The 144,179-nt window shown below is 38.2% G+C and overlaps 1 protein-coding gene across 6 annotated transcripts; it reads right to left on the bottom strand.

The window, feature by feature from the left end:
* Window positions 1-3,229: 3,229 nt before the first annotated feature.
* MAPK8 (mitogen-activated protein kinase 8) lies at window positions 3,230-107,256 on the bottom strand. Of its 6 annotated transcripts, none has more exons than XM_019925712.3 (12): window positions 107,101-107,256; window positions 40,786-40,956; window positions 37,006-37,135; window positions 26,255-26,313; window positions 26,029-26,167; window positions 18,331-18,496; window positions 14,530-14,601; window positions 13,003-13,185; window positions 12,560-12,684; window positions 11,955-12,018; window positions 9,007-9,084; window positions 3,230-4,639 (listed from the first exon to the last, which is right to left on the bottom strand). In XM_019925712.3, exons 2-12 carry the CDS (start codon window positions 40,905-40,907, stop codon window positions 4,494-4,496), a joined length of 1,284 nt encoding a protein of 427 aa, XP_019781271.1. In that variant the 5' UTR covers window positions 40,908-40,956; window positions 107,101-107,256; the 3' UTR covers window positions 3,230-4,493. The 6 variants fall into 6 exon arrangements, with proteins under 6 accessions (XP_019781271.1, XP_033698431.1, XP_073649461.1 ...); XM_033842540.2 differs by lacking the exon at window positions 14,530-14,601 and adding an exon at window positions 14,966-15,037; XM_019925713.3 differs by having other exon boundaries at window positions 4,492-4,644.
* Between the last annotated feature and the right edge of the window lie 36,923 nt (window positions 107,257-144,179).

Here is a 144,179-nt window from a genome sequence, read left to right on the forward strand (position 1 = left end):
AATCTAAGAGACCTGCCCTAGCACCCCTTTGATCTCAATCCATAGGAAATCTTAAAATTGCCCAGAAAAACTTTTTATCAAAAATTTATATTTTGTTTTCAATGAAAAACTCTTAATTTCATAATTTTCATATCACTTTTTTCTTTTTTATTTAAAATATTATAACCAATTAACATACTAGATAACATTGTTTACATTCCAGTGGTGCATGTTTAATGACTAGGGCATGAATGATTAAAAACCACAATAATTATCTCAGCATTCCCTACAAAGTGCCCCATTTGTTTTGTCTAGAGGAGGGGAGAGGAGAGGGAATGGAACACAGGGAAGAGAGAGGAAATGAAGAAGGAATGGCATCATATAGGGAGAAAAGCAAATGTCAATTATGATACTTGGGTTTCAGGTTTCAAAACCTGTTGAACAGGATAAACTATAGTGAGAAAATAGATGTCACAGTCCAGGTAGACAGCTAATTCAGTTTAACTTCATCATTCAGCTAAAAGATTAAGAGCTTCTCAAAAATATACCAAATATCGGGCCTACAAAAGTAATTTATTTCTTCGTAAAATTTACTAAGATTTATTCCTTTTGTAAAATGTAAAGAATGGACTGATATCACGAGCAGGTTTCTACTTACAAAAACAGACAGTAATTACGTCCAATGAGCACATCTAACACCATACTCCAAGATACACAGTGAAAGATTTTACAGGTGAGTCTCTCTTACCGATGCAAGGTATATATTTTACATACTTACTGGTGTTGTGTCGACACTGGCTATGAAGTATTTAACACACATTTATAATTCACTCAGCGAAGATCTAACAGTAAGGGCAACCGCTTACTTGGGAAAGCATAGAAAATTAGTGTGAGGTAGTTCAATAAAAACCTAGTTTAATTTGTAAGTTATTGTGAGAAAAAAACATTGTGCAAAACTAATCCACAGGTAGTATTTCTCAGAAGTTTCAGTAACAAAGAGAATCTAAATTAGAAATGGCCAGAATGTTACTCTTACTAGACTCTCCTTAAGAGCACTTAACTAAGAGCAGTTAGTTTGAAATTAATTAGGACTTTTGTTTTCCTTACCAGTTTTCTAATCGTACCCCAAACTACACATTTCTGCTTCAATGCCCTTATACATCTTCATCTTGCTTGCTATTAAGGAAAAATTAGTTTCCTCTGATTCGGGAAAAACCTAAGAGAGATCAGTAGAAACACAATGTACACTAAAATGTAAAGGATCCGGAGGCAACATTTAAGAGGTCTGCTAATGACAGAACAGTAGTGTTTGGTTTTTCTACTGGTAAGAGTTTACTGGGGTCATGGGGCATCATGCATTCACTCTACAGCTAATGTGCGACTAATGAACAACACTCACAAACAAACTACAACAGTATTTTTGAAAATAGACTATGTTTTTACCTCAAAATGTTGTACAGGCTTGTGCCTAGGCAACAATGAGTAGTTACATCTTCATAGTGTAGCACATACTGGCCGATACTGTATACCAAGTCTTATCTGTAACCCCAAACGGCTTCACTTGCCTGCTGCTGATTTCACTATCAGATCATCCATGTCCTCTTCACCTTTACCTTTTTAGACAACACAGCAGGATTAGCATGGAACAAAATAATGAAAGGGCTTATGAGAAAGTCTGCTGCTTCACATATAATCAAGCTTCTTGATATCGTTAAGGGGTTTGTATGGTAGCCTTTTCACTTAAGAGGCTGGCATTTCTCTTAGGAAGTCTGGTGTGAATGCACTGTACCTTTACCAACTTGGAAGAGTGCATACCAGGAACAATCAGCAGCCGAGGGTGTGTTAACAAAATGAGAACTGTTCAGCAAACAGTATGAAGAGTTGAGATGCTTTGTCTATGTCTATTATAATTAAGCAATCCCAACAACACAATCATTTAACAAATAGTTTATATTAGAGGGTAACAGAACAGTAACCAGGAAGAAATATGTAGAAAGAATTATTGTCTCTTTCCTAACTTATGAAGTTAAACAATATATCTTGGTCAAAGTAATTTTCTGACAGTAAGACCATGGGTATATTAAGTATATAAAGTTGAAAAAACAAAGTTATAAGATAAGCAAAGTGGCTTTATGTAAGTACTGCTTGACAGAAAACTTATTTGTAATTTCTTTAAAAAAATGTTTAAGATGTTTTTAAAGGTTCAAGAGTAAAATACAAAGAACTAGCACATTTTTAATTTAATACAGTTAAGAGAAGAGGGAAGGTTGTATTTAGCTATTGCATTTTTAAAAACCCAGGACAAGCAACACTTAGACTTTGTTTTCAGGATATAACAAGTATTTTAGTCTACATGACTAATAAGAGTTGATTTTCTCTGATCAACTGAAACATGCTGGTTGGCAAGTGGGAGCTGGCATTTACAACAAACAATACTGTAACAACTCTTGGTTTTCCTTGCTTAACCAAAATCTGTATCAAGAGATGGTTTATCAGCGAGGAAACAGAAAATAAGGGAATCTTCTGAGAGCATGTCAGTTGTTAAAGTGCAATAGTGAAATAATCTATCCTATAGAAATAAAGCTAGTTAACTGTCGAACTAATAAAAACTAGGAACACACTCATGCTCAAATTTCTTCTGAAATTGTAAATCCAATCCTGTTTCTACAATTCAAAAGGTGTTATAGTCTTAAAACTTTAATTTGCCTAATTAATGCACCCTGTCATATCAGTAGAAAAGGGATTAATAAAAAGGCTGCCAACTTCAAAAGAGGCTAGAAATCATCACTTTAAACCATCAAAGACAAACTTACTATTTCAAAGCATATAAAATGGCTATTAATGTATTTTAATCCTAAATATTGCACATTAACAATGACCTAAAATACCTTACTCAAAACGAATTTTGCACTGAATATATGAATAACATGCCAAGTGGACTTTCAGACGCTGCACGTTGAGCCGCACCAGTTCTTGCTCCTGCTGGTCATTAATTCCATTGGGCTTTCTGCCTAGAACCTTTAGCTTACTTAAGTATGCATTTCCCAGTTCATTACATGAAATGCCTCTTGTTCCAAAAATAACAAAAAGTGCCTGGGGCATTACAGACAACGTATTTCAGATATAATGAGACTTCAATGACATTTTACTTAAGAAAAATTCAGTTATAGAGAAATAATTCTGCAGATATAAAATGTAAACAGTTAACATACAACTGTCAGGAGCAGCACCATTCTTACACTGTTCAACATCCACATTGTGTGTTTTATTGAAAATCAGGTATAAAAAAATTAAAGACTCAGACTAAATAACCACCAATTATGCCTGCTCTACTCAATGTGAAGAAACAGTCCTTAGAAAATGATATCCTATATATGGCTGTGTGCTACTATTTTCAGATGAACGGTATATTGCTCATTTTATACATCACCTACAGAAATCTAAGTAGGCTTTGGAACCTCCCAACAGCTAGTATAAATATGATTATGCCACAGGTAGAATCAAATGGCCAGAAACACCCTGAGAACTGGTGCTCAACTGACTGACACTCTAGAAACCAAATAGGTCCAAGGGCCCGAGGCTGCAGGAAAGAGAAAGACCAGACTCTAAATCATTGCTGGGACCTACAGCCTGAGTAGATTAACTCAGTGTATATAAAAACAGGCTCATAGCTAGTAAAGGTGAACCATCTGTTTATTTCCATTGAAATGTATTATTCATGAAGCATCCTCTTGACTTTACGTGATTATAAGCTTTGAGCATGCCACAAATTTGCAGAAAACACCATATTCTCTTACTTTTGGTGGGTAGGATGGGGGATAGGAGGGTGGTGGTAGATGCCCAACATCTTCAAAGACATGCTCTGAGTTATTCTACCATTTAGATGATGGGGCTTTTGCCAAAATTCATGTAGGATTACCTACCAATTGTTGTAACTAAATTAGAATTGGCAAGTAGCAAATATTGGAGGTTTTTTTTTAACACGTTCATCATTTACAGTAGTTATTCCTGAATATAACTGGCTACAGGTTATTCTCCCTCACTCCTCTGGGGTTATTTCATTGATAAGCACATAACCCTAAAGGATAGCATCATGAACAAAACATCTGAATAAATTCTAATAAAAAAACTATAAAAATCTTAAATAATTCATGATATAGGCAAGTCACCACATAATAGTTGCTTTGATAAACAAAATCTTACAAATTCAGTAAAAAAAAAAATCAGCAGCATAAGATAAAGCAAATATGCAAAAATTTTAAACCATGATAAAATAATTAGGTTTACATTATACAGTTAATTACAGCAAAAATACAGTTTTGTTGCTGTTTTAAAACACAACTTAAGTTTTAAATTACATCACTTGAAATTAAGAAAAAAACTACTTTACTACAAAATGAATTCTATGTTTTTGAAAAATCACTCAAAAATAAGACCACTGAATTGTTTTCAAAGTAGTTCTATCAATGACTAAACAACTCCCCATCCCTCCCACCCCCACAAGGCCCAAGTAGTCATCTGCAGCAGCCCAGAGGTCCAGCTGATGCTTCTAGACTGCTGTCTGTATCCGAGGCCAAAGTCGGATCTGTTGACATTGAAGACACATCATTGACAGACGATGATGACGATGGATGCTGAGAGCCATTGATCACTGCTGCACCTGTGCTATGAGAAACAAAACAGCAAATCAGTTGCAGACAGAGTTGCAGACCGAGCTACTTGTACTGTACTGACCACCTCTAGTGGTCAATAATTTTTCTTTTGGTTTTAAAAGGCTCACTAAAAATAATCACAAGTGATATTCAACACAACACTAACAAACACTTTTCACTGCTAGCTACGAGGTAAGAATTCTGAAAACGTCTGGTAACCTGTCCTTTCTACTAATTTGTTTTTCATTTTCAGTTCAGGACAAGAATTATTAAGTCCAAGCTATAGTTAGAAATGGTCCTACGGCAAGACTCATGAATTGGCTTCAGACTGTGTGTGAATAACACTTAATAATACATGCAAAACTGTCCGCATTGCATTTTGTTGGAGAGAGGATCTCAAAGGAATGTATGACTCAAAGAGTTAAAAACACTGCCCTAATAAATGTAAATTGGTGCAGCCACTGTGGAAAACAGTATGGAGGTTCCTCAAAAAACTAAAAAGAGAATTGCCATATGATCCAGCAATCCCACTCCTGGGCATATATCCAGACAAAAACTATACTTTGAAAAGATACATATACCCCAATGTTCACTGAAGCGCTATTTAAACAGCCAAAACATGGAAGCAACCTATATGTCCAATGACAGATGAATGGATAATGAAGATGTGGTACATATATACAATGGAATACTACTCAGCCATAAAAAAATAACAAAATAATGCCATTTGCAGCAACACGGATGGACCTAGAGATTACCATACTAAGTGAAGTAAGTCAGAAAGAGAAAGACAAATAACATATGATATCACTTATATGTGGAATCTAAAATATGACACAAATGAACTTATCTATGAAACAGAAACAGACTTACATAGAGAACAGACTTATGGTTGCCAAGCAGGAGGGGGTGGTGGGGGAGGGATGGATTGGGAGTTTGGGATTAGCAGATGCGAACTATTGTATATATGTATAACTGAATCACTTTGCTGTACACCAGAAACTAATGTAATGTTGTAAATCAACTATACTTCAATAAAATAAATTTTAAAAAAAACTACTGCCCTAAAAAAAAATGCTCTATGATATCTTCTCACTGTAAAGTCCAAACAATCCTTCTGGTACATCTTGTTTTAAAGCAAAAGCCAAGACGAAGATTAAAATCATTTTAATTCAAAGGATCCTCAGTTCAACCGCCCCATTTGGTTACGTGACTTGCCGAGCCACACAAGTGCCCCAGTTAGGTAAACTCAAGTCTTGTTATTTCAGTTCTAATAAGTACTTGGTAAATGCAAATACAGACTTATTAAACACGAAAGTAGGGGGAGACTGTTTCCTTTACCAACAGTATAGCCTAATAAGCATTTCCTGGATTTTAAAAAGCAACAGGAATACTTAACCTATAGAAAAATCCTCTCAAGGGGGTTGGGTCAGGAAGGGAAGGGAATGACACCGTGGGGTTGGGAAAAGTTAAAGGTGATTCATGCACTAGGTAAGTGCTTTTGAACTACATGAGCACTAAATAAGAGTCTTTTCAAATTTGAGTATATTAAATAACGCAAGTTATACAAAAATTCCTAAGAACACATTCATGGAATAAAAACCAATGGTTTTCAAACTGAGCAATAAGAATAGGCGTGAGTTTCAGGGACCCAATGATGTTAAAACTAAGCAGGTTGAAAACCACTGTTCCAGAACGCAGCACCTCATTGTTTGAAATTATCCCTCCTTTGTGTCCAATGGCATGCAATAAAAACACTTAAATATGAAAGGTCCTCTGAGAGCTTGTCTTCAAATCTAACAATGAAATAGCTAGGGAATAGTAATAAGCAAATCTTTAGGGCAGTGGGGCAGGGACTGGGAAACAGAAAGGAATGGAACCACAAGGGATAGAGCAGGTGATGGGAGGTACACTGGGAAAGAAAAGCAGACTGGGTACTTCAGGCCTAATAGAGAGGAAAAGGAGAAATGTGATAACCTTCTAGACCCAAGAACCCATTAGGCTCCCAGCCAGAGTGAAATGAAGATACTAAACTTTTAAAAGTTCAATTGGTACACTACAGAATGCACCTTTTCTGACTAAAGAGTATACAACATTATGGCTAGCTTCAAAGACCTGTACTGAAACATTCAAATCATAAAAGGGTTCTATATACTTTTTCATGCCTCTACTTCTTTAGCCAAATTTTATTTCATCCAAATTTTTTAATCTAATAAAAATCATTTTTTTTCTCTTGAATTTTTATTTAAACATCTTTATTGGAGTATAATTGCTTTACAATGTTGTGTTTTAAATGCATCATAATTAAACAGTTAACTTTTTAATCTGAAAATCAAATACCTAAGAAAAAAAACTTGTTTACTTCTGACCTTTAAAGTAATATGTTGGGTTGGCCAAAAAGTTCATTCGGGTTTTCCCGTAAGTTACAGAAAAACCCAAACGAACTTTTGGGCCAAGCCAATAGTAAATTCTCAATATCCGGACAGCAATAATATGGAAAAATCTTTAATTTCAGATATCTGGGTCATTTCCCTCTCAGTGACTCTACACACTCAAAGGTATGCAAACTCATTTTAGTATTAGCCAACCCAAAATAAAGATAAGAGGCAATCCAGAGGGAAAAATATTTACTTTTTAAAATCAAGTCGAAATGGTATTGTGATTATCTGATATTCTGAGTCATCAAATACTTATCTTCTGTTTTTGCATATAATCAAGAACTGAATATTTTTATAACAGATTAATTTACTAACACTCTTCTTTGCCAGCTATAACTGAGAATCCAGAAAATGTCTAGAAACTTGCAGTCCTGTCCTTTCCACTGACTTATTTTGTAACCATAGTTAAGTGTTGTCTAGGATTCAAATTTTTCACTTATAAATTAAGAACAAACACAACTGCTCTATCTATCTCATGAGATTATTAAGTTTACTCAAACATTTGACACTTAGGATGTGCCATCACTAGGACAGTATGCTAAAGTATAAAACTCCCTAAAAATGGACTTTTCAAATTCCATTCAAGCCTCCATCATGAACAATTCACTTATATGACTACTGTATATCAATACAAAGCTAATTAACTGAGTTATTAAAGCATTTATAAGATAGCTTTTGTTACAGCTAATTGTAGGTAAAAAGCTGTTGAAACCAATTTATGTTTTCAAGAGGATCTATATTAAAATTTGGAAGACTGCATTCTTGATCAAGGTTTAAAAAACAAAGAATTAAAAGAACTCAAAATATAACCAAAAATGTCATAGGAAGCTACAAAAATTATTTAAACAAATATATGTTTATAGTACAACAAAATGGGCACCTGAAACTATACCTATATATCTTACTTCATTGATGCTAAATATGATATCCGTTTTTTTCTTAGAATGTATAAGAATTTTAGAAGGATTAAAATGGCATAGTTTCATGCAAATTCAAGACCTACCTGTTGAAACCTTACTCAGCCTTCAAGGCTCAGCTCAAATTTAATCTCTTCCCTAAAACTGCCCTATTCTCTGTTGCCAGCCATATGGGATGCTGGAAAAACCATGCCCTCTGAAGTTACTGATAAACATGGCTTCAAGTATTGCTTTTCTACACAAAAGATTTGTAGTCTTATATCATTTAATTTTTCTAAACTTGTTTCCTCATCTGTAAAATGTGCACAACAACCCCTTCCTCAGGGTTCTGGGGGGCTGAATGAAACAAAGTACAAAAACTATCAGTGTCTGTCATGTAGTATGTACTTAATATGTACATGTTACCTGTCATTTAACTTTTCCTTTAAATTCTTTATGCTTTAACAAGTACTAAAATTTAATATAAGATGAGCTTATGATAAAAGAAAATGTTTAACTCCTGCAAACCAATGTTCTTAAGAGCTAGAATACCTTCTGACAGCAGTTTTAATGCTACTGCCTTAAACAAATCAAAAATACCAAAATGAGAAAGAGGTATCATGTACAAAATTGGCATCCCGTACAGAATTTTGCCATGAAGTTTTAGTTTATTTATCCAAAGTAAGGACTGTTGAATCACAGAAAGGTAAATATATTGAATTGTGATAAATTTCTTCTTTAAAGACAACAATGCCAACAACCACCAAAAAACGTTTTAAATTTCTGTTCTTCAATGGGATGTCAGTATCAAAGAAAAAGATATGCATTTTATGAAGTCAGTTACTGATATACTAGTACAATGTACTGATAGAACAGTGTACCAATGCTTTCAAATTTACCACAGAAATTGTATTCCTTATAGTTAATAAACTTTGAATACTAATGGTACTAAATATGGAAAGAACTGAAGGTTTCAGGCCACTGAAGACTACAACACAAGAAGTAAACTGTAATCTTAACTAAGCTTATATTGTAACCAACCTAAAGGAGAGGGTTGCCCCCGTATAACTCCATTCTTGGTTCTCTCCTCCAAGTCCATAACTTCTTTGTATATCAATTCTGAAAAAGAGGTGAACAAAAACTTTTCAAAGTCTGAGAGGCAATCTCCCAAGATATGTATGTTTTAAGTAAAAAATTTTTGCACACACTAAGTACTTCGAATGGTGTTCTTGCAATGGCAGAGGGTCCAGAAGTGTCAGCCTAAGATTCAAAGGTGTTAATAACAATTTCTTGATCCTCAACCATGAATTATATTGAAAGAAGCAAAGTCTCTGCTGTAATATTCCAGAAGTTGGATTAAGATAGAGCTGGGGTTAGAAGCTTTACCTTTTTTACTCCACCAACACTTTGTACTATACCATATCATTCTGTACAGCAAATGCTAATTTAATTCTCTCAGTAAGGGCTTGAATCAAATTTGTCTTTAACTTCTATTTCCTGAGCCCTGGCATTGTACCTGGTACACTGTAGGTACTTACCCAGATATCTGTTAAAAGATTTAAATGCAAGAGTATGTGGAACCTTCTTTAATCAGAATAGAATATAAATATATTTTTATTACAGGAAAAGAATCAGGTAACTATACTTTAACTCCTTCTGAGTTGAAGCATGGCATGCTATGACTGTCAAGAATTTCTTCATGAGAATCTTGGTCTTTAACTAGGCTTCTGGATAGTGGGTGGACTGCTGGGAGGACTACTCCAACTGAAGAGTAACACCAGATCCTGCCCTGCAGTGTACGTGCCTCCTGCCCTGTATTCTTCTACATGATCCTGATGTCAAGTGTGATGTGCCTTATGAGTCTGAATGCTGACTTAAGAAGAACCTTCTGGTGGATGCTAACATTGCCGTTATTCATCATCATCTCTGGGTCATAAAATCCTTTGAGAATTGTATAAAAGCAATGAACCCTCTTCTGAGAAAAATGTATAAACAAAAATTGTTGCACAGAATTTCAAGGAGTCTGTAATTCTTTACATTAAACTTTCAATAAATGATTTCTGATCACAGGGTATGGCAACATTTATGTTGATAATAAGGTAAAACAAGTGGATATGTTGGGATGAACAAGAGCTGGAGACGCCTAAGTTTGCTTGCGATGGTAACCTACTTGGGCTGGGAAGAAGAAAAATAGCAAGTCTTGATAGAGGAAAGAATGGGAGATGCTTTTCTTTAAAGAAACAAAAAGGAATGATAAGCATTCCGGATAGGAGGATTAAAAAGAGAGAGAAAATACTCCTTTGTAAAATGGGACTGAGGCAGAAGAACCAAAGCTAATCAGGAGTACTAACTAGACAAAGCAATCTGTAGTTAATGGCTTTGGCAATGAATTTTTCTGTTATGATGCTAAAATTCTTAAGCAGATCTTGAAAAAGGGAGTTTGTAGGTAATTACTAAACGGCATTTGAGGCTAGGAGAAAAAGATACAGAATAAAGATAAACATGCTTACAGTAATCAAAAATCCCAGATATAACCATATACAAATGAAAATACAATGTTTCACTGATTTTAAGATGTACTTTTTTCACAGTTTAATATCTTTGAAACTGGGTTGCATCTATAATCAGTCGTGCAGTACAACTGGCATTGTTTCTTCTTTCTTAGTGGTACATACTTAGTGTTTTACAATTGGTGGCCTATTAAGAGTCCATGAAATACCATAAATGTTTACTGTAAATGTAATGATATATAAAAATATCAGGTTAGATACTTTAATACATACTCTGATCTATAGTTTCTATACTCCTGTATATTACATATATAGATGCACCAGGTTCTACCCAATTCTATCATTCTGGTGGGCTCTACAGAGTCTAACTAGATGTCTCCCAAAGTCAACTTAGCGAAAACTAATCTCTGGTTACTCCTAAGAAGAAAGAATCAAATTCATTCCTCCCAAATAAATCTGTAGATGGATTACATGCTCCGGTTTATATTGTGCCTTCCAAGTATTTAGGTTCTTAGCTCTTAATAACATGTCTTCTGTCTACCTGATTTTAAGTGACTTGTCCAAAGTCATGTAGTTACAAAAGTGGTCAAAATATAAAATGACAACAATATAAATGGAGGCAAGCAGGATCTAAAAATTACCTGGCTGAACTGTCCAAGGGAATCTTTTAAAGAAAGAAATATTTTAACATTGTCATGACTTTCAAAGCATTATTAATGTTCAACCAAAGTAAAAAAATAAAATAAAACTATTAGATATGCAAAGATTAAAAATTAACTAACTCTGTTGGTGAGGGTGGGGGTAAAAGAGACATTCCCATAAAATGCTGATGGAAGTGTAAACTGCTACAATTTCTCTGGAGAGTAATCGGAAATAACTGAAAAATGTCCTTTGGCCCAGTGAATCTCCTTGTAGGATTTTTCTTACAGGCATGTTCTCAGATGTGCACAAGAACACTGCAGAGTTGTTTGTAACAACAGACCAGACACAAGTTAAATGCTCTTCAAATGGTTGTTAGATACAGAACCCTGTGACACAGGCGAACAGCAGATCACTAACCGGCTATTAAACCAAATGAGCCAGGTATATGGAGCAAGAGAGAATAATCTCTAAAATATACGATTATATCAACAAAGCAAGTGTGCACTGTATACAACCATATGTGATTAAAACAGGGTGGGAGAGGAGAAGGGGGAGACATCAAACACACAAGTTCGTATTTTTGTAGACTATGGAAGAACATAAAAGTTCCAGAAAGCACAAATGTGTCTTTGTCTGGGGTGGGGAACAAAGACACTGGGATTAAGTCAGTGAGGGAAGGAGACATACTCTCTACTTTTGTAAAAATATTAAATCATATTATTAAATATCAGTTACGAATAATAGAAAATATCTTTCATTTCCCTAAAACGATGAATAAATCAACATAGAAAGCCAGAGCTCTTTCAGCTTCATCTTAAAGAATCTGGTGAATGTTACCTTTCCACTCTTCTATTGTGTGTTCCCTTTCATCTAACTGCTTGTCAGGTATCTTTGGTGGTGGCTGAAAAACAAGGCAACAATATTGAGTCAGTTTATTGGGAGTATATAAATTGTTTACAATTATTTGAAATGTTAGCCAGACTTGGAAAAATACATCATTAGGCCAAGATTGATCAATGATCAACACTGATCTTGCGTAGAGAGAACAGTGACAGGAAAAAAGATGTTTAACCGTCTTTTTCTTTTCTTCCTGTTTTTGAAATGGTCACATTTTTATTTATATCATAGAATTGTGCTATGATTTGGATATAATAAGTTGTTTACAACTAAGTTAAGATGTTTTCCCAAAGTGCTCAACATTCTAGCTCAGCATACAAGTATCACGGCAAAAAGGCAAGAAACAGTGGGGGGGAACTTTATTTTGTGTAGGAGGTACTTGGATATGTTCATTCTCTTAAGAAACTTTTCATGCAAAAACAGAAAAACGCCATCATCATTTATTTATATTTTTATTTAAAATTTTAAAATATCCTCCAAACCTAACTTTAATTCTAACTCTAAGGGTACAATATAGTCTTCAAACATTAAAGAAAAGAACTTACAGCTTCTGCTTCAGAAGGATCATACCAGACGTTGATATACGGGTGCTGGAGAGCTTCATCTACAGAAATCCTTTTAGATGCATCAATTACCAGCATTTTAGATAACAAATCCCTTGCCTGACTGGCTGCAAAAATAATGAGACGTTAATGTACACGTATCTCATAAAAGTTTTAAAATTATCAATAAACTTCAGAAACTTGAAATTATCATTTATTAAAAAATGTTTTAAACAGAATAGATTTACTATAAAATTAGGTCATACATATGATTAAAAAATATAAAATCACAAAAAAAGAACTAAAAAGAACTAAAACCTCACACTGTTCCATTACCCAGAGACAATGTTATGTCCCATGAGAATATGAATATACCCTCATAAACCCCCTCCACAACCACCCACCTACCCACAATGGAATTAAAGATATATGTTTATAAAAAGTACCTTTAAGTTTATTGTGTTCCGAGTCAGCTGGGAAAAGTACATCAGGGAAGAGTTTCTCAAAGCTATATCCAGCATATTTAGGTCTGTTTTCAACATAAGTCCTTACTGTTGGTTGTAGTTTCTTCATGAATTCAGGACATGGTGTTCCAAGCTGTTCAATAACTTTATTCCACTGATCAATATCTAATATCAAGTAGCTAAGAAAAAATACTGTGTATCTAATGTTCAACATATTAGTCATATCCATATTAAAATAAGAAAATGGCAATTAAAAAATCCTAAGAAAGAATGTGGCAGTTATAAATCTTACAGCCACCTTGCAAAAGGCAATGATTGTAGGTGGACAAAAAGGATCAGTAAACAAGCTTTGTTAACCTTATTTATTATGTGCATGTGTGTGTCTACTAATACTAATTTTATCATAAAAATGGAAGCTTAAATTCTTATATTCTAAATACACAAATTCTAAATACAAATGATAAGTGGCTCAAAGAAAAATGACAATTACTACCCATAAGGACTCTAAATGTAAACTGTACATAATTTTAGAATACAAAATTTGCCTTTCCTTCCAGCTTATCAGAAAATGTGAATGCATTTCCGAGAAGATAGGAAATATTTATTACATGTCCTGCATTTTTTGAGTTTTCTACACTAACAGAAAACCAGTAGCAATGAAAATGATGGCATTTCCTTTTGCCATTCTTTGTTCAGCTTATGTTAGTAAAATTTTTTTAAAGCTCTGAAATTTAAGAAAATGACTCAGTATTTTGGTTAAGGTGTAAGGTTAGAATTCTCTGGTCTCTTTCCTTCCAATCTTTAGCGTTTACACCTCCAACTCCTCCCCGTGGACTAAGACCTAAAACTTTCTTATTGTAACCCAGTGAATATGGTTTTTCCCATTCCTCTTCCTAAAACAATTCTAAGTTTCACTAGCTGATAGACACATAACAGGTCACTGTTATTATAAAGATTAGTAGTCATTCAGATGAACAAAAATCATGACCCAAATCTACTCATCACCATGTAAAATTATTACTGCTGAAATTCTCAGATGAAAAGATCAGTATGTTATGTTGAGTAATGAGACAATAACCAAAAGACATAGAACACACAGCACATTAACAAAAAAGGAAGTGGGGAGGACAAAACAAAAGGATGACCAGAAGCAACAGACAATTCCAAAATTCATATTATATCCTAAGTACTTCTAGACTTACTCAAGTGTATAATTATTAGAAAATTTAATACAAGCCATGACTTTTGATTTAGGTTAAATAAATCAACTCAAAGCCAGCAAATAATTGTGGATAATTAACCTGAGCAGTTTTCAGAATTAACATATGAAACAACAAATAAATTAGGGAAAGGAAAGTCTAAGTCAAATAGCAGGTGGTATTTTGAAAGAGTAATTTAACAATACTTTCTTATTAGGGAGAGACAAAATACATTATACCTGACCAAGCTGAAGTGCTGTCATACATTTTGACCTTTAGAAACTACATTTTAGGCCAAAGATAAGGATACGATCAGTACCTGGGAACAAAACACCACCTTTGATCATTTCTCCCATGATGCACCCAACTGACCAAATGTCAACTGAAAACAAAATGCAATGACATTAACATAAAGATTTTGGTTAAAATAAAAAAATATATATAAACATTAAAAAAAATCACACACACCATGTATACTTCAAAATTATAGAAAGCAGTATAAAATAAAAATGAATGACAGTGAATGTGCTCTAACTACCAGCAGAGACTGTATTTCCTACTGCCAGATGCAGCCTACAAACATTTCAGCTTCGTATCTCAACAATTTTTGAACTATAACAGCCACAAACTTTACGTCTGTTTAAAAAAACCCACATGTATGAATGTACACTATATTCATTTTCATTAGAGAACATAAGGAAGTTCATCACCTAACTAATTAAACTGCTGCAGCAGCACAAGGATACAGTCCCTTCCTGGAAAGAGGATTTTGTGGCAAACCATTTCTCCCATAATGCACCCCACAGACCATAAATCCACTATATGTTTGCAGCACAAAAGAAGGAAAAGCAAAGCAAAAGGTCGTTAAAATCAAAGAAGCATAATATGACTGCATTATATAAAAACTGCAAAACATCACCAAAAGAAAAAAGTGATTTTAATTTTAGCTAATGGAATAATTTAAAACACAAAATATTTGTCAAAAGGCTTTGATTCACAAAAGCAAATGTGACGTGTGGCGTTTTAACTACGTATCTAATTTAAAGTGAGAGCTATGCACAGAAATCACATAATTTAAAAAACCTACACATTTTGCCCCTGAAAATTTATTTATAAAATATGAAAAAGAACCAAACACAAATCTTACAAGTAAGGCTGAAAATGTACATGAGGTAGCAAAATTTAAAAAATAAAATCTTTGTACTATTTTGAGGTTCAACTGTGCATTATACTCTCTCTTTAAGTCAAATAAAAGAAAAAAGCATGAGCAGAAATAATCTAGTATATTAAAATACTTAACAGAAACAATGTTTCTATGAATAATTACAGTTAAAAAGTTAATCTAAAGCTCTTCAGAAATTTTCAAGTTGGAGTTAATAAATTCGTTTTGAGAGGTGCTATGTTTACTCTGAATTGAAGGTCATTTTTCTCCTTGGCAACACCATGCTGCATTTACTCTACTATTCCAAAAGGAGCAAGTGCATAGAGAACTAACAAATAATCAATTAAAAAAACCTAGTAAAAGAAGTATATTTCATGTTTTCCACCTAAAGTGTTTTAAACCCATAGAACCAGAACGCTTTTGGTTTAAGAAGTTGGTTTTGGCTGAATACAGTATGAAATTTCCCACAGATTTATTATCTACAGAGTCTCCTAGTAGACTTACTGACCCTTGCCAACTTTAATTTTTTTCTTTTTTTTTGTTGGCCACGCAGCATGCAGGATCTTAGTCCCCCGACCAGGATCAAACCCGTGCCCCCTGTGGTGGAAATGCGGAGTCTTAACCACTGGACCACCAGGGAAGTCCCATGACCCTTGTCAACGTTAAATGAGAGCTCTAGTCAATACTGAAAAGAATCTGCTAGACATAGAAATGGGCAATTTGAGGACCTCCACCTGTTTCATTAAAACTAACCACATACCCTGACATTTTATATCTTTGGGTTTGAAAATCAGACAAAAAGAGTAGGTGCTTGCAGTTTAATACAAGAGGAGAATGAGCAATTTGAAAGGAAAGCTTTAGAAACTTGCATTTGTTTTTGAAGTTTGAAGGCCCCAATTCTCCAATAGCAAAAGAAGAAAAGGGCAGGAATAGATGTTAGAAATATATCCTTTACCAATACAGGAGGACTTGGGAACTTAAAGTCAGTACTTTCTAATACACTCATAAGGAGACTGCCAGTTCATTACAGAATTTTAGGAGCTAGATTAGGAACAAATTTTAGAAATCCTGTGGAACTAAAGTTTCTCTAAAATTTCACATTAAAATACATACAAATCTTTTTATATTTATGGCATAGTTCAACTTTCAAGAATAAAATTTTAGAGGAAAAGTTAACATTCATAAATCAGTTCAGAGAAAAATTTTTTCCAGGGTTTTCATTTTGGCAAAAATCTATGAAAATAATTTTTCCCTGTGGACTTTATAGAGAATAGCAAGCTTTAGTTAAATATTCAGGACACAACTTATGTACATAATCTTAAGAAAAACATCTTAAAACAGATTTCAAAAGCTGCAAGCATGAGAGAAGATATTGTCTGGGTTAATGAAGACTTTCCTCAGAATATGATAAGCCTGATTCATACATAAAGCAAATTTTACAGTGTCTAACTGCTCAGTCTATTTGGCAGTTTAAATATATTCCATTATCTCACACTTTACAAAAAGTTTTGAGCCGGCTTTCAATAAAAGACATATAAAATAAAGTTGTTAAAACAGGTGGGGGTGGGTGAAAGGTGTTAATAAAAGGCAGAAGTTCTTATGTTTAACCTTGCTGGCTAATGTAGTTATCATAATTAAGCATTACATTTGACTCAGTTTCCTGGGGCCCAAAAAAAAAAAAAAAAAAAGGCAATAAGGTAGATCTATATAATTCTTACCTAAGAAAGGAAAGCATGTCAATTCTTTACATGACAGTTATTCTTGGTGCTAATTTCTGGTAGGGAGCTCCCAAGATCACAATTATAAGAGAGAGTGCCACATTATACATTATCTGTGACAATCAATGGTTTTACAGCAAATACAAAAACAATCTTCATGCCGGTCACTTAAAGCAGCAATTCTCAAAAAAAAAAAAAGTCTAATACTAAATCTAACTCACTGGGTTTTACAGGGTATAAGGCAATTTTAGATAAAGAGTAAGACAACAGCATGTTTATTTAAGAACAAAAGAATAGTAGTAAATATTTAAAGTGTTTTTAATGAGCTCAGAAAAGAAAATTAAGCTAAAATCCTCAGTTCAATGTTATCTTTTATAAAAAAGAATCCCAAAAATTGACTTGATACAGTTTCCTGATTCAAAGTGAACTGTTGTTTTAGATTCTTTGCTAGAAAAAATGTCTAGGTCCTATTCTAGTAAGTATTTTGGATTAAGTTACCACATTTAAAAAGTTATAGTTTAAGTCAATAAAATCCTGTGTAGACTTATTCATCTCTTAAATGACTGAGATTCAACAAAATTTCTTAAGTATAAATATATGTATATTTATGCATAATTTTTTTTAAATTCACGAACTACATGCCTGATAATGTTCTTCAACCTTGATTCTAATGCTGATACATATAACTGACTATACTCGCACATAATAATGCCATTTCTTTAAGGCTGGACACAAGGTCGTTGATGAAACATTGTTTTCTCTGAAAGGCAACCTTAAATTAATTATCCATCAGCTATGCAGAATGGCTTTATTGCAGCCCTTAAAGTTTGCACTAAGTGCTACTGCTATTAACTTTAATGTCATGGGATTGGAAATGTGTGCAAATATCATTAAGGCAAACTTAAGATTTCTTGAGCCCATGTTAGAATGCTCATTTTCAAGTTACAGGCAAGAAAATGGTATATATTCTGTTACAGGGGCCATGGCAACAAATTCTTTATCTAATGGTAGTGTTGATGATTATGTATTTGTATTTAAATAAACAGAGGCCCCAAGTTTTTCCAAACATTTATGACAGAATTTGTAGTTACTTTCAAACTCTTGATAAACATCATTTCATACAGCGATACATTTAACTCTATGCACTTCAATTTAAGTATTTACATAAGAAATCTGATAAACAAAAGCAAATAAATCAGAACAGTATTTCAAGTAAATAGTGTTTGCTGACCGTTTTCTTTGTAGCCCATCCCTAGGATGACCTCAGGTGCTCTGTAGTAGCGAGTCACTACGTAAGGTGTCATCATAAAACTAGTTCCTGCAGTCCTGGCCAGTCCAAAGTCAAGAATCTTCAAAGTGCAGTCTGATTTTACTACTATATTACTGGGCTTTAAGTCCTTCAAAAATAAAAATTTAAAAAATGGCTGCTATAATATAAACAAATATTTTGCAGTCCACAAGTTATGAGATCACTTATAAAACAATTCATGGTTACTGTTCATTTTTCTCACTGTTATCACTGCACAGATTCATCATAATAGGCAAATCTGAGAAATTAGCTTGATGGCATTTTTAATTTATGAATATATACAGTTATTAGAAGTTAGTAATGCTTTATTTGCTAGAAATTATGATTAGCTAGAAACTTTCAATCAAGTGGTGTGAAAGCAATTTGGAAAGGCATCTCAAAGCTCATGTAAGAACTATTACAGTAAAAGTAAGAGAGAATCATAAAGTTAGCATTTATATGCACTTGTATACTAAATTACCAGCTTTTAAAAGATCCCATTTTAAGGTCAAAACAAGCTTTATATAGATACTATATACCAACAATGGGCCATTCTATGTCAACCCAAGCACATGTCACTTGACCTTTCAAACTGGCAGACGTTCAACTCTAAAGGATCGAAGTCAGTCCTTCCATCACTGATTTCCAACCCGAAATCGTACAAATTTGTTCATAAAAATTTTGACTGCCAGTTGAGGTAGGACACCATTGTCTTGGTGCCACTAATCCATAAAATTACTTGTTGTTGATGCTACCAAATAATGTCTTTGTGAAGAATTTCCCACCTGAACCCAACCTCAAGGAATTCTGTGCTATGATCATTAAAAGGCAGCAGCATAAACACTCATGGCTTCAAGTTCAACCCATGAACTTGTTAGCTCCCATGAATTCTATTATGAACCTAGACCAAAGAAAGCAGGAGTATGATTCACATACACTGAATACCAGTGACTGATGTAACACAAAATAAAGCTGGCCTGAAATAATTACTTTTGTAATGTCTATATCCAGAGAAGCATGTATGCTGTCTTTAGCATATTTTGATATGCAATCATGGATGGGTTAGGCGATATGTAATCTATAGGTTTTATCAAATTAAAAATAGATATCAACAGGTTTATTGAAACAGAAAATGAAAATTTTCATTATTGCTATCCTGTAAATACGTTGTCACTATTTCCAAAATATAATATCTCTGCAAAGTAACACTGCGTGTTCAAAAATAAATATTATGAGCCCTGATACTATTTCAATGTCTATAGTGTTGGTTAATGATTAATGGCTCTTCATACTACTGCATTCTAGTCTAGAAATAAGATTTCAACCTTAAACACTTTATTTTGGAAAGATTAAGAACAAAATGCAACTTTTAAAAAATAGACATCTTGTTAAGGAAAAGAAACTGTCAAAAAAGAATATCATCTGAAATTCATCCTTGCATATCAAGATGTACCTTTCTACAGATGTTTAAGTTGCATTGCTATCTATACCTGTGAAGAATAACTGAACTTGTATGAATGTGTGACAGAAGTAGTGGACTAACAATATTCCACCTTCTCTCCCACATTTTTCCAGCCTGTGATTAATTCTAGTCAATGGGATGTGAGTGGGAATCAAGAATAGAAGGGCCAGTGCATAACATCCTTTTGTCTCTTGCCCTGCTTTGGTGACTAGTAACATTCTAGATATTGAGCTGCTTGAGCATCTATGTATGGCAGAGTCCTCACCCCACTAGGACCTGTACTGGACACATACTGTGGGAGATAAACCTTGGTTGTGTTAAGCCACTGAAAACTCAAGTGTTTATTTGTTAATAACCTAGTTGTGATATTGTGATTTATAATAAGAAAACCATATTTGGTCATTGTCCCAATTACTGGCACAGAGCTCCTAGAACCCTTGGAATTTCCTAAGTGATAAGAGCAATAAAGGTGAAAGGAGTGCTTTTTGTTATTCGTAAGAAGTACCTTTCAACTACACCAGAGTTGACTTAATGAGGTTACTTTTGGAAAGTTCCAAAGGATGAGGCTGGTTGCCAGGGAACCAACAAAATAATTAGAGTGTTGAAACTTTCAGTCCCACAGGCCCCCAGACCACCTGGGAGGGGAGAGGGGCTAGAGACTGAGTTCAATCTCCAATGGTCAAAGATTTAATCAATCACGCCTATGTAATGAAGCCTCCATTAAAAACCCAAAAGGACTGGTACAGAGAGCTTCCGGTAAACACATGGAGGTGCTGGGAGAGTGGTGCACCCAGAGAGGGCTCGGAAGCTCCGTGCGCCTTCCCACATACTTTGCCTTATGCATCTCTCCATTTGGCTGTTCCTGAGTTACATCCTTTGTAATTAACCAGTAATCCAGAAAGTAAAATGTTTTCCTGAGTTCTATTAGGCACTCTAGCAAATTAACAGAATCTGAAGAGGGGGTTGTGGGAACCTCCAAATTATAGCCTGGGATTATGATTGGCATTTGAAGTTGGGGCAGTCTTGTGGGACTAAGCCCTTAACCTGGAGGATCTGAGGCTATTTCCAGGTAGATAGTGTCTACCTGGAATTGAGTAAAATTGTAGGATACCCAGGCTGGTGTCCAGAGAATCTGAGGACTGTTTGGTGTGGGAAAAACTACCTCACATCTGGTGTGAGAAGCATTATGGTAGTAGTGTGAGAGTAAAAGAGACACCTAAGAATGTTTTCCGTTATACTAGTCTATTCTGACTAACACTGAAATTGATGACAGGAGTACAGTGTTACTATTATAAACACAGGATCATAGCTTAGTAGTTGAGCAGCAGGCAGCAGGGAAACTAATATCAAAGGTTGGAAAGGTGATCCAGGTTATAGAGTAGCAAGACATTTCATGACACTGTCACCTACAATAACTTGGAAGGCACAGCACTTGCATAATGAACTTGAGCTCTAGAACAGAGGTTGGCAAATTAATGCCTGCCTGTTTTTGTGAAGAAAGTTTTATCAGAACACAGTCACACTCTCATTACCTACTGTCTATGGCTGCTTTTGCGTTACTATGATAAAGTTGAGAAGCTGTAACAGAGACTGTATAAACTGATAAAGTTTATACTTTATCAACTGATAAAGTTGAGAAGCTGTAACAGAGACTTGCCTCTAGAAAAAAAGTCTGCTGACCCCTGCTCTAGAAGGAGATTGAAAAGCAAAACTTTAGTAGTGGGTATAGGTGGCTATTGGCTACAAATCAAAGAATTGGCCACTTCACAAGAAGAAATAAAAGGGAACAGAGAATCTAGAATTTCAAGGCCTTGCCATTCTGGGAAAGCTAAATGCTACTAGACCTTTCAAAAAGAAAAAAAAAGAAAAAATAGCGGGTTGCTCAGCAAATATCTCCACCTCCTAACCCAATATACTTCTTCACCTTATCGATGGGCCTACAGTAATTCTGGCCAATGGAATGTGAGGAAATGTGATGTTCATCAAATCTGAAGAGAAGTTTTAGATGTGCTTGACTGATTTAGCTTGGCTCTTGCCCTTCTTTCACCATGAGAAAAGGATGTGCCCCAGGGAGGCACTCCTTCAGCCTGGATGCTAAAAGCTGGACATGAAACAAACCCTGAACCTGATCCCATGATCTGGAGCAGTGCCACACAGCCAAGCTGCAGACCCCTGAGCAAGCAATAAATGTTGTTGTAAGCCACTGATATCTTGAATTTGTTTCTAATGCACCATTTTCACATAACAATTCTGAAAGCCTTTGATGGAAGAAGACCTGAAAAATCTTTCAATTGATGAAAATACCCCAGACTTGCCAACAGAGGCCTAAAAACATAAAGGCAGACATTAAGTCCAAGAATATAGAGCCAGTGAGCTACCAGATGTGCTTTGAAAAGAACTGTAATTAAAAACATAAGAAGTCTCCTGAGTTTCTAAGAGAGATGTACCATTTTAAAAAAAAGAACTCCTTAAGGCTGTGACTGTTCTAGCCTTAAAACAATGGTTCTCAAATCAGGGCAATTTTGTTCCCAGGGGATATTTGGCAATGTCTAAAGACATTTTTGGTTGTCACAATTGGGGAGTACTACTGGCATCTCATGGGTAAAGGCCAGGAATGCTGCTAAACTTTCTACAATGTACAGGACAGCCCCTCAAAAGAAAGAATTATTCATCCAAAATGTCAATAGTGTCCAGGTTAAGGACTGTCTTAAAGTGACACTTGGGCCTCCAATCTTTAACAGATAGGAGTGAAACAGGGGCAGCCCCCAATGAGAACACACTTTCCAATACCCACTTCAGATATACTCAAGAAGGCTAGCAGAAAAGACTCTCCACAGGGTGGAGCCAGGTACCACAGAGAAGAGTGGACAGAGTACTCCTTGCAGAGATCAGATTCAGGGCCTAATCAAGGAGTAGTCTTCCCCACCACAAGGGCAAAAGAACGCTAACAATGTCTACACAACAGAATTACAAATAAATAACGACTGCATTTTTCAATTTCCCAAATGGGATTGTTTATTGTAGTTACCCTGACCCTGTTTGACCACCATATCTAGGGAATGGGGGGAGGGGGAGGAGATGCAAGTGACCAGATAATTTGGTCATTTTAGTTCTAATATTTCTAGACCAAAAGAAGAAATATCTGGATTAATGTAGAGATTACTATGTATCACTTAGCACTAAATGCCTTGATAGGCTAGGACTCTGGGTTATCTTCCCTAAGGAGGGGGTGACTAGGTACTAGGTGTGGAATAAAGGAAGCAAAGGAATGCTTGATAAGCAGAGCAGAATGGCACAGACCATTCTGAAGACTGCCTCCCCCCATTTCCCAGTTCCCTTACAATTAGGCAGGTCCTTATGACTAGTTCTGCCCATGGTCTTAGACCCAGTACATTCCACCTGGCTTTTTCTTCCCCTGACACCGGGACCAGCAACTATCTAGATGCTGGAGCCTTATACAGCTTAGCTTGGATCTCTGAGCAAATATGTGGAACTCCATCCGCCATCCTGACTTGTACTGAACCCCTAAAGGATGAAAGCTCAGGTTATTTTATCAAGCAAGTAATCTCCGGCAAGCAGAGAGGGTAGGTAAGGAGAATTTAAGAGTAGAGCACAGAGGTGAGTATCAATTATGGCCTCAAGACCAGCTATAGAAATGGGTGCTATGGTTTATCCCATTAAACTTCTTGGAACTTGCTCAAGGAACAGACATCAAATAAAATCCTGGAAAAACAGTTTCCAGAGCTTACCGTATGAAAGAAGTAGGAACAAATGGCACCAGGGGTGGCCTATGGTGGGTGCTGTGATACCTGCTCTGAGCCTGGGTTTAGGACTGAGGCACTCATTCTTCCAGGGGCTGGCAGTGTTGACTACTGACAGTTTTCAGCAAATCTCTCTCCAGGAAATGCCCTCAGCCACAGAGAGCCACTTTTTCCAAAGTCTGCTCTCCAAGACCAAGGTCTGCTTGAGTCACCAGTTGAGGCCTCTAGAGTGATTGCATCTAATTTCTCCCCTATGTCTATTTTTTACTTCCTTTACTCCCCACAGATGTTGATCCTGAGAGGACTCCCCATTAAACTGCTTACATGTCAATATATCTCCATCCTTGAGTTTGTTTCCCAAACAGCCTGATCTAAGATAAAGGCATATTTTTCATCATAGGTAAAAGACCCCTAATGTGACTGTATTTGGAGATCAGGCCCTTATGGAGGTAATTAAGGTTAAATGAAGTCATGAGGGTGGGACCCCAATACAAAAGAACTGATGTCCTTACAGAAAAGAAAAAGACACCAGAGCTTGCTCTCTCTTCCTGCATGCACAGAGGAAAGGGCATGTGAGGACACAGCAAGAAGGCAGCTATCTCCAAGCCAGGAAGAGAGATCTCACCAGAAACTGAATTTATTTGCACCTTGGTCCTGGACTTCTAACCTCCCAAACTGTGAGAAAATAGATTTCTGTTTTTTAAGCCACCCAGTCTGTGGTATTTTGTTATGGTACCCCAAACAGACTAATACAACCTAAGTAAATGGAAAGACATCCTGTGTTCATGAATCTGAATACTAAATATAGTTAAGATGGCAAAACCAGCCAAGCAATGTACAGTCAATGAAACCCTTATTAAAATTCCAATGGACTTTTCTGCAGAAATGGAAAAGCTGATGCTCAAATTCATGTGGAATCACAACAGGCCCTGAATAGTCAAAATGATACTGAGAAAGAATAAAGTTGGTAGACTCACACTTTCCCATTTCAAAATTTACTACAAAGCTACAGTGATCAAAATAATGTGGTTCTGATATAAGCACAGACACAAAGACCAATGGAATAGAGAACTAGGAGTCCAAAAATAAATCCATATGTCTACGGCCAACTGAATTTCAATAAGGGTGCCAAGACCATTCAATTAGAAAACAATAGTCTCTTTAATAAATGATGCTGGGATAACTGGATTTCCACAAGTGAAAGAATGAAGTTGGCACCTTATCTCACACCATATACAAAAATTAACTCAAAATGGGTCAAAGACCTAAATGTAAGAGCCAGAACTATAAGACTCTTGATGGAAAACTAGGGGTGAATCTTAATGACCTCAGATTTCACAATAGAGTCTTACATATGACACTAAAAGGACAAGCAACCAAAAAAAAAATAAACTGATTTTCATGAAAAGTAAAAACATCTCCATATCAAAAGAGATCAAGGAAGTGAAAAAAACAACATACAAATTCAGAGAAAATATTTACAAATTACTTATCTGATAAGGGTCTAGTATTCAGAATATATAAAGAACTCTAATAACTCAACAACAAAGACAAACAACTCAATTAAAAAATGGGCAGAGCTTGAATAGACATTTCTCCCAAGAAGATATATAAACGTCCAACAAACATGAAAAGATGTTCAATGTCATTACAGAAATGCAAGTCAAAACCACAATGAGATGCCACTTCATACTCACTAGTAATGGCTAGAATGAAAAAGTCATTAAGTATTAGCAAAGATCTGGGGAAGATGGAACTTTCGTGCACTGTTGCTGGGAATGTAAAATGGTGTACCCACTGTGGAAAAGTTTGTTCATTCCTCAGAAAGTTAAATATGACCCAGCAATTCAACTCCAAGGTAGATACCCAAAAGAACTGAAAACAGGAACTCAAACAAATACCTGTACCTTAATGTTCACAACAGCACTATCCACAAAAGCTAAAAGGTGGAAATAACCCAAATGTCCATGAATGGATGAATGGATAAACAAAATGTGGTAAATACATACAAAAGAATATTAATCAGTCATAAAAAGGAATGAACTACTGATATATGCTTCAATATGGGTGAACTTGAAAACACTACGCTAAGTTAAAGAAACCAGACACAAAAGGTCATATATTGTATGATTCCACCTATATGAAACATCCAGAAGAGGTATATCCATGGACACAGAAAGCAGACTGGTATATGCCAGGGGTTGGGGTGAGAGGGGAATGGGGAGCTACTGCCTAATGGGTAGGCAGTTTTCTTTTGGGGCAATGGATATATTTTGAAATTTGGTATCGGTAGTGGTTGCACAATGTTGTGAATGCACTAAATATCATTGAATTGTACACTTTAAGATGGTTAATTTTATGTTACATGAATTATACCTCTATGATTAGAAAAAGAATATGACAGTTTTTTCTACTAACCCGATGAATAATTCCAGCAGAGTGAAGGTGTTTGATTCCACACAGCATCTGATAGAGAAGGTAGGACATTCTTTCATGATCTAGTTCCATCTGAATCACTTGACAAAGATTTGCATCCATGAGCTCCATGACTATGTAACTTCACGGGTGAAAAAATATGACAGCTGAAGTATACAGTAACAATCGAAGAACAATGTATTAACAAAATTTTAATTATCACACTTACACATCTTGAAATTCTTCTAGGGATTTCTGTGGTGTAAAAACATTCAAAAGGCCAATTATCTGTGGCAAAAGCAGAGAAATAGGAAAATTAGAAATTCCTTAATAATATTTTCATTTGGGAACTGCAAATACATGGATTAAAAAAAAGCCACCTTCAGTGTAAAATTTTTCAAGTCTTATGTTCTAAGCTTAAGTAATCCCTTTTATTTTATATAATGAAACTTTATGGCCAGGGGTTGGGGGCAGGGAGGGAAGCAGAGTACAGAGAATCTTAAGGGCAGTGACAATACCCTGAATGATACTATAACGGTAGATATATGTCATTGTACATTTATCCAATCCCATAGAATGTACAACACCAAAAGTGAACCCTAATGTAAACTATGGACTTTGGGTGATAAGGAGGTGTCAATGCAGGTTCACTGATTATAACAAATGCACCACTCTGGTGGGGGATGTTAATAATGCAGAAAGCTGTGCGTGTGCGTGGGCAGGGGGTATATGGGAAATCTCTGTACCTTTCTCTCAATCTTGCTGTGCACCGAAAACTGCTCTAAAAAAACAGCCTTCACACACACACAATATCAACAGAAGAGCTCCACAAAATCCATTCCATTTATGAACATTCAATTATCAAGAACCTACATTATACAACCCTCTACATAATTTGTAAGCAAATCTTAAATACCTTCTGCCAGCTCTTATCCAACTCAATATTTCTATATAATCTCAGCCCTTTCGCCCCCTGGTTTTTCATAATACTGCACTTCCCCAGTTTTCCTCATTTCCAGTCTATTCCACTAGTTTATCCATAGACATGCTCTCTTTCCCACTATTTTGTTTTAATCCTCCTCCTTTATCTGTACCCTTTTCTTGGGTGATACTATGTATGTCTTTTTCTCCAAACATCTCTATGGTGTTTTTCTAAATACTCATTAAAAGTCCTTGCTTAGTTTATGAGTCTCAGATTTTCACAGCTACCTCACATGAGGTCTCACAAAATAATATAAAACTGAACTCATTATCCTTCCAACCCAAACCCCTTACTTTTCCAGAGTGTCTTTTCTTTTACAATAGAAAGCTGAGAGTGATTTTTGACTTTTTTCAATATTTGTACCATAATAAATATTTAAAAGGATGCCATCCATTCTCTGTTAGTCTGAATTTCAACCTCTTCTTTTCATTTCCTGTGCCACTATTTATGCTGAGGATTCTAGCATCTCATCTAGACTGTTCATGCTATAATAACTTCTAACACTTGGTTCCCTAACAACGGTTTTCTGCAAATCCAGCTACCATTTTACTGCTTATAATATATGGTAATGAAAAGACCTGATCATATTATTCAGCTTCTCAAAAACCTAATGCCACCAAAAAAAAGGCCAAAACTCCCTTGCAGTACACTCAAAGCCCTCCATAACAGAATATCAACCCACTTCTTCTCTTGCTAAGCCCTCTATTAAACTTGACACTTGAGCAAGAATATTGTTTTCAAAAAACTGTCAAGGCCTTTAAACATACTATTCCCTATGCTGGTCATTTACCTAAAAAACTACTAAACAAACCTGCAAGATAGGCCTCTTTTGTAGGGTCTGACAACCCCTAGTCCTTGACAGACCTGAATATTCTACTTTGTCCCCACGATATCTTATATGTTATTATGGCATTTAACACACCGTAGTATAGTCTCCCTTTCACAACAGCCTCTTATTCCCCTTTACAATTCCAGCATTCAGGAAAACACCTCACACATATTTTTGAAATGTCTGTTGACAATTATACTTAGGAATGGGAATGTTTTTCTAGACATAAACTTCATGAGAGCAGAATCCATGTTACTCATTTAAGCATAAAGCTTTGCTTATAGAAGGCATTCAAATATATGTTCAGTGAATAAATTCAGAAAAGTACTTTTCAGATCAGAGAGGGTAAAACAAATGTGTTTAAGACAGAGGAATAAGTATCTAGTTGTTCTAAATGAATTCATGTCTCCTAACCAGATGAACTGTACACTTGGAGACTTGGAGAATTAGTAAAACTATTCTCATTAACATCTGGGAAATCCCACAGTAGGAGACAGGTGTTAAAGATGAAGGCATACAGAGACAGAAAGGAGATTAGCTGTTGCTTAGAACTAAGGAATATGGGAGATGGGGGAATGAGAGCTAAAGGAATGGCGTCTCTTTTTGAGGTAAGGAAGATGTTCTAGAACTGACTGTGGTGACAGTCACATATATCAGTGAATATACTAAAAACCACTGAATTAAATGGATTAGTTGTATGGTATGTGAATTGTATCATAAGAAAGCTGTTATATAAAAAAAGATTAAAAGGGACAGTTGTCTTGCTTCTCAAAAAGAGAAATAAAGAAAATTACATCAGTCATATACTGGACAAACAAAAGTCAAGGACTGATTAAGTGGATGGTATATGACTACTTTAAAAGAAGTAAAAATTACTAGGAACACGTAAAAATTCACTGGGAAACTTTATACTTCTGTGAATAAAAACAACAACAGCAATAGTAACAACAAAGAACAGCAGCAGATCAGAGAAATGCAACCAGATAGATGAAGATTTCAAAAAGGCATTTTTGAAAATGTCACTAATAACAATATCCTTGTGAATAGGTTGAAGAATTGGGAGATATGGGCAATTTTTATAGTTAGAGATGTAATTTTTGCAGGTTGCTAATGAACTAATCCAACTATTATGAAGGCATCCTGAGCAAAACTGGTAAGTGAAGCCAACAAGTGAAAAATCCGAACAAAGAAGAAAGCAATCCCCAACAGTCTAGTAAGAGGAGCCAGATTTCACATATGAAACTGAATAGGAAGATACAGAAAGCACTACACTAAAGAATGGGAAAGACCTGTTAGCTGGTCTATGACAAAGAATAACTTGCTTATTAGGTAATATGAGTCAAATGGTGACCAGATTTCCAAACAGGATTATAATGTCCACAGTTAAGAGATGACATGCCTCAGCTCCTCTCAGAGGATTCAATCAGACATGCACTACTGTGTACCAGGTGACATATCCAAGTGCATTCAGAGATAAGTGACCAAGTTGAAAAGGAAACTCAAAACCATCTATGAAGAGTGGAAAATGCACAATATGAATGTACTTAGTACTACTGAATTGTACATTTAAAAATGGTTAAGATAGTAAGTTTTATTGTTATTGTATTTTACCTCGATTAAAAAAAAAAGAAGAAGGGAATGGGAAAAACCAGAGATGTTTAGACCAATGAAGAGATGATTTGCACAAAAAGGCAAGACATTACAAAAGCATCCATCCATCAGGGAGTGGAAAAATTCCATTACCATTCCTCTTTTCCCTATCTTTATTCACATTCATTCACTGAACAATTCACTGAAAAAGTTATGTTTCGAGCACCTATTCCGTGCAAGCACTCTTCTAGGTGCCAAGGGTATTACCTGGATGAATCTGTGCCACCTCCACTAAAGGGTTACTCATGTGAAACAAGCTTTCCATGCCCTCCATTTAGTTGACAGAACCATCTTTCTTTGCAGTCACCCAGGCTCAGGAGGTAGGTGTCACTGGCCGTCTCTCCCCAATGCAAAACCAAGGTAATGCCACCATGACATTGCCACGAAACAGGCTCCAAGGGGTACGAGCAGTTCTATTCCAGGGCAGGAGGCCACCAGCAAAATCTTGACAAGCAACATACTTGGCTCCCATCTAGAACAAGAATGGCTGACGCAACTTCTTCCCGATCACTGACTGACTGTAATCTTTATCTCTAGGCCTTTTTTTTTTTCTGGTTAATAAAATAAGTTTATTTATATATACATGGTAGCTGAATTCTGTGGATAAGGAAAAATAAGTCATACATCTCACATATGTATATATAACATATGTATCTCTGATTACATATATTATATATAAATTTACTTTTCTAACAGATTTCTTTCTCTATATACACACACACATTGATATTTTAAATGCAATCGCCGACAGAAATATTATGATAAGACAACTTAACATGAGTTTGGTGATTGTCTCTATGCCTCTTTTTAAATACTATTCCTCCTCTTGGAGGCTCCCTTCCTTCAATAACCCAATTTTTACCCCATCTTTAAGAAATAGTCTAGGTCCACCCTTCCCCAAAGCTGTCCCGTTTCATTCAAGCTCACAACAATCTTCTTTCTCCTTAAATCTCAACACTTATTTTCCATCTGCCATAATTTTTTTTGAATTTTATTTAATTTTTTTATACAGCAGGTTCTTATAGTTATCCATTTTATACATATTAGTGTATACATGTCAATCCCAATCTCCCAATTCATCACACCCACCCCACCACTTTCCCCCCTTGGTGTCCATACGTTTGTTCTCTACAACTGTGTCTCTACTTCTGCCATGCAAACCGGTTCATCTGTACCATTTTTCTAGGTTCCACATATATGCGTTAATATACGATATTTGGTTTGCTCTTTCTGACTTACTTCACTCTGTATGACAGTCTCTAGAGCCAACCACGTCTCTACAAATGACCCAATTTCATTCCCTTTTATGGCTGAGAAATATTCCATTGTATATATGTACCATATCTTCTTTATCCATTCGTCTGTCAATGGACATTTAGGTTGCTTCCATGACCTGGCTATTGTAAATAGTGCTGCAATGAACTTTGGGGTGCATGTGACTTTTTGAATTATGGTTTTCTCTGGCTATATGCCCAGTAGTGAGATTACTGGGTCATATGGTAATTCTACTTTTAGTTTTTTTTGTTTTTTGTTTTTTTTTTGGTGGTACGCGGGCCTCTCACTGTTGTGGCCTCTCCCGTTGCGGAGCACAGGCTCCAGAAGTGCAGGCTCCGGATGCGCAGGCTCAACGGCCATGGCTCACGGGCCCAGCCGCTCCGCAGCATGTGGGATCTTCCCGGACTGGGGCACGAACCCGTGTCCCCTGCATCGGCAGGAGGACTCTCAACCACTGCGCTACCAGGGAAGCCCCTACTTTTAGTTTTTTAAGGAACCTCCATACTGTTCTCCATAGTGTCTGTATAAATTTACATTCCCACCAACAGTGCAAGAGGGTTCCCTTTTCTCCACACCCTCTCCAGCATTTGTTGTTTGTAGATTTTCTGATGTGAGGTGATACCTCATTGTAGTTTTGATTTGCATTTCTCTAATAATTAGTGATGTTGAACAGATTTTCATGTGCTTCTTGGCCATCTGTATGTCTTCTTTGGAGAAATCTCTATTTAGGTCTTCAGCCCATTTTTTGATTGGGTTGTTTATTTTTTTAATATTGAGCTGCATGAGCTGTTTATACTTTGTTAATTTGTTTGCAAATACTTTCTCCCATTCTGAGGGCTGTCTTTTCATCTTGTTTGTAGTTTCCTTTGCTTTGCAAAAGTTTTTAAGTTTCATTAGGTCCCATTTGTTTATTTTTGTTTTTATTTCCATTATTCTAGGAGGTGGATCAAAAATGATCTTGCTGTGATTTATGTCAAAAAGTGTTCTTCCTATGTTTTCCTCTAAGAGTTTTATAGTGTCCAGTCTTACATTTAGGTCTCTAATCCACTTTGAGTTTATTTTTGTGTATGGTGTTAGGGAGCGTTCTAATTTCATTCCTTTACATGTAGCTGTCCAGTTTTCCCAGAACCACTTATTGAAGAGACTGTCTTTTCTCCATTGTATATCCTTGCCTCCTTTGTCATAGATTAGTTGACCACAGGCGTGTGGGTTTATCTCTGGGCTTTCTATCCTGTTCCATTGATCTATATTTCTGTTTTTGTGCCAGTACCACATTGTCTTGATTACTGTAGCTTTGTAGTATAGTCTGAAGTCAGGGAGTCTGATTCCTCCAGCTTTGTTTTTTTTCCCCTCAAGACTGCTTTGGCTGTTCAGAGTCTTTTGTGTCTCCATACAAATTTTAAGATTTTTTGTTCTAGTTCTGTAAAAAATGCCATCGGTAATTTGATAGGGATTGCACTGAATTTGTAGATTGCTTTGGGTAATATAGTCATTTTCACAATATTGATTCTTCCAATCCAAGAACATGGTATATCTCTCCATCTGTTTGTATCATCTTTTTTTTTTTTTTTTTGCGGTACGCAGGGCTCTCACTGTTGTGGCCTCTCCAGTTGCAGAGCACAGGCTCCGGACGCGCAGGCCCAGTGGCCATGGCTCACGGGCTCAGCCGCTCCACGGCATGTGGGATCCTCCCAGACCGGGGCACGAACCCGTGTCCCCTGCATCGGCAGGCGGACTCTCAACCCATGCACCACCAGGGAAGCCCCTGTTTGTAGCATCTTTAATTTCTTTCATCAGTGTCTTATAGTTTTCTGCACACAGGTTTTTTGTCTCCTTAGGTAGGTTTATTCCTAGGTATTTTATTCTTTTTGTTGCAATGGTAAATGGGAGTGTTTCCTTAATTTCTCTTTCAGATTTTGTATCATTAGTGTATAGGAATGCAAGAGATTTCTGTGCATTAATTTTGTATCCTGCTACTCTACCAGATTCATTGATTAGCTCTAGTAGTTTTCTGGTGGCATCTTTAGGATTATCTATGTATAGTCATCTGCAAACAGTGACAGTTTTACCTCTTCTGTTCCAATTTGTATTCCTTTTATTTCTTTTTCTTCTCTGATTGTCGTGGCTAGGACTTCCAAAACCATGGTGAATAATAGAGGTGAGAGTGGACATCCTTGTCTTGTTCCTGATCTTAGAGGAAATACTGTTTTTCACCATTGAGAATGATGTTTGCTGTGGGTTTGTAATACATGGCCTTTATTATGGTGAGGAAGGTTCCCTCTATGCCCACTTTTTGGAGAGTTTTTATCATAAGTGGGTGTTGAATTTTGTCAAAAGCTTTTTCTGCATCTATTGAGATGATCATATGGTTTTTATTCTTCAATTTGTTAATATGGTGCATCACATTGATTGATTTGCATATATTGAAGAATCCTTGCATCCCTGGGATAAATCCCACTTGATCATGGTGTATGATCCTTTTAATGTGTTGTTGTAGTCTGTTTGCTAGTATTTTGTTGAGGATATTTGCATCTATATTCATCAGTGATATTGGTCTGTAATTTTCTTTTTTTGTAGTATCTTTGTCTGGTTTTGGTATCAGGGTGATGGTGGCCTCATAGAATGAGTTTGGGAGTGTTCCTTCCTCTGCAATTGTTTTGAGTTTGAGAAGGATGGGTGTTAGCTCTTCTCTAAATGTTTGATAGAATTCTCCTGTGAAGCCATCTGGTCCTGGACTTTTGTTTGTTGGAAGATTTTTAATCACAGTTTCATTACTTGTGACTGGTCTGTTCATATTTTCTATTTCTTCCTGATTCAGTCTTGGGAGATCGTACCTTTGTAAGAATTTGTCCATTTCTTCCAGGTTGTCCATTTTATTGGCATAGAGTTGCTTGTAGTAGTCTCTTAGGATGCTTTGTATTTCTGTGATGTCTACTGTAACTTCTCCTTTTTCATTTCTAATTTTATTGATTTGAGTCCTCTCCCTCTTTTTCTTGATGAGTTTGGCTCATGGTTTATCAATTTTGTTTATCTTCTCAAGGAACTAGCTTTTAGTTTTATTGATCTTTGCTATTGTTTTCTTTGTTTCTATTTCATTTATTTCTGCTCTGATCTTTATGATTTCTTTCCTTCTACTAATTTTGGGTTTTGTTTGTTCTTCTTTATCTAGTTCCTTTAGGTGTAAGGTTAGATTGTTTATATGAGATTTTTCTTGTTTCTTGAGGTAGGCTTGTACTGCTATAAACTTCCTTCTTAGAACTGCTTTTGCTGCATCCCATAGGTTTTGGATCGTCGTGTTTTTGTTGTCATTTGTCTTTAGGTATTTTTTGATTTCCTCTTTGACTTCTTCAGTGATCTCTTGGTTATTTAGTAACGTATTGTTTAGCCTCCATGTGTCTGTGTTCTTTACGTTTTTTTCCCTGTAACTGATTTCTAATCTCATAGCGTTGTGGTCAGAAAAGATGCTTGATATGATTTCAATTTTCTTAAATTTACTGAGGCTTGATTTGTGACCCAGTATGTGATCTATCCTGGAGAATGTTCCGTGGGCACTTACGAAGAAAGTGTAATCTGCTGTTATTGGATGGAATGTCCTAAAAATATTAATTAAATCTATCTGGTCTATTGTGTCATTTAAAGTTTGTGTTTCCTTATTAATTTTCGGTCTGGATGATCTGTCCATTGGTGTAAGTGAGGTGTTAAAGTCCCCCACTATTATTGTGCTACTGTCGATTTCCTCTTTTATAGCTGTTAGCAATTGCCTAATGTATTGAGGTGCTCCTATGTTGGGTGCATATATATTTATAATTGTTATATCTTCTTCTTGGATTGATCCCTTGATCATTGTGTAGTGTCCTTCCTTGTCTCTTGTAACATTCTTTATTTTAAAGTCTATTTTATCTGATATGAGTATTGCTACTCCAGCTTTCTTTCGATTTCTATTTGCATGGAATATCTTTTTCCATCCCTTCACTTTCAGTCTGTATGTGTCCCTAGGTCTGAAGTGGGTCTCTTGTAGATGGCATATATATGGGTCTTGTTTTTGTATCCATTCAGTGAGCCTGTGTCTTTTGGTTGGAGCATTTAATCCATTCACGTTTAAGGTAATTATCGATATGTATGTTCCTATTACCATTTTCTTGTTATGGGTTTGTTTTTGTAGGTCCTTTTCTTCTCTGTGTTTCCCACTTAGAGAATTTCCTTTAGCATTTGTTGTAGAGCTGGTTTGGTGGTGCTGATTTCTCTTAGCTTTTGCTTGTCTGTAAAGCTTTTGATTTCTCCGTTGAATCTGAAAGAGATCCTTGCCGGGTAGAGTAATCTTGGTTGTAGGTTCTTCCCTTTCATCACTTTAAATATATCATGCCACTCCCTTCTGGCTTGTAGAGTTTCTGCTGAGAAATCAGCTGTTAACCTTATGGGAGTTCCCTTGTATGTTATATGTCGTTTTTCCCTTGTTGCTTTCAATAATTTTTCTTTCTCTTTAATTTTCGTCAATTTGATTACTACGTGTCTCAGCATGCTTCTCCTTGGGTTTATCCTGCCTGGGACTCTCTGTGCTTCCTGGACTTGGGTGGCTATTTCCTTTCCCGTGTTAGGGAAGTTTTCAACTATAATCTCTTCAAATATTTCCTCGGGTCCTTTCTCTCTCTCTTCTCGTTCTGGGACCCTTATAATGAGAATGTTGTTGCATTTAATATTGTCCCAGAGGTCTCTTAGGCTGTCTTCCTTTCTTTTCATTCTTTTTTCTTTATTCTGTTCCATGGCAGTGAATCCACCATTCTGTCTTCCAGGTCACTTATCTGTTCTTCTGCCTCAGTTATTCTGCTATTGATTCCTTCTAGTGTATTTTTCATTTCACTTATTGTATTGTTCATCTCTGTTTCTTTGTTCTTTAATTCTTCTAGGTGTTTGTTAAACATTTCTTGCATCTTCTCAATCTTTGCCTCCATTCTTTTTCTGAGGTCCTGGATCACCTTCACTATCACTATTCTGAATTCTTTTTCTGGAAGGTTGCCTATCTCCACTTCATTTAGTTGGTTTTCTGGGGTTGTATCTTCTTCCTTCATCTGGTAAAAAGTCCTCTGCCTTTTCATTTTGTCTGTCTTTCTGTGAATGTGGTTCTCCTTCCACAGGCTGCAGAATTGTAGTTCTTCTTGCTTCTGCTGTCTGTCCTCTGGTGGATGAGGCTAACTAAGAAGCTTGTGCAAGTTTCCTGATTGGAGGGACTGGTGGTGGGTAGAGCTGGGTGTTGCTCTGGTGGGCAGAGCTCAGTAAAACTTTAATCCACTTGTCTGCTGATGGGTAGGGCTGCATTCCATCTGCCATAATTTGACAAACTTTTACTGCTTTATCACATCTGATATTTAACTCTTTATGTATTTATTTTGTCTTCAAAATAACACTGTAAGCTCCCTCAAAAAGGAGTCTAATCCTCAATTTCCATAAATTTTTTCCCTTGGGGCTAATCTACTAACCCCAATACACAGAGGCTTGCACATAGCTAGCTCTCAAAATGCGGTAAATTGTGTTTTGTGCGATCAGAAAGTATTGAGCTCTTTATAAACTCCTTTGGACAAACACCACAACACATCTCCAGTCAGATGCTTTGTGTTTAGTACTTCATAAAACTGTCCCTTGTACAATTTACTCCTAGTTTATTTCCTCTCATTTTGGAGAAATCATTCCATTAAAATAATCATAAAAGTATCAGTATGCTTAATGTAAGTTTTTAAAAGTGTAAAGGAGTGAAAGTCGTATGTTTAAGTCTTTATAATCATTAGAAAATAGAATTAGGAATGTTTTACTAATTCCATTTAAATATTTTTTAAAGTTTCTGGTAAACTGCTTTATCCAATATTATTAAATAAAGTACCAATGTCAAAGAATAATGGGAACAATTTCATCTCTGTGCTCAGGCTCCAGTTTTCCGAAATGTCAGCTTAATAGAAAACAAAAAGCAGAAGATGAGATCAAGCCTAAATAAAGTTCTAAAACATCTACCTCTTTAAAATTCCTTTTGCAAATTAAATGTCAGAAAATTATACAATCTAAATTTCATAAGCTATTTTTCTTCTAATATAATTTAATAAAGTTGAGAAAAATTTATATATCCCTTTAAGCAATGCTTCAATCCAAAAGAACAATTTAAAGCATCTACTATTTTAAAAGATTTTTATATTCATATATTCATGAACAAATCTTGATTTCATTTATACTTAAGAAATTTTCTAAAATGTTCACTTACATTTTTGTGATTTACACATTTCATAAGAACTAGCTCTCTGTAAGCACGCTTAGCATGAGTTTGATTCTGAAATGGCCGGCTTAGCTTCTTGATTGCAACATTTCTTTCAAGAATGGCATCATAAGCTGCACTGTAATAAGAAATTCAAAAACAACAAAAAACTTAAAAATCTGCAAAACTGAATTTATGAAACATTCATTTAGATTCCTCACTTTCTCCAAAGATAAATGCACTTGAACCAATTTCCAGCCCTTGATACTCAATATGTCTCTTCTATACCTATTAGAGCATATTCCAACAGTGTATAGCATTGTTAACTGTTTCTTAAAATGCTAATGGATTAAAAGTGAAAATGGACTGTGAAGAAAGAGACTGCTTGTTCACTGAGTGTCATCCAAGATCCACCTAGCATACAATGGGCACTCAATGCACAAATGTTTAATGAGTATTCAGGTCCAATAGATAGCTTAGAGCCCAAATGAATCCCTCACCCCAAATCTACACCAAGGAAAGACAGGACAAAGAATACATGTAGTCATAAATTCTACTCAAAACATTTGCTGAAGAATTCTACATAAGTACATCACTTCCTCTTTAGACACAACAAAATGAATACAGAAGAGGAAAGTGCATATAGAGGCATCTATACGAAAGATTATTTTATAAAAAGTAAACACTTAAAATTTGTTTTGGAGGAGAAATTAAAAATCAAGGTATTTATAAATATAAATGCCAGATTTCAGGACACCAGAAGCTGCTTCATAACTATTAACGAAACAACTATAATTCTGGGAAATATAACACTATACTCATTAACTCTTCACATCTTCCTCTACCATATGACTCTGACCAAACGGCATATTTTGCAAACGACAAGTCAAAGAAAGTATAGCACAAGTAAGGTAAAGTGTCTTAAAATTATAGAATATTATGATTAAAAGAGGCTTTTAAAAATCATTTGGATTAATCACTGCCTGATATAGGGCCAGAGAGGTTAAGTAATTTGTCCAAGGTCAGCCAGAAAGTTAAAAGCAAAGCTGAGACGAGTAGACTAAGACATGAGGTCGTGCTTTTCATACTGGACCACCTAACATACTATAAAAGATGAGTTCTGTTTATATAATATTTGGAAAGTCAGCATGCTACTGATTAAAATTATTCTCTCACCTAACTGGAAACCTGAGTTTGTTGTGGCAATCTTACTATATCAAATATAGTGAAGAAATTATGTATTAAGAAATTGGTACTACATAAAAGGACACATCTATACATTCTATATATACCATTAACTATTGCCTATATACATATATATACATATACACCAAAACATACATATTACAATCTTTACTTAGAAAATGCTGTTATTTACAGATATGTTCTTCCCAAATTAAAAAAAAAGGCAAAACAAAAAACATTAGGGGTCACATAAAATGATTAAAAGTTTTGACTGTTTCAGATAAAGTATTTTATTTTTAACCATTAAATTCATTCCTATTAATTTTTTATCTGCTATATCAAACTCTAAATTTGAACTATTTTGTATCCAAGGAAATTAGATTTCTAATTATTGATTCTTTTTTTTAAATTAATTAATTTTTGGCTGCATGGCATGTTCATTCATTGTGATGCGCGGGCTTCTCACTGCGGTGGCTTCTCTTGCTGCGGAGCACAGGCTCTAGGCGCACGGGCTTCAGTAGCTGTAGCTCAAAGGCTCTAGAGCACAGGCTCAGTAGTTGTGGCTCACGGACTTAGTTGCTCCGCGGCATGTGGGATCTTCCCAGACCAGGGCTTGAACCCATGTCTCCTACATTGGCAGGCAGATTCTTAACCACTGTGCCACCAAGGAAGCCCATAATTATTGATTCTTAAATGTGCACAAATTAGAAACACCTGGGGACTCAGAGGCCCCAATCCAGACCCAATGAATCTTACCATCTATAACTGGGGCCCAAAATAATGCCTTTAAAAAAAAAATTAAGTTCTTCAGTTGATTCTGACAGTAGTACAACAGTGAGTTTAAAAAAAATTTTTATTATTTGTCTATTTCAAAGTAATGTTTTGTGAAGCAAAAATTTGAAGGCATTTATTCCTTAGGACAGGGGCTGATTACCTTCCAAAGCAATTAAAAAAGAAAATTCTGGTACACAAATTTCAAAAAGCACTTGTCTGAGGATAAGTGAAGATACAGGAACATAATATATTTTTAAAATACTATTAAGTATTTTATAAACAATATATTCCTCACAACAACCCTGTATACTAGGTAGGAAAACAGGCTTTAGAAGAGTTAATTTGCCATGTGAGTCACAAAGTTAATAAATCAGAGAGTTAGAATCTGAACCAATAGTTCACTTTCAGAATTCTTAGCATATTGATATTACCACATCATTTTCTTTAAATTTAATTTGTGGATGGTTAAATGTCATCAGTTAAAATGACAACCAATCAGCCAATAATGCTTTATAAAATGACCCAGCTTCTGTAGTTTGTGATAGTATAAATTACCTTAAGAATACAGAAAAGAGAATAAATGTTACAGTCCCCATTACACAAATTTGTTTGATTCTAATATTTTACCATTATTCCTCTGAACTTTTTTAAAAGAAAGATATTATTATAGGTAAAGCCCCCTTCCTTCTCTCTATTCTCAGAGGTAAGTACTATCCTGAGTTTGGTATTTATGAATGTTTTTATACTTCTGCATACATAAATATATGGTATTGTTTTGCATAGTTTAAAGTACATATATATATACAGTATAATAATGTATGTATATTCTACATCTTGCTTTTAAACTCAGTGTTACATTTCTGATTATCCTTGTTGACACATATAAGCTCCAGTTCATTTTAAATGTTGTAGAGTATTTCACTGTGTGATTATTTTTTATTCTCCTACTGATAGATTTGATGTTATTACCAATTTTTGCTATTTTAAATGGTACTGCAAAGAACAGCCCTACATATGTCTCTTTCTGTACATATGCAAGAGCTGTATGCAAAAGTTTTTCTAGAACCTGGGAGAACTGCAGGGTTGTAAACACTTAGGATTTTTTAATAGATTCCAAAACAAATCTGGTTCAAGAAGAGGTAATAAAGATATAATTATGAAAAAAAAAAGATATAATTATGCTTGAGTGAGGCTTAGAATTCCCTACAACACTAGCTTATTATGCTAACTTAGTAACCTAAAATTATTAACAGAACTATCCCAAAGAGTGTTTTGATTTTCAGTTTATAAGGAATTATGCTGATCTATAGAGCCTAGGCCTTTTGTAAAAATTAGCCTGTAGATCAATTTTAAAGATACATAGGAGTTTTGAAACACATACAGTGGCATATTAGCTGACTTTATTCCCCAGTGTAAAACAAGATTTATGATATTCGAGAATTTCATTACAGTGTAAAAGTGATGATTAAGTGAAGCTTCTTATTAAACAGTTAGCTATGGGAATAAATGTATACATGGAATTACCAAGCATGTCACTTATTCTTTCCTGATACACATATCTGTCTTTACATGGCTTATGACCAAGTATTTAATCATAATTTACACTTAAAGATGACAGAGCTGATTTATAAAATTATGTTTTATGAATAATAAAAAAGCCATTAATCTCAGAACAAAACAGCCGTGTTATAGCTTTAATTTAAATTTTATAGTTTTAATTTTTTGAGGTAAGCTAAATATTTACCAAGGAATATTTACCAAAGAATTTATGAGAGAAGAAAACAGAGCAGTTAATGATTCTTTGCCTAATTTTTGGAAGTAAAAACTTACCATACTATTCCTTGGGCTCCTGAACCTATAGGTTTTAAATTCTGATACCGTTTCAGGACTGTGAATGTAGAATCTCCAATCTCTACACTATAAAAATTGCTGTCACGCTTGCTTCTGCTCATGGTGGCAAGCAATTAATTTAATGGCTTCATCCAAAAATTCACCAAGAAGCTGCAAAATGGAACAAAATGTGATGTTAACAAAATGAATTTGCTTAATCTTAAAATTCAAGTCATCACTCTATTCACAGATTGCTAGATCATGTTAAAAGAGCTGCTTCATTAAAAAACACAGTTAGAAAGAAAAAATTACCACAGAGCCTGGTTAGCATCTGCTATACTTAAGAAACAACCAATAGTTTAAAAAAGAAAAACAAAAAGCAAATAATTATAACTGTTTTTAAGGTCACTTCCAGTTTAAAAGTTTAAACTAGTCCTTTTTATGTGTTTATTATAGTGTTGAAACCTTAATTTTTGTAACTGATAAACTTTCATTCAAAAATAATTCACAATCTCAGTGAGTGTTCGTGGAAGGAACAACAAATTGACAGGTTAGTAAGCTGGTTATCACATATCACTCCTACAGAAAAAACTAACAAACACAGAGCAGCACCTTGCTGTCATTAAAACAGAGCCCCTGATCCCCAATAGCAACATCCGGGTGTAATGCATAAGCTGAGGTTGTAATGGTTGAAAGAAAAGAATCACAGTAGAAAATATAAGATTAAAAATATATATATAAGGTAAAGTTATTTTAAAAATAAGAAACTGTAAGAGAAGCATTTAGTATATTGGGATATGAAACAAAACAATGCTGTTCTGAACTGTTTGGGTCATCTAAAGCATAACCTAAGTTCTGACCACAGAGTTTTACAATTTGTCTGATTGAAAGCCAAAGCAGTCTTTTCCTACCCGTTTGAGTATTACTTGCTGACAAATCTTATTAACCATCCTTACTAGACAAAACCGGCCTATTCTAAAATGCATGCAAGGGACTTCCCTGGCGGTCCAATAGTTGAGACTCGGTGCTTCCAATGCAGGAGGCAGAGGTTCAATCCCTGGTCGGGGAACTAGGATCCCACATGCCACACAACATGGCCAAAAAGTAAAATAAAATAAAATAAAATAAAGTGAGCCTTAAAATGCATGCAAGACAGCTCCAACCTACTCTCCATATCCCGTAATAAACTGAGAAACCAGTTAGGTCTAAAGAATTACTATTTTTGTGTGTGTGGCTGTAAGACAATGCTAACAACAAAAACAAACACACAAAAAAAATTCTGCTAAGACTTAGAATGCAAAGATTTAATTCAACATATATTAAATGCATACCATGTGCCAGGCACTGTGCTGTGTCCTGGGGCCAGATCATGTAGAGGCTCATGAACTGGATTCTAATAGCTGAATTCTTTTTTTTTCTTTTCTTTTTTTAAAGCAGGTGGCTGAGTTTATTCTGTGCACACACACGCAGACCTAAGTTATCATATCCACATAATAGCTCAATTCTTAGAGTAGGATAGAAGCCACTGGAAAGTGCAGAGTAAGAGAGTGCCTTGACTATATCCCTAGCTGCTACTTGGAGATTATACTGCAAGAGAGGGAGCAAGAGCTGGAAGAGGAAAACCAGTGAGCTACTGAACTAAGCCAAATGAAAGAAATAAAATTAAAATTAAAAAGAAGTTTTAGGTAGGTGGAGTTAAAAATAAACAAAAACTAAACAAAAAGTTTAAACAGTGTAGGCTTTAGAAGAAATAAACTGGAAGCAATTGTGAAGGTAGAGACATGATTTAGATAAATTAAAGAAAGGCCCAGAGAAACATTTCTAAAATCAATAACAAAATTAGTCATGTAATATTCCAGAGAAGACTGAAACCACAAGTCTCATTAACTGCCTAAGTTAACAGACCATAGGCTTGTCAATTTCTACAACAAAGCCTGTGGAGATAGTGACTGGAACTGTACTGAGTAATAAACATCAATTTGGGGAGAAATGACATTATAACAATTTTGAGTTTTCTGATCCATGAACATGATATTCATTTCCATTTACTTGGTTCTCCTTTAAGTTCCCTCAGCAATGTTTTATAGTTTCCAATACACAGGTCTTGCAAAATTCTGTTCAACTTCTCCACAGTATTATTGACATTTAGATGCTACTGTGAATGTTTTCACGTTATTTTTATTTAAATTTCAGTTGTTCATTGCTAGTACAAAGAAATACAATTAATTCTTTTGCATAATAACTTTGTACTAAGCTCACTTATTAGTCTTAGTAGCCTTTTTTGTGGATTCTTTGAGATTTTCTACACACACAAGCAGTTTCATTTCTTCATTTCCAATTTGGATGGCTTTGAATTCCTTTTCTTGCCTCACTGCACTGACTGTAATTCCCATACAATCCTGAATAGAAGTGGTAAGAGCATCATCATTCCCTCATTCCCGACCTTAGGGGAAAAGCATTCAGTCTTTCACCACTAAGTGTGATGTAAATTACAGGATTTTACTAGACACCCTTTAACAGGCAGAAAAAGTTCCCTTCAAGTCCTAGTTGACTGAGAGTTTTTTATCACTAAAGAGCATTAAATTTTGTCAAATGATTTTTCTGAATCTATTCAGATTATCATATGGTTTTTCTTTCTTAGTAGGTTCATATGGTGAATTACACTGATTGATTTTCAAACATTAAACCAAACTTGTATTCCTGTAATGACTCTTACTTGGTAAAAAGTATTACCCTTTTTTTTTTAATACTATTGATTCAGTTGGCTAAAATTTCATTAAAGGTTTTTCCATCTATTTTTGTGGGGGCTATTGGTCTGTAGTTTTCTTTCACACTAAGGGTAAATGCTGACCTCATAAAATGAGTTGGGAAGTATTCCCTTTATTTTCTGAGAGACTTTGTGTAGAACTGATATTATTTCATCTTGAATGTTTGATAGAATGCCTCAGTGAACATTCTAGGACAAGAGATTTTTTGAAGGAAGATTTTAACTGCAAATTTATTTTTTTAAAAAATATATAGGGCTGCTCAGGTTATCTATTTCTTCTTAAATGAGCTTTTGGTAGTTTGTGTTTTTAAAGGCATTTGCTCATTTCATCTAAATTGTTGAATTTAATGTCTATAGGATCTGTAGACATGTGTCTTCTTTCATTCCTGCTATTGTAATCTGCATCCTCTCTCTTTTTTTCCTGATTAGTCTGGCTAGAATTTTATCACTGTTATTGATCTTTTCAAAAAGCCAAATTTTAGTTTCTGTTTTTCTTTATTGTTTTGTACTTTTCTATTTCTTTGGTTTCTGCTCTTGTCTTTATTCCCTTTTTTTTTTAGGATTACTCTTATCCTTTAGTTTCTTAAAATGGAAGCTTAAGAGTACTGATTTGAGGATTGCTTTTTATAATATAAACAATTAATACCATAATTTACCCTTAAAGCAGCACTTCAGAGCTTCATCCCACAATTTTTTTAACCATCAAATCTATACTTAATAATAATAAAAGCAAAATTTTACATAGAGCTTACTTTATGCTGGGTCCTGTTTCAAGTGCTTATAAATACTCTTTTAATCCTCACAACAGTCCTATGAAGGTTTTCTAATTGTTTATGGATAGAGAGTAAATTCAGTCCCTGTTACTACATCTTGGCTGGAAGTATAAGTCCCATTTACTCATTTTGTCTGATGCTGCATTATGTTAAGAAAGGACCTATTGTTTTTCCATTTTACAGATGACAGAATTGAGTCTTTAAAGGTTACCTATGATTGCAAAGTTAGTAAAGAGTTAGTAAGTTAGTAAGAGGTTTGTTTGTTTGTTTGTTTTTAGAGTGAGGATTTGAGTCCTTCATCCATACACTATATTGAGTCCAAAATAAAACAAGTCTTGGTGCTGAAGAGGACATGAAGGAAGAGGTGAAGTTACAAACATGTTGTGTCTTAAGCATGTTGAGTCTGAGATACCTCACCGAGACATCCAAATGGAAATATCAATTTGGTAGCTAGATACAGAATTGGACCTCAGAGGAGAAGTCTATGTGAAAGATATAAATTTAAAAGTTGGCATTGTTATTGAAGCAACGAGAAAGAATAATATTACTCAAGAGGATACAGTAGTAAGAAAAGAAAGGCCTAAGAGTCAGCTTTGTGGATACCCACATTTAATGAGCAATTAGAGAAAGATAAGCCAACAAAGAAGTCAGAGAAGATGTAGCCAGAGACATACACAGAAAATGAGGAGAACACATTGAAGAAGCCAAAGGAAGAGTGTTTTCAAGAACAGAATGGCCAATAGTATTGAATGCTACAGAAATATCAAATAAGTAGAGTGATGGGGGTAGAAGGGTATTAGAATAGAATGATGGGGGTAGAAGGTAGATTGGAATGAGCTTAGGTGTGAATAGGATATGATTTTAGAAATAAGTTAAGTGGGTATAACTACTTCTTTAGAGAAGTTGATGGAGAAGACACAAGGAAATTGATGGAGAAAGGTATATGGTCAAGGGAGGATGATTAGATTAGATATTATATATAATATACTACAGCATAGCATGCATAATATATATAACATAAAGACAACCTGATCATATTTCTCTGCTAATAGAAAAGACCCAAAAAGATAGGAAGGGTGACACCAGGAGAGTGAAAAAGAAACCTGAGGTTTCAGTTAGCATAACATCTCTGAAAAGGTGGAAAGAAATGGGATCCAAAGCACATGTGTGGCCATACAGAAAGAGATACTAATGCAGCATTGCCATCAGAAAATACCTTCAGAAGACTGAGACAGAAGGAACAATTTCTAAGATAAGGGCATTAAGGATACTGGTGAGATTTACAGAGGATCCATTTGGTGTACCATTCTCTCCATAAGGAAGCTGGAGCAGGAAGAGTGTGAGGAGGAAATGATATGGAATCTGAAAACTCATTTCCCTACTCAAAAAGGCCTCTTTGTGGATTAAGACCAAAGAAACATAGAATTTAGAGGTGACTGGTCATGAGTCTCACAGGAATAAAACAAAAGATAGGCATTATTATGCCATTTAATAGATGAGTAGCTGAGGCTCAAAGTGGTTAACATGCAACAGAATGTTGCGGACATACTGAGTTTCAGCTTTAGCTTTCAAAATATTCCTCTGCAAGAACACTACACTCATGTCAACGTGGTTAAATTATCATCCCCAAACTCTTTCACCTGATTTACTCATTTCCCTTTCTTTTTTGGGAAATACTTTGACCTCTTTTTTGTAGCTATCCAAATTCTATCTACCAAAGACTAGCTTAAATATTATCTTCATGAAGCCTTTTCCAGCTTGAACCTAATTTCTCATCAAAACTACCTTGCTGTATATTTAGATATGCAGATTTTACTGTCAGACTGTGGTCCTTCTGAGGGCAAGGACTGTGTCTCCTACACTCTCAGATTTCCAAAACATGTCAGCTCTTTAAAAGAGGTATAATTTAATAAGTAACTGCTAAAAATGTTAACCAAGAATATGAACCTTTTTAAAAGTAACAAATCACTTTTAAAAGTTCTGTTTATCTTTCCCATTGTTTTCCTTCATAAGAAAAAAAAGGCTGAATTAGGCTTTTATAACTCAAGGTTTATTTCTGTAATGTCTATACAAGAAACAAGACTCATCGGCTATCAGGCTGGCCCATCCATAAAATGGTTGGTCTGGTGAGTCTGAATGTAGAGACAAACGAGTTAAACTAAGTAGTTATATAAAGAGTACTCAGGGAAAAAAGAGTGAGTTCAGTAGAGCCATAAAGCCAGGCCTCACAGACAACGGAAAATAATTCAGGCAGTGCAACAAAGTTCAGAATTCAAGATAGCTCTAATCGTCTGATTATCTTGACAGTAAGTCACTGGGGTGAATCGGAGCCTATCTATCTTTAATCATCTTGCTTTTATGGCTACCAGCAGACCCCCTCTGTGATGGTTAATTTTGCGTGTCAAACTGACTAGGTCACAGGGTACACAGATATTTGGTCAAACATTACTCTAGGTGATTCTGTGAGGGTGTTTGGATGACTTTAACATTTAAAATTTAAGTCAATAGATTGAGTAATGCATATTGCTCTCCTCAACGTAGGCGGGCCACATCCAAACAACTAAAGGCCTGAATAAAAACGAAAAGGTGGGCTTCCCTGGTGGCGCAGTGGTTGAGAATCTGCCTACTAATGCAGGGGACACGGGTTCGAGCCTTGGTCTGGGAGGCTCCCACATGCCACGGAGCAACTAGGCCCGTGAGCCACAACTATTGAGTCTGTGCGTCTGGAGCCTGTGCTCCTCAACAAGAGAGGCGGCGATAGGGAGAGGGCCGTGCACCGCGATGAAGAGTGGCCCCCGCTCGCCGCAACTAGAGAAAGCCCTCGCACAGAAACGAAGACCCAACACAGCAAAAATAAATTAATTAATTAATAAACTCCTACGCCCAACATCTTCTTTAAAAAAAAAAAAAACGAAAAGTTTTATTCTCCTGCAAGTAGAAGGGAACTCCTCCTACCTGACTACTTTCAGGCTAGGATATCATTTTTTTCATGCTTTCAGACTAGAACTGAAATACTGAGTCTTGAGCCTGCTGGCCTTCAGGCTAGAACTTAACATCATCGGCTATTCTGGGTCTCAGGCATTCAGACTTAGACTAGTGTTATATCAGCTTTCTGGGTCTCCAGAGTGCCAACTGTAGATCTTGGAATTTGTCAGCCTCCATTCTCTCTCTCTCTCTCTCTCTCTCTCTCTCTCTCTCTCGCGCCCCTCCCTCCCCCCATGCATCCATGCATCCATCCATCTACCCACCCACCCACCCACCCATCATATTGGTTCGTTTCTCTGGAGAACCTTGACTAATATAAAATTTCACTCTACTCTGAAATTTTCTTCTGTGTAACTCTTGGCTTCTACTACCTCATGATGGCTGCATGCTGACTTTTCCCTCATCATCTTCTACTTAGGACTCTGCTCAAACATCAGCTTCTCAGAAATGCCTTACATGATTAGCCTATCTAAAATAGTACCCTCTAATCACACCCTCTTCCTCAGCCTGCTTCATTTTTCTTCAAAGCACTTACACTACTGACATCTATTACATGTTACTTATTTGTCCCCTCAACGTAAGTTGCACGAAAGCATGAAAGTTGGTCTGTTCATGACTAAGTCACCAGAGCCTAGAATAGTAACTGGCAAATATTAGGCATTCAGATAGGTGTTGAATGAACAACAAATGAACAAACTGTAACTATAAGTTCCCATTACGAACTGTCCATCATTCTCCTCCTCTCAAGGAGTAATTTACATGAGAAAAAGAGATATGTGCTTGATTAGTTTAATGCCCGTTACTGCTGTTTGTGCAGTTTTCATACCAGGCCACTTCACAGACTACTACCCTTGGGTCAAAGGCCTGCCCTGGGCTTATCAATTATGGCCAAGGTGGCAGAACCACATTCTACAGTATCCATCTATGCTAAGGAATTGTTTAGGGCTGCTTTCTCAGCAAGTAGGTAATAGCCTTTAAAATGAGGTTAGGTCTAACTAATGAAGTCTGACTACTTGCAGATTATAGTCAGAGATTCCTGGCCTCACACCTAAGTCAATGTTTCAAAATTCCTATTAACATCACTCTTAAAAGCCCTCAAGTGGCCTCTAGAGCAGATCTCAACTGCCACTATGTAAATGCATCTATTTCAGTTCCACACATTTTTCAAAGTTTATTCTTCAATTATATTTGAAGTAATTAATATAGAAATACCATTATGTCATACACTAACGTGTATGACATAATATATATTCTTTTTCAGATTTTCCCTTATAAGTTATTACAAAATATTGAGTATAGTTCCCTGTGCTATAGAATAGGTCCTTGTTAGTTATCTGTTTTATATATAGTAGTGTATATATGTTAATCCCAAATTCCTAATTTATCCCTCCCCCCATTCCTTCCCCTTTGGTAACCACAAATTTGTTTTCTATGTCTGCAGGTCTATTTCTGTTTTGTAAATAAGTTCAATTTGTATCTTTTTTTTTTTTTTAAGATTGCACATATAAGCAATATCATGTACTATTTGTCTTTCTCTATCTGGCTTACTTCACTTAGTATGATAATCTCTAGGTCCATCCACGTTGCTGCAAATGACATTATTTCATTCTTTTCTATGGCTGAGTAATATTCCATTGTATATCCATACCTTAATTGAGGTTACTTGAGTAGGTTTTTTACATTCCAACCACAAAATAATGCTTAGACAGGTATCCCTTCACAATTTCTGTATTTTGAGGATGACTTTAGCTACATGAAAACCTCAGAACTAGTTTCTAAGATTTATATATTCAAATTATTTATTGAAGATCTCAAGACTTTATAGCAGTGTCCTCAGCCATAAAGTAACAGGCTGCTGGCTACTTTTTAAACAAATGATGATAAAATACTTTATGTAATGGAACCCAATATGCTTATGAAATTATCATCAACATTTCAGTTAGATGGTATCCAAAATTTTTAAATTACTTTGTTCTCAAAACAGCAAAAATCTCAAAATATTAGGAGACTGGCTCTGGGCTGCTGAACTGTATTTAGATTATTGTTAGTGGCTAAAATGCAATGCCAATATTCTCAATGACATTCAATTCAATAAAAACAGGTAACCTAATTTGTAAGAATATACTATTTCCCAAGATACTCAAAAGATATTTTCATTTTAAAGTTAAAAAATTCATACTAGTAAATTCCTATAAAATTTTTATGAATTCTTATACAAGAAAGAATACATAGTTTTAAGGGTACCTTTGTACAATGCAGTACCTGGGTAAATTCTTCCACTATCCAAAAAATTGATCATGCAAAATAACTTATTCCTTGAGAAAGATTCAAATGCCTGCCATTTTCTAATAACTTTTGCCAAGTCTTTTAGTAATAAGATTCTAGGCTCACAAGAGAAGAAAATTTTGATTGCATTCAACCACCACCAGAGACACCTTCTAAAACCACAAATTGGGAAGAGCAAATAAGAAGTGTCCCAGATGCATCTTACAGGGAATTTTATTAATGTTAGTTAATTCCACATATAATTACCACTAGTTTATCTTGCCAGCAATGGAATTATGATCAGAATTTTTAAAAAGTGCTAGGTAGGTGTTAGAAGAAAATGATTCCATGACAAACAGCTTTCTGTAATTAAATGTGCCTGTTCCCAGCAGGAGAAAACAAAACAAAACAAAACACTGAATTTCAGAGTAAATTACACCATTTTTCAGAATCTGTAAGCTCAGCAAGACGGGGAGAAAAAAAGCATTTCCATTTGATTGTATTAACCAGGTATGACAAATCTAAGTTGAAGATTTGCACGAATAGTAAAAAGGTTTAATTGTCCAGCTTCAAAACTATAATCAATCACTCAGAAACAGCTTTAATTTTAAGCTCTATCTCATCTTCAAGTTGCCCTTCACTGGCTAAAACCTACAGCTTGGGTCATAAAAATCTCTTTTTTCACTACTAACACAGTAACAGCAACAAAAGCCAGAGACTAAAAACAGATTTTTTTCCTGCATAAATCTACAGCAGATATTAAGTGTTTTCTCCTCTTATCTTCTCCCCCCTCAGACCCTCTAAAGAGATATATGACTTTCTGGAGTAGTTCAATAATCTACATATGGAAAAACCTCATGAAGTCACTTAGAAGACAATTTAAACATAACATGGGTGTCCAACATGCCAACTGGCAGAAGTGATAAAATGACTAGCTTTTTTTTGGTCTGGATCTTTTGATTCACAAATGTTAACAGTGCTAACTACTCTAAGTATATTTATTTGTTCCTAAAGAGCTCTCTTATTCTCTAACAATTTTAAGCTATAACACAGTGAAGTACTTTGAAGGAAAAAGATTCTAGAATAATAACGTCAACTGACTTAGAGGAAGAAGCCGTCAAAAAACAAGGCACACGGGAAGCACTCAGTATAAGAACAAGTCCTAACAGTGCTCAGAAGGTCCTAGCAGTATTACAGTGCTGAGTAATAATCACTAATTATGATACTCCTGAGGCTTTAAGAAATTAAATGACCAGTGTACTCCATTTCAGAAAGCCAGAAGCTGGCTAATAAAAGTTTTTAAAGCAAAGTTATGATTTTTAAATGTCCGTATACTGGGGAGATTTTAAAAATCACATATAATACGCATCATTCATTGCCAATAAACATGTTGCCAAAAAGTCACAGTTAATCCTCACATCTTTACAATCTCCTTTCATGTTCCACTATTTCTTGACCCCTCTGGAGAGCCACTCAAGAATTCCCAAATCCAGTGGCCTGTTCAGTCAATTCCTCTTTTAACTTCTCTTAAGTTTCTCTGTAAATTGCTCAAACCTTGCAAGCACGTTTTCTCTACTTCCCACTCCTTAAATGCACACCGTGCCTAAGACCACCTTATCACTCTATATATTATGCTTCCTTGGTAAAGTCATAGCTTCAATTATGATTCCCAATTTCATTTCCAGTCCTGACCTCTCTCCTATATTTTCAACTGCCTCTTGATCATCTCAGTATGGATATTCCATGGGTATTGAAACTCTAAATAGTGAAGATCAAACTTTTCTTCCTTCCAAAACTCACTCTTCCTTCCACATCTATTTCTATTAGCAGCAGTACTATTCTTCCAGCAACACAGGCTGCAACTCTCCAAAGAAACTACTGGTTCATTTTCCTTTAGTGTCACCTTCATTTGAGGATCAGTCTCACCCTGAGTTACTCTCACTTATGTTCTGCACATAAGGATTCCCACCCAGGCCTTTAAGAACTCTGCTTTCCTGTTAGTCCTCTCATGTTTTTACTTCTTTCATTCCTCAGCTTATGGCCCATTGGATAGATCACCACTATGCCAATAACCCTGCCCTACTCTCTCCTGATGCACCAACCTGAAATCGCACAGCACAAACCAAACTAGCTGTCTCCTTTTGAGCATATATGTAGACTGCTGAACAAAACCCAAAATGGTCCATAGTGCTTTTAAGTTCAAGGCCTTCAATCTAACCCAGGCAGAAAATTCTAGATTTCCCGTAGTCAGCTATCCCCTCTAATTTCTACAAGGTCTATTTCAAAGAGTCCCACTGTTCCTTACATCTTCAACTCTACCTTACCTGTAGATAATCCTAATCCCTTCCCAGAGAAAAGTCAGGAAATAACTTCTTCCCTTTACTAAACCAGGGTCCAAATACTTACTTTTGCTTCATTCTTCACTATTACAATGTAACAGTACTCTGAATAACTCTCCTGATCTTACTCAAGTAATCATCAGTCTTTCTCCTAGCACTCAAATATGATTAAGACCCTGCTATTTAAAAACAAAATATACACATACTTTAAAACCCTATTTCACTGTCAAAAACAATCACTAGCTATTGATCCCTCTCTCTCCTTCCTCTCACAGCCAAATTTCTCAAACACTGTTTACATTTGTGGTTTTGATCTCTTTACTGCCCCCGCCAAGAGTCCTCAACCCTCTGCTTCTACTTTCACCACTTCCATTAAACTCATTCACCAACATCATCAACAAGCTCCTTGCTCTGAAACCCAACAAAACTTGACTCCGTATGCTGCTCAGCAGTATCTGGCACTGTTCACCATATTCTTCTGTCTGAAACACTCTCTTTTCTTGGATTCCCCAAAACACTGCATACTCTTGATTTTTCTTACCTTCTGTTCCTTCTCAGTCTTCCCTTATAGGTTCATTTCCCCTACCAGCCCTCAAAAATGACTCTCTTCAGGGTTGTCTTGGCTCTCTTCTCTTGTTACACTCTCCCAGGGCAATCTCACCCACTCTTAGGCTTCAGCTAGCATGTAAAACTAGCTTTCAAACATTTATCTACCATTGAGATTTTTCTTCTGCTCTAAATGTATATATTCAGTGGTCCATTACACATTTCCACTTACATGTCTCAAAGCTACCTACCTCAAACTCTGCATGTGCAAAAATGAATAATTCACTCCATCTCCTTCAATCCCCACCAAATTTGCCTCTCCTATGTCCTTCCAGCTCAGAGAATGCTATCATCATCCACTCAGTTATACAAGCCAGAAACACAGACATTATCCTTGTTTCTTTATCCTCCCATATCCGCTTACCATGCAGTTCTGGAGAGTCAATCTTTAATCTACTACAAATTCATTCTCTTCTTACTCACCACTCTAACTCAGGTCAATATTAACTATTGCTTGCATTACTGTATTCTCCTAAAGGGGCCTCTAATCCCCTTGCCCTTAATTCTTCACTCTTATGCCAGTGATCTTCTTAAGTTGGTTCATTCTGAGAAATTTGTCCAGCCAACAACTCACTGCACCCCCTTAATTGCGACAGGGGTGGGCTTTGAAGCAGTTATACTTATTCTATATGCTCTACTGGCCACAGATGATTAGACCAAGGGGAGATAACTGAGATAATGAGCCAATCGGACTCTCTCCAGGGGATCTGGAGTTGGGAGAAAAGCTAAGAGGGGCTGTGGGTTAGCTTTGTAGTTAGAGAAGCCAGGTATACAAAGAAAAAACAATGTATCAGGAGCTAGAGACAAGACATGCAGTGATGAGGGAGAGCAAGAGCAAAAGCACCTGATATTAACTGATAACCATTTCTGGTTCTAGACCTTTGTGAGGTCCAGCTGTACTTCCTACCCTTGTATATGCTGAACTTCCCTGGACCACTTTCTTTGCCTTTGGCTTAAGTTTCTTACTTGTAACTAAAATATCCGTAACTAAAATAATTGTTCTAACATGCACATTTGACCCTAAATCCCCCTTGCCTAAAACCATACCATGTTTACCTTCTGCTCAAAGGATAAAGCCCAAACCTTTCATTAGGATTTTTCAGTACTCTGGATGATTTGGTCCTGGCCTCCTCTCCAATCCCAAAATATAGCCACAATGAACTTCTTTCAGTTCCACAATGTATCACTGTCTCTCTCTCATTTCCAAGCTGATACACAGTTTCTTTTTGCCTCCAACATACTTCTCCCTGCTTATTTTCCCTGGTCAAGACCTACCCATCCATGAGACTTCAAGATTAGTAGTCTGGACACTCACTGCTAGGGCACACTGGCCTTCTATGGCAGCATATGCATCACCCTAAACTGTAAACATCTGGGTTTCCCATTGGACTAAAACCCATAAGGGCAAAGAGCATGTGTTTTGTTCACACTTGTGTTCCCAGAATTGTACAGAAGATACCCAAATATTTATGAATGAATTAATCTAATCGATGGACAAATAATGGTGATTTTACTCTGATAATCTTGATAAAATGTTCTATTTCTTTTTCCCGTTGCGGAGCACAGGCTCCAGACGCGCAGGCCCAGCGGCTGTGGCCCATGGGCCCAGCCGCTCCGCCCGGACCGGGGCACGAACCCGTGTCCCCTGCATCGGCAGGCGGACCCTCAACCACTGCACCACCAGGGAAGCCCAAAATGTTCTATTTCTGAAGACACTATCTTACCGAATCTCATTTCTTCTTCTCTAAACTACTTCAATGAATTCTTAACTAATAATCTCCCTGCCTAAGTTCACCCCACTCAAATCCATCTGCTATCTCCTGTAGCAAGTGGGTACTACAAGAGACATTAGCTCTCTCCTCTGCTTAAAAACTGCCTCTAGAACAAAGTTCATCCAAATAGACTACTTTCAATTTCTTGAACATGTCAAACTTTTCTGCCTTTTTGCCTCTGTTCCCTTCTGAGAAATGACCATCACCATCCTTTCTAAGTGTTCAAATATATAAGCCATCATATAAGGCCAGGAAATTATAATTTTTATCTTAATTTTACCTGTACTTCTCAGGACACTTAATATTTTTTATATCATACTAAAAGTTGCCTATATATAACTGTAAACATTTTTATTGAAATACAGTTGATGAATAATATGCTAGTTTCGGTTGAACAACAGTGATTCAACATTTAAATACATTACAAAATAATTACCATAATAAGTGTAGTAACCATCTGCCCCTACACAAAGTTGTTACAGTATTATTGACCATACTCCTTATGCTATATATTACAACCCCGTGACTTATTTATAACTGGAAGTTTTTATCCCTTCACCTTTTCCACCAAATACCATGCCTACCTCCCCTCTGACAACTACCTGATTGTTCTCTGATCTATGAGTCTGTTTTCATTTTGTTTGTTCAGTTGTTTTGTTGTATAGATCCCACATATAAGTGAAATCATACAGTATTTATCTTTCTCTTTCTGACTTATTTCACTTAGCATAATGTCCTCTAGATCTGCCCATGCTGTCACAAATAGCAAGGTACCATTTTTTAAATCTTCTTTGTCCATTCATCTATTGATGGACACTTGTGTTGCTTCCATATCTTAGCTATTGTAAATAATGCTGTAATAAACATGGGGGGGTGCGTTATCTTCTCCAGTTAGTGTTTTTGTTTTCTTCGGGTAAATACCCAGAGGTAAAACTGCTGAATCATATGGTAGTTCTATTTTTAATTTTTTGAGGAACCTCCATAATGTTTTCCATAGTGGCTACACTAATTCATAATCCCAACAGTGCACGAGGGTTCCCTTTTCTCCACATCCTCACCAACTCTTGATATCTGTTGTCTTTTTGATTATAGCCATCCTTGACAGGTGTGAGGTGATATCTCATTGTTTTTGATTTGCGTTTCCCTGATGATTACTGATGTTGAGCATCTTTTCATGCACCTGTTGGCCATCTGTAAGTCTTCTTTGGGAAAATGTCTATTCAGATTCTCTTCCCATTTTTTAATTGGATTGTTTGCTTTTTTGATATTGAGTTGTATGAATCCTTTATATATTTTGTATTTTAACTCCTTATCAGGATTATCATTGCAAATATTTTCTCCCATTCAGTAGGATGCCTTTTTGTTTTGCTAATGGTTTCCTTTGCTGTAGAAAAGCTTTTTAGTTTGACATGGTCCCATTTGCTTATTTTTGCTTTTGTTTCCCTTGCCTTAGGAGACATCCAAAAAAATAATGCTAAGACCTCTAATACTACTGTATATTGTCAATTTCTTCTTTGATGCATGTTAGTATTTGCTTTATGATTTAGGTGCTCCTATTTTGGGTGTATATACAAGTGTTACCTTCTTGTTGGATTGATCCCTTTATCATTAGGTAATGCCCTTCTTCGTCTCTTGTAACAGTTTTTGTTTTAAAGTCTATTTTGTCTAAGTACTGTTTTCTTTTTGTTTCCATGTGCATGGAATATCTTTTTCCATCTTCTCACTTTTAGTCTGTGTGTGTCTTTATATCTGAAGTGAGTCTCTTGTAGGCAGCATATACATTGGTCTTGTTTTTTTAACCCATTCAGGCACTTTGTCTTTTGAATAGAGTATTTATTTACTATATTTACATTTAAAGTAATAATTATCAATAGGCATATACTTAATTGCCATTTGTTAATAGTTTTCTGGTTGTTTTTGTAGCTCCTTGTTCCTTTCTACTTCTCTTGCTCTCTTCCCTTGTGATTTGGTGACTTATCTTTGGTGTTTAGATTCCTTTCTCTTTATTTTTTGTGTACCTATTACAGTTTTTGGTTTCCATGAGATTCATATATAACAACTTATATATACAGCAATCTATTTTTGTTCATGGTCTCTTAAGTTTGACCACATTCTAAAAGCACTACATTTTTACTCCCCTCCACTCCACTTTATGTTTCTGACCTCATAGATTACATCTGTTTTTTTTGTTTGTTTTGGCCATGCCGTGCAGCATGCAGGACCCTATTTCCCTGACCAGGGATCGAACCTGCACCGCCTGCAGGGGAAGTGTGGAGTCTTAACCACTGGACCACCACGGAAGTCCTGCATCTTAAAATAAATTTATTTTGTGTATCCCTTAATCACCTACTACAGATATAGATGATTTTACTACTCTTGTCTTTTAACCTTCCTACTAGCTTTATAAGTGGTTAATCCACTATCTTTACTGTATGTTTGCCTCTACCAGTGAGATTTTTCCTTTTGTAATTTTCTTATTTCTAGTTGTGGCCTTTTCTTTTCCATTTAGAGAATTCCCTTTAACATTTTTAGTAAGGTCAGTTTGGTAGTAATGAACTCTTTTAGTTTTTGCTTGTCTGCAAAACTCTTTCTCTCTCCTTCAATTCTGAATGATAAACTTGCCAGGTAGAGTATTCATGGTTGTAGGTTTTTTCCTTCATCACTTTGAATATAATGTGCCACTCCCTTCTGGCCTAGAGAACTTCTGCTGAAAAGTCAGCTGACAGTCTTGTGGGAGTTCCCTTGTTCATAACCAGTTGCTTTTTCCTGGCTGTTTTTAAGATTCTGCCTTTAATTTTTGTCATTTTAATTATGTATTCATGCAGACCTCTTTGGGTTCATCTTTTCGGGATTTTCTGTGTCCCCTGAACCTGCATATCTGTTTTCCTTCCTCAGGTTAGGGATGTTTTCATCTATTATTTCTTCAAATAGGTTATCTACCCCTTTCTCTCCCTCTTCTCCTTCTGAGACCCCTATAATGCAAATGTTAGTATGCCTGATGTTGTCTCGGAGGTCTCAAACTACGTATTTTTAAAATTCTTTTTTCTTTTTTTCTGTTCATCTTTGGTGGTTTCCATTACTTTGTCTTCCAGATCACTGATCCATTCTTCTGTATCATCTATTCTACTGTTGATTCCTCCTAGTGTATTTTTCATTTCAGTTATTATATTCTTCAGCTCTGATTGGCTCTTTTATATTTCCTAACTCTTTGTTGAAATTCTCACTATGTTTGTTCATTCTCCCAAATTCATCTGTAAAACCATCTGTGAGCATCTGTAAAACCATAACCCTGAATTCTTTATTGGGTAGATTGCTTATCACCATTTCATTCATTTAGTTCTTTTTCTGAAGTTTTGTCTTGTTCCTTCATTGGGGACATATTCCTCTGTCTCCTCATTTTGCCTAATTCTCTGTGTTTATTTCTAGGTACTGAGTAGGTCCTTTATGTCTCCCAAATCTTGGAAAAGTGGCCTTATGCAGGAGACGTCCTATGGGGCCCAGCTGCATGCTTCCTTCTGGCCACCAGTATTCTGGGGTGTCCCCTATGTGGGCTGCATGCACCCTTCTGTTGTAGCAGGGCCGACTACTGTGAGCATGCTGATAGGTGGGACTGGCCCCTGGCCCTGCTGGCTGTAAGGCCCTGCCCAGGTTGCTCTGCTGGGTGGGGCAGGTTTCCCCAGTGACTGCTGTGGGCTGCTTGTGGACAGAGCAAGTCCCCAGCATGAATGGGATAGAGTGAGGATTCCAAAATGGTGCTTCCTAGTACTGGTGTCAATAGGGTAAAATGAAATCCCCAAAGTATCTGCCACTAGCATCCCTATCCCCAGGAGAGTCCTGACTGCCTCCTGATTCTCCTGGAGGCTCTCTAAGATTAGTAAGTGGGTCTGACCCAGGTGCCTTTTAAATTACTGCCTCTGTGCTGGGACTCAGTGTGTGAGATTTTGTGTATGCCCTTTAAGAGTGAAGTGTCATTTCCTACAGCCCTCTGCCTCTCCGGATTGTAAGCCCTTGTGGTTTTCAAAGCCAGATGTTCTGGGGCTTATCTTCAGAGTGATGGACCCCCAGGGTGGGGAATGTGATGTGGGGTTTGGACCCCCTGCTCTGCAGGAAGGAACTCTGTGGTTGTGATAGCCTTCCCATTTGTGGGTCACCAACATGGTGTGGGTCCTGACTAGACTGTGTCTCTGTCCCCCTACCTATCTCAGTGTGGCTCTTTCTTTATATCTTTAGTTGTAGAAAATCTTTGCTGCTAGTCTTCAGGTCTTTCTCACAGATGGCTGCTCACAGATAGTTGTAATTTTGGTGTGCCATGGGAGGAGGTAAGTTTAGGGTCTTCCTATTCTGCTATCTTGATCCCCTTCCTAACTGCAAACTTTTATGTCAACCAAGAAATGTCAAGTTTCTTGTTTAAGCAAAGATAAAATATGTAAAGAAATTCAACATAAAGTGACTAGCATATTAATGTTCCCAAACATGATAATCATGATTACTTATAATTAACAAAATCACATTTATCTACAATGTAGACTTTTCACATTTAGAATGTTTTCATTACCAAGGATTGATCCTTTGTCCTGGTTAAAGATGCCCCTCGAAACTTGAAACACATTTTCTATTAACTAAAATGATCTTAATTGTAGGGGTGCACAAATAACCAAGGTATCTCAATCAATATTAAATTTTCCTTCATGGGCTTGGTACCTCAGATGGTTTTTGGACTTATACCTTCTAAGCATTCAGTTAAAATGGCAGTGTTTCCAAACTATGAGTTCCAATCCACTGATGTGTCATGAAATTAATTTAGTGGATTAGAAGTTTTTTCTAAATGAAACAGAAGAGAGTAGAGAATATCAGAGTACAGCTTGTGTGTTAATAAGTATCTGTGAAACTTTTGTTTACTCACACGCACACACAAATACACAAATATGTACTGCACACAATAAAAGTTATTTTTTTTCCTATGGACCACAGTCAAAAAATGCAAAATAACAAATCAATGATATTTACAAGACACAGGAAATGAAAAGATATATTGAAAAATGTTTTAAAAACCCTGCTTCATTTCCAACTAACAGTAAGTTACAGGGGGTTAAATATTTAAATATACCTAGGGCTCTCTTATTACATAAGGACATTCATTCACAGTCACATCAAATTATAGGAAATAGACTAGATAAGTTGTATTCTAAAGGAATTCTCATCTGTTTTGTATTTCTTGTGGACTTACTTTACTCACCAAGGACATTCTGTGAGCTATGAAGTAGAACATGCTAGCTATTAAACTGCTACATATTGTGACTTCTCATTGAATCAGGAAGTGACTAAACAATACAATATGCACTTAAGATTTAGATGGAGTTGATTCAGCAAGATATAATAGTTATCCAATTGTCATACCACAATTGCAACTCACTGAACATGCTTATTCTTTGACAACTGAAAGTTCGTTCCTTATATTCATACCTAAAATATCATATAGATACATAGCTATCAATAATAAAATGGCAAGGAATTCAACATACTTTTAAAAAAACACCCTTGCCAAAGATTCTTTATAGTTAGATGAACAATTTTACATTTCCCTCAAAAGATGGAATAAGACTCTCTTTAGCTTATCATTATTCTGGTTATCAAGAGTTGGCAAAGTTTTGGAATTTCCACACAAGGCAACATTTAGTAAAGTAAATATGGTTAATAATACTGTCAACACCCAACAATACATAAAAAGGAATAAAAATCTCAGGCAGTGTGTGGATGATATATAAGATGACATGAAAGGTATAAATTTACTTCTGGTTATTGTTTAACTGAAAACTGATGATACAACATGAAATCAATGAGTTCAAGTGAGCAGTACTGATTATTTTTAATAGTTGTAAAAGTCTGATATCAACTTTGGAAAACTTTGAAGGATGTGCACCTAACGACTGTTTACTGATACAGTGAAAAAGGACAAAAACTACAGAGCCAAGAAAAATGGTACCACATCCACAGAAAAATTAAGTAACCCCCTTTAAATAGTTTTTTTTTAACTGCTTATTTTATTTCAATCTTGATTCTTTAAGAACCTTGGATAACAACGTTATTTCCTCTTTTACACAATTTTAGCTACCAAACCCTTATGAGAGAATACAAGGGAGTTTTATGAAAAGAAACAAATTATTATCTAGTTACAATACTGTTAATACTTTGTGTATTGCTGTATCAATAACTTCCTATTTTCCCTTAAATCATATAACTATACTTTCAAACTGATAGAAGTAATTCATAGTTATTACCATGGGTACAAAATATATACATATGCATATGCATATATAATACTTGAAGAATAGGTTAGGTGCAAACAGTTTCTCTGGGTAAATCAATTTTTATACAAAGCTTACTATCATTCTAAGGTGATCTGTCAAAGAGACAGTATGACTAATTTGCCAAAAAGTCTAAGAACACTTTTTTATATCAAAGGTCAGTAATAAAATCAACTGTCAAAGGCAATCAATCAATGCATTGCTTGGAGTTTTCTGCCTTTAGGATATGGAAGTAACCAACCAGTTAAAATAATTATTAAAAATGGTGGGGGCTTCCCTGGTGGCTCAGTGGTTGAGAGTCCGCCTGCCGATGCAGGGGATGTGGGTTCGTGCCCCAGTCCGGGAGGATCCCACGTGCCGCGGAGCGGCTGGGCCCATGGGTCATGGCCGCTGAGCCTGCGTGTCCGGAGCCTGTGCTCCGCAGCGGGAGAGGCCACAGCAGTGAGAGGCCCGCGTACCACAAAAAAAAAAAGGTGACACTTCAGGAAATAATGGTATTCTCTAGGTCAAACGAACAAAAGCAACCCCTGATATCCCAAAGAGGCCCAGGTTCCCTTTTTGGAGGTACAAGTGCCATCTTCCCAGGAGACTACACAGATGCCTGGAGAGAATGAGAGCTTTGAAGAAGGTCTAATATGGATCCAAATTTTGTCTCTCCATCCTCTAGTTGTTTGACCCTAGGCAAACTTACTTAACCCATTTGATTCCTCAGTTTCTTCATTTGTAAAATGAAGATATTTGTATTTGTCTTTTAGGTTATTGGGAGAACCAAATTAAATACCATACATTAAAGTAAGAAACCAGCACATGATGAGCATTCAGCCAGTCTCACTTCCCTTTCCTCTCCACTTAACAACTCAAAACAGCTAACCATGAGCACAAAATATTTCTAAAGAATACAGTTTTAAAAAATTCTTATTTCATATATATCAACAGGGACGATGTCAAAAAGAGATAAAATTCTCCTCATACTGCACACATGATTGATTACAAACATAACCTTCATCAGCCATTTCATTCTACCCATCAGTTGGCTTCAGAAATTCAAGGAAAAAAATAATGCGGTAGGCTCCCTACTGATAAACATGTCCTGCTTATTCATCTGGTATTTCCCCCACTGCCTAGCACAGTGCCAGAACAGGAACACTCAGATATCTACTGAACCGAAGCAAACAGCCGTAACATTAGTGCCTCAAAAACTCCCAAAATACCACCATATTCTGCAAAATGACTCAAAATGACTATGAGTCAGGAAGAAAAGAATGAGTTAATAATTGAATGCCCAGTTTGAGGGAATCTATATAGAGATTACTGGCAACTGAACTCAAGTCCAAAACAGCTCGTGAAAGCAACAAAACAAAACAAACAAACATCTTCTAAACGTTGCAATCATCAGCTGCTTTTCAGATGTTTGTAAATAATCATAAAATGTGGGGTAACTTGCCATCACATACATGTAAAGCTGAAATGACTGGTGCAGATAAGAACTCATCAAGACAACTTAAAAGCAAGCAGTAATCAGAAAGCAGAAATCACAAAGCACACAAATGTCTATATGAGCTGCCAGAGTGGTGCACTTGAGCCATCTAGTGGATAGGAGAAAAAAGTTTGTGTAAGAAAAATGCCCTATTGTCCCAATCTCTATAAAAACAATAATAAGGTATATGTTTGAGGGAACAGTAAATTACAATCCATAAAAGATAGCAGAAAACTAAAAAGTATCAATAGGTACTGGGGAAAGATGAAGGATAAAGTGGTGACAAATCTGTCCAGACAGAATTCAGATATTATGGATAATTAAAGATGAATACTAAAAGCAAACACTCCTCCTTATGACATTTTTCTTAACATCATAAAACCATCAGACTACACGTAAGTCTGTAAAAGCCATCAGAGAAAATAAGAAAGATTTAGGAGGCAGTCTCTTGTTGGAAAGAAGAAAAAGGAACCAGAATACAGTGAACTTCTATAGGACTAAATGAAGAAAATGATGACGCCAACTTTCTGCCTGAGGACTTCCATCCAATTAGGGTTATGACCACCCCAGCTCACTTAGGATCTCCCCTCATCTCTCTTCTAGCAGAGAAGACGACCCTCAGACAATGCAGAAGACAAACTCCAGGCCTGAGAAAGGATGAGAGGATTAAACTCTTCAAAGTACTCATATCAACAGCATTGCTTCTGGAAATCAGAATGTCAAATTTAAAAATTCCAGAAGCCACAAATTACTTGAATGGTGTGATACTGAGCAATTCACTTAAATTCTGGAGGCAAATTTTTCTCATCCATAATATTATGGTCTTAGAATAAATTAGTGGCAAGATTACTTTAATTCTAAAATTTAATGGTTTTTTAGGTTGCATGCCCCCTCCCCCAATAAAGAGGGTAATAAAAAGAAAATGGGGTTTGGAGTTTGTATTTTTTCCCATTAGTTCATATAAACAACAGAGACTGTGTTCCAAGCTCCAAAGAGGAAATAAAGATGACTCCCTGACCCCAAGCAGCAGAGACACTAGTTAGCAGAAATAATACACTTATTCAAGTTCATTTTAATGCAAGGCAGAAACAAGGGTCATAAAAGATACAAATGCAATGCTACAGAAATCTTTAAGGCTAAGAATTTAGCCTGGAAAAAGACAACTTTTGCTTATGTATCAGTATGTATCATTCTTTCTGAGATTCACTGTGTAGGGAGGAAGAGGAGGTGGAGGGTATAGGAATGTGAATGAAGAGAATGAATGGTAAGAAGAAAGAGGCAAAAATACAGAAAAAAAAGGCAAAATTGGCAACTGTTAAGAAAGAGTAAAAAACATCTATTTTTCTGGGTATACAGGCCTCACAAAGGCTCTACTGCTGCAAATAGGGCTAGAAAGGTAGGATAAATTTATTCTCATAGACCACAGAACCATCTGAGGTCTTTAAACATGGCAAATGAACCTGTCTAGGTCTATGGAAATGTGGGAAGACTTAAGAAGTACACTGGAAAGAGAACTACATGAAGAAGAAGCTAGAAGTGAAGACGTTCTAGTCTGTGTGCCAGGAAGGGTAGCGATAGTATTAACCCAAGTAGAAAACACAATTATTACATCATATAAATTACTGTTTTATACAGGAACTGATAAGATGAAAGATGCAAGCTAAGGGAACACCTTAGGAAAGACCTATATTTAAGGTTTTGGTTTTTTGAGAAAGTTTAGGAAGAAAGAAGGGAGAGAAGAAAGGAGGAAGGAAGAAATGACAACAGCAATCAAGGTAAGAAGGAAAACTTAGAGAAGTATATTATTTCAAGAGACAGCAATGTTAGTGTAGAGTGGCAAAAACAATACTGGCTTGAAAACTGAAAGGGAGACAGAGAGTGAGGAGATTTATAAATACCTTTCCTTTTTGAAAAGTATAAGCGTTATACTATAAGCAATAGGAAAGCATTTAATTAAGCCTAGGAAACGTAGGTTGAAAGGATTCACGTTCAGTGGTTTCTGTTTTGGCACAGGAAAAACAACATGAGGTCCTGTGGAACAATATGAAATTAGGGGCAGAGGTAGAGAGCTTGGGAACATGAGAAAAATGAAAACGTTATAAAGTGCAGTAGTGATCAGAAGTCAACTAAGGGAGTCAACTAAAATAGACTGACAACATCAGAGAAGCAAAAAGATGAAAAGATTAGCTGACATGACAATTCTGAGATCTTAGTAATGCGATCAGGTGATGATGTCTAACGGTTGTCTAATGATGATGTCTAACGGATGTCTAATGCAGAAGTGGAGCTTTTTTTTAAAAAATTTATTTATTTTTTGACCGCGTTGGGTCTTTGTTGCTGCACACAGGCTTTCTCTTGTTGTGGCGAGCACGGACCAGTCTTCGTTGCAGCGTGTGGGCTTCTCATTGCGGTGGCTTTTCTCATTGCGGTGGCTTCTCTTGCTGCAGAGCACAGGCTCTAGGTGCGCAGGCTTCAGCAGTTGGGGCTTGCGGGCTTCAGTAGTTGGGGATCATGGGCTTAGTTGCTCCACGGCACGTCTTCCTGGACCAGAGCTCGAACCTGTGTCCCCTGCACTGGCAGGCGGATTATTAACCACTGCACCCACCAGGGAAGTCCAGGGGAGCTCTTTTTATTTTTTATTTTTTTTGTTGTTGATTTTTTTTTACATCTTTATTAGAGTATAATTGCTTTACAATGGTGTGTTAGTTTCTGCTTTATAACAAAGTGAATCAGTTACACATATACATATGTTCCCATATCTCTTCCCTCTTGCGTCTCCCTCCCTCCACCCTCCCTATCCCACCCCTCCAGGCGAGCACCGAGCTGATCTCCCTGTGCTGTGCGGGAGCTCTTCAGGGGAGCTCTTTTTAAAAAGTGGGCCAGATTTCCACTTCACCGTGGAATCAGCTAGCCTGATACCACTTCCATAATATTTATCAATTCAGGTTTCTCACTTCTTTTGGTCCTACTTGGGTTATTTATATTTTCCTTTGAAAAAAAAATCAACCACTTCATCAAGATTATAGATTTAGGGCTTCCCTGGTGGCGCAGTGGTTGAGAGTCCACCTGCCGATGCAGGGGACACGGGTTCATGCCCCGGTCCGGGAAGATCCCACATGCCTTGGAGCGGCTGGGCCCGTGAGCCATGGCCGCTGCGCCTACGTGTCCAGAGCCTGTGCTCCGCAACGGGAGAGGCCGCAACAGTGAGAGGCCCGCATACCGCAAAATAACAAAAACAAAAAAAAAACCCCAAAGATTATAGATTTGTTGGTGCAGAAATGAACAAAGAACTCATCCTATGAAATTTATTATATATCAAAAAGTGTATTAAGTATACACATACACTTTAAAAAAGAATGAAGTGAATGTCAATGTAACTGCCACCCACTGCCAGGATCCTTGAAATTCCTCCCCAGCACCATCCTTCTCTCTCATCCACAAGAGGTAACCATTTATCTTAAAGTGTGTGAAAACCATTCCCTTGATTTTCTTTACAAAGCTTCATAATCTAGGTATTTGCTCATATTTTTCAGTTTTGCCTCTTACTGAACTTCATACACAAGAAACCACAGTGAATAAATTCTTCTGCGGTTTGCTTGTTTCACTTATTATAACTGCAATACGTATGTGTGCCTGCAGCTGTGGAATGGCAATGCACTATATGAATATACCAGTTTTTTAAAATAAATCTACTGTTGATGGATATTTAGGTTGTTTCCAATTTGGGGCTACGATGAAAAGTGCTACTATGAACATTCTTATAGCTATCTCCCATACACATTTGCTTATGCTTTTCTACGGTATTTCCCTAGGAGTTGAACTGCTGGGTTATAGGATAAGCACATGTTCAACTTTACTGGTTGATACCAAATTATTTTCCAAAGTGGTAACACCAATTCTTGAAATTGAAAGAATTTTTAATGTGAACTAATACTATCTCAGTTCATTTTGTTTCTACTTCTTTAAATACTAATGAGATTGGGAATCTTTTCATGTTTTCCTCTTTTTGAAGTCTTTTTCTAGTTGATTTGTGGGACTTCCCTGGTGGTCCAATGGTTAAGACTCTGCGCTTCCAATGCAGGGGGCGTGGGTTCAATCCCTGGTCAGGGGACTAAGATCCCACATGCTGCACGGCGGGGCAAAAAAACAAAAAACCCACAAACCACACCTTCTCTAGTTGATTTGTTAAAGTCTGTGTAACAAACTTGGGGAAAAAATGACAAAATTAAAAATATCTACATGGAACAGTAAATTATAAACAAAAAACTACTAAAAGTGACATCTGTAATTGAGTTAATGAAAAAAGATATTAAAACTGGTGGGATAAAGTTATACAGTATATTGATGGAAAGCTATACCCTTAAAATGCATTTTTTAAAAAGTAAAAATTAATAAGCCAAGTATCAATCCAAAAAACTTAGAAAAAGACTAATGAAATAATCCCAGCAAATACAGTAAAAGAAAGGAAACAATGAAGATGAGAGCACAAATTAATGAAACAAACCAAACGGTACAGGGATCAGCAAAATCAAGAGTTGGATTTTTAAAAAGACAAATAAAAAAAACTGGAGGATTCACACTTTATTTCAACACATTAAAAAGTACAGTAATCAAAACAATATGGTATTGGCATAAGGACGGGGAGTAAGTCTTCTTGACTCTGGACTTGGCAATGGGTTTTTAGATATGACAACAAAAGCACAAGCAACAAAAGAAAAGAAAAAAAAAAAAAGGATGAGTTGGACTCCACCAAAGTTAAAAACTTTGTATATCAAAGGATATTATCAACAAACTTAAAAAGACAACTCATAAAATAGGAGAAAATATTTGCAACTCATATCTGACAAAGGTCCAGGATTCAGAATATATAAAGAACTCTTAACAATTCAACAACAAAAAATAAACCTAATGAAAAAACGGGCAAAACCATTCTCCAAGTAAGATATACAAATGGCCCGTAAGCACATGAAAAGATATTCAGCATCATTAACAAACGGGCAAATGCAAATCGAAACCATAAGATCCACTAGGATGGCTAGCTATATCAACAAGACAGACAATAAGAAGTGTTTGTTGGCAAGGATGCGGAGAAATTAGAACCCTTGTATATTGCTGGTAGGAATGTAAAATGGTGCAACGTCTGTGGAAAACAGTTCGGCCAGTGCCTCAATAAATTAAACATAGAATTTTCATATGACCCAGCAATTCCAATCCTGAGCATATATCCAAAAGAACTGAAAGTAGGTACTAAAACAAAACCTGTACACCCATGTTCACAGAAGCATTATTCACAATAGCCAAAAGGTGGAAACCATCCAAATGTCCATCAATTGATGAATGAATAAACGTGTATATGGTATATACATAAAATGGACTATTCTGACATAAAGAGGAACAAAGTACTGATACATACTACAACATGAATGACCTGGATTGAAAACATACTGGTAAGTGAACTAAGCCAGTAAAAGTGCACTTAGTGAATGGTTGCATTCATGTGAAATATCCAGAATAGGCAAAACCATACAGAGAAAAAGTAGATTAGTGGTTGAAGGAGAATGAGGAGTGACTACTTAACAGGCACAGGGTTTCCTTTTGGAGTCATTAAATGTTCCGAACTATATAGTGGTGATGGTTACACAACACTGTAAATGTACTAAATGTGACTAACGGTAACTTTTATGTTATGTGCACTTTAAAAATTTTCAAAATTGAAAAAAAAAAATAAGTTTGATAAACCTCTGGTGAGAATAAGCAAAAAGAAGAAGGCACAAAACCCCCAAAATTAGTGGTGAAAAACATGGATGTGACAAGAGATGTTACAGACATAAAACAGATAAAAAGGATACTATAAACAAGTTTTATGTCAGTATTTTGTCTACTTGTTCTATCAGTTAATGAGAAAGCTGAAAACTCTCAAGCTATGCTTATGGATTTGTCTTTTTTCCTTCTTGCATTCTTTTTGCCTGACATATTTTGGGGTCACAGTATTAGGTACGTAAAATTTAGAACTGTTTTATTTCCCTATTAAATTGTATCTCTTATCAGTGTGAACTTTTTGCCTTAAAAATCTACGTTAGTATTTGCATGATGTATCTTTTTCCATCCTTTTACTTTCAACTTTCTTATACTCTCTCCCTTTTTGGGAGGGTGGGGGGTAAATTGCATAGTTGAATTTTTAAATTTCAGCCTGACACTCAAAATTACTAGCTTAATACATTATATTTAACATAGTTACTGAAATACTTGGATTTATGTCCACCATTTTATATTTTCTACTTGTTCTGTGAACTATGTTTCTGCCTGGTTTTTTCTTTTGGATTTCATACTTTTCCTTATTCCATTGCCTACACTATTTCAGAAGTTATTCCTTTGATTTCTTTTAGTTGTTAATCTTTATATAACACACATGCTGATTAGACTCTGAAAAGTTGCATATCTTTACTCTTCTTACCAACAAGTACCTCAGAATATCTAAAGCTATTCACCCTTCTCTGACTTATAGATTATTATTGGCATATATATTAATTCCATTTTTTTAAATTCCATTTTTAAAAGCCCATGAGACACGAACTGTTTTATACAAATCATTATTTGCTTAGATTTGCTAAACTATTTACTAGTTCATGTGCTTTTCATTCCTTACGTTTCAGGACATTGATCTGAGAATCACTTTCCTCCTGCCTAGAGTACATTCTTCAAAATTTCCTTTAGTGAAGAATTCCCAATTGTCTGTTTGAAGTGTCAGAATTTCCCCCTTTTTCCCTTGGTGTAGAATTCTAGATTTTTTTTTTTAACTTATGTTCCAATGTCTTCTAAATGTGACACCATTGCAGATAAATCTCTCTTCCCTCTCTAGATAATTTTAAGACCCTTTGTCTTTGATCTTCTGCCGTTTCACCATAACAAAGCTGAGAATTTCCTTTTATTTAACCAGCATGAGTTCTTGTGATTCTTGAATGCATAGGTTAGCACTGTTCCTAAGTTGTACAAAATTCTTAACCATTATCTTTTCAACTGTGGTCTGTTCCCAGTCTCTCTTATGGAAGGCCATCCAAGTAAATGTTTAGATATTCTTAGATGGCTCTCAACTTCTCTTTCATAGTTTTCATCTGTTTCTTCTGAATACATGCAGGATAATTTCTTTAGATGTTTCTTTCAGTTCATTATTCTCTTCTTCAAATTTACATAATGTGTGGTTATATCCATCTATTTGAGGATTTTTTAGTAAGTTTCAATTAGTATAATTTTAAATTAAGTTCTAGCTGCTTTTTAAAAATATCTGGGGATATTCTTTATAGTTTCTTAACCTTGGAATATATTTTAACATGTCTTTAAACTTATTAAGCAGTTATTTTATATTTTATGTCTGATTATTCTTACTTCCTAGCAGGTCTCCTGCTGACTCCTGCTCATGCTCATGGTACTTACATTTCCTTGTGCTTTTAATCTGACTGTCAGTTGCTCTACTAGCTTGGAATTTTATTTCTGGGAAAATTTTCAGCCCTGGGATAGAGAGGAGTTTCTCCCATGAAAATCTGTATTTACTTCTACCAAGAGCCTAGAAAGACTCACTGCCAACATATGATCACTACTGTTACGGGGGTAAATCCAAATTAACTTACCTCAGGGAAATTTTATTAGACTACCTAGGGGGTGTTAAATTCAAAATGCAAACCACATGAGCATCCATTGTTTGTTCAAAATTCTCAGCAATGACCTTGCCCCCACATACCTACATTAATGATTTTCACAGTGTGGTCCCCAACCAGCAAAATCATCATGACCTGGGAACTTGTTAGAACTGTAAATTCTCAGGCCTTATCCCATACCTAATGAATTATAAACTCCGGAGATGTCAACTAGCAATCCATGTTTGAACAACCCTCCAGGTGATTTTGATGCATATTAAAAACTGAGAAGCATAGAGAAAAATCAGTTTCCTTTGCAGTCTTGAAGGATGGTGGGATTGGTGGGGGTTTCCAGTTTAACCCTCTGAGGCTCAGCTTTTAGGGTAAGAGGATAACTTATATTTATCATCTCAGGAAGAACTTATCATTTCCTCAAAGTTCCTCAAAGCTTCCTGAGGCTGAGGAAAGGAAACTCTAGTTTACCAGGTTTCAAAAATGCCCTCTGGATGAAAGCCAGTTCGTGTCACACAATTAACTCCTCAGAGATACTGCACCTTTAGGTTTTTTATTTTCTCTGAGATTTTTTTACCTGATGCTTTAGCTAGGATTCCTTCTTTTTATTTTGAAATAATTATAGATTCATAGGAAGCTGCAAAGGTAGTATTGCACAAAGAGGTCCCATATACCCTGCACCCAGTTTTCCCAAAGATTACATCTTACTGAACTATAAATATAAAATCAAAACTAGGAAACTGACTTTGGTACAATGTGTACATTTCTATATCATGTTATCACATGTGTAGATTTGTGTAACTACCACCACCACAATCAGCTACAGAATTATTCCATCATCACAAAGACTACCCCTTTATAGTCACATCCACCTCCCTCTCCATCCCCTGCCCCTAATCTCTGGCAACAACTAACCAGTTATCTGTTCTCCATTTCTATAATTTTGTCATTTCAAGAATGTCATTTCAAGAACTTTTTGGGTCAGCCAAAAAGTTCGTTCAGTTTTTCCATAAGATGGTACGGACTTTTTGGCTGACCCAATATTTAAATGGAATCATACAGGTACTTTTTCACACTGGCTTTTTTCACTCAGCAGAGTACACTTTAAGATCTATACAAATTGTTGCATATATCCCATTCCTTTTTTATTGCTAAGTAAGATTCCACAGTACAGACACACCACAGATTAGTTTAATCATTTCTCTATTGTAAGACATTTCAGTTAACAGTTTCTGGGGTTTTTTTTTTAATATCTTTATTGGAGTATAATTGCTTTACAATGGTATGTTAGTTTCTATTGTACAACAAAGTGCATCAGCTATAAGTATACATATATCCCCATGTCTCCTCCCTCTTGAGCATCCCTCCCACCCTCCCTATCCCACCCCACTAGGTCATCACAAAGCACCGAGCTGATCTGCTGCTATGCAGCAGCTTCCCACTAGCCATCCATTTTACATTTGGTAGTGTATACATGTCAATGCTACTCTCTCACTTCGTCCCAGCTTCCCCTTCCCCTCAGTGTCCTCAAGTAACAGTTTCTGGTTGTTACAAACAAAGCTGCTGTGAAAAATTATGTACAGGTTTTCATGTAGACACGTTTCCTTTCTCTGGGATAGATGCCCAGGAGTGTGACTGGTGGGTCATATGACAAAAGTATGTTTAGCTTTTTAAGAGACTGCCAAATTGTTTTCCAGTATGACTGTACCATTTTACATTCCCACTAGCAATGTATAAGAGATTCAGTTTTCCTGCATCCTTGCTAGCATTTGGTATTGTCGTTTTTTAAATTTAATGGTCCTGAAGGGTGTGTAGAGATACCTCATTATAATCTTAATTTGCATTTCCTAATGGCTAGTGATGCTGAACATCTTTTCATGTGCTTATTGCCATCCATATATACTCTTCAGTAAAATGTTTCTTTAGGTCTTTTGCCCATTTTCTTACTAGATTGCTTTTTTCATGATGAGTTTTAAGAGTTCTTTATATATTTTAGTTATGAGTCCTTTGTCAGATAGGTGGTTTGGTAGTATTTTCTCATAGTATATAACCTGTCTTTTCATCCTTTTAACAGAGTCTTTCACAGAGCAAGTGTTTTTCATTTTGGTGAAGAACATTTTTTTTCCTATATGAATTGTTCTTTGGGGATCACGTCCAAGAACTCTTTACACCAAGCCCCAGCTCCCAGAGATTTTCCTCTATATTTTCTTTTAAAAGTTTCATCGTTGTAGGATTTACATTTAAATATATGAATCTATTTCAAGTTAATTTTTGTATAAGGTGTGAAGTTTAGATTGGCGTTCATTTGGTTGCCTATGGATATCCAGTTGTGGATATCCATCATTTGTTGTATAGACTATCCTTCCTCCATTGTCTTTTGCATCTCTTATCAAAAATCAATTGACCTGCAGAATGGCCATCATCAAAAAATCTAGAAACAATAAATGCTGGAGAGGGTGTGGAGAAAAGGGAACACTCTTGCACTGCTGGTGGGAATGTGAATTGGTTCAGCCACTATGGAGAACAGTATGGAGGTTCCTTAAAAAACTACAAATAGAACTACCAAATGACCCAGCAATCCCACTACTGGGCATATACCCTGAGAAAACCAAAATTCAAAAAGAGTCATGTACCAAAATGTTCATTGCAGCTCTATTTACAATAGCCCGGAGATGGAAACAACCTAAGTGCCCATCATCGGATGAATGGATAAAGAAGATGTGGCACATATATACAATGGAATATTACTCAGCCATAAAAAGAAACGAAATTGAGCTATTTGTAATGAGGTGGATAGACCTAGAGTCTGTCATACAGAATGAAGTAAGTCAGAAAGAAAAAGACAAATACCGTACGCTAACACATATATATGGAATTTAAGAAAAAAAAATGTCATGAAGAACCTAGGGGTAAGGCAGGAATAAAGACGCAGACCTCCTAGAGAACGGACTTGAGGTTATGGGGAGGGGGAAGGGTGAGCTGTGACAGGGCGAGAGAGAGTCATGGACATATACACACTAACAAACGTAGTAAGGTAGATAGCTAGTGGGAAGCAGCCGCATGGCACAGGGATATTGGCTCGGTGCTTTGTGACAGCCTGGAGGGATGGGATAGGGAGGGTGGGAGGGAGGGAGACGCAAGAGGGAAGACATATGGGAACATATGTTTATGTATGACTGATTCACTTTGTTATAAAGCAGAAACTAACACACCATTGTAAAGCAATTATACCCCAATAAAGATGTTAAAAAAAAAAAAAAAATCAATTGACCTGGACTTCCCTGGTGGCGCAGCGGTTAAGAATCCACCTGCCAATGCAGGTGACACGGGTTCGAGCCCTCGTCCGGGAAGATTCCACACGCCACGGAGCAACTAAGCCTGTGCGCCACAACACTGAGCCTGCACTCTAGAGCCCATGAGCCTCAACTACTGAAGCCCGCAGGCCTAGAGCCCATGCTCCACAACAAGAGAAGCCACCACAATGAGAAGCCCGCACACCACAATGAAGATTAGCCCCCGCTCGCCGCAACTAGAGAAAGCCTGCGCGCAGTAACGAAGACCCAACTCAACCAAAAATAAATAAATAACTTTATTTTTTTAAAAAATCAATTGGCCTTACTTGTGTGGAGCTATTTCTGGCCTTCTAGTCTGTTCCATTAACCTACAGGTCTATCTGTGGGCCAATACCACACTGTCTTGATTATTCCAGCTATTTAGTAAGTCGTGCAATTGAGTAGAGTGATTTGCCCTACTTTATTTTTCGTTTTTCAAAATTGTTGTAGCTACTCTAGTTCCTTTGCCTTTGCATATAAATTTTAGAATAATTTTGCTAAACCTTAAAAAAATCTTCCTCCTCCTCCTACACCATTGATGGGAATGTAAGTTGGTACAGCCATTATGGAAAACAGAATAGGGATTCCTTAAAAAACTAAAAATAGAGTTACCATATGATCCAGCAATCCCACTCCTGGACATACAGCTAGAGAATACTCTAACTCAAAAAGATACATGCACCCCAATGTTCACAGCAGCACTATTTAGAACAGTCAAGACATGGAAGCAACCTAAATGTCCATCAACAGATGAATGGATAAAGATGCAATACACACACACACACACACACACACACACACACACAATGGAATATTACTCAGCCATAAAAATGAGTAAAATAATGCCGTCTGCAGCAACATGGATGGACCTAGAGATTATCACACTAAGTGAAGTCAGACAGAGAAAGGCAAATATTATATGATATCACTTATACGTGGAATCTAAAAAAATGATAGAAATGAACTTACTTATAAAAAGAAACAGATTTACAGACATAGAAAACAAATTTATGGTTACCAAAGGGGAAAGGGGGAGATAAGATAAATTGGGAATTTGGGATTAACAGATACAGATTACTATATATAAAAGAGATAAACAATAAGGACCTACTGTATAGCACAGGGAACTGTATTCAATATCTTGTAATAACCTATAATGGAGAAGAATCTAAAAAAGAATATATATATGTATATACATATATGTATAACTGAATCACTTTGCTGTATACCTGAAACACTGTAAATCAAATATACTTAAAATTAAAGAAAAATCAAACATTTATAAACTCTCCAAACGAAAAAAAAATCTTCCTGAGATTTTGATAGGAATTTTGTTAAACTTGTACATCCATTTTGGGGAAATGATTTCTATACTATGTTCAGTCTTCCAACCTATAAACAAAGTATATCTCTGCATTTATTTAGGTCTTAGATTTCTTTCATCAGCATTTTATAATTTTCAGTATACAAGTTCTATAAATGTTTTGTTAAGTTCATGTCTAAGTATTTCAATTTTTTGAGCAATTGCAAATGGTATTGTATTTTTAATTTCAGTTCCCACATGTTCATTGCTAGAGTATAGAAATCAATTTTTGTATGTCAGTCTTATATCTTGTGATATTGCTTAACTCATTTATTAGTTCTACAGGTCTTTTTGCAGCTTTTTCTACACATATGACAAAGGCAAACAGGAACAGTTTAATTTCTTTTTCCATTCTGTACACACTTTTCCCCCCATCTTATCGTGCTGGCTGGAACTCCGAATATTACGCCAAACAAGAGTTATGAGAATGGACACCCTTGCCACCTTATTCCCAATCATAGGGGGATAATATTCATTTTTTCATCAAGTATGACTTTAACTGTATGTTTTCTGCACATGTTCTTTATCAAGTTGAGGAAATTCCCCTCTATTCCTAGTTTTCTGAGAGTTTTAGTCATGAATGGTGTTCAACTTTGTCAAAAGGTTCTTTTCTGCAACAACTGATATGATCATGTGATTTTTCCTTCACTATCCTGTTAATACAGTTGATTATACTGACTAATTATCAAATATTCAGCCAAACCTGCATTCCTGGAATAAAGTCCACTTGGTCACAGTGTATTTTTTTTCTATATTGCTGAATTACATTCTACTTACAATCTGTTACGGAATTTTTGCATCTATACTTATGAGGGATATTGGTCTGCAGTTTTTTGGGTTTTGTTTTTGTTTTTGGTATTGTCTTTGTCTGACTTTGGTAGCAAGGTTATTACCAGCTTCATAATATGAAATGAGGAAGGGGTTTCTGAATTTTGTATTTCCTGACAGAGACTGCGTACAAAGAGTTTGAATTCTTCAAGAATTTGGTAGAATGCGCCAATGAAAACATCCAGGTCTGGTTTTCATTTTGAAATTACAAATTTAATTTCCTTAATAGTTTAGGGCTATTTAAATTATCTGTATTATGCTGTGTGAGTTGTGGTAGCTTGTGCTTTCCAAGTAATTGGTTCATTTTATCAATGTTGCTAAGAATTTATATTTTTTCATTTGTTACAAGTGTGTTTATAATTGTTCTTGGTGGCTGCTTTAAAATCCTTGTCAGATAATTCTGACATCTGTGTTATCTTGGTGTTGGCAAGATTAACTCTCTTTTCTAATTTGAGTTGAGACATTTCTGGTTCTTGATATAAGATACTTTCAATTGAAACCTGCATACTTGGGGTACTGTTATGAGACTATGGATCTTATTTAAATATTCTGTTATAGTAGGCTTCTTCTACCACTGCTCTGGTGGGGGAAGAAGGACAAAGCCTCATTATTGCCTGGCAGGGGTGGAAGTGCAGCTTCCTCACTAGATTTCGTTGACCACTGGTGGGGGAGAAGGGAAAAAGGAACTTGTTATACTGGGTGAAGGTGGGAGTTCAGGAACCTCACTATACTGCCCTGGCTGGGAGGAGCACACTGTTACTGTCCCCACCCACCACCCTCGCCCATCACCTCTACTAACACCATGGGAGAGAGGGGTTGCCTTGTTATGACTGAGAAAAGTTTAGGGCCCCATTTGGCTTCCGCTAATCAGGGTCATTTTTTTCTGTGTATTTGGCTGGAGTGGAGGGGTTACTGTCTAAAAGTTTTCTCTCTCACTATCCCATTCCTAATCCTTGGCTAAAGAGGACAGACTTTTCTTAAGGCTTTTGTCTGCATCAAACATTTCTGGGTTGCCAGCTTCCCCATATCCATTCTAGAACATACGAGGCAATAAGAAAACTCAGTATTTTTACAGTCATGTTATTATTTGGGTTCTGAGGTCCTAAGACCATCTACCTTCTTCTCTTCACTTTTCAGAGTCTTATATTTGTTGTACTCATAACATCCAGTTTTCAGCTGTACTTATTTAGCAGGAGGAATAGAGAAATGTTCATCAATTCCATCTTTCTGGAAGCAGAAGTCTACACTGAATCACTTTTATATTTTCTTCAGGTATAGGCTTGGACAGGGAGAGGTGTGTGTGTGTGTGTGTGTGTGTGTACGTGAGCACGTGCACGTTTGTGTGAAAAATCAGATCCTGGAAATAGGAAAAAATGTTCCTATTTCATTTTATCCTCTACAAATACTAGTTAATTTTACTTATTTAACAAAGTATTTACAATTAGCTTTCTAACAGAAAATAACAAAGAACCCAAGGCTTGTATACTGGCTGACTCACAAGGCAAGTTGAGAAGGCACCCAACAATTAGGAGAGAGAGTCGACCATACAGAATATAAAGTGGGCAATTCACAAAAATATTGGATCAAGCCATGAAACAGGGAGTTCCTGACAAGCTTGTCTAAATCCTTAACATTTCCTATGGTCTTATTTATTCTCTGCACACTTTACTCTCAGAGGTAAGTATGTTAAAGTCTCCCACTAGGATCTATCAGTAAAAAAAGACCCTTTCTGTTCTGTTTAATGTTTCATGCCTTGAATTTTACCACATCACATTCTTGGTTTCCTTTACAATTTCATAGCCTTTTTTTTAAAGTTCATGAATTTGTTTTTCAACTTTTAATCTTTCTGCATCACTTTGTTTTACATGATTTTCTTTTAGAAAGCATCTACCTAGATTTTGTTTTCTGATTCTATCTGGATTTCAGCAGAGAGGAAGACAGAATGAGAGACATGCACAATCATATCACAGTCTTACCTAGAATTCCTGAACTCCTATAGCATTTTAACTTTACTTGTCTTAGCAATTATAACTACGTGGCTTTGGCAAATTCATATATATGGTATCTCTCCATAGACTGCAGGCTCTTGGAGGGTGGAAGAAATTTTTATTACTTTTTGAAAAGCTTCCCAAAGTACTTACACATTGCCTTATTTATAGAAGATATTTAACAAATATATTTTGAATTTAATCAGGAAGATTAATCTTTGCACTAAGCATTGTGAGGCTAGAGAATATATCAACAATGAAATCCTAGTAAACAAACAGTCTGCCAGTTTAGAAATGTATGCTTAGAATGGCCACCAACAAGATATTCAGTCCGCTTCTGCACAGTGGCCTAATGTGAAACTCCCCAAAGCAGGAATGAACAGAATTGCTTTGGTTAAGTCATGATGAAAAACTAATGACTAGTGGGAAACAACAGCAGATGGCCAATCTGGCAACAATCTTAAACAGGAGCAGCTCTTTAGGAATAAAGACAACAGGGAGTTATAAATAGTACCAGAATCTGTAAACTCAAAAGTAGCTAAAAAAAAAAAAAAGTAGCTCACAAAATCTGTGCAGTTTTAAAAATGTATATAGAGAAGCAAATCTGTTACCCTACACTTACTAAGCTTCACCTGGATCATATTTACTTACAATAATTCTCAGAGGTGACCAATTACAGTTGCTTCTAAATCATCTATGGTCACTGAGGGAACCCATTAATAGAGTCAAAATAGCACGTGATCTTTGTTTACTCTGATATTGCTCTATTTTACCAAGTATTTAATTTGCATTCCTTAAATGTATCCTAAATGGGAGAAACTGGAACTATACCAGAAATGTGCTATGTTCAATGGGTAATCCATCTAGAATTCAAATACTACAAATCCACATATCAAATAACCCATGTTTTTGATTGATATTTTTATAGCACAGATTTTCCATATATATATATTTTTTTGCGGTACAAGGGCCTCTCACTGTTGTGGCCTCTCCCGTTGCAGAGCACAGGCTCCGGACGCACAGGCTCAGGGACCATGGCTCACGGGCCCAGCCGCTCCGCGGCATGTGGGATCTTCCTGCACCGGGGCACGAACCCGTGTCCCCTGCATCGGCAGGTGGACTCTCAACCACTGCGCCACCAGGGAAGCCCTTCCATATACTTTAATGTATGGTACCACCTTCTTTTCTCTGCCTCCTTCACTTCGGGCTCCCTATCCTACAATGCCCTCTCTTGAAAACAGCAGAACAAAAATCTAGGCAAGATTCAGTGCTTGCCTTGTTAGGCAAATTAAGACTGCAGTCAACTGAAGCTTTCACGTCAGGTCAAGTTAGTTATTATTTTGGGAACTGGGCCTAGTGTCCATAGTCTCAAAGAAAAGGATAAGACAAAATTCATCATGCTTCTCATTCCTCATTTCATTTAAAAAAAAAAAAAAAAAGTAATGCCCAACCAAATGCTCTTCATCATCCCCATGGAGTTCTATTACCTCTCTGACCTTGACCAAGACCTCCACTCCTCCTCAAGGCTCCCAAACCATTCTACAGAGTCACTATAACTGCAGCTCCAAATTCCCTACATCCTCAATCTTTTTTCCAAGCCTTTGCTTTGCTTTTTTGCTTTGAATGAAATCCTGTCTTCTCTCAAACCGCCACTTCTTATGCTGCTCTCTCAAATGGCGGTATAGGTAGGTATCTTGCTTACTCCCCACTGCTCCCTTCTATCCTTCCCAAACTCTTGTAAGACATACACAAAAACTTGCTCCTTTAAAGTTCATGTTACTCAGCTTTAACACCCAGTTCCCCTCTTTGCTGCTATGATCTATCAGCCTCTCAGTCACTTCCCACATTCACTGAGAACTTTCATACCTAAAGTCTTCCCCTTTACCCTAAGCCCTGCTATCATCCTAGGTGATATCAACACCCCTGAGACCAAACTCTCCAAAATGATGGTCTTTCAGTTCTTTTGACATCCTCAATTACATAATCTACCTTTCTACCTAACCCTAACCACCTATTCCCGTGGTCACTACCTGGATCTAGTCATCATTTGAAACTGACCAACTTGTAAAAAACATAGTTCAGGTATCCTACTCTAACCACTACCTCTTTTTCTGGAAGTTTACTTATAAACCACCCTCACTGTGAACATTCTTTGACCTCAGATGACCTTCCAGTACTTAACTTTGTACCTTCTACCCATCTATCTTCTTTTTACTATATTCATTTCTTAGGCAACTTAAATTCCATGCTCTATTCTGGTAAAAATACTCTTATGAATTCCCCAAACCCCTTAGATTCCTGTCTTGCAAAACCCCAAGCCCAGATGGTAACCCAGCTATCCACTTTCTTCATACTTAAACCGAAGTGCAATTAGAAAAAGTAACACAATAGGACAGATAGATACAACTATCACTTCATGATCAACCTCAGTGAGTACACAATAATGTTCTTTTCTCTGTAAAATTACTTTCCACTCTCTACATTTATTTAAAATTTTCTCCATTCTCTTCAAACTTCTAATCTCCATCATTTCCTTCTTTTCATAGAAGAGAAGCTATCAAACAAGAAGTCTTGCAACTTCTAGCTACCAAACACCCTTTACAATCTTAACACCTCCAATCTGGCTTCTGCTTCCATCAAACAGGTCTCTCTGAGGCTACCAATGGGACATTTTTTCAATCTACATTTAACTTGATCTCTCAGAAGTACCAGACATAGTGGATCAATTGAATGCTTGAGGCATTCTCTTCCCTTATGTGGTAGGCTAAAAAATACACCCCCCAAAATATCAGGTCCTAGTCCTTGGAACCTGTGAATGTTATCTTACATGTTAAATGTGACACAATAAGAAACATATATTTCATTTAGTCTCTTGTTCCTGACACCTAGCTCCTAAAACCCTTGGAAACTCTGAAGCAATAAACATGTCTTTTGTATGCCAATGAGACGACTACTGGCTGGAGGCCAGTAGGTCACTTCAGGATGAATGCTGGTAGCCAGAAAGACCAAGCCATGATTATAAGGTTGGAACTTTCAGTCCCATTGGCCCACCCACCTCTAGGAGGGAAGCGTGACTGGAGATTGAGTCAATCACCTTTGTCCAATCACCTTTGAGACTGTGGACACTAGGCTCAGTTCCCGTAATGAGACCTCCATAAAAAAAAACCGTAAACAGTGGGGTTCAGAGAGCTTCTGGGTTGGTGAGCACATCAAGGTGCTAGAAGCACCACGTGCCTGGAGAGGGCATGGAAGCTCTGCCCACTTCTTGCCCCCATACCTTGTTCTATGTATCCCTTCCATCTGGCTATTCCTGAGTTTCATCCTTTACAATAAACCAGTAACAGTAGGTGAAGTGCTTTTCTGAGTTCTGAGAGCCATTTCTAGCAAATTATCAAACCAGAGAGGAGGGGTTGTAGGAAGCCACCCCACCCCCAACCTCGACTTCATAGCCATTTGGTCAGAAGTACCAGTGGCCCAGACTTGCAACTAGCATCTGAAGTGGGGGTAATCTTGTGGGACTGAGCCCTTAACCTGTAGGGTCTGCACTAACTCCAGTAGTTAGTGTCAGAATTGAATTGTAGGACAACCAGCTGGTGTCCAGAAAGTTGGTGAATTGGTTGGCATAAGGAAAAAACCCACACATTTGGTGTCAGAAGTGTTGTGTAGGTAAAATCAGCTCAGAATAGGGACCTTCCTGGCGATCTAGTGTTTAAGACTTGGCAATTCCACTGCAGGGGGCACAGGTTCGATCCCTGGTTAGGGAACTAAGATCCCACATGCCGCTCGGTGCAGTCAGAAAGGTTAAAAAAAAAAAAAAAAATCAGCTCAGAATAAAGGTTTGGCAGATGTAATTACACTGAGGATCTTGAGATGAGATTATCCCAGATTATGCAGGTGGACCCTAAATGCCATCACAAATGTCCTTATAACAGAGGGAGATTAGACACAGAAAAAGAGGAGGCAATGTGACCACAGAGCCAGTAATTGGAATGGGGTGGCCACAAATCAAGGAATGGTGGCAGCCACCAGAAGTAGTAAGAACCTCTGGAGGAAGCACAGCCTTGCTAACACCTTGATTTCAGCCCAGTAATACTAATTTCAGACTTCTGACCTCCATAACTATGAGAGAATATAAAGTTCTATTGGTTCAAGCCACTAAGTTTGTGGTATTAAAGCAGCTGTAGAAAACTAATACAATGTAGCTTCTTTAATAATTCACTTAGTTTGCTGAAATCAGTTCTTTTTGAGCTTCTTTAATGAGTCATCATCCTCCTTACCTGGACATTAAAATGGGGAATTGCTCAAAGGCTAGGAATTCTCTTCTCTCTCTATATTCCTTTGCTCCAGTTAGTTTCAACCACATCCACAGCAATTACCACCCAATACAAGAGATCTAAATGTGTATTTTCAACTCTGATCTCTCCTCTGATTTCATGATATTTCCATTTAAATTGCCTAGATAACATTTCCATCTGAATGTTCCAAAGGCATCTCCAATTCAACATCTCCCAGTAACAAACCTGATCCTCTTCTAGTATTCCTTGTCTCAGCAACTGATACAACTCTCCAACCACTACATTAACCTTCCCCCAGTTCCTTAGAATATGCAAGGCCCTCCCAGTCCTGATGGCTTCTGCATATGCTTTCTCTCAGGCTATACTGCTCTGAACAAGTTCTACTCAACCTACTTCCTATCCTTACTGTTGAGTTCCTGCTCATCCTTCCAATCTCAAATTTCAGTTCAGCTGTCACCTTCGCAGAACCTTCTCTGACTCTCCAATTTAAACTGGGTAACCTTATACACTTTTATGACACCATGTTCTTCTCGTTGTATTTATCAGAGTTCTAATTAACCACTTATTTTTTGTGATTAATTCTCTTCTCCACTAGACTATAAACTCCAAGAAGGCAGGGAATGGTTGTTTTATTCACTCTATATACTATATATATATATATCGATATAGATATAGATAGATAGATAGATATACACACATACATACTATGTGCCTGGCATATAGGAAATATCAAATAATATTTGCCAATTGAACAAATGAAAAATGAAAACTATTACTTCAAGTGTTGAGTGTCCTGGAAGCCACCTAAGCCTTCTTCCCTTATAGTTGGCCCTCCATATCTGCAGATACAGAACTCGTAGATACAAAGGGGTGACTGTTCTATGCCTTTTTATATAAGGCACTTGAGTGTCCACAGATTTTGGTATCCACAGGGGGTCCTGGAACTAATCCCCCATTGATACCGAGGGACGACTAATTTTTATATTTAGTTACCAAGGCTATTAATACGTTTTAACTCAGATCCATAGTTATTTACACTTTCCTAAAGTAAAAAATATATATCTATCATTGTCCAATATTACTCATTATATATTAAATAGAATTCAGTTCCTTTAAAACAATAGTTCTTGAAGAAACTCTAAAATAAAAATTAATAAAGCTGGCTTCTGCTTCTGGCATGGTGGAGTACTAGGATCAGATTTACCCTCTTTCAGTAACTAGAAAGAGGAAAAAATATGATACTGTTATCAGACACTGGATAACAGAGAAATTAGGTCTTCAACTCCTGGGAAAAAAAAAAGAGGAAAACAAGTAAGTTAAGCCTTGTAATTTCTCTGTTGTTCTGCCTAGGGGCCCTTTCCACACCACTGTGCAGAAACAGCCACACTAAACAGAGCACAGCAGCCTCACTGACTTGAGAAGCCAGATTAGGAAGGTGAAAGTGACTGAAATCTTGAGGGCAGAGTAGAGAGAAGAGAGTCTCTCAAAGAGCGAGCCCCAGAAATCAGCAGAGGAGTCCTCCTCAGTCTTTAGCCAAATACCAATCTACGCATGCATATGGCAAAACTCTGTTAAGTTGGTAAAGGACAACTGCCAGGGAGCTAAAAGATAAACAGTTCCCAGAACTTATTCAGAAACAAGGATAAAAATTACCACAGACTTCTCCTCTGAAACTGTGCAGGCCAGAGACAAGGAAACTACAACTTTAAAGTGCTGAAAAACAAAAATGTAAATCCAAAAATGCCTATCATTGTCTTTTTCACTCTCATTCTCTCACAAATGTACAAGAATTTTCCAGAGTCTAAGAAACTTGTGATACCACAACAGATTATATTGTATTTTCTTTGGGAAAGGTTATTTTTCATAAAAAAGTTATTTATATTAACCTATAATTGGTTTATTATTTTGTAAATGAACTGATAAATACTTTTTAAAGTTCTTAATTTTAATTTCTAATAAGGTAAATTTTGATTCCTATAGCCCACATAAAGAAAACCTGCTTGAGAGCCTCAATAATTTTTACATAAAGATATTCCAAGACTAAAAAGTTTGCAAGTGACTGCTTTAGGCATAGTGGCCTCATCAAATCAATGTTCTTTTGTGATGCCACAGAGCTTGTGCGAAAGTTTTTCATTACAAATTCAATTTCTCTAATAAATACACAGCTTTCTTGTTTTGTCAGTCGGGTAATGCATTATCTTTGAAAAGAATTTGTCCATTTCATCTAAATTATTTAATTATTAGTATAAAATTGTTTATAATACTCCCTTAGTCTAGGATATATTATGATGTCCCTCTTTCAGTCTAGATATTGATAATTTGTGGCTTCTCTCTTTTTATACTGATCAGTCTGACTACAGATAACAATTTTATTGATTTTTCCCCCCCAAATATTAACTGTATCAATTTCAACCCTCCAATACTTGACACAATTGGGGTTTTGGTGATGGCCTTTTAGTCTTTATAACATCCGATGGCAACGGTGGTATGATCAAATACATAAACATTTAGAAGATCTGCAGACCTCATTCAACCAGTATTTTCCAAATTACCAATGCATGGGCAAAAGATTTATTTAAATACAAGATAGACCAATGGGTTTAATATAATACAGCAAGAAAATTTTCTTCATATGGTTTCAGATTTCACACTGCAGTTAATTTGTTAAATTTTGGTGCAATATAAAACAGGAAGATCTAAATTATCTGTATGATAAAATGGGAAGTACACACAAGTGCTTCTGTTGTGTACTGAAAAATAACTGTTGTCAAAAAAAGCACCATGCAACTATTTGAGTTGTGAGCCACTTTTTCATGGAACACTATCTTACTTGAAAGAAAACGGACAAACCATTTCTTGGACTAGAGTATCCAGAAGATGTTTTCTTGAAAATGAACAAAGTGAGCTTATTACTTCAAGGAAAACAAATGACAGTATTTACTACCAATGATAAAATTCTAACTTTAAATTAAAATTTTGGAAATTTTATACCTGTCCGTGGGAGACTTGGCAGCTTCCCAAGGTTCTTCTGATAAGACAGGTAGTGATATTAACAAATGATTTTTTTTATATTATATAATGTGGCAGCTCAAACTTTTTGGTTTCAGGATCCCTTAAACCCTTTAAAATTATTGAGAATCCCAAAGAACTTTTATTTATGTGGATTATATCTATCAATATTTACTATATTAGACATTAAAGCTGAGCATTTAAATTTTTAAAACTTATTTAAAAATAACAAAACAAACCTACTACATGTTAATATAACTAGCATTTTGATGGGAAATAAACTATTTTTTTAAAAACTCTAGTGAGAAGAGTGTCACTGCTTTACCTTTTTTCAAATCCCTTTCCTGTCCAGTTTAATTTCAGACAGCTGGATTCTCTCATGTGCTTCTGCACTCACTCTGTTACCACATCACAGGTCAGGCCACATGGCCTCTGAAAAACTCTTGAGAACAAGCATGGAAAAAGGCAAATAGCATCTTAGTATTACCGTGAAAACAGTTAAACTTCATGGAACCCTTGCAATTCCTTCCTATATTTTCCACTGTTAAAGTTAAGAGATGGTAATAAACCTTAGCAGACCAAGGTACAGAGAACCAATGTTGTAAATCTCTTCTTTTATAAAAATTCTTACTCTGTTAAGGACACATTTCTTTTAAGCAAAATATATTTCTTTAGGCTTTATCCCTAATCAAAGCAGTTATCATTACTCTAGTCCCCAATTAATATATACTAACACTACTTTTAGATCCCTTTAAACATATACATGTATGCGTGAACCCATGTGCATAAATATATATAGTCTCTCTCACACATGCACAGAATACATCAAAAGAAATACACCAAAACATTATTAGCAAGCTTATGGATAGTTTTGATCTTTTTATCTTTATTTTTTCCCCAATATTCTATATGTACCTGCATTTGGTTAAAAAAAAAAAGGAAAAATGCTTCCCACTATTCTCTTCCTCTCTTTAGCACTGGACAATATTCTTTTCAAAAGGAGTGGGCCCTGACCTTAGGGAACCAGCAGGCCTTAGTAACAAGGAGGGAGAGAATGACAAAATTACACCAGGAAGTAGGATGCAGTGGACTCCATGTTAACATATCAAAGAACTGGAACTTAGAATTCTGATCCAAGAACCTAGGATTTCCAATAAAATATGTTCTTCTCATAAAATAATACGTCTTCTTATACAGTGCCAGCAGGAACTATGTACACCAATAAACTTATTACAAATATTTAGCTCTCTGTACCTTATAAGTGTTCTCACTTACTCTCCTTTGATCTTATATCATCACAGAATACAGTACTTTAGAATTCGTACTCTTAAGGGATTTAATAAACTTTTAAAAAAGAGACCCCAATCTTTGTGGAGATTACCACTATTCATGAAAATGTCTGTCTCTTGGCCAATAATTGCAGCAAAGAGCCAATAACTCACAGCAATGAAATACAAGGCTATGAATTCTTCTAATTAGAATCTCAAAACTCTATTACTTTATAACTGGTGCCTGCAATGTCACACCCGTTATGCCATAATTAATGTGAAGAGAAGGGAGAACATGATGCTGAATCACAAACTCTTCCACTTAACCAGCAGAGGAGAGGCAGCACAAAGAAGTGATTAAAACTCAGACTCTGGAGCAGAGTCTGAGTACCGATTCTGGCCCCATCATCCTGGGCAATTAACTTAATTTCATCTGCCTCAGTTTCCCCATCTGTAAAACGGAAGAGAGGGCAGAATAATAATCTCTACGTACAAGGTTGTTAGAAGGATTAAATGAGTGTTAATATTCATAAAGTGCTGGCACATAGTAAATATTTTTTAAAGAAAAAGTAACAAAACTCTGAAGTTAAAGTTCAAACACTTCAAAAATAAATGATGAAATAATTGTAGAAATGCAGAAAAGCCAAATCGAGTCATTTAGAATACTGTATACTCAACTTTCTAACTTCTTAAAATGGTATAGCAATGTGGTGTTCAATTATATCTGAATACAGCAGGAGTCCAAACTGCTGAAGTACAAATCACTTTCAGGAACTTCATAGAAGAGTATGGCTCTATGTAACTTGAAGTGTCTTTATGCCCACATAAATTGAACAGAAAAATGTTCTGGTTTTGAAATAAGGAAGGTTACACCGAATACCAGCATGGACTGGAGGCCTTAGTTGTTCTGCAGACCACCACAAAAACCAAATGGCTGATCCTGTGTGCCAAATCTGTTCAAAATGTGAATGAAAGAAATGAACAATCATATAAAATTAAGACTGAATCTAATTTCCTAAAGAAATCGAGTCTTCCAGGTTGAGTCAGGGTCTGTACAAGTTGAAACGCAGACATCTTATACTGCCAGAAAGCCAGGAAGCACTCCATGACCAACCAGGTCAGATCAAAATGACAGAGTAGGGCTTCCCTGGTGGCACAGTGGTTAAGAATCCACCTGCCAATGCAGGCGACACAGATTCGAGCCCCAGTCCAGAAAGATCCCACATGCCGTGGAGCAACTAAGCTCGTGCGCCACAACTGCTGAGCATGTGCTCTAGAGCCCACAAGCCACAGCTACTAAGCCCACGTGCCACAACTACTGAAGCCCGCGCACCTAGAGCCCATGCTCTGCAACAAGAGAAGCCACAGCAATGAGAAGCCCACGCACCACAATAAAGAGTAGCCCCCATTCGATGCAACTAGAGGAAGCCCACGCACCACAACGAAGACCCAACGCAGTGAAAAATAAATAAATTTTTTAAATGACAGAGGAGTCACCTTAAAAAATTCCCACTGACCAAATCTGGGACAATTTGAACATCAAAAATAAATAAATACATAATGACACCTAAAGCAAGCAGAAGAAAAGAACAATAAGAATTAGAGTAGAAATCAATAAAATTGAAAACAGGAAAATAGAGAAAAAAATCAAAAACCAAAGCTGTTTTTCAAAAATATGAATAAAATTGATAAATGTATAGCTAGACTAAGCAAGAAAAAAAAGAGAAGACACAAATTACCAATAAAAAGACGGATCATCACTACTAATTGCAAGAACATCAAAAGGATAATAAAGGAATATTAGGGAAAACTCTGTATCCACAAATTTGATAACTGAAACGGACCAATTCTGTGAAAGACATAATCTACCAAAATTCACACAAAGAGAAGTAGATAATCTGAATAGGCCTAAAATTGAATCAATAGTTATTAACCTTAAACTGAAAGCACCAAGACCAAATAGCTTCACTGGTGAATTCCACAAAACATTTAAGGATTTTAAAAAAAAAAAAAAAAAGATATCAATTCTCTACAATCTCTTCCAGAAAACAGAAGTAGACGAAACACTCCCCAACTCATTTTTATGAGGGCTGCATTATTCTAATACCAAAATCAAATATATTACAAGAAAACTACAGAACAGTATCTCTTTTGAACACAGATGCAAAATTTCTCAACAAAGTATCTACAATCAAATCTAAAAATGTATAAACAGAATTCTATACCACAATGAAGGGGGCTTTATTCCAGGAATTCAAGGCTGGTTCTAAAATTTATAAATGTAACCCACCACATCAAGAGGCTAAAGAAGAAAAATTATATGATCATACCAACAGAAGAAGAAAAAGCATTTGACAAAATCTAATACCCATTTATGATAAAAGAGAACTCTCAGAAAACTAGGAATAGAATTTGAGATTATGAATTCCTCAATTTGATAAAGAACATCTATCAAAAAAAAAAAAAGACCTACAGTTAACATTATACTTAATGGTAGGAAACTGGATTCTTTCCCTCTAAACTCAGGAACAAGGTAAACATGTCCTTTCACCACTACTATTCAGTATCATACTGGAAGTTCTAGCTATTGCAATAAGACAACAAAAGAAATTCAAGGGTATAGAGATTGTTAAAAGAAGAAATAAAATTGCTTTTGTTCGCAGATGAGATGATTATATACAGAGAAATTCCCAACGAATGGAGCAAAAAAAAAAAAACCTCCTAGTTGATACAGTTGTTTCCACTTGGGTATAAATTAACTTTGATACTGCTATACACATATACATACTGGAACGGAACAATTAAGTAAATGGATGGTGTATGGTGGGAGGCATGTTTCTCACCGTTGGAGGAAATTTATGACCAATAAGGGGAGAATGCCAGAATGATTAATGTGGTAATGGATTAGAATGGAAGACAGCAAGAACTCATGTTAACTTTAATACTGACACAGATGGTTACACATAGAAACATTTATAGACATTATAGACACATATTTATATACATGTGTGTCAAGATATACATATTCATTTCTTTACTCTGCTGAGAGTCCCTAAAAGAAACCACATCCCAGAAGCAACAAGCACATCTCACCCAGATCTTTGTTTCTAATACCATTCTCCAATAAAATGAAAGTGGACTCCTTGGAGAAATGGTTGATTCTAGGTCTGGGGCAGAAAATATACAAGATAAGCTAGGAGTATCTTGTAGTGCCAGAAAGTAAGGATGTCCTCAGAAACAAATAAAAACACCCACTTTGATGGAGGTAAATCAGAGGGGCACAGGAGCCAACTGAAAGATCTCTTAATGGCCAAAGCTAGAACAATCTGAACAAAATAAAGTAGTACTGGATTATAATCCAAAATTTAAAATAAACACCTATGAATCTATACTGATATTAATGACTGAATAAATTAATAAATGGGAGAAGAGACAAATCTCTCAAGCAGCAGGATTCTAAATGATTCACGTACTCTACTCTCAAGGAGAGAGGGTATAACTCCTCATTCTTCAAGACTGCACACAGTGACTTCTTCCAAACAGTACACACACCAGGAAAGGCGTGAGGGGAGAGTTCTGACAAACATTACCTCAGCCAAGTAATCAAGGTCAACATCAACAGTCATAAATTATGTTAATGGTATGTCCCCTTGATGTGATGAAAATGTCAATTTACCTCTGTGATCTTCCCCTCCAAAACCCATAATCTTAGTCTAAAAATAAGAAAAACATCAAATTCCAATAAAGGGGCATCCTACAAAATACCTGTACAGTGCTCCTCAAAACTGTCAACATCATCAAAAAATTCAAGGAATGTCTGAGAAACTCAAAGCCAAGAAGATCCTAAGGAGACATGAAAGCTAAATGTAATGTGGTATCCTGGATGGGATACTTGGAACAGAAAAAGGTCATTAGGTAAAAGCCAAGGAAAGCTGAATAAACTATCAACTTTAGCTATTGATAATCTATCAGTATTAGTTCACTAATTATAACCAATGTACCATCCTAATGTAGGATGTTAATAACAGGAGAAACTGGGTGCAGCATATATGGGAACTCCCTATAATATGCTCTCATTTTTTCTGTAAATCTAAAGTTCCTAAAAAATAAAGTCTACTAAAAAAAGGAATAGTGACTAAATGACTACACACACCCCCGCCAAAAAAACCCAAAAATCTCTGTGATACCAAGAGAGAGAAAGAGAAATAAAATTGACACCTTTGGAGATAACCAGTCACCAATTTTCAGAGTTGACATCGAGTTCAGAGTTTCAGAGTTGAAAGAATTCTCAGAGTTAAAGAGTTGATACATCAAAGGAAAATAAGCATATCCCTCATCTTTTCAGTTAAAACTGTAGTTCGATCTCAGTTGATATGGAAAAGGTTTTTTTTAACGGAAGACAGCTAGCTAATAGATCCAGAAGGATGATAAGGTTACAAAAGCACCACTTTGCAACCCCAAATTAAATAACTGGTTTAGATAAGGCTTATCAATATATGCTAAAAACATCAGGTAAAAGTCTGCTGGGAAACTGAATATTTGGAGGGAACCAAAGTATCACCTCACCAGTCAACTGCTAATTGCAAAGGCATCATGTTTATAACAGACAGATTTAGTGAATACCATCTTAACCAAATGATCACATTTCAGGTAGACAACCTAATACGATATGCCTTGCGTTATGAATCACTACAATGTACACAGAAGCAACTAAGCCAAAAAATCTAAATATAATGCAGCCTTTAGACCTAACCTTCTGTTTTTAGGAAACACAACGGTTAGGGATAGAAGTTAAATACCATAAGGAGGGCTTCCCTGGTGGCGCAGTGGTTGAGAGTCCGCCTGCCGATGCAGGGGACACGGGTTCGTGCCCCGGTGTGGGAAGATCCCACATGCCACAGAGCGGCTAGGCCCATAAGCCATGGCCACTGGGCCTGCGTGTCCAGAGCCTGTGCTCCGCAACGGGAGAGGCCACAACAGTGAGAGGCCCGCGTACCGCAAAGAAAAAAAAAAAAAAAAAAACTACAAGGAAACAATCAGACAAATCCAGAACGCAAGAACATTCTATAAAACGATTGGTCTGATCTCTTCCAGATGCCAGTATCATGGGGGAGAAAAGTGGAGGTGGGGACAACTGTAGTAAGTTAAAAGTGACTAAAGTAACAACAATCAAATGTAATACATGAACTTTGATTGAATTCTGGCTCGAGAAAACCCACTACAAATGGACAACTAGAAAAACTTGAATACAGACTAAATATTAAGGGTTCCCCCCCGCCAAATATGACATTTGTAAGAGAATGTGTTTATTTTAGGAGATGCTTTAGGGGTCAAATACAGCAAAAAAAAAAAAAAAAGTCTCTATTAAGAGAGAAATAAATATAACGAAGTGTTAACTGTATGCAAGTGGCAATATACAGGTGTTCACTGTCCTATTCTTTCAATTTCTCTTTATGTTTGAACATCCTTAATAAAAGCTGGGAGGTGTGGAAGAATACAGTCATAAAAAAAAAAAAAAGGTGATTAAGTGATCAGTTGTAAACCACCAGAAGATAGTAAGAGCAGATTCTATGGCAGGTGTAACAAACGTGGATTTTAAACCAGTCTCCTATGACACATACACTGCATGAACATTAGCAAAGTAGAGGCATGAAAGAGATAGAATCAGTTTAAGAAACAATTCCTATTCTAAAGTTTAAAATATCAACCAAAACTCTACCGATAAAAACATCTAAGACTGAACACCTCCAGTATCTCTTATTTTTTCAGAAGAAAAAAGGGACTACAAAAGAGATACTTTGCTTTTCAATTACAGTGGTTGAAGAGTGACAGAAAACTTTTGCAATTCTGAAATTTCAGAAATAAATGAGTTGGAGAAAAAAGAACATAAATGAACTCATGAAGACCGTTAGTTTACGTACATAAATACATATGAAGATAGCACACTAAATCAAAATCAGCAACATTTCATATATCATATTAATAATGGGTTTCATAGAATTAAGTTCTCTCTGCAGTGCCTTACTATACTAGTGGCTGTGCTAGTATATAATGCTATAAGGCACAACCATTAAGCCCAGCCCCAAAGTCAACCCCTCCACATTTAATGACTTAGAAGGCTATCCTGGGATTTCTCTGCGGAACAAATTTTAAAATTTTACTCAACATAACTGAGTAAATACTTCTCGTTGCCTCCTCCACACTATCTAGGGTTCTACAGCCTTATAACTATGACAATATCATGCCAATAAGTATGTCAGTTCTTTTTATGTGTGACTGCCCTTTCTCATTCCTGATAGACATGAAAATGTTGCCTTATCTTTCTCCCAAACTTTGCAATATTATTTTCTCTGCCAATTGTTTCCCCCCTTTTCTACTCTTAATCCTATTTCATTTCTCTAATAACTGCTATAATGTATATATAATGAATATATATTGTATATGTAAGAATACTGGTACCCAAACTCTCACCCTGAGAAAAAACTAAAACCACATACAATAGAATTTCAAATAGGGAATTTTATGAGATAAGGCTTCATTATGCTAACAAATTGCTCTCCCTTTTAATGGTGAACTAGGTAATTTAGACCAGCTCTCCTACTGAGAGCAAAGAGAAAAACTGGACATCCCCTTCCCCCAGGCAAAATTAGAAAAACAAACATAAATACCCCTTTGAAGGCATCACAGTGCTAAAAAGGCAGTAAAAAAAAAAGTATGGAGGCTAAGATCGGGGACAGCAAGAAAATCTTCAGAGGTGAGCCAGACACGTGGTGGCCATTTTCTCAAGGGGCATCTGTCCATCCCATAAAGGTGGCTGACAAGCCGAGCTGAACTTTTCACAGATCTACAAGGCTGGCACAGAGCGGGTGTTAAACATTAGAGGTAAGGAACCAACAAAGTATGGGGGTAGGGAAATACGGGGCTGATAACACCCCTGGTTTTATGTTGGGACCCCGAAGGGTAATATCCTAGGATTAAAGAAAAAATAAAATAGACCAGCCTTGGCAGACTCTGGAGTGCCAAGCTTTGAAACATTTTTGTCTCTGGATTAAGATGATCCTTAAATTACCTCTATAATTTTTTACATATAATGTCTTAATAAAAAGGAGGAGACTAAGACAACATGATAAAAACTTACAATAGGGCTTCCCTGGTGGCACAGTGGTTGAGAGTCCGCCTGCTGATTCAGGGGACGCGGGTTCGTACCACGGTCCGGGAAGATCCCACATTCCGTGGAGCGGCTGGGCCTGTAAGCCACGGCCGCTGAGCCTGCACATCCGGAGCCTGTGCTCCGCAATGGGAGAGGCCACAGCAGTGAGAGGCCCGCGTACCGCAAAAAAAAAAAAAAAAAACTTACAATAGCCTGCAGGAAAACACACAGGATCAAGATAATAAAGTTATCCAATACAAACATGCCTAATATATTAAAATAATTTTTTTTAACTGTGGGCCATGAAAGACTGGCCCTGTACAAAACCCTGCTTGCTAACTTCAAAATTTCAAATCATACTTCATTTCCTAATCCTTAAATTCATCTGATTAATTCTTTAGGAATTCCCACAGTTGTTCTAAACCCTCCTTTGGTCCACATACATCAAAAAAGAACACAATGCCTACTAAAGTAAAAAAAAAATCAGTCTTCCAATCTAAAAGGAATTCATGTGCCCACAGACAGGCCCTCTAACCTGCCCTATTGGTACATTCCCCAAGAGGGGGCACATCCCACTAAACTGCCACCGGAGAGTGAACTGCTGCAGGGAGCCACAAGCTCAAATCAGAGATTTTCAAGCATTTTACATCACAACCCGTTACATATACACCTCTGTATATATCTCTATGTAAGTACACTCAACTGAAACACAAATTTCATAAAACAATTCTTAGCTATAGTAAATAAGCAAGACAGGGTGACTGACGTAAGGATAGACATACAGATTAATGGAATAAAACTGAGAGTCCAGAAAAAAAATTTTTTTAAACAAGAATGATAAGACATTAATAAGAAAGCACAGTATAGTTGACCCTTGAACCCCCACCATGCAGTTGAAAATCTAGGTATAACTTTACAGTCAGCTCTTTTTATCCACATCCGCATCCTTGGATTCATCCAACCCTGTATCTTGTAGGGTTACATATTTATCGAAAAAATCTACACGTAAGTGGACCAGTGCAGTTCAAACCCATGTTGTTCAAGGGTCAACTGTATTTTCAACAAATAGTGCTGGGACAACTACACATCCATATGCCAAAGAATGAAGTCTGATTCTTTCCTCACATCACATACAAATTAACTCAAAATGAATCACAGACATAAGAGCTAAAACTATAAAACTCTTTGAAGAAGACACAGGAGTGATCTTTATTACCTTGAGTTAGGCAGTGGTTTCTAAGATACAACACCAAAGGCACAAGCAACAAAGAAAAAATGTATAAATTGGATTTCAATAAAATTAAAATATTTTATGCTGTAAATGATAACATCAAGAAACTGAAAAGACAACCACCAAAACAGAAGATATTTGTGACTCACCTGTCTGATAAGGAACTTGTATCTAGACTACATAAAGAACACTTACAACTTAATAAAAAGATAAACAACCCAATTTTTAAAATGAACAAAGGTCTGAATGAACACTTCTCCCAGGATATACAAAGTACATGAAAACATGATCTACATCATTACCCATCAGAGAAATGGGAATCAAAACCAAATGAGATATCATTTCATATCCATTAAGGATGGCCGTATCAAAAGACAATAAAAAGCATTAACAGGATGTAGAGAAACTGGAACCTTCATACCTTACTGGTGGGAATGTAAAATGGTGCAGCCACCCTGAAAAACAGTTTGGCAGTTCCTCCAAGTGTTAAACATGGAATTACCCGTATGACCAGCAACTCCCATTCTAGTGATATAACCAAGAGGAGTGAAAACATACATCACACAGAAACTTGTGCATGAATGTTCACGATAATATTGCTTATTTAAGTACTATTTTTTAAATTTATTTATTTATTTATTTTACTCTTGGCCACGTCTGGTCTTAGTTGCGGCACATGGGATCTTCATTGCGGCATGTGGGATCTTTTGTTGCAGTGCGCGGGCTTCTCTCTAGTTGTGACACGTGGGCTCCAGGGTGTGTGGTCTCTGTAGTTTGAAGCATGTGGTCTCTCTAGTTGAGGCACGTGGGCTTAGTTGCTCCACAGCATGTGGGATCTTAGTTCTCCGACCAGGGATCGAACCTGTGTCCCCCTGCATTGGAAGGCAGATTCTTCACCACTGGACCACCAGGGAAGTCCCCATGATAGTATTACTTATTACAGCCAAATGCCCATCAACTGAGGAGAGGATAAATAAAATGTGATGTATCTGTACAAAGTAATACTATTAGACTATAGAAAGTAATGAAGTACTGATACATGCTACAAGATGAATGAACCCTGAAAACATTATGCTAAGTGAAATAAGCAGTCACAAAAGACTACATGCTACATAATGTCCAGAATAGGCAAATTTATTATAGAGACAGAAAGCAGAAGATAAGTAGTTACTTGGGACTGGGGCAGGGAGTGTGGGTGTGTACATGTGCACACGCAGGAATGGAAAATGACTGCGAATAAGCATGGAGTTTCTTTCAGGAGCGACAAAAATGTTCTAAAATTAGATTGTGGTGATTGCATTACTTCATGAATATATGAGAAAGACTGTGAACTGCATACTTGAAGTATAGGTGAACTGTAATGACATGTGAATGAAATCTCAATAAAGATGTTTAAAAATTCTTATCTTAGTCCCTTATTACTTGTGATACACACTGACATTTTCTATTGCATTTCATTTAAAAATACAACACTAGTTGTGATCTCTTAGATTCCTTCTATGACCCACAAATGGGTCAATACTGGCAATTTAAAAAACACCGCCACAGAGTCATCTAACAGTTGAACTGATGGCCACCTTCTCCTACCTAGTAGCAGGATTCATACCATCACATCTCACATCCCAGAAAAAGTCCTACTCTTCCTGGTCATCTATTATTCCCCGAACTGTCATTGTCACACTGTTGTGTATATCCTCCATTTTACCCAATTCCTCATCCCCCACCCCCCAAATCCTTTACTGGACCTTCTGAAATTCCTAATTTGTGACCAGCAAGCAGCCAATTTATACTACCTTTACTATTCCTTCTCATCATCTACCTTCCCTCCAATTCCCCCATTGATTTAGGACGTCAGCAACTGGTTCATAGTATGTACCCTTACTCCTCTCACCATTTGCTGACTTTACCATTCATGCAGACTGACTGACCCCTTTAATACTTCAGCCCCTTTAATTCTTTGGTCTCCTCTTTTCCCTCTATTCCACCTCAGCAGCCCATCCCAAGGCTACCCTGGACATTATCATTGCCAGAAACTATTATAACTGTCAAATCTCTATTTCAAGCATCCCACTCTGACCACCACATTCAATCCTTCTAGTTCTCTTGCTTCATCTGACCACTACCCGCAACAATTCTAATTGAAATTTCCAATACATTGATGCTACCACTTCCTTACTATGCATCCTGACTTCACCTCCTTTCTTGTCCATGTTAGATTTCATGATTCATCACCACTCCTCTATAAGCACTCCCTCTAAAAGCCCTCATTTCCCTCTTCCTTTTCATTAAAAAAAAATGTTCTTAATTAAAAAAATGTTATATTGAAGTACAGTTAATTTACAATATAATATTAGTTTCAGGTGTACAGCACAGTGACTCAGAATTTTTACAGATCATACTCCATTAAAGGTTATTACAAGACAATGGATATAATTCCCTGTGCTATACAATATATCCTTGTTGCTTACCTATTTTACACATAGTAGTTTTTAATCTCTTAAATTCCATACCTCTATCATACCCTTCCTCCCTTCCTTCCCCCTACTGGTAACCACTAATTTGTTTTTTATATCTGTAAGTCTGTTTCTGTTTTGCTATAGACATTCATTTGTTTTCCTTTTTAGATTCCACATATAAGTGATATCATACAGTATTTGACTTCCTCTTTCTGACTTATTTCACTAGCACAATATTCTCTAGGTCCATCCACGCTGCTGCAAACGGCAGAATTCCACTCTTTCATACTGACCTAGTTTTATGTGTCAACTTGGCTGGGCTACAGTCCTGTTATTCAATCAAACACTAATCTAAGTGTTGCTGTGAAGGTACTGTAGATGTGGTTAAAGTCCACAGTTGACTTTAAGTTGATTATCCTCAATAATGTTGGTGCACCTCATCCACTAGCTGAAAGGTCTTAAGAGCACAACTGAGGTTTTCCTAAGGAAGACAAAATTTTGCTTCAAGACTGCAGCATCAGCTCCTGTCCAAGGGATTCTTGCCAGCCTACCCTACAGATTTCTGACTTGTCAGCCCCCATAAATGTGTAAGCAAATGCCTTGAAATTTCTTCATATACACATACATACAATTATATCTCCTACTGATTTCGTTTCTCGAGAGAACTGTGACACCTGGCAAAACCTCACTCCAGAGGAATTGAACCATCTGCCTTACCTGTGCTTGTATCTAACCACATAAATAATGCTGGGGGGGAGGGTAATCTCAAAACCAGGCTCACTGATATCACTTTAAATTCAAGACTTCTAACCATTAAATGAATAATCAATACTTCTTAGCAAACTAATTCAAAGACTCCCATCCTCCTCTGGCCATACCAATCTCAGTGAGAAAACAGAAACCATGAGAGAAGATGAAAGCCAAGAGGATAAGCCTTCATCTTCCAGCCACCAAATTCCCTTGGAAGAACACACAGCTTTTTTGCATTCCCTCCTATCTGATGGAAGACCTCTCTCTTACAAAGGCCAACCTCTCTATTTGTGCTCTCCATCTCCTTTCCTGCATATTCTCCTTTTTACTAACTGGACCGCATATTTTTCTTACCTACCAAACCACATCTCTGTTCCACTTCATAGACGTATTAGAGAAATAACATCTGCAAATTTTCATATAATCTGGAATTAGGGAAAGACTTGCTAACCATGGCATATAATTTAGAAGTCAGTAAAGACTGGTAAGCTTAACTACTAAGGAAAAAAAACAAAAACAACAGCATGACAAAACCATCATAAGCAAATTTAAAAGGCAAATGGTAAATTGGAAAAAATATTTCCAAAAAATAGCACAGAGCTATTTCCCTATAAAAATAAATCCTACAGGGCTTCCCTGGTGGCACAGTGGTTAAGAATCCGCCTGCCAATGTAGGGGACACAGGTTCGAGCCCTGGTCTGGGAAGATCCCACATGCAGCAGAGCAACTAAGCCTGTGTGCCACAACTACTGAGCCTGCACTCTAGAGCCCGCAAGCCACAACTACTGAAGGCCACATGCCTAGAGCCCGTGCTCCGCAACAAGGGAAGCCAATGCATTGAGAAGCCCGCGCACCGCAACGAAGAGCAGCCCCCGCTCGCCTCAACTAGAGAAAGCCCACATGCAGCAACAAAGATCCAACACAGCCAAAAATAAATAAATAAAATTAAAAAAAAAAGAATCCTACAAATCTAAGAGAATGAGTAACAAAGCAATTAAAAAATAGGCAAGGATATAGATAGTTCACAATAAAAATACCAATAGTCCTTAAAAGACGAAAGATGTTTAACCTCACTCATACTGGCAATGAGGAAAGAAGCAGGCATCCTCACACAGGGCTGGTGGAATGTGTAGAAGTGAAACAACCTCTACAGATGGCCCTTCGGTAATATCTATCAAAATTATAAATGCACATACACTCTGACCTAGCAATTCCACTTCTGGAGGTGTATCCCACACATGTCTATACAAGTGTGAAATTATGTATGCACAAGGTAATCCACGGCACCATGGCTTTTGATAGCAAAAGACTGAAAACAACCTAAATGTACCTCAAAAAAGGACTACCTAAATATATGTTACACCTGTAACCTGTATGATGTACGATGACCTGTATGATGTATGATGACCTGTATGGCCTGTATGATGGTGTTACTGACTGAATTTTTGAATCTTCCCCAAATTCTTACGTTGAAGCCCTAACCCCTAGGTAATAACCTAGGTAATCAGGTTTACAAGGTCAATCAATCAGGTCATGAGGATGGGGCCCCCATAATGGGATTAGTGTTGTAAAACGAGGAAGAGAGAGTAGAGCACTCCTTCTTCATGTGAGGACACAGTGAGAAGGTGACATCTGAAAGCCAGGAAGAGTCCTCACCAGGAACCAAATCTCTTGGCACCTTGATCTTGAACTTCCCAGCCTCTAGAACTGTGAGAAATAAATGTCAGTTCTTTAAACCACCCAGTCTATGGTATTTTGTTATAGCAGCCCAAGCTAAGAAAAATGGTATACCATGAAGGTGTTAAAAAAAAAAAAGGATAAGCATGATGTTTATGTACTGATAGGACTAATAAGAAAATCACCTATAAGCTAGACAGTTAAGTTAAAAACAAAAGGTGAAGGGTATGTGCATGGTATGCATCTTACATAAAAAATGGGGGAGGCAGAGGACGTATATATGTAAGATACATAATCCCTCACTGGCAATTCCGAAATCCATAAACCTCTGAGAAATACAAGCTTCTTATAAGTTTAGTACAAACCTATTTGGTGTCAAGCCTGACCAAAAATTCCATAAGACTATTTATAATTTTTATTTATCCTTACTGTACTACTTATGCTTTCAATTCAGAAATATTAATGTGTTTGATTATGGGATGCTACACTACCTCCCACTAGGGATTTTGGATAATATAGCAGACACACTGTATTACCTTTTCACAGTCCTCCCTCCCCGCCCCCCCCCCCCCCCGCAAAAAAACCCCAAACCTTAATTCTGAAATACATCTGGACCAAAGGTTTTGGAAAGGAATTATATACCTGTATATTTATCTGCACACACATAAACGATCTTTGGAAGGATTCACAGGAAACCTAACACTGTTTCCACGCAAGGGAATGGGGTGGCTGGGCTGCACATGGTGGAAAGGAAACTTTTTACTGTATATCTACTTAAATCTTTGGAATTCTGAATCAAAGTGATTATACTACTTAGTCAAAAGATAAATAAAATGTAAATAAACTAAAATCACTAAGACTTCTAAATTCTCAACAGTAACAGACAAAGCCAGATGCTTTGGTTTTTGTTTTGACTGAAAAGTGACCCTGAAGTCACAGGGAGATCTATACAGTGGTGGTTTTCCTTTGTCTCACTTTTGGTTAACCCAAATGGCATTTGAGAGGGAATCACCCTCTCAGGAGCAAGGCAGGGAATGGTGGGTTTCCACTCTCATTAATAGCTTTTAGGAAATAGCAATCTCCTGATGTTTTTGATGCCTCATGCCAAGCAAGGCAGGTGTGCTTGACTGTTTTTCTTTTCTAGTGTCCCCAGAAATATGATGGGGCTCAGGTCTCCCAGCAACAGGAAGCAGTGAAGCCCACACTTCTCAATATCAGAGAAAGGCTTAAGAAAGTCCTCCTACCATAAATCTGGGCTTCCCTGCTGGCGCAGTGGTTGAGAGTTCGCCTGCCGTTGCAGGGGACACGGGTTCGTGCGCCGGTCCGGGAAGATCCCACATGCCGCGGAGCGGCTGGGCCCGTGCGCCATGGCCGCTGAGCCTGTGCGTCCGGAGCCTGTGCTCCGCAACGGGAGAGGCCACAACACTGAGAGGCCCGCGCACCGCAAAAAAAAAAAAGAAAGTACTCCTACCATAAATGTAACCTTCAGTCTTCAGAGCTTCAATACAGTCGAGTTGGAGGACTCCAGTTAACATTTGACTAGCATCTTTTCTACTCCCTATCTTCATACTTTTCATTTACTTATTTTGATGTCCTGTTGTGTTCCAAAATGGATGAGGTGACTATAAGGTTTGCCTTTTCTTCTGATTTAGATTTTGACTAATCTGTACCACACTCTCAACTTTAACCAGAAATCAAGAGAGAAGACATCTCGCTTTTTGTGGTTTATCTAGTCAGTATATTTTAAAAGGCAGGGCTAGAGATGTATGGTTCAAAAGTCCCCAAATGCCCCAACATCCAGCTCTCAGGCCTGATGCCTAAGAAATTCCCAATGAAATGCCTAACAATACTTTCTTGTATTAGGACATAAATGGCACTTATGTTTGTTCTTGTCTCCCGTCAAGTTATACTCATTGAACATAGAGACTGACTTCGACTTCCTGTGGCCCCTACATCACTTAATACCTGGTTTGGTATAGAGTGGCTTCTCAATAAATGCTGCCTGTGCAAACCCAGCATCATCTCATAGTTGCTGCCTGCAAGAAGGAGCAAGAAATTTGATGTACCAATATAACCACAGAAATACTACACAGAAAACTGAGAAAAACATAGAAAAGAAAGATAATATTTCCAGATGCTACTTAATAACCTCTAAAAAATGAACTGTTGTGATTACCCAATCTCCACAAATCTGCAATTTTCACACAGAGTCAAAGATTTCAGTAAGATTAAATTTAAAAGATGGGGCTTCCCTGGTGGCGCAGTGGTTGAGAGTCCGCCTGCCGATGCAGGGGACACGGGTTCGTGCCCCGGTCCGGGAAGATCCCACATGCCGTGGACCGGCTGGGCCCGTGAGCTATGGCCGCTGAGCCTGCGCGTCCGGAGCCTGTGCTCCGCAACGGGAGAGGCCACAACAGTGAGAGGCCCGCGTACCGCAAAAAAAAAAAAAAAAAAAAAAAATTTAAAAGATGAACAGTGTTCACAGCTCCTGGATTCCCATTCCTTTAGAGATCTGTCAAAATAAACCTACGAAAGCTTAAGCAATTCTCTGCAGTGGGAGAGGTAAACGTGGCAAAACTTTGTGTTAGAGAATGTGGCAAATTTTCCCTTTAATATTCCTTTGGGAACATTTCCAAATTTTAAAGCAGAGAGGATTACTGATCCAAATGTTAAATCATTTCAGTCAATTCAGATTAGATGACACAATCAAATTTTAAATAAACCCCCAGAGATGCAGAGGGGAAAAAAAACTGGTATATTCTGGAGAATTTGAATGTATACTGTACATCAAATTGGTTTTAAATTTACTTGGCATTTTGCATTTGTTCCAAGTTAAAAATAATTAGTGATAATAATAGCTAAAATTTCCTTAATACTTAAATCTAGTGTTCCAGGTACTGTAGCTGCAGTACCTAATTTAATCCTCATAGCCCTATGAGACTATGTGCTATTATTATTTTCATTTGACAGATAATAAAACAGGCTGAAAGATGTTACAAAACCTGAACTAGCCTACGCCATACAGTTAATTAAATTTGGAGCATGGATTGTAACTCAGGGCTGACTCTGTAACATCCATGCTAGCAGCCACTATTAAGTTTGGGCACCTTAACTTTCTAAAGAATTGGCAGATTTTAACCAAACCTGATGCATTTACAAAGGGTAAGAGGAGACGTAGGCATATATTTACACTATATTTGCTGTATTGTCATACAACCCAACACCCTGAAAAAGAATGGCAGTTAATAAGTTCTCTAAAAGGCCTTATACACATTCACACCCACATATAATTTTAAAAATTGAATTTCAATAAAATTTAGCCTGCCCAGAGACTTGGGGTAGGCTTGTGTTCATTTGTGAAAAGCCCTCTCATAATCTTTTAAAAGAACATAAATTCACTGTTTAGATATGCCTTAAGTTTATCCCTGACCATAAGCTTAAGGCTAATAAACTCTTCACTTTCACATTTTCCACTAAGTATCTGAAAGCACGAAGTCTCATTAGTAAGCATGGTGCTGTGGAATGAGTAAAAGCTTTTTATTTGATTTTTAAGAATAGATATTACAGAAAATATTTGATTCAATAATTTTCTCTGTTTCTGTTTCCTTTTGTAATCACAAAGGTCTAATTTTCATTGCTATTCTTTTTTTTTTTTTTTTTGCGGTACGTGGGCCTCTCACTGTTGTGGCCTCTCCCGTTGCGGAGCACAGGCTCCGGACGCGCAGGCTCAGCGGCCATGGCTCACGGGCCCAGCCGCTCCGCGGCATGTGGGATCTTCCCGGACTGGGGCACGAACCCATGTCCCTTGCATCGGCAGGCGGACTCTCAACCACTGCGCCACCAGGGAAGCCCTCATTGCTATTCTTGACATGGCATTCTGGTATCACCCAAGAAGGACTCTTTTTGTCCCCATATATTTTCTGAAGAACCACCTATCTGAGGAACAACCCTTCTATTAAAAAAAAAAAAAAGAGTTCCAACAGCCTCAGTTTACACTTCTAGCCACTTGTCCACAACTCTAGAGCTTGCTGATGACAAAGTCCAGATGACAGAACTGAGAAGTGAACCTAGGTCTGATTCCTGGACAGGTCTATTTCCACCTACTTCCCTGATTGATAGGATAGCTTATTTTAATACTCCTGTCACCTTTTACGTAGTAAAGTTTATTGACTCAGAACTCATTTCTGAAATCAAAACTCAAGTTAATCTGCATTAGAGCAAGAAGACAGAGCTGTAAATGTTCATGTAAAGAACTCATGACTAAAACAATAAGCTTCATAGCTCACAGATATAGGCAAATGACATATATCTAAAGTTATGTTGCTATAATGACTTCCTTGAACTACATGAATCAGAAAAGACTACTATCCATACCACTGACTTGACCAGAGACCTCTAGACAGCTGGCATCTAAGTATCAGACATTATTTTATACACATGCGACGAAGCATCTCAATTATCTAGATGACTCAAATATGTCAAAACTCAACTCACTGACAAAGACATGAAGAATCGGGCATCTATTAAACAAGCTCTTAATTACCACTAGGAAGTTTGTGACTAGTCATGTAATAAATTACTTCAAGTTGTTTCACTGAGCATTGAGTATCATCACAAGGTTATTTCCATAATATTAGGTATTGAGCAAACAGTTAAGATTATAACTTCATTAATTTTGGGAGAATTCATTCTTAAACTAATTTCTTTCCAACTGGCCTTTCTCCCAGGATATAAAGGAATACGAAGGATATAGTTTCCTACTCTGCCAGGACACTTAAAGGGAGCCCTTTTCAAATTCATTACTGGAATATACTTACTAACAGAATCAGTGCTATCTCTTCCTTTAAAGCTAATGTAGAGTGAGATGGGGAGTGACTGCTAATAAGTATGGGGTTTACTGAAAAAGCTGTTATTTTTTAAAACCAACAGAATTTATAAAACAAAGCAAAAAAAAAAACTATGGTTTGACACATGTATAGCCTGACAGTGAGGATTTGTATCAGTAACCCTTACTGGAAGCTGACATAGGTAAAGCAGTAAAGTTTAGTATCTCAAGACTTTCATCCCTTATCTTAACAAAGTACCATTTTATTTCTTTATTTGTACTCTAAATCAGAGAATAATAAGCTCATCTCAAATTCTTTCATATCCAAAGCAAATGCTAAAACGTATTAAGTGGGAAAGAGATGTAATATAGATAAATTAATATTATTTTGAGTTTTAGGCCCATATGCCTCACCAATAGTATTAGTACAAGGAAGAATTTAAAATTAAACATTTCTAATAAAACTTAAAAAAAAAAACTTCTAGGCAATGTGTTTCCTTTGTTCTAACTTATCCACTTAAAAAGGAGTATTCAGGGCTTCCCTGGTGGCACAGTGGTTGAGAATCTGCCTGCTAATGCAGGGGACACGGGTTCGTGCCCTGGTCTGGGAGGATCCCACATGCCGAGGAGCAACTAAGCCCGTGAGCCACAACTACTGAGCCTGCGCGTCTGGAGCCTGTGCTCCACAACAAGAGAGGCCGCTCTCTAGTAGGTCTGTGTCTTTATTCCTGTCTTACCCCTAGGTTCTTCATGACATTTTTTTTTCTTAAATTCCATATATATGTGTTAGCATACGGTATTTGTCTTTCTCTTTCTGATTTACTTCACTCTGTATGACAGACTCTAGGTCTATCCACCTCATTACAAATAGCTCAACAGACTTGAAGATATGGGGAGGGGGAAGGGTGAGCTGTGACAAAGCAAGAGAGAGGCATGGACATATAAACACTACCAAATGTAAGGTAGATAGCTAGTGGGAAGCAGCCGCATAGCACAGGGAGATCAGCTCGGTGCTTTGTGACCACCTAGAGGGGTGGGATAGGGAGGGTGGGAGGGAGGGAGACGCAAGAGGGAAGAGATATGGGAACATATGTATAACTGATTCACTTTGTTATAAAGCAGAAACTAACACACCATTGTAAAGCAATTATACCCCAATAAAGATGTTAAAAAAAATAAAGTACGATCAACACACACACACAAAAAAAAAACAAGAAAGGACGTGATAGTGAGTGGCCCCCGCTTGCCACAACTAGAGAAAGCCCTCGCACAGAAACGAAGACCCAACACAGCAAAAATAAATTAATAAACTCCTACCCCCAACATCTTAAAAAATAAATAAATAAAAATAAAAAGGAGTACTCGGAAACTTTTCAAGTAATATTCACAAAAGGATAAATGCAATCATTTTAGACCCTGTTGAAATATCACTCTGTGTGTGTCTGTGTGTGCATACATATCACACACAGACACACACACATACTAAAAAAATATTTTAGACAAGGTTTAATTTTAGGATAGCCAATCGTTTAGAAGTGATAGGAAAAAAAACATTAATACTGAAGTGATTCAAAAGCCCCTACTGTCGGGACAGATAATATATATGAACTGATCATTTAGCCATCTGGAAGTGACAGTTTGCAGGAGGCTTCCAAAACTTTACAGAGAACATTAAACATTTTTTGTTAAGGCTTCAGTTTAGATATTATCGATTATAAAGAGCTTTTCATCAATCTGATTTTTATTGAACACTTACTATATTCCAGGCTAGGTGCTAGAGACACAGATGCAAGGCAGGTCTGTCCTCAAGGAAGGCACATTTTGATTGCTTGCTTATGTCAGATACAGCACTAAACATGTTAACTGACAGCATATGACCTCCTAGGCTTAACCCACAGCAGGGGATTCTGAAGTAAACGTTACAAGTGACTGTAAGGAAATACATAAAAGCTGTTGTACATTTAGACCAAATCTAACTCTACTTCCTAACATGTATAACATTACGCTAGAAGTTCCAGATATACTAGTAAAAAATAGTAAAATGACCCAAAGTATTAACTATACCTTCTTTAACACATATCACTTATACAATCGTCTCATTTAAAGGTACATCTATTATATCTCAGTCAAAGTATCTTCTTCCATTAAAGGATATTTCTCTTTACCCTCAAACTCTCATCTGGGTACAACACTGAACAGTTGCTAAATGAATGAATGAAATAAACAGATGTTCTAATTACCAAGGAAGTACTTGCTAGATGCTTATCTCAAAACACAATGGACTGACAGACCAGAATTCTACTGTAAAGATCACTGAATTGCAGAGGCAAAAATAGTAACCACTGGACATTGTCTGTTACCATGCAGTCAACGTGTTAAATTGACAGTAAATATATGACGGGAAACTTTCAGAAATTAAAATGAAAAGTGTTCATCACAGTACTTTAAAACAGATTTGGCTCCCATCGAAGGACTGGGAACTCAAGTCCAAGACAAAGAGAAGGGAGGGTAGGGTGAAAAAGTCAAAAGGTCACCACCGAATGACCCTCAAGAGAAATGCGCGCTGACCACTGAAGCTCGCGCCGAGCTTGACGGACACCTCCTGCCCAAGCTACGGGCCCGGGCTCTTCCTCGCAGCCCGGAGCTGAAGGCCACCCCAGCCTCTTTCGCCGCCGCCGCCTGCGTTCGCCCAGAATATCAGCACAAAGAAACCACCGAGAAACAAAACGCTGTCCCCGTGGGCGCCGGGCAGGCGTCGGGACCGGGCCACCGGAGCGCTCTCTGCGGCTGCCCGCCGCCGGAGGAGGTAGCCGGGGCGGAGCGGGCCGCCTAGGCGCCTCCGTCCGGACCTTCGTCGAAGTGTTTCAGAACTTGCCACCCACCTCCCGCTCCATTTTCCCCTCCCGACGTGAACGCGGGACCCGCGCTCCGCGCGAGGAGGGCGCGCGAGGACCCACGGGCGGAGCTGGGGCGGGGGTCGGCCGGGACGCGCCTGGGTCCAGCAGCCCCACGCCCACTGGCCGGCCCCCGCCACCCCAGCTGCTATTGTTCCCGCGCCGCCCCCGCCGGCCGCGCGCCCCCCGCCCGCCGCGCGCTCCCGCCCCCACTCCCGGGAGGGGGTCAAGGCTGAGGAGAGGCGGTGGCGGGAGCACAATAACAAACACGGCGGGGCCGCCGGCCGCCCCGGCCCTGCGGCACTGACCGCACTCACCCGGCAGCGCAACGAATGGCGACAGGAAAGCCCGGCGGCGGGAACCGGCGCCGTCTTGGAGGTCGCCGTGGCCGTTACCCAGCGCTGCTCGCGGCTCCACGCTCCGGGCCGCGTCGTCCGGCCTCGGCCCCTCCGCTGAGTAACAGGGACGCGGGCCGTCACCGCGCACGCCCGCTCACGTCATCGCGCAGGGCCCCGCCTCCGCGCTTCGCGAGAGCCCCCACGGGGCGGAGCAGCCCCGGGGCCCGGATTTCGGGGGCGGAGCCCGAAGCCCAGGGGCGGGGCTACTGCAGGGGGCCGGGAGGACTTGCGGAGGTCACCTGGAGGTGGAGCTGCGGGGAGAGCCTTCGAGAGCGTCTGAGAGCAGATTGTGAGGGGCGTGGCGGGAAGATGGAGGGGGTGGAGACTTGCTCCTGGCACGTGGCGGCGTGTGGCCTGAGCCCCCGCATCTGTACGGGGGCAGTACCCTAGTCCCAGCCAAAGCCTCACGGGCTCCTCGCCCCAGGGTTTGACGGTCAGGTGCGATTGAGGCAGACCCGCCCCCGCATCAGGCACTTTCGGCCCGGGCTCACACCTGAGAGACGAAAACCTCTCTACCATGACTGACAATACGTTACATTCTGAGAACACCTGCTTCGGGCCCAGCAATCCTTAAGCAAATATTAGCCACTTGGAAAAAGCTGCCTCCTGTTTTCTCCAAATCCACTTCCTACAAAAGTCCATGCACTACCCTATTTGTCTCTGGGCCCTGCAAAGCATGTATATGTTAGTTACAGAAGTGACAAATTGGCAAGCCCTTAAATATCTGACGAGTGGAAAGATGTCTAAATCACATACATGCTTGCAATAGAATACATTTTAGCAATTTAAATGCCATGTGTTCAAGGGATTCTGAACCACACAGGAAAATGTTCATCATGCATCGCTAAGAGAAAGAAGCAAGTCTATATACAGAATGATCCTACTTATATAAATACTATATATACATTGAAAAAACCTGGAAAGAACCATGGCAAATTATTTTAACAGTAGTTCATCACTGGACTGTGAATTGTTCTCTTTTATATTTTGAGTATTTTTCCATGGTTTCCAAATTATGTTCATAATCAGAAAAAAGTATATTACTTTAATCATGAATAATACATATTTGTTGAATAAATGAATTAATTCAGGTAGACTACTTCCATGTCATGTTGGGCTGACCTGTTTCTAGTGATTCTGAAATGAAACATAAATGTGAGTGTTCATTTCTTCATTCTCTCCCTAATTCCTCCCTCTCTCTCAGACTTCTTTATTTGCTTCCTTTATTTCTCAAATAAATATTTATTACATGCCCACTCTGTGCCAGGTACTGAGCTAACACTGGCAATAGGATGGAGCTTACAGACTTAATCACTGTAATATAGAAATAATAACAGTAAACCAATGCAAAATGATCCCTGCATTATAATACAAATTGATATGGATACATAGTATTATGGAACCAATTGATAGAATTAATAATGCCTAGAAAGTCTTCCTTGAGGAACTGCCTCTTGAGCTGAGAATAAATTCAACTAGGCAAAAAATATTTCAGACAGAGGCAACTTAGTGTGCAAGGGTTATATGATGACAGGGAGCATGGTTAGTTGGAGAAATTGAGGAAAAGACCAGTGCTGCTTGAAAAGCAAGGAGGAAGGAGCTATGAGATGAAGTTTGGAATATTGGAAAAGGACCAAACCTAGTGCAGCCATACTACTCATGTTGAAAATCTTGTCTTTATCCTAAGTGCAATGGGAAGCACCTGACATGCTTCAGCAAAGCGGGTAGCATGGTCAGAATGGCATCTTGAAAAGATTCCTTGTTAGAAGGAGGCCAGGTTGACATAGGAGTAGTCTAGATGGCAGATGGTGTAGGCTTGGTCTAGGGTGATGGTCATGGAAACAGTAAGAGGAAGGTTCTGAGCGCCCTTTAGGAGATCCAGTGCATAGGACTTGGTGATGGATTAAGTGGGCAGTGAAGGAAAGGGAGTCATCAAGGAAAAGTCATGTTTCTTGCATGTGGCCAAAAGTGGTTGTGGGTGCTGGTTCACTGAGATGGGAATCTTGGAAGAGGACGGGATTGAGTGGAAAGATTGTGAGAGCAGATAGCTTGAAGGCTTCTGATCTGCACAAAAGAGAGGCCAAGTTAACAGTCGGGTATATAGAGCTGGACTCAGGTGGATAAGAGAAGAATCATTGACAGATAGTGATTACTTGCACCCTTGGGTGTGGATGAGTTAGCCTAGGCCTGAGGGAAGGAGGGTGCTGAGCAAGAAGAAAAGAGGGCCAAGAGCCAGGTTTAAGGAACTTCAGCATTAAATGGATACAACAAAAGATGAGCCTGAGAAGGGGCTGCCAGGAGGTAGATGGAAAACCAGGTGAGAGTGATTCAAGAAGGAGTGATCAATAATATCAAAAAAAGAGGAGGCTTAAAATCCTGGAGCACTTAGATTCAGAAGTAGTTTAGAGTGGGCTCAGGAATGAATGGGACATTGAAAATTGAGATGGTGGATACTGATGAGTCAGGCAGTGGAGGAAGACAAGCATATTTTATATCTGATAGGAAGACTGTTGAGAGGGAAGGGTAGAATAGAAGGAAAAGGGGCTTTCCTGGTGGCGCAGTGGTTAGGAATCCACCTGCCAATGCAGGGGACACAGGTTTGATCCCTGGTCCAGGAAGATCCCACATGCCACAGAGCAACAAAGCCCTTATGCCACAACTACTGAGCCTGCGCTCTAGAGCCTGTGAGCCACAACTACTGAGCCCATTTGCCACAACTATTGAAGCCCGTGCTCTGCAACAAGAGAAGCCACAGCAATGAGAAGCCCACGCACCGCAACGAAGAGTAGCCCCAGCTTGCCGCAACTAGAGAGAGCCCGCGTGCAGCAAAGAAGACCCAACGCAGCCAAAAATAAATAAATAAATTTATTAAAAAAAAAGAAGAGAAGGAAAAAGCATGAGTGTAAATTTCCTGGGAGAGCAGGGTAGGGGCATGGAGGGGTGGAGGTTGTGTGATTGGACATGAAGGTGGAAGTATTGACAAGTACCTCCTACTCCCCACCAGATAATATTAAACACCTGGAGGTAACAAAAGACAATCAGAGCAGTTGTGAAGTGAGGGGTATTGCAGAACAGCTCCCAATTTTCATGCCTAGTTCTGTAATGCTATTAACCACCTCTCTTTCTTTCCACGGGAAGAGCTTCTGATTTAGCATCAGCCTTCCACTGTCAGCTTCCTATTATCTACATCTAGAAGGGACATCCTGCATGTTTATGTATGTATATGTGCATGTGTGTGATTTCAGAAGGCATTTCACTACTTGTGATTGAATGTAATCACCTCTGATGTTCTGCAAATTCAAAATCGTTTTTGTAACCCAGGCGCGGCTCTGGGCCTCCTTCTTCCTTCTCATGGCATTGTTCCTTGTTAACTGATTGTGGTACCTTGTGAACCTATTGAGGGCTGACTCTGAAAAAGAGGAAGAGCTGAGGAATTCTTTCATTATTAACTTTTTTTCTCAAGTTCTGCCCCTACCTCCCAAGTGTAGATACACCTATGCTAAATTGCCCTCTCTCCATCCACATCCAGATATTGAAGATATTCAATATTTATCCCCCGGAGAAAAAGACAAAGGGAATTGAGTGGGAGGGAAAGAATATGTCGTTGAAGTTCTGTAACAATAAAATCCTTGCTGTTGTCTTAAATAAATATATATTTAGGATCAGATCTCGCAACAAGGATTCTGTGCCTCATTTACAATCCTTTCACCTACAGTCTCTTCCAGCCCAGTGGAATTTTGCCATTTGTACCTCTGGTACCGCAGAAAATTTGTCTAGGTCCCATGGCAGAGAGAAGAGAGCCCCTCATTACTGGCCCCTCTCCCTTGGTAGTTTTAGGGAGGATAATCTCCATTGCACCTCCATCTCCATATCAGTCTCCATCTTCATCCCCACCTCCATCTCCATCTCTGTCTCTACCTCCATTTCTGCCTTCATCTCCATCTCCACCTCCATGGCTCCCTCCCTTACCTTTCAGATGTAAAACTCATGTTAGATTGGCTGGCATTCAGAAAATGACCCTTTAGCAGGGAGACCCCTATGAACTCCCAACCTCTGCCAAAAGTCCCTACCATTCTGATAAATTTAGAAAGTCTCTTTGTGGTGTTATTGGGTAGCAAGAAGGAGATTCTGGCATTACTTTAGAGTTAAGAGTCATTGTCTTCAGGTGGCAGGATTCTGAGCCCCTCAGGAAGCAAAAGCATTGCTAGAAGAGGTGTTTTCCTGCTACTGCCTTGCAGAGGCCTCTGGCAGGACAGGATTTGTCTCCTGTCCCTGACTCCAGAGGTGATCTGAAGTCCTGCAGTGGTCCTGAGAAGATGTTCTTTCTTCTAGAAAGCAGAAGTTACGAAGCCACCTGGTAAAGGAATTTCAACAGCTCCTTTAGGCTGTTCCTGAAGCAGATTCCCACACAAAAACATCCCTGCTTCTGTGGCTAAGTTTCATTGCCCCTCACGCCCAAACTAGCAGGATTAATTCTCAGCTGAGCGTTGACATAGCTGTACCAGCCTGGCCAGCTCGAGGCTCGTTGTGGGGCTAAGAAGAGGGCAGAGGAGAGTAAGGTTTCTGTCTTGGGGAGAGGAGAGTAAGGTTTCTATCTATCTTGGGGAGAGGCAGGGGGAAATGCCATAACCCTTCAAGGAAAGGCCCTTTTAAATGAAAGACAACTGCACAGGGAAGAAAGTGAGTATTCTTACCTGAATCCAAGGCAGTTTATGCTCCAACTGAAGCTTGAGGGATAAACAATGCAGCATAAATAGGGAAGAAATTTATTTCTGGAGGTGCTAAGTCATGAAGACTGGGTAAGTTCTCAGACCCAGCCCACTTTCCCCATCCCCCTTGCAGTGTTCTATTTCCTTGTAAAGTGTGTTTGGTAAATGTCAGCCTATGCAGAGCAGAAAGCAGAATTTCCCTTCCCTTGGAATCAGCAGGAGCAATAGGGATGTCACAGATATCTTCTCAAAGGCAGGGCCATGGCATGAGGTTTTCTCTATCACCAAGCAATCGAGCAGGCTCTACCAAGCAAAGCTGTGCCCACGAAGAGAGGAGGACCATCCTGTTTGGATCCCCTTTTGTGGGCACATACCCACATACTTAGAGAAGATAGGACCATACAGACTGACAGATTCAAATACATGGCTCACTCTACCCTCACAGCAGGGTGTGGCATCAGGATCTAGGAGGTAGAATTCCCCCATTGTTTCAGAGGTCAGCAGCCCTGAGAGGGAGACTGGACAGGGCTCAAAGAAGCGAGCCAAAGAGAAAACAAGTATCAAGAGCTGGCCTATGGGGCAGAGATTTTAACTACAAAAGAAAAACAACTACACAGAAACAAAAATCCCCCTGAAGAGACTAGACAAGGTACTAGATTTCTCCTCACCCCAAACGGTTCTATTATACAAGCTTATGGATCTGAGTGAAGAAGTGCTAGAGTACCAGGTAAATGGTGAGTTCAAGGATTCTTGAGTGGTACTAAGTTGCCATCAAAAGCCAGGATTCAAAATGGCATAAGTGTGGACATTTCTCTAGAATCCTTGTCAACTCAGAGAAATAGAGACAACACTTGGAGGGGGTATCCAGGAGCTGGGGTTTTCTTGGGCATGTTGAATGTAAAGGTGGAGGGCAAGGAAATTGAAAGTATTCCTGGGAGGATCAGGATAAGGACTGTGGGGTCCAGACTGGGCAAGAAGGACAGTGAGGCCGGTTGAGGCCAGATAGATTGGGGCAAAATCCACACAAGGAGCAAGGGTTTTCGGTACTTTAGGACTGAGAATGGCTCTCAATGCACATAAGGGCATGCCAGAGGGAGATGGCCAGAGACGAATTTGAGGAGACGTCGTAGCTTGTTTCCAACATAAAGCAGCCCCTAGGCACGTTCACCACTGTGAATGGTTAGTCTAAAGCAGAATTAAAGATCACTCAGAGTGAGTAGTCAAGGAACTGTTAGCCTTTTGTCCCAGGTTGTCCAGGATGGGCCCAGTTTACACCTGTGGCCCCAGTGTAATTACTAATAGTGCTTCCCATACTTTCAAAAGTCTCCAGATTTGAATGACTAAATTCAATGGCAGCGAGAGTAGTAGAAGCAGCAGCAGTGGTGGCAGCAATGGCCATGGCCCAGGAGCGAGGAGGGAATCTGCATGAGGGCAGGGCTGGGACCCCAGGGAGAGGCGCCTTCCCATCAGTCTCCAGAGCCCATCCCTGGGGCATCTGCAGAAATATGAATTCTTTGGCCTGAAGTCAAGGACAGACACTGCCCATACTCAGGCAGATAACTTTGTTAGCTACAAAATTGTACTTTTTTAGAAAATAAAAATGCAACATAGACATTGCAGTAAAGCATATCAGGGAATTATTAGAGTTCTTCAAAGAGTTTAGATTACCTGGTTTTGAAAACTGCTGCAACATGGCAAAGCAAATATCTACAAGCTTAGAAATAGAAATTAAGATTAAGGATTATTTTATTCAACGGAAAAGAATACCATTTTCATATGAAGCTGCAGATGAACCAATTATTAATGAGGAAGACACTTTTAAGATTAATTTTTCCCTGTAATTGATGATACAGCAATACAGCAATAATGCACAAATAGCTGTTTTGAAATATACATAAATCATGAAGCTACTTTGGTTTCTTGTTCAACTTGCACAAGTTACAAAAGATGTCAGAGGAAATATTAAAATGGCATTGCATAAATTTACATTTAAAATTATAAGATTTACATAAAACTGAGTTAAATTTTTTTAGAAAATCTTTTCCTTAGTAATCATTATTTCCAGATATACTAAAATTTATATTTTTACATCATTTATGAGAAATTTATCCTGATGTTATCACAGCCTATAAAATACTCTTAATAGCACAAGCAGCCATTACATCTGTAGAAGGATCCTTCTCAAATTTTGGTTTTTTGTTTTTATTTATTTATTTTTTTGCCACACTGCGTGGCTTGCAGGATCTCAGTTCCCCGACCAGGGACTGAATCCCGGGCTGCCCGGGAATCCTAGCCACTAGGCCACCAGGGAACTCCCCTCAAATTTTAAAAGTATCAAAAATTATTTGTGATCTTCACTTGCCAAGAGTAACTGATGTCATTTTCAATTATATCAATTGAAAGTTGATTTTTAAAACGTTGTTAAAACTATAAATTTTGATGCCATGACAAATAAATTTGAAGAAAAGTGAGCCAGAAAAATATCATGATCAATCAAGATACCATAATAACAAAGTATTATATTCACTATAAAAATTATGATACCAAATATAAGTAATATGAAATAATATAAAATTATGACAGCAAAAATACAATCTTTTTTGTAATTTGTAGGTTTATGCTGTTACTCATGAATCATTATTACCCTTATTACATTTTATGAGTCGTAAACTACTTTAAAAGAAAAAGATTTGTATTTTAGTACCTTTAATGATATTTTTGCTTTCCTGCTTTTTGCACAAGGGGCCTCCTGTTCTCATTTTGTCCTGGGTCTGCAATTATAATAGTTGGTCCTGCCTTGGTCATTGAATTTACCCAGAATGTTGATATGGGATAGAAACATTCCCAAATACGTTGTGAATGTCAGGAAATAAGGAAATGGCAGAAGGAAGCCTGGCAAAGGAATAGTAGACCCCTTAAAACAGCAGGGCTTGGGCCATGGGGAATGAGAGCCTGCACTTGCTGTGAGGGCTGAAAAGGCAGTCTTCAGGGAGGCCAAGGGCAGTTGAGGTAAGGAGGGGAGAAGTGTCTCTATGGAATCCCTGGAGGGAGGGGGTCATTGTTGTTGATTGGTTTGTTTCCCCTCAGCAAGGTTCAAGTGAAGGTGGAGACAGGGGAGATGAATCCCACATGCTCAACTTCAAGCAAGGAATTACCTCAAGGATGAAGCTGGGGGTGGGGGCTGCCTTACTCATCAAGGAGGTTAAGTTGTTTTGTTTTTTTTTAACTCTTTATTGGAGTATAATTGTTTTACAATGGTGTGTTAGTTTCTGCTTTATAACAAAGTGAATCAGCTATACATATAAATATATCCCCATTTGTCTTCCCTCTTGCGTCTCCCTCCCTCCCACCCTCCCTATCCCACCCCTCTAGGTGGTCACAAAGCACCAAGTTGATCTCCCTGTGCTATGCGGCTGCTTCCCACTAGCTATCTATTTTACATTTGGTAGTGTATATATGTCCATACCCCTCTCTCACTTCATCCCAGCTTACCCTTCCCCCTCCCCGTGTCCTCTAGTCCATTCTCTACATCTGCGTCTTTATAAGGAGGTTAACTTTTAATTTTATCAAGATTTGCGCAAAGTATTTGCATTATCTGTTTGTACCAGTCAATATCCCCACACTCAAACAGGGTAATTAAGGAGAGTTTAATAAAGGGCAATTTCCGGAGGTGTGGGAAGGGTTAAAGGAAACCACTAGGTGGTGATGCAGTATCCTAGGGCTAGCAACAACCTGGGAACCTTAACCATGCCTGGGTCTGGAGGGGCAAGGGGAAGGAGTGGTTTTCAGTGCCAAGCCAGGGCTGCTGTAGGAAAGAGCCACTTGACAGGAGCTGTGGTCTGTGGTAGATGGATACAGACAGCCCTCGACACATAGGCAGGGAGGGAATAAATACCCTGACCTCTCATCTTCTGTCTACTGCCATTGCCCATTGCCTCCCATTGGCCTAACAGAGCCACAAGCAGAAGGCCAGGGAGCCCACTGATACAGTCTATACAGATGGTTCGCTCCCACCCTGCCCCAAGCCCAGAGCAGGTGAGAGGGCAGAAAGTGAATCTACAGGGACAAACAAAGACATTCAGCACTGTGTATGTGTATATGGTATATTTATTATATATATTACATATATATTACATGGTGATATATGGTATCTATCTGTATGACATCACATCATATTATATATATCATATATCATACACACACACACACACACACACACACACACACACACACACACATATTATAATTTGGCCAAGGATAGAGGGGCCTGGAGTTCACCATATACACATACGTATTACATATTGTAGAAGAAACATAGCCAAATTAGAGTTTGGGAAGTTAAGAAAAATTACAACAAAAAACTACCTGCTACTTAATTGCCCTCATATTCCTGATTCTTTCAAAACTCTCTGAATACAAAGCTAGCCAGAAAGAAGGGCGCTTTCTGGTTTGCTTGGCTGTATTTCCCCTGGGGTAGGCAGGAACAACGATGGGAACTCCAGAGAGTCTCATGGAGAAGAGGAGGCAGTTCCTGGTTATGGGTGTGGGTGTGTGTGTTTAGGGTGGAAGTACAGGGCAGAGACCTGGGTCAGATACCAGAGGTTTAGGGTGGAGCCTGATAATGTGCTTGCTTTCTTGCTCTGTTTAAACGTCTCCATATTTGAACATGATCCTCACTGGCCCAGAGCCAGGTATAAAAGGTGTGGACTAGTCCACCTGTCCCACAGAGGTACTGAAGTAGGGTGGTGGTGCAGTGCAGAAAGCAGCAAAGAAAGCACCTGAAGAGTGCTGAATATGGGCTTGAAATGGGACATTTCCGTTGTCCCAGGGACTTGGTGTCTTTGGTTGGATTCCTCAGGAAAGCCGTTCACTCTCCAGCTCCTAGTCAGTCTCTCCGATCTGATTCTATCCCACCACATGTAAAGTGCCAGGAATCTCATCTTCCCTCCATGCTCTGTGCCCTTCAAATCTTCTTCCTACCTCTTCCTTCTTACCTCTGCTCCCCTAAATCAACTGAAGACTCTTAAGGGGGTCCTGATGTCAGTAACAAACAGATCTGGTCATACCTGGGTCCTGCCCCAAGACACTCTGGTTTTAAGAGATGAATCTTTACAAGGAAATTTTCCAATATTTCTAAACAGGGTACCTCTATAAGAACTCACTTGATGTACCAGGAAGTTTACATCAAGAAAAGGTTGGAGATAATGAGGCCTGAGTAAGACCTCAGTATTTGGTCAAATTCCTCCAGTCTCCAGGGATCCCAGAATATGACTTTGGCCTACTTATGAGCTGCTGACCTCTGTACTCCATCTCTTCCCCAAACCTTGCCAAGGATGGAGGGCCTTGGAAATCACAGTGAAATTTCCCTTGACAAACTTATTGGTTCTTCCACACCTGTGCTAGAAGGGTGAGAAAGTGGCACCATCCAGGATTGCTCTACAACAGGCTTCTGTCAGTGTCTGCCCCACACACGATATACATACAAGTATAGAGATAGGCCAGATCATGCTGGGAATGGCCTCCAGGAAGCCATGCTGCTTCTCCACCTTGATGGGGCATGGAGGACAACTACTTCCCAATTAAACATAAATGTTGAAGACCACCAAAATGAGTGTTCCTGTGTGCAAGTATCCTTGTGCTCTAGGAATTTTCCATTGGTGGTGATAACTTCACGGTAATGAGCATTCGCTGCCTATCTTCTAGAGAACGTGGGCTACTTAGGATCACGAAAATGGGGCCTTATAGAACACTGAGTGGAATAATGGAGGGAAAAATGAAGGGGGGATCTTCCAAAACCAGAACAAGTAAAACAGTGGAACTCATGGCAGACTTAAGGAAGAATTTCCTGTTAATGGTTGCACTGTGTGACCAAAACAGGCTAAAAAAGATAATACAAAGTCAAGTTATTTTCTAGCTTTCATAGCTCCAAGAAGTGGAGACTTGTGTAGTGGGCTACCTACCTCACTCTGTTTGACCCAGAAAGATTTATCAACAAGTTCTATCTAAAATTCAAAGAATAAATAATTCTCTTATTATACTACTAACTCATTTTATGAGGCTAGCATAACCTTTATAATTTAAAAGGTCAGTAAAAAGAACATTATAAGCTAAACTCACACAAATGTAAATGCATAGTTTCTAGGCAAAATATTAGCAAATTGAATCCAGTAAAATATATAAAAGGATAATTCATGACGACCAAGTTGAGCTTATTTCAGGAATACTGATTTAACCTTAGAAAATCAATTAAAAAATTGACTACAGTAGTAGAGGAAAGGGAAAAAATCATATGATCATCTTAATGGATTCTGAAAAAGTGTTTGATTTGTCAAAACCCATTCATGGTAAAAATTTTGAGCAAACTCTGAATAGAAAATAATTTCCTTGATCATTATTATGTGTTTACTCAAAACAACAAACATCATCCTTAATGGCAAAATGCTGAAAACTTTCCCTCTGAATTCAGAAATCAGATGAGGAAGCCCATCTCCATTACTAATCAATATTGTATGTCCTAACCAATACGATAAAGCAAGATAAGAAATGAAAGGTAGAAGAATTGGTAATGAATAATCCAAACTGTCCTTGTTCAGGAACTATAAAATATACGTAGATAATCCAAGAGACTCTACAGATTAATTATTATAATTAATAAACAAGTTTAGCAAAGTAATCAACATATAAAAATTAATTATATTTCTATATATACCAACAACAAACATAATAAAATAAAGAAGTACTAAATGAGTTAAAAGGCATTTTAAAATAGTATAAAAAATATGGAGTACCCAGGTATAAATCTAACAAATTATGCAAGACCTCTATGAAAAAAATGATAAAACTTGTTTGAAAGGCATTAAAGAAGACCAAAATGTGTGGAGAGACACACTATGTTTGTGAATTGGAAGTCTCAGTATTGCAAAGATGCCAGTTCTCCCTAGATTTATCTAAAGATTTAATGCAATCGTTATCAAATTCTTAAATAGGACTAGAGCCCCATATTTTACCTTGGCCTTGGAAACAATCCTTCCATTCTTCTTTTACCCTCTTTCCAATACTCTTTTCAAACAAGACATCTTAAATGTCTTTAAAATACCACCTCCTTCTCACCAATGGGATTCCTCTCCTCTCCATCACCTCCTACCTCTGCTACCTCTTTGCCAGCTTTCTGGCCACCATGGCCCTGGCCCTGTCAAATTGATTATCAGGCCCTGGACACATGGAGGAAGGTTCTTCAATTTCTAAAGTATAGTTGCCTTAATTAGGCGGCGTTGCTCGCCAAGCAGCCCTCAAGGTCAGCTAACAAAGAACTGTGGCGTTTCACGATTAAGGCGGTTGGGCGTAGTTCCAGTGGTGACCAGCAGGTGTCACGGTCACCGATGGGATGCTGCATGCTGGGTCTGCCTTGTTGGACATGGGACTGCCTTGTCACTGCTCTTGGAAAAACTTTCTTTTTAGCAACTTGATAAGGGCAAAGAGAAACATCCCAGACGATGTACCCCACTCTTTCTTTCATCATAGCCTCCTCCCCACATTTGGGTAGGCCATTTATGTATTAAAGCTGTTTCATCCATCAAGGAAAATACTTGAGCAAGAAGTGGTGGGAAGTTAGTGTGCCCGGCCCCTTTCTTAATGAACAAATCCAGAAGATCTACTGCTCCTCACCTACTGAGTTCAGAGAAACCACCAAAGAATGGGCCCCTGTCCTGAATTCAGTGTTACCTTTTTCACTTGGGCTCTCAAGGGGTCGTTTGTCTCTATCTAGCACTTTGTCAACAACTGGAATACATTGCCATGAGAAGAAAGGACACGGGAGCTCTGTGTCTTCAAGCTTCACCTTCGGTGGACTTGACTTGTGTTCATCTCCATCTGCTGAGGGCCCTTGTCTGCCCCTCCTCTGTGCAGAGCTGATTTCAGTGGATTCTGACCCCAATGCACTGCTGCTTTGTCTCTGAGCTCTGCCATTTGTCTTCTTTTCTTCCTGGGCCAAAGCATTCCGTTCAGCTCATCGCTCCTGAAAAGGAGCCACCCGAACTGTCATGGGCAGGGGAACGGTGTCTGCATCCACAGCATCTGACCCTGAGGTGGGTGGTCCTGCGTGGGTCGTGAGGACGCTTCCTTAGCCTCCTCCTTATGACTTCTGGGGCTGGACTATAGGACAATGCCATGGAAATCTTAGTCAAGGATGTGCCTTCCTTTCAATTATGGTTCATAGAAAAACACCACCCACATTTTATCTAAGCACTAACAACACTAACCAAGGTCAGTCATTCCAGATGCCTGTGCACCTGACAGGTAATCTTAGCAGAAGCTGAAACTGCAGCCCTGAGACTGGTAAGTAAATTGGCAGGTCCTAGTTTCTATCCTCACGTTTCTGGCTGGTCTGTCAGTCTCAGTTGGCTCTGTCCCCCTCCCTCCAAGCCCCTGCCCTCCCTGTCTTTTCTGTACGTACAAATCCAGTTCAACCTAGCCCTGCCCTGCTCAACACTGCCTGGTTCTGGAATGGCCCCTTTCATGCCATTTAACAGGATCCTCCTTCCTTTGTATACAAAGCTTCCTTTCTGCTCATTCGTCTTCAAAAACTACCCAGATACCACCTGCTCCAGATTTGAAACCTGGGTGTCCGGTCTTTAAAAATTCCCTGCCCTCCCCCACCTACAGGACATGCAGTATCAGGGAATGGGCCAGGCTTTGGCATTTCTCCCTGCCTTGTCACAGTCACCCTCTCCCTCACTGGACCTCCCTCTGGCCTTCCTGATTCTCTGACCCTCTGCACAGCCCCCAGCCCCTTGGGCCCAACTGCTGCTCATCATCTTCTCTGTTCCTCCCAAATTGGTCACCATCTCGGTCTTCCCAGTATTCACTTCAAATCCTTTCCATTTTAAAGTCTGAACCTCACCATGCAGGTGACTTTGAGTGCTGCTTTCCTGTTAGGATTGAAGCCATCTGACATGAGATTTTTCAAATTCTCCCCATTGGCCTCAACATTCCTATGCCCTCTCACTCATCCTTTCTCCCTCTTTTCCACCTCAAAGAAAGAACGACCTCTCCAGCTCTCCAAGGCTTTCCCTTGTGTTGGTTCTTCCAGTGGAAGGAACACAGGTTTTTGAAGTCTGACTATTTTGGGTTCAAATCCTAACTCATCTATTATAGCTATGTGTCCTTGGGCAAATTATTTGAACTATCTGAGCCTCAGTTTCCTAATATGTAAAATGGGGATAATACTTCCCATTTCCCAGGGTGTGTGCATACAGAATCATATACTATGTGTATGTGATAAAAAGCCTTGACACACAGTTGACTCTCATTAAAGCAAGTGACTCCCGGTCCTGGTCCTCTGTAAGACCTCTCATCGTCAATCATTCCCATGCTCTTGAATGCAATTTCTGCCACTTTTGGAATTCTCCATGGGTTTGATCACCTTATCCACTTCCCAGCTGGGTGACCCTACCTGGTTCATTTAACCCCTCTGAGCTTTAATCATCTTGGAAAAATAACAAAAGAGCATTGACCTCACAGGGCTGTTATTAGAGACTGGTGAGACAAAGCCAAAGAGAGCACATCTCTACAGGGTCATCGTGGGTGCTGTTTGGGTCCTCTGTCACTTTAATCTGTAAGGGTACAAATATTCCACCATCCAATCAGTATATATTTAGTGAGCATATGTTCTGAGAGACATCTTTTTCTGGGTGCTGGGGGTGCAACGTTGTGGCAGAAATTCTCGGATTTTTCACCCAAGAGACACATGCTCCCTTTTTCCTTGGTCTCAGGGCCCAAGTTTGTGCATGTGTCAGGAAGCTGGTGCTCTGGAAAGATGGGCTTGTCTTTCTCTCCAGGGAGAAATCGTGACTGATCAGAGCCAATCACCTTCATCCTCTCCACTTTGGGTTAGTGGTGGGCCCATGACTTCATCTAGGCAATCATATAAAAGGAGAAGTTGGCTAGGATTCTGAAAAAGTTTCCAAAGAGACCTGAAGGGATAAAGTCCTTTCTTTCCCTTCTGACCTGCTTGGGTCAGGATGTGAAGCCTGGAGCTATAGCAGCCATTCTCCAGTGGGAAGAGAAGAGAAGAAATCCCAAGGCATTCCTGTATTCAGAGGTCAGTGGAAGGAGGGTAGCAAGCACGGAGATTGAGCAAAGTGTGAAGAAAGTCAGAGGAATTCATTCTGGAATCCAAGGGAATAAATCATTTTAAGGAAGTGGGGCTGACCCAGTACTGTTTCAGATCAAGTAAAATGAGTGCTGAGACCTGACCTTGGGCTTGACAGTCTGAAAAATCGCCTTTTCAGGGCTCTTGGGGGAAAAGCCTGATTGGAGAAGGTTGAGGAGAGGAGAGGTGAGGAAACAGATTGAGGAGAGCAGAGAGGTGGGTAGATTTGATGTTGGGACCATGAAGGGGGTCTCGTTGGGCAGAGTCTCCTTTCTCAGTAGAGCTTGAGGTTATCAGCTGAGCATAGGGAGAGATGAAAAGGCTTGCCTGTATCCTGGGAGAGTTGAGGGCAACTCAACTAAGGAAACAGTGAGATTATCGAGAAATGTGAGAGCCACTTGAGATGTGTGGCCGTGAGTGTTGACTAAGACCAGTTAGCACGGGTTTGTGCAATTCTTCAAGCTGGTTCAGCTGCATGGACATAGGGGTACAGCAGGTGGAAAACTGAATTTTACCCAGAATGGGGGCTTCCCAGATAAGTATGAGAGAGGCGGTGGGGGTTGGGGGGCACATGGTGTAAGCAACAGCAGCAGACACATGGTGCTTACCGTGCCAGACACTGGTCTAATTTTTATAGGCCCTTTTCTCGTTTTAACTTGCTTCACTCTCAAACAGACCTATGAGTAGGTACTATTATCTCCATTTTACACATGAGGAGACACAGCACAGAGAGGGTCAGGAACTTGCCTAAGGTAGCAAAGCCAGTATGTGGTAGAGCCAGGATTTGAACCCAGGTGGTCTTGGCTCAACAATCTTACTCTTAACCACTGTGCTGTGTTGTAGCTCTCCCTCCCACGTACATGCAGGTGACTGATTTTAGTGATGGGCTATACGAATGGAGATGATGTGACAAGATTCAATGGCTCAGGCAACATATATTGTTTTCTTTCCTACTTAATACTCCAGGGAAAATGTTCCAGGTGGGTGGAAGTTGGGGTCCCAGCCTGAAGGCCAGGGCACCTGGAACAAAGCCCAGAAGAGGGACACAGAGGCTGGTCAGTATGAACGCTTGGTCCATGGACTTCTCACTCACTGGGGAGAGGTGCCTTCAGAGGAGGGTGGAGTGGGTCTTCTTGCCTGAGTGGGGGGCTTCTGAGGAGTGACTAGGTGATAGCAGAAGGGTAGCTGGGCATCTCATCGTGTGTCTCAAAGAGGCTCAGGATTTGGAGGGAGGAGGTAAGACAAGTGGTTAGAGGAGCAAGGAAGATGCCTCCTGAACCCTATGGAGGCAGCCAGGTGAGTCAAGGCTACAGGAGGTAGATTCCGGCTAGGGGTTTGGGGATGGGCAGAGCTGCACATCCTTTGCATAATCACCACCTCCGGCAAGATGCAGAACTATTCCATCACTCCAAATATCTCCCTCATGCTATCCGTTTATAATCACTTGTCCCCATCCCTAACCTCTAGCAACCACTAATCTGATTTCCATCTCTATAATTTTGTCATTTCAAGAATGCTGTATATATAGAATCATACTATATGTGACTATTTGCAATTGGCTTTTCCCACTCAGCATAATGCCCTTGAGATCCATTCGCGTGTTGCTTGTCCCAATGGTTCATTCATTTTTACTGCTGGGGAGGATGCTATGGACAACAGTTCGTTGAACCATTCACATACCGTAGAACATTTTGGTTGTTAACAGTTTCTGACTGTTGTAAATAAACTCAACAAATAATCATGTACAAGTTTCTGTGTGGACAGAAGTTTTAATTTCTCTAGGATAAATGCCCAGGGGTTCAGTTACTGGCAAAGATATGTTTAGTTTTTTTAAGAAAGTGCCGAACTCTTTTCCGGGGTGGCTGTGCCATTATTATGTTCTCAGCAGTATGAGGGGTCCTGGATTCTGTTTAGAATAATACAACTTTATTATTTTAAATTTAGTTAATTTGCAATTTATGACAATTTAAACATTGGACATAGCCTTGCAATAAAGCATAAGAGGTATAACTGGGAATCGGTTTTAGTGTTGAATTCTACTTGATTTTACACCCTGCTTTCAAGAACTGTAGGTAAATATGGTTTAGCATGGTTCTTGAAAGTAAAACAATTGAATGTTTAAAGATATGCCAATTCAAAAATGTCAATACTGAATTAGGATTTTTCCTTGCTTTAATGTGAATGAATGAAATCTTAATAGAGATAATTGTAGGAGGGGATTACTGCTGAGTGCTTACATTGGTAACAAAAAAGGTGAATGCGGTGGTGACTTTAAGCAGACCAGCCCGTGCCTGGGCATCCGTGATTTTGTGCTGCTCTCTGCTCTACTGTGAACCAGCCTCATGATCAGAGCAGTTCACCTTCTCCTTCTGGGCTTCGGTTTCTTCAGATGTACGCGGTTGACCTGAATAAATTACTAAATAAAAATGACCTGGGACTAGCTAAAATGCAGATGCCCCTGGCTCTCCCCCCTGGGGCGGTATTGGGAAATTTACATTTCATCAAGTTCCAGTTTAAATCTGATGACTTGACAGATTTGGGAGAAGCAACACAAGATGGTTGCAAATATAGTAACATGCTTTACTAGCTAGTGTGGAATGCAAGTAGCCTTAAGCAGGAAAAGGATAAATTTTGTAAAACATTATATAATGTTTATTAGTTTTTTTAAAAGCAATAAAACAAAAAGGGGTACAAGGGGAAAAAAACAGAAATGGACAACAATTTCCCTGAATAAGTCATAATTAATTACTAAATAATAATAACTCAAAAACTCTCCCCAAAGCAACCACTGTTAAAGTTCCTAGTGATTCCTTCTAGATAAAGAGTATATGTATAATAAAATATATAATATGTAGCTTATATATTCTACATATTCTATATAATATATAATATGTCTAATAAAAGGTATATAATACTATATATAATATAAATAATATATATTTTATGTTTATACATATTATGCATATATTTACACTAAGAGGAATCATACAGGCCTATTCCACACTTTGCTTTTTAAAAGATCTTCTTGGCAAGTGTTGAATGCCAGCACACACAGACCTACCTGCCTCCTTTGCATTGCTGTGTAGTTGGTTTTCCACTGTGTGTGAACTACAGTTTATTTACCTGTCCGCTATTGATAGACACTTTGGTGGCTTTTAGTTTTTCACTATTACAAAATAGATTGCACTGTTTTATTTGCTTGAGTGAACTTTTGCAAAAATGCTCATGGGATCAATTCCTCTCAGCTGGGTTTGCAAATGACATGTACATTTACAGTTTTAATGAATATCGCCAGATGCCCTGCTGAGAGGTTGCACTAACCTACATTCCCACTTCTGGCATACGGGGCTGCTCACCAGCCATGTCCTCACCAAGCCCTGGGTTTCAACAAATTATTTTATTTTTTGGTTAATATATGAAGTAAAATGCATTCTTTCTCTTTTTAAAAAGTCTCTCCGTTTTGAAACTGCCTTTGATTTAAAGGGCTCCGAAGATCAAGTCTTTTATCCCTACCTTTACAGAGCTATGATCACGCTAATTCTTGCATTTCCCTCTCTCTGCTGGCTCCTTTTTTTTTTTTTTGTGGTATGTGAGCCTCTCACTGTTGGGGCCTCTCCCGTTGCGGAGCACAGGCTCTGGACGTGCAGGCTCAACGGCCATGGCTCACGGGCCCAGCCGCTCCGCGGCACGTGGGATCTTCCCGGACCGGGGCACGAACCCATGTCCCCTGCATCGGCAGGCGGACTCTCAACCACTGCGCCACCAGGGAAGCCCTATGCTGGCTCCTTTTTGAACGTAAGTACCAGAGAGTGTGAGAATTCCTTTTCCCTTTTCTCCAACCACAGTGCTCCTTTAAAAAAAAAAACAAAAAGAACATTTTATTGAGGGCTGATTGACATACAAAGAGCAGTATATATTTAATGTGTACAACTGGAAGAGTAGGGAGATCATTATACACCCGTGCAACTATCACCACAATCTATGCCATAAACATATCCATCACCTCCAAGAGTTTCCTCCTGTCCCACTGTTGTTATTATCATTATTATTATGTGCACATAAGCGATGATTACAATCACATTCCTCTTGCCTTCCCACTGGCAGCTCCAGGCCATTATTTCTCATTATGTTCTTGCACATTTCTCTGTCCTTTCGTGCAGGTCCAAAGGTCATGGAGAACGGTGGAGTTAATGAAACTGAGGCTCAGCTCTTGGCCAGCCCCCTGGTTCCTTGCAGGGCTCTCTCTTTTGATTGCACCAGGAGATAAAGTGACATCGTTGTCAAAGCCCCAGCTGAGCTGCAATCCCATTGCCTTCAGTGGCACCTAATCCAGTTGAGCTCTTACAGGCTCTCTCGGATCACTGGCTTTGAGGACTCAGCCTGCTGGGGTGGCTCTGCCTGCTAACAGGCCAGAGGCTGCACAGGGCTCAGGGCACGAGAGCAAGCCGCAGGAAAGAGAAGGGCCCTTGTTGACTCACGTGCTGGGCCGCCAAGCGCTTAGTAACAAACAGTAAACAAAGGCAGCAGTACAGGCGACAGAGGCAGCTCAGCCGAGAGACGAGATCCCCGCTCCTGTTGGAAAGTGGTCCATGATGAAGGCCTAGACCAGGTCACGGAGACTTTTTGGATGCAGCCTTTGACACAGGACGCAGGTACTCCTTGGCATCCTTCACTTTCCTGCTATCAAACTGGATCAAGGGAAGGGCAAACCCATTCACTGGATCTGGGTACTGGGAATAAGGATAACTCAGCTGGGCTAGGTCTTGTGTTAAAGGCTCTTTGCAGTGCTGTTTGGAGTATTATGCATTCCAGGCTACTGGTAGGGACTGATTCAGACAGTGCATTTGTTTTTAATGAGTAAAGAATGGGCTCAACAGAGAGAACTTGGAGTTTAGAGTCAGACCAACCCTTGTTTGAATCACTGCTTTGCTATTCAACATCTGTTTAAACTCATACAAATGCTATACTTTTCCTGAGACTCAGTTTCCTCACCTGTTAAATGAGATAATAGTACACACATTGCAGCGATGTTGAAGATACATGAGGTGACATACGAAAGGCACTTAGCACATGCTTGGAGCATAAGAGTAGCCCAATAAGTGAGAGCTGTCACTATCTTTCAGGAATGAGTGTTTTGGATATTCCTTACAGGAAGTCAGTGGTTTAAGATAAAGAGTCTCAAGCCATGTCTAGTTGACTTTCAGAAAACAATGAAACAAAGAAAAAAATGTCAATGATTCATCTAGTTTTATATGCATGCTTAAAGGAAAGAAAAAACTCAGTTGAGTTTTTTCGACACTTTAAACAGCCTTTTTTTTTTAAAGCAGTAATTGAATTCAGAGATGAATATCTGCTGGCTAAATCCTGTGATTTGCTATTGGCTATTAGCTGAAACTAATCAATTAGTTTATCAATTCAAGAAGCACTTACTAGGTGTCTCCTGTGTGCCAGGCCAGGTTCTAGGTGTTGCGGACACATTTCTCTGCTCACAGGATCTTCCAGGTGAGTGGGGGAGACAGCGAGGTGAACCTGCACAGCAGCTTGTGTTGGTAGCAAGAGCTGGAGTGGTGCAGGCTCCTGGAAGAGGTGCTGTCTGAGCACTGTTCAAATGCTACGGGGGAACTAGTGGGTGATGGGAGGGGAGGAGTTGGGGAAAGGCATCCTAGGCAAAGTAAAGCACGTGCAAAGGCCCAGTGGCATGAATAAGTAAAGCACATTCTAGGAACAGCTGGCAGTTTGGAATAACTTGAGTGAAGTGCGAGTGTTGGGCATCTGACAAGAGAGGAGGTTGCAGAGGTGAACAGAGCAGATCAAGGAAGGCCTTCTATAGTGTGTCTTTTGTTCAGAAGTTCCTGCAGAGCCACTGATAATTTTAATGAGGGGGATGTCATGATTGCATTTAAATATCAGAAAGATGATTCTGGTAGTAATATGGATATGGGATTGGAGAGAGTGAGCCTGGAATAATGATGGATGGCCTAATTTAAGGAAACGATAGTGGGGATGTTCAGAACCTCCAAGCAAGTGCTGCGAACACTGTGAAAAAAACCAAACATGCATAGATATATACGTAAGTTTGTTATAAACATTATGATGTGAAGAATGTGTATTGCACAATTTACAAGCAATAAAGTATACGATACTCTTTATTGCCAATTCTGTATAGCCAACTGATTCACATGGAATGTATTCATTGATTTTTGCTGAACTCTTGTATCCTTAGTCAGCCTATGTTTGCAATTGACCAATGAGTATAGTTCCAACACTGACTGATATTTTTGTTTACGTTGCCAAGGAAGAAGAAGGTTAAGCAATGAAGGTGAATATGTTAACTCCACTCATTTGTCAATGACATAAGTGATTTTTGTGCTGAATTGGACAATAGTTTTAATTCTGGAAGAACATTTCCTCAAATTTTGTTCTATTTACAATGCAATAACTGCAGACATGACACACTTTTAGCTTTAATCTGCATTGTTAACATTTTCTTTATCATTTTCATAAGTCTTGTTGACTGAAAAAAAAAAGAAGCACAGCCTAAAAGTTGAGAATTATATTTTATTTGAGGACATTACTGAGGACTGTAGCCTGGGAAGGCAGCCTCTCCGATAGCTCTGAGGGACTGTTCCAAAGAGGTAAAGGAAGTGCCAGTATACATAGGAGTTTTTGCTGATAAGAAAAAAAATAAAACAACACATGCAGTTGAACATCAAAAGATTACTGCTGGGGCTTCCCTGGAGGCGCAGTGGTTGAGAGTCTGCCTTCCGATGCAGGGGACAAGGGTTCGTGCCCCGGTCCGGGAAGATCCCACATGCCACGGAGCGGCTGGGCCCGTGAGCCATGGCCGCTGAGCCTGCGCGTCCGGAGCCTGTGCTCCGCAACGGGAGAGGCCACAACAGTGAGAGGCCCGTGTACCGCAAAAAAAAAAAAAAAAAGATTACTGCTAAACACAAAAAACAGACATCTCAAGTGAATGATTTTAGTGCCTTTCTGTGTATGGGAAGATGCAAGAGTCTGGGTTCATAGAAATAGTTCCTTTGATATGCATCTTAACTATCTTGGGCCAGTATCCTGTTTTTCTCTGTCCTGAATTCCCCTCTGTGGGGCCCACCATTGGGGTGGCAGCAGTGGCAGGCAACATTCACTGTTTACTGGGTTTTTTTTGTTTTGTCCACAGTCTAGACAATCAACAAAACAACAAACCAAGCCCTGATTTGTAGCTTTTGCCAATTTCTTTGGTGTAAATACTCCCACTATGGCAACTTCTAAGTTCCCAATGTGATATCTCTGAACACAAAGTTGGAAGTGATATGCACCAGTACACCACTGTATCAGTATATAATTTCTACCGTATACATGGAATTGATTTAAATAAGCTCAAGAGCATAGACAGCATAATATATATAGTAATATAATCAGGAAAGTGAATTTGAGTATATTATCAATATAATTTACTGAATTAGAAGTTTCTATAAATTAATTTTTGTAATAGCTGTGTTTAACAACCAGCTTGCAAAATTTCTGGAGATTTAATAATTAGTTCTTACCAGTCAGTAGGAACCTTCTTTAGCACACCACAGGATCCAAGAAAGTTTTAAAGAAGCAGAATCCATGGGGATAGGAATATGATTAGTGGGGATGGGAGAAGGGGAGACAAAGAAAGGAATTAAGAAGAATACCTGTTTCTCTCTATGGACAAATACATCACTTATCAAGAAAGGAAATATAGGAATGGATTCAGGTGTGCAAGTCAATGCTGGACTCTTTGAAAAGACCAGTATGGAAAGATGACTATGATTTAAAGACAAAACAGAGAAGGATGAGGGAAGTTTGCAACCTTCAAGAGATGTCACTGGACTTCTGATGCCTGGAGACATTGTGCTCACTCCCCTGGTGGGATCCTATTCTTTGAATTCCCAGCATCTAACCCCCTAGGTCCGGCTCATCAGCACTCAATGGAATTTATTTTGGCTAAGTCATTGTGCATTAATCCTTTCATTTTTAAAATAATGTTTACTTTGCCCTGCTATAAAATGAATGCAATGCTACTCTCTACAAAGTGTTTTTAGCCTAAAACTATCTGGAAAGCAATGTAAACCTTCCCGGAGAGACTCCTGGGTGCTGTCCCTTGCCCATCCTGCCTCTTCATCAGTCTTGCTCATTGAACTTGAGGTTATGGAGGAAGGAGAGGGCTGGTTCAGAAGGACCTGCTGAACTAAGGAAGTGCTCTTGGTGGGCCAGAGAAGTGTAGGCAGGGCACACAGCATGTATGGGAGCGTGAATGAAAACAGCCCTGTTGACAATTTCTCCCCCTCTCAATCCCCCTAGTCTCTGGCCCTGGTCATTGCCCCTGCCCCACTCCCTTCATCCCCTTTTGCAGGTCCCTTCCACCCACAGCTTTTTTTTTTTTTTTTTTTTTTTTTGCTGTACGCGGGCCTCTCACTGTTGCGGCCCCTCCCGTTGCGGAGCACAGGCTCCGGACGCGCAGGCTCAGCGGCCATGGCTCACGGGCCCAGCCGCTTCGAGGCATGTGGGATCTTCCCGGACCGGGGCATGAACCCGTATCCCCTGCATCGGCAGGCGGACTCTCAACCACTGCGCCACCAGGGAAGCCCAGATTTGTGTTTTAGGAAGAGGTCTCCACAGAATGGAGAATAGATTGGGGCAGTGGTAAGCGGAAACCATTTGGGAGAATATAGTTGTCATTTAGGTGGGAGATGCCGGTAGCTTAGGCCAGGCTGTGCAGTGGAGCTGGGGAGAAATGGATGCATCTGAGAGAGGTTTTGGAGGTAACGATTAAGAGGATGGGGAGTTGAGGGACAAGAGAGAAGAGTGATGCCTGAAGGTTTGGCTTGAGTAGCTGGGTAGGTGGTCATGCCATTTGTTTGGATACGGAGCTGGAGGAAGAGGCATTGGGGGGAAGATGATTTCAGTCTTGAGCATCCGAGTGGGATTGTCTAGTAGGCAGCAGGGAGCACCGAAAAGGATCTCAGGAGAGAAGTCTGAACTGGAGGCACGACTGGAAGTGGTGAGTTGACAGTTGGTAACTTTAAAGTATGTAGAGCGATTTGAGGAGAGAGGCCAGGGCAGGAAGAACCCTGAGGCCCACTGGCATTAGGTATTTCGGTATATTCATTGTTACACATAACGCTATGGCCAATCTCTTTGAGTATATACATGTCAATTATATTCTTAGTGTAAATTCCCAGAAGAGGAATAACTTGCCAGGAGAGATGGACATCCCCTGGCTCCTGATAGGTATTGCCAGATTGCTTCATAAATCAGCAGTCTCAGGTCAGGTCTCTGGGCGGAACAGTTTCATTGCAACCTCACAAGCACTGCGTGTGCTCAGCACTGAAGCCAACTTGATGGATGAAAAATGGGCCTCCTGACTGTTTCCATTTGAGTCTCCTTGATTACCTGTAGGGATGGACAGTGTTCTGTATGCTTTAATAATGAGTTGCAGTTTCTTTAATGATTTTTCTTAATCTCACTTCTGCTTATCTATTGGTATTGGGAACCACAGATTTCTCTCTCTCTCCCTCTCTTTCTCTCTCGACAGAAATAGTCACTTTCAGCTTGACCTTCATCCCTTTTCCCAGCTCACTGTATTGCACTTTATAGATGTCACAGTGGGAAACAGCTCCTGAACTCAAGAGCCTAGAAAGGGAAACTGGTGACTGAAACCCAGGCAAGGAGCTTGAGACTGTAGTTTTCTCCCTGAAACCACTTGGAATGTCTTGTGAGGAAAAACCCTCACTTCTTCAACCCTCCGCTGTTCTCAGATGTTTCTTTTTTGGTCTAAAGCAAGATCTCTTGGAACAGTTAAGCCTGGTAGAGATAGTTAAGGACCATTTCTTTTCCAGTAGTTATGTTTAATGATATGTTCTCGATGGATAAATTCAGCTGAAGGATATAGCTTCACCCCCGGTGGAACATTTTGTGGGGTTTGTGACAGGGTGAGCCACCTCTCAACTTGCGCGAGATCGGGAGCCCACCAGAGTCCCTGCCCTGCCTGAGTCCCCTCTACCAGAGGTTGATCTCCTAGCTGTGGCTGCAAGATGAGAGGAGATTAAGGCCTCTGTAAAGAGGGGCCTTCCCAGGCTTATCTGGCTCCTGGACCGCTCTGGATGCAGCAGACCTCACCAGCTGGTATTCACAGATCATAGCCCCCAACACACTTACCTCTGTTTCACATTTTCCCTCTCCCACGGGGTGATGCAACCAGCAAAAGGAATGTACTCTTTGTCTTTGGTTGCCAGGGAGAAATGGTTGAGCTGAGATGTAAAGCCTCGTTCCATTTTACAGACCAAAGTGAATGTCTGGAGAACTAGGACCAGAAACCTGGCTTGTTAATGCCTACTCCAGGAACTTTAAGTTTCAATATTTATTTTATTTCATATATTTTAAATTTAATTTAATTTTACTATTTTATTTTATTTTACTTTATTTTAATAGACTTTCCTTTTAGAGCACTCAGCATAATGCCCTTGAGATCCATTCAAGTTGTTGCAGGTATCAACAATTTGCTTTTCATTGCTGAGCAGTATTCCACGGTATAGCTATACTACAATTTGTTTAACCATTTACCAGATGAAGGACATTTTGGTTGTTAACAGTTTTTTTCTCTGCAACTTCACTACCATTTGGTATGATCACTTTTTTTTCTCTTCTAATAGGTGGGTAGTGATATCTCCTTAGAGTCTTAATTTTCTTTCCTCTTGTGGCTAGTGATGTTGAACATTTTTTCATGTGCTTATTCACCCTGTGTATAACTGCTTCAGTAAAATGTCTCTTCCTGTCTTTTGCCCACTAAAGTTTCTTAAAAATAGGCTTTATTTTCTAGTTTTAGGCTCACATAAACCTGAGCAGAAGGTGCAGAGGTTTCCCATATGCTCCCTGACCTGACTTATGTGTAGGCTTCCCCACTATCAACATTTCCCACCACAGTGGTATATTTATTACAACTGATCAACCTTCATCGACACATCATCACCCAAAGCCCATAGTTTACATTAGGAGTCACTTGGTGTTATACATTCCATAGGTTTGAAGAGATGTAAAATGACATGTATCCACCATTACAGTATCATACAGAATAGTTTCACTGCCCTGAACATCCTCTGTGGTCCACCTATTCATCCCACTCTCCTAGCTAACCCTTGGCAACCACTCATCTTTTTACTGTCTCCGTAGTTTTGCCTTTTCCAGAATGTCATATAGTTGGAATCATACTGTATGTAACCTTTCCAGATTGTTTTTTTCCACTTAGTAATATGCATTTAAGTTTCCTCCACGTCTTTTAATGGTTTGATAGCTCATTTCTACTTAGCCCTGAATAATATTCCAGTGTCTGGAAATACCACAGTTTATTTATCCACTCACCTACTGAAGGACATCTTGGTTGCTTTCAGGTTTTAGCAATTAGAAATAAAGCTATCATAAACATTTGTGTGCAGGTTTTTGTATGAACATAAGTTTTCAGCTCCTTTGGGTAAATACCAAGGACTACAATTGCTGGGTCGTATAGTAAGAGTATGTTTAGTTTTGCAGGAAGTTGCCAAACTATCTTCCAATGTAGCTGCACCATTTTGCATTCCCACCAGCAATGAATGAGGATTGCTGTTGCTCCACATCTTTGTCAGCGTTTGGTGCTGTCAGTGTTCCGGATTTTGGTCATTCTAACATCATTCTGAACGCTGTGTTGTGATGCACGTACACATTAAGGATTGTTATGTCTTCTTGGAGTATTAACTCCTTTATTATTATGTAATGTCCTCTTAAATTCCTGGTATGATAATTTCAAGATCTCTGTCATATCTGAGCCTGGTTCTGTCACTTGCTTTATTTCTTCAGACTGTGTTTTTTCCTTGCTTTTATACATACTTGTAATTTTTTGTTGAAACCCAGACATGATGTATTGGGTAATAATTGAGATACATAAGCCATTCGTGTGAGCACTTGTGTTTATCTGGCCAAGATTCACACTGTGTTTACTATTTACTGTAGCTGTAGGTGTCTGAGGCTTCAACTTCTTCTAGTATCTTTGCTTTTGTCTCCCCTGTTGTCTTTGGATGTCTCTAAAAACTCCTTCTTAAATAGAATCCTTGCAGTTCTTTTCACTGTCATCCTCTGTTACGATACAGGAGTCCTGTTGATGTGGTGGTGAGGTGTGGGGAAGAAGTTGTGTTCTATAATCCTATGATTAGGTCTCAGTCTCTTAGTAAGTCTGTTGTTCCCTTGGGCTGTGACCTTCACACATTCTTCTTAGCTTCCTTCTCCCTTGTGGTGAGACAGGAAGGCTAGAGGCACTGGATTTGGGTATTTCCCTTCCCTTCCCTTATCTTGGTTAGACTCTGGTAAAGTAGTTTCCCTTAATGGGGAGATCAGAATGCTCTTGGCTTATTTCAAAATGGTTATGTTTTTTCTTCCCCTGCTGGAAAGCATGAGGGGATTTTCTCATATTTGCCACAAAAACCTGCTGGGACTCCTGGAGATAAAACTCATGAAAGTGTGGGGTCCCTCTAAGACTGGGCCCTGCAAAATTTGTAACTGTTAAGCGAGTCTACCCTCAGCCTCTGCAGCTTGTCAGTTACCGTCTGTTTTCCTTCCTGGTACTGACTCCAGCCACTTACTTTTTTTCTAATTGTGAGAATGGGAGTGATGACTTCCAAACTCTTCACAGACTGGAGCGGAAACTGGAAGTCTGCCTGTTGCATATTTTAAGACTTAATTCATGTAAATGCCATACCAAACTTTTTTTTTTTTTTAATGTAGTCTAATATACCACTTGTCTTTCATGGATTTTGAATTTTTTTATCTTGCTTAAGAAGGCTTTCACCATTTCATTTATAAATAAAATAAACATTATTATATCCTAAATCTCTCTCTCCCTCTCCCTTTCTTCCCCTCCTTTCTCTCTCTGTCTCTCCTATATAGATACATACTATTTAGTACTTTAATTAATCCTAAATTTTGTGTGCAGTAGGAATTTGAATTTATTTTTGCCAAGTGAACAACTATTGTCCCAATATCATTCATTGGTCAATGCTTTTTCCTCACTGATTTAAATTACTAAATTTTTTATTCAATGTGATCTATTTCTATTTTATATTCTATTTCGTTAGTCTGTTCATATGCGAATGCCACACTATTTTATTCATAGGGGTTTTATAATATGACTATTTTTTGTTTTAACACCGGGTAAAAAGTCTTTGCAGCTTCTTCATTTGCACTTTCAGCTTCACCAGAGAGCCTAACATTGTGGAAGACATACCAGGTCTTGAAGCCACTAAACCAGCCATTGTGAATGTTAAAGGGTAACAGACTTGAAATATTTTAGCTTTAATAAAAAGATCTTTATATGTTGCCAAGGATTTTTCTTTAATTGTGGAAAAGTTTTCCCCTGATGACTTCTGTGTTTGATCTTTGGTCTTTCCATTGCCTTTATTATTCTTACTTCTCATCTTCACTTAGATTTTTTTGAACTAGCAATCAATTGTTCCATCTAGATAACTTTCTTTTATTTTTACACTGTCTCTAATTTGTGCAACAGTGTTGATGCCCTTGATTCAGTAGCTCAAGGGATGTCCCATGTTCTTCCATTTTTAAAAAATGCTTTAGAATTTCATGCTTTTCTTTCATTGTTAAAACTTGTCTTCTCTTACACTTGCCAGAATAAATTATGTGACAGCATGGTTCTGTGGCACTTTCAAACCACTTTGCATGCTGAATATTTGGAATCCAACATTTAGCTAATGATGCACAAAGATCAGAGAAAATTTCAAGACAGAATACTTCCAAAGCAGAGTAAAAGAACACACTGAGTGAGGATGAAGTACAGGAAATGAATGGGGAAATGTGTTCCGTAGCCTATTGGCTTGCTGAGTTCAGCTCTGTTACTTGGTGTTCATTTGTTACTACCTGGTGCAAAACATCTCTGTTCTAGGAAGAAGACTAATTAAGTGTTTACCAACGTTATTTCCATATTATATTGACTTTATTTCCCCTATTTACCAATCATGTAATTTTTATACATGTTTGTTGATCATAGATTTATTAAAAGAAATATGTTAATGTTATTGTTCATCTTCAGTATCCTTATTATTTTATCTGAATAATTAATTTCTAAGAAAATATGTTATCATCTCTTCCTATGATTGTCAGTTTGTAAATTTCTCCTTGTAACTATGTCAGTTTTTTCTTTATAGACTTTATGGTTGTATTTTTGGTGCATTTAAGTTCATGATTGGTATTTTTTTTTTTTGAGGATTTTCTTGGTCATTATTTTGACAAAAATTTAACTTTTATCTTTTATTAATATTGCTATGCTAGCTTTCTTTTGGTTAGTGCTTCCATATCACTCCTATCCTTAATTCTGTCTTTTCAATTTTTCTGTTATTCTGTTTTAGATGGCTTCTTTTAAACAACTCTAGCAGGATTTTCTTTTTCCCTCTAATATGATGAACTCAGCTTTTTAAAAAAGCTTGTTATTGACATTAAAGATACATAAAGTACACAAATCGTAAGTGCACATCTTGATGAATTTTCACAAACTGAACACACCTGCATAACCAGCACCCAGATCAATAAACAGACTATTACCAGCATGACAGAAGCCTTACTTGTACCCTCTCCACCACTCTCCCTTGACTAAGGGTAACCTCTATCCTGACTTCTAACAGGAAAGGTTAGTTTTACCTCTTTTTTTTTTTAATCTATATAGATTGAATCAAACAGAATATACTCTTGTGCATGGCTTATTTTTCTCACTATTCTATTTATCAGATGCATTTAGTTGTAGTTTGTTCTGTCTCATTGCTGTAGAGTATTTTAAATTTATTTATCTGTCCTACTGTTTATAGGCATTTGAGTAGTTTCCAGTTTGGTGATACTATGAATAGTGTTGCTATGTCCATTCACTACTTGCCTTTTGTGGACATGTATATATGAAGAGTAGAAATTTGGGGTCATGGAGTAGGCACATGCTTAGCTTTTGTGGATACTGCCAGGTAGTTTTTTTTAAAGTCGTTGTACTAATTTACACTTCTGCCAATGAGATATGAGAGTTCCAGTTATTCTATATCTTCACCAGCTCGTGGTACTTTATGTCTTTTTCATTTTAGTCCTTCTGATGGGTGTATAATGGTATCTCATTGTGATTCTAATTGGAATTCCCAGATGATTGATAAAGTTGAGCACATTTTTTATATGTTTGTTGGCCACTTGAGTATTCTTTTTTGTGATGTGCTTGTTCAAGTTTTTGTCCATTTTTTCCTATTGCATCTGTTCTTTTAAAATTGATTTGTGGTAGTTTTTAAAATATTGATACATTCTAGATAAAAGTTCTTTTTTTGATATATGTATTCCAGATATCATCTCCCCCTCTGGGTTAGCATTTTACTCTTTAATGGTAATGGTGTCTTTTGCTAAACAGATTAAATCCAGCCTTTTAATGGGTACATTTAATCTTTTTACATTTATTGATTTCTGATATATTATTAATGTGTTTGGTCTTATTTTGTGTGATTTATTTATCATTATTTTTCTTTGTTTTTCCTTTTTCTACTTTCTGTTGGATTAATAAACTTTTTAGTATTCTTTTTATAATCTGCTGATTTGGAAACTATAGATTGGATTTCTATGTTTTTTTTTTTTTTAGCTGCACCAAGCAGCTTGTAGTATTTTCGTTCCCGACCAGGGATTGAACCCTGGCCACCTCAGTGAAAGCACCGAGTCTTAACCACTGGACTGCCAGGGAATTCTCTGGATTTCTACCTTTGAGATGAGTACCCTAAAATTTTTTGGCTTATATGCTACTGTTAAGATATAATTTCCAAGACTAGTGTAATTGCTTTATAGATAATCTATCTTTATGAATGATAACATATAGACTTTCTCTTTGTCTTTGATGTTGTGTGGTGTTACTGCAGTGTGTCTAGGTGTGAATTTATTTTGATTTATCCTGTTCATTACTTGAATGTACTTTGTACCTAAGGACTCCCATTTCTTTAACTAGGGACAGCCCTCAGCAATTCATTTATTTCTTCAAATCCTCCTTCTCTCTTCTCCCTCCATTCTCTTCTGGAACTTACACTAGAAGGATGCTGGAGCCTTTCAATTGTACCATCTACCCTGCTGCCAGAGTGATCTTTCACAAGTATGAATTCTATCAGTTGGTCACATGCTTGCAACTCTCTGTGCTGGACATTTTCCTAACCATCCTCTCGTCTTTACAGCTCTTCCATTGCTCATACAATCAATTTTTTGTATTAACTTTTTTCCTTTTGAAAAACCTAATTTCTGTTATCCTGGATGAACCCTGACAGATGTACTCTTCATTAATTTACCATTTTGTTCAGAAAAATTCCAAATGCCTTACCATGGCCTGAACACTTCTCTATGATGTGACCTCTGTTTACCTCCTCAATCTCATCTTGTTCCATTCTACCTCTCCTTCATTGTACACTAGCCATATTAACCTTCTGTACAGAAAGGACAACATAGCTGGACTGATTGCTATTCTTGGAAAAGCCTGCTTAAAAGGTTGGCCCTTGGCTGATGTCTGGGAGTTTGGTTTTCGGGAGAGTCTCCTTCACCCTAACTGATAAGAGGCATTATCTGTGCCTAGATGGTGCAAATAATATGGTTTATGCTGAATACATACTTTCCTTCTGGGACTCTGAAATTTTGGTGCGTACTAGGCAGAGGGTGCATATGTGGTCAGCCCCCAGTAAAAACGCTGGGTAATGAGCTTTCCTGGTAGACAATATTTCACTTATGTTGTTACAGCTCATTGTTGGGGGAATTGATAAGCACATCCTCTGTAACTTGACTGGAAGAGGACTTTGGAAACCTGTGCCTTGTTTTCCCCGGATTTGCCATATCTACCTTTTGTTCTTGCTGATTTTGCTTTGTATTCTTTCTCTGTATTAAATAATAACATGACTAGGACTATAAACTGAGTCTTTTGAGTCCTCCTAGTGAATTATGGAACCGGGGGGCAGTCTTGGGAACGTTACCCAGCACACACCTTATAGATCTGTGGAGGAACAAGACATTGTGTAGCATGTTTTTTTTCTTTTTCTTTTTTTTTGCCACACAGCATGTGGGATCTTAGTTCCCCGACCAGGGTTGGAATCCATGTCCCCTGCATTGGAAGCGTGGAGTCCTAACCACTGGACCACCAGGGAAGTCCCTGGCATAGTATTTCAAAGTCCATTTGTTAGAATCACTTATATTATTTCCAAAAGTAAATTTCACAAAGACAAAACCTTTAATATACATTTTTACCTTTAAGAGTATCTTTGTGTATATATTTTTAATAGATATTCAGGCAGTGTAAAATGTAAAGAAGCCTTACAGTTATAGTGAATTAGTTTTTACAGGACTGGACACACCTAACTTCCTATTGCAAACATTGTTGTCATTTTTGGGTGAAACAAACATGCTTCTCTATGGCAAGCCTTCTAACAACTGTGATATACGTTTCCAAACACACAGTTTCAAGGTTACAAGTCAGAGATAGTAGACTAACTATTAAAGCAAATAAACAAATACTTAGTCAGAACCTCCATTTTAATAAGCTATAGTATAAATATAAATTTAACTTAAATTTTACAATACCTCATAGGTAAATCACTAATCTCCCCCCTAATCTTTCCAACCCTGAGCTTTCAAACATTGGGTCAATAATTTCTTTACTTGAAGTCTTTCATTAAGCACCACTGACACTGTTAGGATTTCAACAGAAATTTTTAGCAAGGTTGAATCAAGGTATTATAATCCCCTCCCCCACAGTTGCTCAAATTCACCCATTTGTTACTGCCATAAAGCTTTTTTTTTTTTTTAAGGTGGATTATCTGAAGCCATTCTCTCTCAGCTTCCACAAGGAAGAGTTCTACTTTTTTAAAAAATTTATTTTATTTTATTTATTTTTGGCTGTGTTGGGTCTTTGTTGCGGTGCATGGGCTTCTCACTGCCGTGGCTTCTCTTGTTGCAGAGCACGGGCTCTAGGCGCACGGGCTTCAGTAATTGTGGCATGTGGGCTCAGTAGTTGTGGCTCGTGGGCTCTAGAGCGCAGGCTCAGTGGTTGTGGCACACGAGCTTAGTTGCTCCGTGGCATGTGGGATCTCTCTGGACCAGGGCTCAAACCTGTGTTCCCTGCATTGGCAGGCAGATTCTTAACCACTGTGCCACCAGGGGAGCCCACAAGGGCTGAATTTAAACATGGCTTGATTATGGTCACGTGGGGTCTTCTTGCTCTCTTTGCTTTTCACTTTGCATGGCGGTGAATATTCCCTGAGAAGCACGGGCCTGTTGGGACAGGGGTGGGGTATTTGAGTATTCTCAGACACTTCTGGAAAATTAAAGAACTATGGAGAGGAGGTGGATAAAATAGATACAGGAGATAGATAAGAAAGTGAAAAGAGAGTATAGAGTTTTAACAGTATAACTTGGATGATAAAGCACTTAATTGTAATCATAATGAGCCAGTGATGCATCCAACTGATGCAACTCAGGCAAGTAAACATCATGAAAAAGTGTTCATTCCCAGTTGTAAGAGGTTGTGTTGTGGAATAGAAAAGTCCCAAAGCTAAAAGTTCAGCCAGTTAATCTGCAAAACCTTGGACCCAGATCCAGAATCTCTGTCTGTAACTAATCTATAAACTAAATATTTAGACCCAGTAGCCTCCACTGGGGAACTAAAACAAAAGTTTGGGAAGACAAAGGCAGAAAGCATTAATAATTGTAATGTTCCTTTAGAGATAAGCCTTGTAATCATGAAGAAATATGTTTAAGATATTTGAAATATTTAAGAAAATATGACATATTAGAGAACACTCAACATACTTGACTTAATGATTTAATGTGAAATTATATGAATGTAATTAGTTAAGTTTATAAACAGTGTTTATGGGTGGAAGTTAAAGGGAGACACATACAATTCAAAAATAGCCAACTGTCCTTTGATGATTAGAATTTGAAATTATAAACACAATATTAATTGCATCAGCACCAAACAATTATGAAATGTTTAAGAGAACCTGATTTATTTGCTATTCTACTTTTATTCATTATATTGATAGGAGTTGTGTATATATATATAAGAAGACTTGGCCTGATAGGTTTGTTAATTTGCTTTGGCCTAATTAAAATTATTAATGTTTAAAATACAGTTCAAATATTCAAGAGAACTTAATTAACTAATTTTGAAAATGGAGTTAATTTTTTAGGAGTATTTAATATGTTAATCATAGGTATGATGGTTAGTTTGTGATATGTCAACGTAGCTAGGCTATAGTACCCAGTTATTCAATCAAACACTAATCTGGGTGTTGCTGTTAAAGTGTTCTGTAGATGTGGCACTCCAATCCATCCTGTGGTTATTTACCCAGTTTGGGAATGTATAATTGGAATAGGTATACTCAGCAATTGGCAGAATGCTAACTTGCTTCTCTGACCTATGGAGTGAGGGCTATCACTGTGGGAAAGGCCAAGTGGAAGCCACTAGAAAATAGTAAACCAAAAGCAATACTGCATTCCTGGAAGGATTACAGAGATTAGAGCCACCATCAGGAACCTGAAAGATGCAGGGATGGTGATTCGTATCATGGCCCCATTCAATTCTCCTATTTGACCTGTGCAGAATACAGACGGATCTTGGAGAATGACAGTAGATTATTACAAACTTAATCAAGGTGTAACTCCTGTCACTCCAGATGTGGTTTCATTGCTTGAGCAAATTAACACATCCCCTGGTACCTGGTATACAGCTATTGATCTGGCAAATGCCTTTTTCTCCATACCTGTTCGTAGGGCCCACCAGAAGCAGTTTGCTTTCCACTGTCAAGGCCAGTAATACACCTTCAGTGTCCTTCCTTCGGGGCATATTAACTCTCCAGCCCTATGTCATAATTTAGTTTGTAGGGATCTTGACCACCTTTCCCTTCCACAAGTTATCACATTTGTCCATTACATTGATTGCATTATGCTGATTGGACCTGATGAGTGAGAAGTAGCAACTAACCTAGACTTATTGATAAGACCTTTGCATGTCAGAGAGTGGGAATTTAATCTCCCCCAAATTCAAGGGCCTTCCACCTCAGTGAAATTTCTAGGGGTCCAGTGGTGTGGAACACGTTGAAGTAGTCCATCTAAGGTGAAGGATAAGTTGCTGCATCTGGCCTCTCCTACAAATAAAAAAAAGGCCCAGTGCTTAGTGGGGCTCTTTGGATTTTGAAGGAAACATATTCCTCATTTGGTTGTGCTACTCCAGCCAATTTACTGAAGTTCCTGAAAATCTGCTAATTATGAGTAGGGCCCAGAGCAAGAGAAGGTTCTGCAACAGAGCTGCTCTGACGCTTGGCCCAGATGACCCAGCAGATCCAATGGTGCTTGAAGTGTCTGTGGCAGATAAAGGTGTTTGGAGTTTTGTCAGGCCCCTGTGAGTGAATCACAGTGCAGACCCTTCAGACCCTTAGGATTTTGGAGCAAAGCCCTGCCATCATCTGAGGATAGCTACTCTCTTGATGAACATCTTTTGACCTGTACTAGACCTTAGTAGAGGCTGAACACTTAACTATGAGCCACTAAGTTACCATATGACCTGAGCCGCCCATCATGAGCTGGGTGCAGTCTGACCCACCAAGCCATGAAGTTAGGTGTGCACAGGAAGTGGTATATGTGATATCTGGCTCAGCAGCCCCTGAAGGCACAAGTAGTTTACAGGGGCCAGGGTCCCCTCTCCTGCTACACTGCCTGTTCCCTCTCAGCCTGCACCTGTGGCCTCATGATGAGTTCCCTATGACCAGTTAACTGAGGAAGACCTGGGGCCTGGTTTACAGATGGTTCTGCGTGATATGCTGGTGCCACCCCAAAGTGGAACAGCTACAGTGCTGCAGCCCCTCTCTGGGACCACCCAGGAGGACAGTGGTGAAGGGAAGTCCTCCCAGTGGGCAGAAGTTCTAGCTGTGTACCTGGTTGTTGACTCTTCCTGGAAAGAGAAATTGCCAGAGGTCAAATCTATACTGACTCATGGGCTGTGGCCAATAACTTAGCTGGCTGGCCAGGGACTTGGAAGGTTAAAATTAAAAATTTGGTCACAGGGAAGTCTGGGAAGAGGCATGTGAACAAACCTCTCTGACTGTGCGAATTACTACTGGTTCTCTGGAGAACACCCTGACGGTTAATATTATGAATTAGTTGAACATTAATCAAATATCTTGTCAAGTGGTTCTTTTTTTATATCAATCACTAGATGAATGGAGCATAATACTGAATTTAAGGTTTAAGAAAAAGCAGCTTTTAAAATTCACAACATTAATAAATTGAATACTAATTTAAACACACATAGCTTTAATTAATCTCGTTAGGTTACAACTCCTCCCTTCCCCTCATTTAGAAGCTTAAATGGCACTGACTAGACGTGTGACTTTTGTGACCTTTTGTCAGTTAAATTCTCAGTTTCCTCATCTGGAAATGGGGATCATTTTGATTTGCCTATTTTGAAACATTTTTATGGGAATTACACAAGTTTATGAAAACTCTAAGCTATAAAGGGCTTGTCTCCTTAGAAGGCATTGCTTTAAAATAAAATTTAAGTCATTATCATAAAGTAAGTAAAATTGGTACCCTCTGAGTACAGATTGCATTATAACTGGCCCTGAGGCCTTAAAAAAGGGTGAAACAGTACTTTCCAAAGGACAAGCAGGATCAAAGAATACAGCTGGAATGCAGGCTGCGTTAATGACATTGAATTATGTTTTTGACATTTTACTTTAATTCTGATTATGTCAAGAAGAGAGTCTGTTCAGAGCCAAAGGCCTTTCACATTTCTTGAAAGAATTGCTCCTTTCGCAGTGAAAGATCAGGCCTTGGGCTCAGAGCATTTGGAAGGCAATATTATCTGGCAAGAATTCAATGATTAAAAAATTAGTTATAATTACCTTCTATTTATGTCCAATAATACTGATTTTTCACTCACTATAAGTATATTATACAGTTTCCTCTTTAAATAAACGTACTTAAATTAAAAAACTTGCCTCATTAGGACAGATAATATAGGAAAGTGGCAAATAATTGGGAAAATGGTATGTAAGAATGGAAGGTGGGAGTGACACTACTTTAAAATGCTCTAA

This window comes from Tursiops truncatus, chromosome 16 (genome assembly GCF_011762595.2).
Source record: "Tursiops truncatus isolate mTurTru1 chromosome 16, mTurTru1.mat.Y, whole genome shotgun sequence".
NCBI lineage: Eukaryota > Metazoa > Chordata > Mammalia > Artiodactyla > Delphinidae > Tursiops > Tursiops truncatus.

Excerpts from the sequence above, each read along its gene's own strand:
- MAPK8 (XM_019925712.3), bottom strand. The coding sequence starts at position 40,907 with ATGAGCAGAAGCAAGCGTGACAGCAATTTTTATAGTGTAGAGATTGGA. Across the intron at positions 37,136-40,785 it reads GGAGCCCAAGGAATAGTATG|TGCAGCTTATGATGCCATTC; the intron begins GTAAGTTTTTAC and ends TTCTTATTACAG. Across the intron at positions 14,602-18,330 it reads GATGGGCTACAAAGAAAACG|TTGACATTTGGTCAGTTGGG; the intron begins GTCAGCAAACAC and ends TTTTGTTTTCAG.